We start from the raw sequence: 144,179 nt of genomic DNA, 5'->3' as shown, positions 1-144,179 counted from the left end.
GAATGTAATATGACTAACTGCCTCAAGATCCTATACCCATAACTTCTGCGCAGTGGTGGACTGTGGCCTAGACCTGTGAGCTAAAATAAAGCCTTTCTTTCTTGTGTAGCTTTCTGGCAGTGTGTTCTAACCACAGCAACATAAACAGAACTAGGACAATAGAGATAAAGATTCTCCAAAAAGGAGACCAGTGAAATCTCTGAATCAAGTAGAATATGTGAGCACTTGTGAGTGCTCATGAGCCCATGTGTTTGAATGGCCTTCTTTATGCAACCCATTCATTAGTTGGCAGCTGGTTAAGTGCGACCTCTGAGTGTGGGTTATGCACACTCCTCCAAACAACTCTTGTCTTCCTATGCCCTTCTCTTCTTCTCAGAGCACTTGTCTGTGACCTTCGCCTGCTTCAGATACATATTACGGAAAGAGCTGACTGGGAGCACTTGTGAATTTTTACATTCACCCAGGAAAATATACTCCGATGAATATTCATGTCTGGGCTTCTGAAAGACATACTCTTTGGGGCACCATGGAACAGCTTTCTTCTCTTATAACAGTTGATATGAGCCAAGGTCTCGTCTGAGCTTTCAGTGGAGTTTTCTATCTAATCTTTTATTTCCCCCTTAGAGCTGACACTTCTGACACTTCTGTCAAGATTGTCCCTACAGTGTCTTTGACAGGACTGAAAACCCTCAAGGGAGATGAGTGATGGAGTGTTTTTTCCTTTCCCTTTCATCTTACCTGCTGGTTTTCCTCAAAGCCACCAGAAAAATTCCAAGGTAGATGCTTCTATGAGGGTGGCAGGACAGCCCATGAATAAGTAATTAAGTTTAACTTTATTTCCCCAAACCCCTGAATCTAGAGAGTTAACGGAGCACCCCTGACAAATTTTATGCAATTCCAATTTCTTCAGGGCTGTCCCTAGGTCGCTGGGATCTGTGAACTCCTTGAAGGGCTGACAGACCCTCAGATGGTGCTTATGATACTGTTTCTCTGCCTCATGACTCCCATTCTGCTTACTCAGAATTCATTTTTATCTCATGGGATGGTCACAGTTGCCAAGGACCTGATCAGTTCAGTGAGACCCCTGATATGACAAATATGCTCAATTGCTGAAAGCCTTGGTCCCCAGCTGGGGGCACTATTGAGGCAATTCAATCATGAATGTCCTAACTCCATCAAAGGATTAAATTCACAGCTACATGGGATAGTAGGAGATTGGATGTTTACCCTTGAAGGACGCATCTTGTGCTGGTTCCTTCTATGAACTCTCTGCTTCCTGGCTGCCGGTGGGTAAGTAGGTTTCCCATAATGTGCCTTTCTGTGCCCATGTTTTGCCTCACCAAAGCCCAGAAACAATAGAGACAGCCAAGCACAGACCAAAGTCCCAGAAACAATGAGTCCAAATGCATCTTCCTTTCAGCAAATCAATTGTCTCAGGTCTATGGTCACAGCAATAAAAGCTGACTATCATGTACCAGGCTTGTTTCAAAGTTCACAGGGTACAAGACCCAAGAACTAGTAGAAAGAAAGGGGTTCCCATCTAGACTTAGAATGGTTTCATGGCGTGGAAGCAACTTCACTGCTGCTTTGAAGCTATGCCTTGATGTGACCAGTATTTCATTTAATTTTTTTTTTTTTCAGTTACAGTCATGAAATCATGTACCTCAAAGTCAGATGTAAATAAAAACTTTCACTCATAGATCTAAGTCTGGGTGTAACAACAAGGTGACTGAGGCTTCTTTAACATTTCTAGTGGCTATAATCCCAAAGCAAACTCCCTGTTTCTTAGGCTCTTACATCTTTCTGCCTCCTCCACTGTGATTTCTGAATCTCAGATGCAGAAGTTGTGTTGTAGATGTAATCAGTTGGGGCCGGGCACCATCAAGTCACTTGTTCTCTGCATTTTGATCCATTGTAGTTTTCTGCAATGCTCTCTGTCTGTGGCAAAGAGAAGATTCTTTGATGAGGAGTGACACCTATACTTATTGGTGGGTATAAGGATGCATATTTATGAGGCAGTTAAGAATTATGATAGCTTATTAAGCTGGTGGCTATGGATTCCCTCCATGGCCTGTGACTTTACTAGGCCCTAATAGTTGGAGAGGTTTCCATTATAGGTATCATTTCCCTCTTGTTGAATAGGCCTTAAGTCCGACTAGAGAGCTCGTGGTTACCACAAAGGTATGTGTGCCATTATTTCAACCTTAGGGATACTGTGTCATCTGATAAAGTTAGTCAGAGGTATCATGGCTGAATATTACTACTGGTTGCTGCCCTCCCTTCTGGTATCTTGAAAGCTATTCTACAGGAAGGAGACAGTCAGGCCAGCTCCAGCTTGCATCCTCGGGGTACCGTGTTTGAAGTTCATCATGTCTTCAGTGATAGGAACTTACCTTCAACCTCTGAAAGGCAACCAAGCATACCATCAATAGCCTATTATATCTTGTGAATATCCTAGACAACCCTGACCAACAACTCAAAGGAAGCTCTCATGCCGAGTGTTGGGATTTTTATTGGATATTTTATGTCTCTTGGGGGAAGAATGGTCAGCCCAGATGAGAAAATGTCATTTAAGCTATATATATTTATCAGCACTATATGTAATTTTAGCTAAATAAATAACATGATTTCTTATGACTTTTTCATTTTATTTTATCTACCTCTCTCTTTCTGTAGTCATCTCCTACCCCTCCTAAATAAAGCACCTTCATTTTCTCATCTCTTTCTTTAAATCATTTGCACCCTGTTATACCCAACTAATCCACATTATTACTCATATTTGATGATTTGGAGCTAGGAGTTAGGAGCCTCAGATGAGAGAGAAATTATGATTTGTTCTTTGGGTGTAGGGTTACCTCATTCAAAACCTTTTTTATATCCATTTACCTGAACATGTCCCTTCATTTTTATAGCTGGATAGTATTGCACAGTGTGTATGTGCCACATTTTCATGATCCTTTAGATGGTTGAAGGGCACTTGGGTTGTTTGGTGTTCTAGCTTTTGTGAGTGAAGTAGTAGTGAACCTTGAGAGCAAGTATCTGCGGAATAAGATGTTGAGACCTTTGGGCACACGCTGAGGAGTGGTATACCTGGTTCCTAGGGTAGAATCAATTTTAAGAATTCTCCCACATCCCCTGGATGGGGAGGCCTGGTGGCACTCAAAGGAAGGATAGCAGGATACCAAGAAGAGACTTGATACCCTATGAGCATATACAGGAGGAAGAGGTCCCCCTCATACATAGTCATAGGGAAAGGGAGTAAGGAGAAAATGGGAGGATACAAGGGATGGGATAAAAATTTAGATGTAATATGAATAAATTAATAAAATATATTTTAAGAAAAAGAATTCTCCGCACTGATTGTCAGAGTGACTGGATGAGTTTGCAATCCTGTCAACAGTGAACGGGGAGGGTTTTTTTCATCACTCCCATCATTTATGTTCTTTCCTTGGTTGATCTCTGCCATTCTGACTGGGCTGAAATGAAATTTCAAAGTTGTTTTGATTCACATTTCCCTAATTTCTAGAGATGATACATCTTTTTTTTGAGATATCTCTTAGCCATTTTAGTGGGCTATAACCCAATTATAAGTGCCCCATGTTTTTTGACAGACTCCTCCCTAAGAAGGTATAAAGTGATGCCGAGTGAGAAAGGCAGTTTAGCTATCAGACAACTTTAATATTATTCTTTGCTTTGGTAGACACTAAGACTTTATTCATTCTGTATTTTTGGTACTTTGGGTTACCACTAATTAAGAAGTTAAATACTGCAGGAAGTCTTGATTTTTTTTTTCTAATAAGAACGGCATGCCAGGATGGGTTCAAGCTAATGCTTAAGTACTTCCACTCGTGGTCGCTATTGACTGACAGCCTGGAGGCTGTGTGGTAGGCAGGCAGGACAGTGCATGCCTAGCCCCTAGCACAGCAGATTAGGGCCTTATAAATAATTGCTGAACGTCTGTCAAATGAATGAAGGGTGAATGAACAAACATGCAGGGCTCGCCACTAGGACTTTTTTCAGGTGTGAGTGTACACCAGCTCTTGGAGAGCCTGGGGAATTTTTTCTGACCTTACCTGATTGCTTGAGAAAGATTTTTCCCCGGAACACTAAGATGAAGCTGTCTGTTCAGATATGAACCAACAGCAATCTGGTTTGTCAAACATTGGATCCTGGTAGACTTGGGCTTTTCACATCTTTAAGCAACATGACATGCATATCAGAGTGTTGCTTAGCATCACCTGCTGGCAATCACTGCTACCCTAGGGTTAGCTGCATTGCAGACTAGATCCAATTTGATTTCTCTCATTTAATTGGCAGTTTTTATGGAGGGCTAGAGAGAAATCATTTCTAGGGAAAGAATCTGGCTAAGTCTAACATAGCCAAGGTCAAATGTGCAGTTGCCTTGTAGCACCAGGGCTTAGGGCTAGACTCTCATTTCCTTGTGGTAGCAGGCAAGGAGCAGCAATAAATGGACAGCTAGGATAATAGCATGGCTGGCTGCCCTTTACCCTGGGACAACCAGGAGAGTGACAGTCACTGCATTACTAAGGACAACAGACAGCCTGGGTTTGGATGCTGCCTCAGTCACCAGAATTAAATCTCCTACTGAAAGTTTTTATTTACATTTGGCTTTGAGGTACATGATTTCATGACTGTAATTGGAAAAAAAATTATTGTTTGGTTGGTTGGTTTTGGTGTTTTGATTTTAAGATGGGCCTCACGGTACTCAGGCTGACCTCAAACTCACTATATAGTTGACCTGGCCTTGATATCCTAATCCTCCTGCCTCAGACTCCCAAGTGCTGGGATTATAGATAACAACCACCAGGCCTTGCTTATTTTATTTTGTCTTTTATCATCTGCCATGGCATTTATTGTATCAGTCAGTGAACAATTGTCAGTCTCCTCCTTGTTAATTAAAATAAAATACCACTTAAAGTTCAGTGGCTCCATTATAGTAGCCACATTTCACTACTCATCACACCTGTGGAGGATGACTACCTCAGTGAAGCAGGGTTTGGGTTTAAAACATGCTTGTCTTCGTAGAAAAGTCTATGGATCAGCTCAGTACATCACTCTCATTGCTGAGTAACAGTGTCACTGTATGTTGCCAAAGGATGCCAGGATGAGTCTTACTTTCTGATGACTTTCTACCCTTCACGCCAGAGTCACTGTACTCCCTCCTTATCCTCAGCTATGCACGGCCAAGTCTTTCTATACTGGATATAAGACAAGAAAGATGAGAGGGGATGAGGTGTCAGTTTACATTGGTCCAGAGGATGCTCAGTGCCTCTGTTCCGCGCCCTCATGAGCTTCCCTCCTCCTGCTGGATACCTCTGCTCTAGCTTCAGTGAGGCCCATCCACTTGCACTGTTGGCACCAGTTAATGGGGTGACCCTCTTTCCTGCCTCTCAATAATTTCCAAGAAGGCCACATCTGTAACTCGCAACCTTCACCAAAGTACAACTGTTGCTTTAAAGCTTTTGTGTTTATTGTTGACAGATGAAAAGCTTCCTGTCTTGCCCTTCTTTGTCTCTGCTTTCATTTTATCATAGAAGAGAGGCAGGGCTGGAGCCTTCTTCCCGAAAGGCAATAAAACTTTCAGTCCTATAAGATGAGCTGCCCCTCCCTCACCTTTCACTATCCCCGACTCTAATGTTCAGACTCTGCGACAACAGAATGTCTCTTGAAGGACATCCAACATACCTTCCCAAGGAATTGTCATGTCTTTCTGGAAAAACAATCAGCTTTGATCCTTTAGAGTGTTTTTGTTTGTTATGCAGTTTAACTTCTTTTTAAGTAGAAAGCAAAGGATCAGAATGTAGAGTAAGCATTCTGTATCCCACCCCTACTATCCCTCCCAAAAAAGTGGAAAAAGAAACCAGAATACATTTGATCTAATAAGAATGTGAAGGGCAAATTGTAGACAATTAGAGCTACTTCTAAAAGAAAGAAAAAAGAAGAAATACGTATGAAGAGGGGATTGTTCAGGTGAGTGCAAAGAAACTAAGAGAAGCTGTGAGAAAAAGACCAGACTAGGCTCACACGTAGGGTTTATCAGACACTGAATGTCAACCCTTAACACAAAAGAAAATTAAATGTCATAAAAGACCAAAAATGAATTAAAGGTCTTCCACAACACAATTAACAATGACATAGCTGTAATTAGCAACAATCTTGTACAATAAAAGATCTTCCAGAGGAATCTCCATCCCAGATCTCAAGCTGTACTATAGAGCAACAGTAATAAAAACAACATAGTCCTGGCATAGAAATAGGCTGGTTGACCAATGGAATCAAATTGAAAACCCAGAAATAAACCCACACGCCTATGGACACTTGATTTTTGAAAAAGAAGCCAAAGCCATACAAAGGGGGGGGGGCAGGGAGATAGCTTCTTCAACAAATGGTGCTGGTCTAACTGGATGTCTACATGTAGAAAAACGCAAATAGGGAGGGAGGGTGGGAACAGGAAGATAAGAGTGAGGGGATTACTATTGAGATGCAATGTAAATAAATTATAACAAAAAATGTATTTAAAAAAAGAAATCTTAGTATGTGAGTTTCTCTTCCTTTGCACTTTTAGGGGTAGCTGAACTCCTGGCAGCACAGTCTAACGTGAAGGGGACAGGAAAAGTTACTGAGCCAACAGAGAGAACAAGGATGGATGATTCGAGCTTCCAAACAGACCCTGGATCCTGGAGGCCGCAACTTCCAGCCTCTCCCAGGTACAGATGACAAAAGCCATCAAGTACACGATTTTGGTGAACCCACCCCTTGGTGTATAGGAGCCAAAAAGAATCTAACTTCATGAGGTTTCTAGCAGAGAAGTCCACATGGGGGTCATTCTACACTGGGCATACTTCTGCCTGCCACAGCAAAGTGTCTCTGCCTCCTCCTCCCTAACCATGAATTGCCATGGTGCAAGCCAGTTCCCCCCTACCCTGGAATCCTGCTCTGATCTCGGGTGATTTGCATTGTGGGAGGAGTCACTAGGCTGCCAGACAAGGTTTTGACCTTAACACCCTTGGAGCCAGTAGCCTGGGGGGTACTCTAATTGCTTGACAACCTTAATAGCACCTCCTCCCAGAAGGTTCTCTGAGGACACTGACAAAGCATCCTTGATGCTGAGATTTGACTGTATTCCTAAACTGAGAGTATTGTCCTCCCCTGGACCTGTCCTCTTTTGGCCATCTGATCACTAAGACTCTTCTAGCAAGCTTCCAAATGTTAGGTGGGAGACACAAGATGGATTATATGAGTATTGGGAAGTTTTGGAGACCACCACAAAGAACTCACAGTTTGTCCTCGACTAGGAATGAAGAGCCTTGAGCAGAAGAACGGCACGATTTCAGAATCTTTGAGAAATGCAGCTTTGGCCATGATGTGAAAAATGGTTTTCTGACTGGCAAGTGAAGATGCCAGTTAGCAGGTCAGGAGGCCTCCTAGTACAGGAGCCCACCCCTAGGACCCACAAAGTGAAAATTAGGTGAAGGTTAGTGATATAAACTGAGAGGGGTACCATCACTGTTGGACAGAACGAAAGGATTGCAGATACATTTTGACATCAGAGTTGGCAAACATTTGCAGATATATAAATAGCCATGGATATTCTTGCCTATTTCAGGAACATGACAATTTAAAGCACAATGCACAAGGAGGATTTGAGTACATCCTAAGTAGGAACTACTTAATAAGAACTAGTTAATAACTATGTAACTCCTCATATAGATGTTGAATATTTTTAAGTAATATTCAGTTATCTAGAGTAATTTAAATGAAGTTAGGTTTAAGAATACTTTATTGTTGGGACATAGTCATTTTTTAAGCACTGTTCTGCTGAGTCATTAGTTCAAATACTGAGAGATAATATACTACCTCAATGCTGTGACTTTTGTCGGGGGGGACAGGACCTAGGCTTATTTCAGTCAATGAAAAACTAAAATCGGAAGCAAATTCAATTGCTTAAAGGGAACACTGTAAAGTAACGATTCTCGATATTATATGTCTCCTATGATTCCTTTGAAGCCATAGAGAATTGCTTCATTACTTGTGTCACTGTTCCCAGAGACAAAACAAACATGAACAGAAAAAAAAAAAAAATCTTCAAAATGCACCAAGCTTATAACGTCTCAAACAAACCATGAATTTCCAGGAAATATTCCTGTCAAATGAAGCTATTAGCTGTATATCACCTCTTTTGCAAACTGGCCTTCTATTTCTTTGTATTTGAAAGAGATCAGCTACGGAACCGAGAGAAGGATTAGATCGCTTGTGGTTTCTCTCACGAGGCAGAGACCGTTCTTTTCTTCTGTGTCTACAGAATGACCTTCTCCGGCTTCAAGGGAGGCCTCTCCTTCTTGAAGATCTGTGCTGAGGTGGAAGAGCCCTCTGACGGTAGTCATGTCGAGGGCGACAAGTGTGAGGCAGGCCATGATTCCGACTTCTCACGGTCCAACAGTTCCACTCTCACATGTCAGCCACAAAGTGTTCTTCCATCTCGCTGAGCAACAACATCGGCGGCCTCCCGGATTCTCCGGATTCAAGGAAAGCAGAGCCGGGGTGCTTCAGGCAACTCACCCGCTTTGGAAGGGTCCATCGTAATAGCCAAAAACCCATTCTAATTCAATCTAGGTCCCATCGTTTCCAAGATCACCTACTAAAACTTTACAGTCCAATAGATGGGGATCACGATGTATTTCGAAATCCCGGATTCAAGAAGACAAAACTCAAATGCAAGCGCTCAGACAGGCCCACCCACTTCCTTAAATGCTCTCTCTTCTCCCAGTATCCAGGAAATAGCTATGAATTTTTAAAATTAGAATAAAAACCAACTCAACCAACAATTTTTTTGCCAATGAGAAATAGATTTGTTTATTCTGCAGCATAAAATTCCATGTGTCAGGATTTGATGAACTCTTAAAATGTGCTTTTTTTTTTTCTTCCTATTGGTTGTAGAAGTATTTTCCCTACAAAACATTGTCAAGATGCTTTAAAAGGTAGTTGCTTGGTGAGAGTGTGGTGGATGAGGCCAAACTTCAGCTTGCTCCACCTTGGCTTTTTTTTTTTTTTTTTTTAAGCTGCCTACTGTCTTTGCAATCGATTTTTTTTTTCTTGCTTTTAAATTGACTAATTTTAGTATCTGGCAATTCCATACACGTAAATAATGTATTCTGAGTTCTCTCTCCCTCATACCCTCTCTCATCTCCCTCCCTTCACTGTCAAGCCCCACCCCTAGTCCTAACAGTCTCTTTCCCAGGTTTATGGCTTAGGCATTATGTTTGTAACACATTTCGATTAACCAGGGTGACTGTGTGACCACTGGGTTGGGAGTATCGCTGGAGCGTGGCGGAGGCATCAAAGGGTACACAGCTCAAGGCAATGATATCCCTGCTCCCTGGATCTATTAATAGCAAAGAGTTCAGCACCATTAGCAGGATTTGAACATAGACGTAACTACATCTTAAAATGTTTTGACAGACTTCTAAAGTTGGGTCTGAAGATACCTTGAGTGCCTCTTATGAATATGTTTTACTTAGTTAGCTAGTTAGTCCATGTGCTGTCCGTGTGAACAAATGAACATTTGTGTGCGCATGCTTGTGAAGCCAGAGAGCAACTCCAAGTGCTACCCACATCCTTTTAAGGCAGAGTCTCTTCCTGGCCTGGAAGAAACCAATAAGGTTGGACTAGATGGACACATGTCTAACAAAGTCGGCTGCCTGTCTTTGCCTCTCTGGATATATTTTTTAAAGTTGTTCCAATTATTTCTCTTAAGATTTTTCCACTCCCTTCCAGTGAAAAATGATGTTTGGTGGATAAGACAAATATCCCAACTATGTTTTGCTTATTGAGAGTATTTTTCAGTGCCATAGCCCTCATACACCAGCATACGTGGCATCCATTAATGCCCTCATTTGAATGCACTGAGCACCGTGGATAAGGCACAGCCATGGTAGAGACGGTCTTCCAATCTAACAACACAATCCCCCCACCCTTCGTGCACAGAACAATTATTCTTACTGCCTATGAGCAACTTCTGCCCTAAATTATCTCCCGATCCCTCTGAGACCCCACATTTTATTTTAAGCCATAAGCTCACCCCATAGGCTTTACTATGTGTTATACAAATTTATGAACGTTAAAAGATGAGTCAGGGAAGTCCGCTGGTTGCAAACTTCACAGCATACCAGCAAATAGATGTACTACATATGTTCTCTAAAGACGGCCCTGTAAGGTCTGGGTGTACCGCCTGGTGACCCAGAGCCTTAGAATTCAATCAAGTTCCCCCAGATACACCATCAAGGGCATCAACAGATGCATCATCAGCCCTGGAAAATGAAGTTAACCACTTGGAAACACCAAGTGAGATTCCCAGCAAAAGCGGTAAAGTGGAGAAATTGTGCAGTTGCAGTGTGCATGGTGTTTTCTTAACCCTCGTAGCAAGGGTTCTGGATCCATCTAGACAGTGATTCTGTTCATAGATCTTCTTTAGCAGGAAGCTACCATGTCCTCAGTGCTCTAACAGTCTGTTCTCCTGCCGCTTTGTACCACAGATTTTGAAGAGATGTACAAGAACTCCAAGAAAGCCAGCATTCTCCTCACAATAGAATGGAACAGTGATTCTCAGATTTCTAGACTGAGGCAGTGGGAACACCCGTGACATAAGCAGAAAAGTTCTCGCTAGACTATAGATTTCAGTCTGTGAAATTTTTCTCTGAACATCAGCTGATGGTTTTTTGTTTTGTTTTGTTTTGTTTTGTTTGGAATTTTACTGAAGTGATGGTGATAATTTTTCTAGAGTTAAGGATTACCAAATATCTTGAGCCCAGATAAAGCACACACAATGGCAGGTGCCTTTCTATACCTCAGAGATCATCAGGAGCTAAGCACATGTGAGCTTTTCCTCTTTTACTGTAGTTGCTTCAAGACAAATCAAAAGTGCCACGTTGCCTGAATTCCAAAAGTAAGACTTAAAAGTTTCCAAAGTAACTCCAAATGTGGGCTGGAAGCAGTGCTCTCATACGAAAAAGCACTATAGCGACCAGGTTTGCTCCTTCAAAGGGTCCTTCAAGTCAGACAAGGCTTTTGCTAGAATCACTCAGTGGATCAAAACAATCTAAAGGAGAAGCTCCTATGTGATGGCCTCCTTGGTCAAATCTACACTAAGCATCATGTCCATGGTCTACCGAATACAAAGCCCCTTAGCCCTGTCTACTTGGCACAATAGAGTTCTGATATTTTTGAGACGTGTATCTTATGTTGGTTTTTTCACATTCCTCCTGCAATTGTTCTTTGGAGACAGTGATAGCCCCGGGGTGCCTTTTTGCATTCTTTATTTACTGGGGTTTCACGTGACAATGACTTGAAATTCACCGGAAATATGTTCCGTACAGAATGGGCAGGGATGGGGTACAGGACTATGGAGTCCTGAGGAGAGAACGTGGTTGCTCATTTGTAAAAAAAAAAAGGGTAAATAGTGACTGCATAGTGGTACCCGCCCTCATTAACTGCATAACACTGATACTTTTCCTCTGTGCCTTAGTTGACTCATCTTCAAAATGGGTATAGCCACACCTCCAGAGCCCACCTCACCACATTGATGAGTTAATGAAACACAATAATTTTTGTTGCAAATCTAAGCTTCAATTTATATAAATACATGACTGTTCCATTTCAAATTTGAATGTTGTAGAGGTCTGTAGGGAGACCTCGGTGGGCAAGAATAATTTCTGTGAAAGTATGAGGACCTGACTTTGAATGTCCAGCACCCACATTAAAAGCCATGCAGGTCTTTGTAACCCCAGTACTGGGAAGAGGGAGACAGAAGGATCACTGGGGCTTGCTGGCTGCCAGCCTAGCTCGAGGTTCAGTGACAGACTCTGACTTACAAGAATAAAGTAGAGGGTAATAGAACACCATATCACCATATAGCCACTGAGCATGCACACAAGCAGACACACACACACACACACACACACACACACACACACACACATAAGGAAAGGTGAAACACTCTTGCATGATTCTGAAAATAAAACACATTTATTATCTTTCAGAGTCAGGAAAATAAAAGTACATTTCCAAGAAGGTGTGTTTGGTAACAGAGCCAACAACAGCAGCGCTTGCTAGCTGCTGACTTTGACTTAACTCAGGTGCCATCACACTGAGTTGTCACAGGAACATTATGAAGGAGCCACATTGGCCTTGCTTGCTGACCCACTGCATAGCTGAGTTAGCATTCAAACCTAGTCTCTTCTAATTATAAACACTATGACCTGGTATCATTCCTCCCCCCAAAGCAGCTAGTTCTTCAACTAGCACCTCTGCCCTTGCCATCTTGCTGCCATTCAGTGCCTACTTCCAGGTTGGGATTTAACATTTGTTCTCCAATGGTCTCCTCTGCTGCACTATGTTCTTTGAACCCTGCATGGCTCATCAGGAGTCTTGCCTTTGGCGCATTCCTTCCAGTAACATTCTCCTTCATAGCCGTGACTGTCCATTCTTGCATTGATTCAGTGACCATGTTTTACACACGTGTTCTTGCTTGTCTCTCCTATGAAGGCATACATCATGGAATCTCTCTCTGTGTCTCTCTACCTCTGTCTCTCTCTGTCTGTCTGTCTCTGTCTCTCTATCTCTGTCTCTCTCTCTCCCTCTCTCCCCCCCCCCTCTGTGTCTATCCATCTGTCTGTCTGTCTATCTCTCTCTCTCCCTCCCTTTCTCTGCTTAAGACAACCTTAACAAGAATTTTGCTTGCCCCATTCCAGTGTAGGCTGGCTTTCCTGCTTTGGATACTCTCTCCATATGACAGCCCCACGTATCCCACATGTCTCAATGTGAATGTCCCACACAGACCATGTGTTCTTTCTTAGTTAGCAGTAAGAAGCCCTTCCTCCAGGAGCATGCTCAGATTTTTAGGATAGACAAATAGTTCATTGTATTGGGCTAAGGGAAACATGGGACCTCAGAGGCACAATGCAGTGGGAGCTACAGGAGTCTGTAGGGCCTCAGGAAGATGGTGTGTCATTTCTCTACAGGCTGGCTAACTTTAGGATTGTCTAATGATAAAAATGTACTGATGAAATCACCAAGTATGCCCATTCTTTAGGCAGGTAGCCCACTCCACTGCAAGCAGATGCTTCCATCCTTCCGGTCTACTGATAGAAACAATGCAGTCGGAGTGGAATTATTTGCTCAAGGCAACTAAGGAAGTAAAAGAAATGAGATTCAAGCCCAGGAGGACCAGTTTCAAGAGACCATACTAGTATACTATCTTTCCTCTGGGTTAAGTTGGTCTCTGGGGAGAGTCAGGACGAGGGAGGAGATTGGTTTGGGGAGAAGACCAGGTTAGCATGAAGGTCACAAGAACAATCCACGCAGGATCAGGCTCTAGCAGTTCTAGGTGAGTCTGGCTGCTCGGTGAGAATATGTAGCTATTTCCCTACTAGTTAGCAGGGTAGCAACCATGCACTGCCCTGTGGGGGTGCAGGGGTGCCACAGCGGAGAGGCCCTTGCTATTTGATTATCATAAAAACTATGATTTATTTACCACAGAGATCAAATAGAGCTCTGTCCCCAAGTAGCATCCCAGTGGGATCTGGGTCTTGGGAAACCTTCTCTTCCTAAAGAACAGGACAGAGTAGCCCATCCTTTAGCTTTCAAATGTTTCCCTGTACTGTTCAATCCCTAAAATGATCCCACTGAGTACCGTAAGCCTCCCATCTCAGGGTCAAGAGAATCTTAAGATCTTAAGATGTGAGTCCCTCAGGCTTAAAACTAGCTCAGGTGTTGGCTCTGTTTACATGGCTAGCAGAAGAGGAAGTATCTGAGACACCCCAGAGCCTAGGATCGGAATGGAGATCCTGGCCTGTTGCTTGCAAGTTCTGTGACAAGAGCCTGATTCCTCAGCACTTGAGTCATTACAGCTCTCATGGATAAAGTGGCAGAATAGGGCTTACGCATGAAGCCACCCGGGGTTTAGACACAAGCAAGAGGCTGGCTTATACAGTACTTTTTGTGTTTTAGCTTAAGAAAGGAAAACAAATATCTAACCTGGTTTGTGTCTCAGATAATCTGTGTGATTTGGAAACTAATAAATCTACTCAACTTTCACTGAAGGAGGAAAACAACCAAATGCCTAAAACTAAGCAATTACACTTCAAATTTCTTTCTTTCTTTCTTTCTTTTTTTTTTTTTTTTTTTTTCCCTCCAAACCCCAAAGGCTGGGTAGCAGACTAGACCATTCGTTTTTAACAGAATGTTACATATCCGCTAGAAAAGCATTAAGTAAATCTGGGAAGGCCAAGCACAAAGCAAAAGCATGAGCCATCTTTGTTGTTGCCATGACAACAAGGCATGTTACCTGGACAAAGATTTTTAGTAACCTCTTAGAAGAATAACTAGAGATCTTTCCATCTGTTTCTGTAGTAAAGACACTTGTCTTCAGACTGTCCCAAAGTGTACATAAGCAATGCCTGAGAGGAGCAAGGGTGGCCTACAGGGTACAGACATCTTGACCAGGAGCTTTGAAGGAAGGGCAAATATCAGAGGAAAATACACAGTCTCACTGCCCAGACGACTTTACAGCTACATCTACAGGACCCAAAGGTCACCGATTCAAAAGCCTCCTCATGCATGAAGACCCCGAGTTGCTACAGATTCAGCTTATAAGAGACAAATCTTAAACTAACAACACTTCCATTTTTATTAATGGTCACGAGACTGAACACCTGGCTTGAAAATGCAACAGGAAGATATCCCTCAAAGTCACTTTCCTAAATAAAGGCACTAAGACCTTAGGATTCAGAAAATGCATCCTCGGCTGCATCTCTGGGGTGCTGCACTGGGGGGGGGGTATGGGAAGTCCTTCTTCCAGTCTATACTTTATAGTTCCCATAGTAATCTTGCATACCTCTCACTTTTCTGTTAATTGATATTATCTTTAAAGCAACAAACCGAGGCTATTTGTAATAATATTCCCGCTAATTGAGTACTTTTCACACATGAGACCATTAGAGCAGTTGGCCATGAAAGCGATCACTGAGTTCTCCTTCCCTGTAAAAAGGTCTCCCTCCTCCGGCTCTATAATGTCTTTTGGCCTGAGAATAAGCACTGGAGGATGGAGGGGCGGGGGAGGGAGGGAGGAAGGAGAGAGAAAGAGAGAGAGAGAGAGAGAGAGAGAGAGAGAGAGAGAGAGAGAGAGAGAGAGAGAGGCGAAATCTATTTTCCAGATCAAAGCAATCCGTCCTCCATTGCCATGGCTGCAGACGTCTTCTTCTGTTTTTCTTTTTATTGGCCAGACAAGATGTTTCTCAGCTCCTTGCTTCCTTACCCCCCCGCCCCCCGCCCCTTGAATTTGTTTTCTCATTGGGAAAAGTGGTCATTAAAGTATTAGTTTAGGTTGGTTGGCTCTTCAGCAATAGGAGAGCCTCTGAGGTTTTATTATGTTTGACACGGTCTCAGCAACTGTGGCTGGGTTGCTACACAATGTGGAACTCATACCTTAAGGCGATGGGCCTCTTCCTAGGGACCTACACTGCCTGGGGGGTAGATAGATGACTTGACACCTAGCCTATTGGGAATCTCCTGGGTCCTTTCAAGGCATGGGGGCTGGCTTTGTGCTTGGATACTGCGTGGACCTCATCTCCCTGCCCTGGCCACAGAGCCAGCCCCCTCCCATGGGCTTAAATCCCTCCCAAGTGGCTAAGGCTGCCCAGAATTCTCTATCATTTCTTTCAAACCAGTGGCGCATTCAGTGGGAAGAGAGGGAAAGGAAAGGGGACTCTTTGATGTTTCCGAGGGCCAGAAATCGCAGGGCCACTTGGCAGCAGGTAGAGGGTGTGACAGCTGGTGGAGGGGGGGGCGGGTGCAGGGGTTGGCAGCTGGGATGTGACTGTTCCACCACAGCTGGGAAATGTTCTGCCCTTCTGAATGAAAAAGTTTGTCCCTATAGTAAGTCCAGTGGGGAGTATAATAAGAAAAGGGAAGAAAGACCAGAGGGCTGGGACAAAGAACTCAAAATACACCAAACATCTTACCACAAGATTTCACTGTTTTTAAAGTCCACTTGACTCCTTATGTCTAATCCAATGAGAATATATGAATTCCAATACCCAGAAGAGGTTGCAAGTGGTGGATACCTACACATGCATGCAGACGTTAAGTCCCTCTCTTTACCCATCCATTAAAATACAGTTAGCAACAGGCTTGCTTTAAAGATGCATAATACCAGGGAGATGCTGTTTGTTCCATATGCACTCTGTGTTGGGCACTGTGCTTCACATTCAGAGCACTATCTTACTTCAGGCTTACAGCCACCCTTTCCAAAAGGTGCTGTTTCAATGCCCTTCTTTCCTACACAGGGAAAATGCATCAAAATTTGGAATGAGGTTTTTTTTTTTTTTTTTTTTTTAAACTGAGACCAGTCAACTGGTATGTGCAGACAGAACTCAAGTGCAGTCAGCTCAATAGTGCCCCCCCCCCCACTAGCCAGTACTTGGGAATGAAATGAAATAACATATAAATGCATTGACTCTGGGAGCAGACATTCAGCAAGATGGCCAATCATTCATTTTTGCAGTGTTAACATTATTATGACACTCCTTCTGTTGCTCCAGCCAAATGAATCAGAGTGTGTGGCAGGGTCTCAACAGGGAAAAGACCTCATGACAGCAGACGCGCTAAATGCAGAGGATGGCCAGAGCTGAGTGCACAGCAAAAAATTAATATCGTTTATCTATATGCTCTACGAACATAACCACACTGAAAAAGATTTGCTGGAGGAAGCAGTGAAGGGAAAAGTTTGGAGGAGTTCATGGCTCAGAATGGCCTGCTCATTTCTAGAGGTGGCCTAATCTTGCCTAAACAAGAGGAAGGTCTGGGCGGAGATATGGATGGGTGTCTTATGGTTAGACAAAGAGACGGGGAAGGTATAGCTGACTGGGGCATCACACCTAACTTATATGAGCAGGGAGATGGCGTGGCAGTTAAATATGCTTGTAGAAGATTTGAATTTGATTCTCAGAACCCACATTAGTCTTCTATAATTCTAATTTCAGGGCATCTGACATCCTGGTCTAGACTTCTCAGGTATCTGCACTTATATGTGCAGACATATATGACTGAAAGAAATAAAAGTAAGTTGTTTAAATGTATTTCCTTGTGTATGTGTGTGGGGGAGGTGTTCACATGATTTTTTGGGTTTTTTTTTTTTTTGGTGCGTGTATGTGTGTGAGTGTTTGTGAGTGTGTGTGTGTGTGTGTGTGTGTGTGTGTGTGTGTGTGTGTGTGTGTGCCGTATGCATGCAGATCCAGCTTCTCTGTAGCTGGAGTTACAGTTTTAAGCCACCATGTAGCTGCTGGAAACTGATCCCAGGCCTTCTGCAAAGAACATTAAACACTCTTGGCCACATACACATAATCTTAAAATAAAATAGAATAAATCTTTAAAAGAGAACTAAGAACACCTCAGAAATTCATATCTCTTCATAATAGAAGAGTCATGCACAGGACACTAAATTTCTTTTTACCCAGAACCTCTTGTTATCTAGAGCTAACACCAACTGCAGATTCTCCAGGACCGCCCCCTCCAAATCATTCTAAATCCTCATTGTCTTTCTTACTGAGTGAATATTTACTGTGGACATTCTATGTGTCTGGTACTTGGAGGTACACAGACTATAAGAAGAGTTGACAAGCGTCCCTTCCTGAAGAAGGTGTGAGCAATCTGCCCCCCGAAGTCGGCTGTATGCCCTAATTTGGGGGAGTTTTATAGGGAGTCCTCTAGGAGGGATGGCCAGGCCATGAGAACCAAGTCCAACATTAACATGTAAAAAGAACAGGACAGTGGTTAACTCAAAGGTGTTTGTTTCTCTCTATTTGAAAACATGCTCATTTAAAAAAAAAAGGGGGGGGGGAGCCAGCAATAAAAAAATAAAATAAAATAAAATAAAAAGTAAAGATGCAAGAGAAACCTAAAGACTGTCCCCTTCAGTTTTGTTGTCAACTCGACACGCAGGAAGAATCATCTCTATCAAATTGTCCTGCAGTTATATCTTTGGGGCATATAATTTATTGCTAATTGATGAAGGAGGGCCCAGCACTCTGTGGGTGGCACTGTCCCTGACCAGGTGGGTTTGGGCTGTGTAACAAAGGGAACTGACCCTGACCCTGAGAGCAAGCCACTAAGTGGTAACCCTTCAAACCCTCTGCTTAAGTTCCTGCCCCTGGATTCTTGTTCGGGATCTTGCCCTGGCTTCCCTAGGTGATGGCCTATAACCTGTAAGCTGGAAGAAGCTAGAAGAAACTGGAAGAAGGATATTTTCTGAAAGTAAAGGGGAAGCGGAGAGAGGATTGGTGCTGCTACAGAGGAAACTGCCTGGGCAAAGGGGAGACTTTCTCAGACTGAAGAGGGAACGGAGCCTAGGGAGAACAAAGGTGTTCACATGCTGGGGGTTGCAGTAGCCTTCTCAGGCTCAAGCCTTCTCAGGCAGGAGGGCTCATCTATAGAGCATTTTAAGAAAAGAGAGGAGATGTCGCAAAAGAGCTGACACCACACACACATACACACACACATACACACACACACACACACACACACACACACACACACACACACACACACTGTCTTTTGCCTCTTTTGTCTGTCTGGAAGCCACTAACTAAGCTTCAAAACCAAACACTGCTCCTAAAGCTGTCTAAGACCCTAAGCAGAGTTGGGAGCCTACCACCCCACCCCACCCCCAGCCCCTGCATTTGCTCACATCTCTGCCACCTTGGTAAACATCTCATACTGGGACTCCCAAGTCCCTCTCCTGTACAGCATCATGTTCAGTAAGTGCATGCTGACTGAATAAATCACATTTTCCATAAGCCATACCTAAAGGAATTGCAACTTTGAACCAGAAAACTAAGAGAACAAACTTCCAGAACTGACGTGCTGAATGTCCATCTCAGATCAAAGCAGTCTGCTCTGGGGCAATTACCTTGACCTCTTTACAGCTAATAAACCAGGCTCTGAAAACCAGGAACCACAATTCACAGAGCCTTGCGCTTCATTAGGGAATGTCAGCAAAGGGCCTTTTAAGTGGCAAAGCAGATAATTATGGAAAATGTCTCTGACAAAGACAAGTCTCAGGGACAATGAAGGGCCTTCCTTCTAGATGTTAAACTATGTTTTACTCTAAGGCAAGCTGCTACAGAAAACCCAAGGACCTCTCAAAAAAAAAAAAAAAAAAAAAAAAAAAAAAAAAAAAAAAAAGCCTGTCCCCAATAGGTCAGGTCCCAAGATGATGTGTTCACCAAGTTCACAAAACATTGAGAAACAGTCAATAGTCACCGTAAGAAGTCAGAAGAGTCCTGCTATTCAGCACCTCCCCCCCTCAAGGTCGCCGTGCTCCCTCCTGAATGTTCAGCTTTTCTATTGTTTGAATTGCCTTGCCTACTGGTTTCCACCTTTCCAGATCATCAACAGAACGTTCAAATGTACTTGACCTTTAGAAAGACACTCGTGCTTTCGGGAAGTACATGATCATTTATCACTGCCATTTACCAAGTGTTGGCTTCATAAATAGATACCTGGGTAAGCTGGAAAGCAGCGGCTGGCCTGTTTGCACTGAAGTGATACTGTTTAGTCCAGATAAGACACAAAGACATTAAGACACTGAACAATAAGACAGTAAATATGTAGGAGTCAACAGACGTATGACTGATGCGTTTCCTTTTTACCTGCACAGCCTTGGAAACGCAAGTCATCTTCTGATCTGCATTGTTCAACTAACGTTTAATACTGGTACAGAGAAATTAAAAGAGACGATGATTCTAGAACATTTGCATTAAATTCCTGTCTCATTCCACCCCACCCCACCCCACCTCCACCCCACCCCACCCCACCTCCACCCCTCCCTCCCCCCCCTCTCTCTCACACACACACACACACACAGACACACACACACCACCACCACACCACACCACACTACACACACTTGTGCTTCTCAACTGGATTTGGTGAGGATAAACCCATTATTAGTTTCTCCCAATGTGCATACTCCAAGTTCAGCATACGTATGATAATAATGAGTAAAGTGTGCCTGGATTGTTTCAATTGTCATAGTTAATCAAGAGGTCATCACTGGAAAGCATAAGAGGAAGAAGTAAAATTAAAACAAATAAAAGAAAAAAGACAAAATTTAAAAGAAAAGAATCATTAAAAATAAGCACGTGCTTTATCCAGAATGTCAATCATTTCGATGCCAGTTAGCAGCACTCGTTCAATGTGGCAGTTCAAACTGTGGATGGGGGGGGGGGGGGTTTGCCCTACCTATAGAATATCAAAGAAGCTTACAGTCTCTGAAACTGCAGGCTGCTTTCTTATCGCCAGAGCCGCTCACAGCCTGTCATTACTCATCACCATTAAATGTGGAAAATTGGCTGCAGCTATAATTAAAACTCTGGTTAGTGTCCGCATTAGCTAGTGGATCTTCACATCAGCCACTCAAAGCTCTTTTGAAACTTATAATTACTTGAGACATAGATAAAATGGCAAGATTTTCCTTATTATTGCTACAGCTGAAGGGACCCCACAGAGCCCGAATATCATATAGAAAGGTCCTTCCGCTGCCGGGAAATGGGGCTCTCTGACTTTCTCAGATTAGTTATAACTGTAGATTATCATTCTATGATCCTTTGTGGGAAACAGAAAGATCATCCCAGAATATGGATTTCACCAGAAAGTCCCGTTCCTAGTGGTGAAGCTACAGGGCCATGGCATGCAAGGAGTTGCTAAAGCAATGGTGACTTTTCTTCTCACTATCCAGACATTTCTCATGCTGTCTAGGCTTGAGGACCTGACTCTGTTAGACACCTTCACCTCGGTTCACCATTCACAAACACCTGTTGCCAGTGGGATCTTCTCTTGTGTCCTTGCCAGGAAAATGAAATTTAAATTAAAAAAAAAAACACAAAGGGTTAGTAACTGTGGAACCTACATGCATAAGAAAGTTAGGTCATCTATTCTAATAAGCCATCAAGACAGAGAAAAATTAATGACTTGTTAAATAGACTTAGGTAGGTGAACTGGTTCAGCTGGGACAGGCACTTGCTGCCAAGCCTGAAGATCCAAGTTCAATCCCCAGAAACTGCATGGTGAAAGAAGACTCCCACAAGCCGTCTTCTGATTTCCGTATGAGCACTCACTGTAGCTCTAGTGCATGTGTGTGCATACACATGTGTGCATGAGCACTCATGCACACACACAAATATTTTAAAGCAAATAACAAAAAAAATCGATTTAACCAATAATTCATCACTGTAACAGACATAAATTGGAGGTTGGGAAAATATTTTCTATTTAGTGACTTGAAACTTCAAATCTGTCACCAATAGCTCAATTCACTTTTATCCCTTGAGGTAGAGTGAATCAAATCCACGTCCTTGCACACTCCAGGCAAGTGCCCGGCCATTTATCTGCATACTTTACCCAGTGGGTCAATTGAAAATTTCTGACATCAGATATAAAAAGCTAAAGCAAGGAAGATCAGGAGCTTTCATTGGCCTGGACCAAAGACAGCATGAGAAGGAGCATCACATGGGATATGGTGATGCACAGGTGAAATCTTGCTGCTTGAGAGACTGGGGCAGGAGGATGACTAAAAGTTCAAGGCCAGCCTAGATTAAATAGTAAGTTCCAGCCCAGGGAACCTGACTGTGAAAATAGAGACCAAAAAAAGAAAGAGAGAGGGATAGGGAGGGAAGGAGGGAGGGAGGGAGGAATTGAAGGAAGGAAGGAAGGAAGGAAGGAAGGAAGGAAGAAAATATTAACAAGAAGTAATAAGGACTCCCCAGCACATACATTAAGAGTTTAAGACTTATAAAAATATACAGGATGTCAGGTATTATTTCAACTATTGCCACATAAATCTATAGAAACTAAAGGTCTAGATATCAAATAAAGACTTATCAGAGTTATATGAAAGAAGAAAAGCCACAGCCAAAACCAAGAGCAAAGACCTGGAAACCACATCAAATTTGGAATTTTTTTTTTTTCTTAAAAAGCACTGACAGAGAAATCTATCAATTTTATTGTAAAAACATGTACATATATACAATAATGCATAGATAAAGGGGTAACTGCCTCAGTTTCTTCTGCCTGTTTACTCTGTTTTAGGGTCATGCTTTGGTGAGTTTCTTTTTTGTGAATCTGCCTTGCAAACTAAATCCCAAGTGTTTGAGGGTGGCATCTTCCTAGTGTCTGCCTTGCTCCCATGGCTCAGTAGCAGTCCATGGCCACTAAAAAGGATTACAGTCTTACTTCTGTTTCTCCTCAGAGTGGGTTAATTGAATGCTTTGTGTAAATATCCTTGGAGAAATCCTTCACTCATTCTCACGATGCTATCTATATAACTAGCAATAGCTGTTATCAATACATATATTGATGATCACCATAAGTGCAAATAACAATTTACTAAGTAATAAGCTAGTAATTGCTATAAATGTAGAGAGCAAAGCTACACTTTCTGATTTGTGTTGAAGCCCTTATAGCTTTGCTGAGCACTTTGATGGGTACCATTTCAATTTATTTATTTATTGGGTAAGCGCATTAATTATCATAAATCTCCCCATCGCCCTTCCCATCAATAAAAACTACATCCTAGGTCTTGGTGCCTTTTGGCAGGTTGGTAATTAGTCATGTCTAATGCAAGTGTAGAGCTCCCTACATGCTCTGTCAGGAATGCAGCAGCCCTCATCAGCACTGGGGAGGGGTAGTACTCAAGCTCTATTCACTCAGACCAAAGAAAGGCACAGAAGGCCAGAGCGCAGACCCTCTCAGTCCTTGTGGTGACGCACTGGTATCCCATGATCCCCTTGAGCAATGTGTCCACAGTGCTTAGAGCCACCTCTCTACCTGACATTTCCTCCTCCGTTAGCATTCCGGGTAAGGCTGAAATGACAGGTGAATTGTTCACCTGAGGTGGGTCACATTGAAAGTGACAGCAACTGTTGGGAGATTAAAATGAATTGATAATACAGTGCTGGGGGGGGGGGGTGAGGAGGATTTTTCATCAAGGTCACCAACTCTTGACGAGTGGAGAGTGAGAGGAAAATGTGGGCGTATTGCTCAGGAACCAGAACAGACACTCACATTATCTGATGATTCCTCTCTGGTCTGTCTCCTCTAGACACCTACCCCTATAAACATGTAAATCAGTTTGTTGCTTTAAAATGACTGTGCAGCCTGGCGCGGTGGTGCACACCTGTAATCCCAGCACTCCGGAGGCAGAGGCAGGCGGATCACTGTGAACTTGAGGACAGTCTACATAGCGAGTCCAGGACAGCCAAGGCTCCACAGAGGAACCCTGTCTCAAAAAACCAAAATAAAATAAAAATGACTGTGCAATAGTTCCCCACATTGAAATGTGCTATCTAATGGACCCTCAGCCCAGCCAAGCACAGACCATTGCTCCTCTTCATTCTTGGCTTAGCAGTGTACTACGGCTCACACACATTCAGATAGGTCTCACGCCCTCTCACAATGAATCCTTCACACGATGTGAGTGCCACATTTGTGTTTCTATGTCCTTGGCCAACAGATAGCACGTTTATAAGACCCCCTCCTCTACTACAGAGATATCCATTGGAAGCTGTTACCCAGCCAGAGACTACATTTTCAGATTCCCATTTACTCTAGACATGGCTACAAAATAGCATCAGTCAACAAGCTAGCAGGTTCCTGAGATCATCAACTGTTTAAAGAGAAAATTTATGTTTTTACCTCATGGTTTTAGAAGATCTACTGGGCCATAAATGTTAGGCAACAGAAAATGAGTCAAGGTGACATTTCACTCTGCAGCTTTTATAGTATGTCATATGCCCATGCATTTTTTAAAAAGATTTATTCATTTTATTTATTGCATATAAGTGCTTTATCTGCAGAAGAGGGTATCAGATTACATTATAGATGGTTGTGAGCCACCATGTGGTTGCTGGGAATTGAACTCAGGACCTCTGGAAGAGCAGGCAGTGCTCTTGACCACTGAGCTATCTCTCCAGCCCATGCCGATGCTTTGGAACTGCCTGATATAGTTTGGATCTTAAGAATCCTAGAAAAACCCATGTGTTAATGGTTTGGGTCCTCAGGGTGGGGTTATTGGGAGACAGTGGACCCTTTGAGAACTGAGGCTGGGTGGGGTATCATTAGGTCATGGCAGACAGGGCATTGAAAGGGATAGCCGTACCCCCAAACTCTTCCTTTCCCTCTTTTTGCTTCCTTTTCCATTTAGTTTTCATCGTTTCTGTCCTATGGCCCCACCAGAGGTCTAAAGCAATGAGTTTTCCCTGACCATAAGCCAAGACACTTAAAAAGGAGCATCTAAGTGACCTTCTTCCCTCTATCCGCTGCTAGTTGAAATCTAATGGACAGCACCTCATTGCCTGCTGTAGGTTATGTGGGTATCTAGTCTCCTGTTGTTGAGCCCTAGGATAAAAGGCACCAGGGTCTACCAAATCACCACACTGAGGAAAGCCACTCTACAGCTGAGCAATGTGTGGGACAGTCCTAAAAGAATATTACAAAAGATTATAGTTACTTCCATTTTAAAAATCTTTAGCTGCCCTGGGATCTTTTGGCACTGGAGTATATACTAATACATATACTTGACAAAGCAGCATAAATAGACATTTGAAGGATAATGAATCCACAAGCAGGATGTTTACCTACTTGCCTACAGAAGAGTTTGAATATCTTATACTTTCCCAGAAAGGATTACATATGGAAGGCAGCCTGTGAAATTATATGCAGCAATATTGATTATGACCACCTTCCCAGAATACTCTGCAAAGCACACTGGTGTGGGTACGGTGTTTGAATCTTATAGCTGTTCCCTTTAAATTCATGGACACACATTCGAGTTTTGATACTGTGAGAGAATATTGAGGTTGTCATAGAAACAAGTTAAAGAAACACAGTACATGTGATATGCTGGACTACTTAGCACTAGCAGTGCTGCCAATAAAGCAAAATGATGATACCATACAAGGAAAACTACTTGGGGTCATGATGTGATAGTCAACCATTCATCTTTCTCCTTGTGGGATCCATAATTTAATACGCTGGTTAATTAAGAATTTTTATAGTGTTGTCAGTACTGGAAGAAATGAGTTTCAGAGTTTAGATGAGATTATTGTAGAAAGTTGCTGCCCTAGCCATACTATTCTTGCTTCCATAGAAGAGAAATACACAGTCATATTGGGTCTACAGAATTAAGCTGGGGGCTGGAGAGATGGCTCTGTGTGTGTAGAGTTGAGTTCAGATTCTCAGCACCCATCTACAAATCTTGGCATGGTAGTGCATGCCTGTAGTTCCATCACCAGAGGGGCAGAGACAGGAAGGTTCCCTGGAACTCACTAGCCTGTCAGTCCATGTGCTGAATGTCACTAACATTGACCTTCAGCCCTATGTGTGTAATCACAGGAACACATCAAAAATTAAATAAAACGTGATGGAATGACAAGCAGAAGAGACAACATACTTTAAATGAGCAATCAAGCCCCTGCTGAGACATTTGAGAGCACCTTTCTCACCCACCTCTAGTCTGATACACAATGCAGACAACTTTACCGGGCCCTTCTCCCTGGGCCAGACACCTAATTATCTATAGCATAGCTGCTCCTCATGCAAGTCATCATGTTCTTTCATGCAACATTAGATATTCTAAGCAGGACTCTCCTCCCTTGGCCAGGGACATTTCTTTTTTCTTCTCTCTGAGTAGCCTTAGGGCTTTGGAGCGTCTGTGATCACCTGCTCTTGTCTGGAGACAACACAATGGCAGGTGGCTGGAGTGAACTGATGGCATCCACAATGAGGGATGGAGCCATCTGGAGGAGAAGGGTTTGGCCAGGAGAGCGGTTTGAGAAGACTAATTTTCAAAGCTGTTCTTCAAATTAGTAATATAAGGGGATAAAGAAAAGGCCTCCAAGCCAGGCAATGGTGGTACACACCTTTAATCCCAGCACTCGGGAGGCAAAGGCAGGTGGATCACTCAGTTTGAGGCCAGCCTGGTCTACAGAGTGGGTTCTAGGACAGCCAAGGCTGCACAGAAAATGCCCGATTCATAAAAAAAAAAAAAAAAAAGACAAGAAAGAAAGAAAAGGCCTTCAGATTCCTTGTCTTACATAAACCATATAAAGAAATCCTGAGAAAGCTTCAAGTCTAAAAAGAAATGAAAATTAAATCTTGAAAGCCTTCACATCCCTCACATTCCTTCCCTTAGCCTGGTGTCCTTTCTTCTCCTTCAATTCATTCCCTCCTTTCTGTTTATATGCACAAATTAAACAATTGCCTCCATAACTCCTCTTCCCTTCATTCAGAAACTGTATTGATCGACTTTCCAGGAAAGGAAGCTGTGAAAGTGTTTACATCACTGAGATAGTAGACCCCTTGAAAGACACAAAAGGATGGTCCTGGCTGACGCTGCTACTACATGGAGAAATATCTGCATGGGGTGGAGACTCGGGACCCCACCTGCCATGGTCTCCATCATTTCAAGGCAGAACAAAGAGGCATCTGCAGCCATCAAGAGATACTGAATCAGTCACAGTGCCAGACCGTCTCAGGCGGCCCCTTGACAGCTCCGGTGAAACCAGGTCAAAGGCATCTGCCTGGCTCAGTAGACAGAGGAAATCAATAATGCTAAAGAGCAGTGTCTGGGGCAGGAAACAGTCACAGCAAACAGACAAATGGCTCCGTGCTCAGGGCTCCTGATAGAAACGCTAACATCTGCCATCTTGACATTAACACCTTCATGTCTATCCACGAAGGGGGGGGGGGGGGAACGAGACAGAGGGGTAGGGACAGAAATGGCAGATGCCAGGGACAACCACATAGAAGAAATCCCAAACAGGTCAGTAGCCATCAGGCCAATCCAAGAAGAAAACACTGTTAAGCATGGGAGATGGCTCGGTGGATAAATTTCTTAATGTGTAAATGGAAGATCTGAGTTCAGATCCTCAGAACCCATGTAAAGCTGAGCACAGCACTCGTGTCTACCATCACGGTGCTTTTGTGGGGAATGAGAGGCAGAGACAGATTTGCCCAAAGCTCACAGGACAGTTATCCTGGTATACAAAGTGGCAAAGACAGCAAGAGATCCTGTCTGAAACAAGGAGAAAGGCAAAGATCTACACCAGCAGACCTCCACAAGTGTGCTGTGCCATGTAAAACACACTAATGTATACACAGCTCTCTCTCTCTCTCTCTCTCTCTCTCTCTCTCTCTCTCTCTCTCTCTCTCTCTCTCTCTCTCTCTCTCACACACACACACACACACACACACACACACACGGGGCGGGGGGGATAGCAATAAAAAGGAGAAGAAAATGATGAAGAAGATGTGGAAGAGAAAGAAGAATAAGGAAGAGGAGGGGAAGAAGCAGACACCGTGGGACTTCAAAACCACTGGAGATAAACTATAGGTAACCTCGAAGAAGATTTTTTAAAAGTAGCTAAATGAAATGCACAGTAGAAGAAGAAACAGAAAGCTAATGTAATTTAAAACATAGCTACTATACACTTATATGACACGATCCAGGTGTACTTTACGTAAAAGGAAACTGACACCCGGAAAAGTTAAGTCGCCTTCCCAATATCGTAAGAGTATAAATGATAATAGCAAAACTGAAGATCTGCCTCCATACAAAGCCAGAGAGTATTACTCCTCCAAGGCCCATTCCCATAATCCTCCAGATGGGCCTTGAGCTGTCTGGATCCATGGGAATAAAAGCAGAAATCTTCAAAGGCAATTGAGCTTTCTACAGATAGGGTGGAGCCATTCCAGATGAGAGGTAGGGAAACGCAAGTGGTAGAGACCTAAGCTTTGTCATACGATCTACCTTGCTTGGCTCTGCCCACTTAGAGAAAAGAGGGTCGTCAAATTAAAGCAATAAACCAGTGAATTGTAGCAGGAATCACTTTCCCTCTCTCCCTCTTCCTCACCCCCCTCTCTCTCTCTCTAGAAATGCAAACAACTGAGAACGCAAGAAGGCCTAGGGTTACTTGCCAATGCATAAGTTTGGGTGAGGATCCTGCTTGCAGGACTCTTCCGCCTCTCAAAAAGGTAAAGTGGCATGGGCCTGCACAATCCTCTTGACGCACTTCACAAATGTTTTCCCGGTAGTAACAACAGGGCCGTATTTATCTTGTTTTATTCATGTTCGAAACTCAGTGGTGCACCACGGGAGAGAAGCCGAGATGTACAGAGCAGGCACACACCTGAGTTGCTGCTTGCCTTCGTGTAGCTGGCAGAGCTGCAGTTAACGTAATCTGTTTTCCAAGAACTCCAGTCTGCTTGGGTATGGGTTCAAGGACATGCTTGCTCATGGGACTTTCAAACGCAACTGTCTCCTGCTGCACTCTGCTTTGTTTTCAATGGCATATGCCCTAACATCACCTCTGGGTTGACATGGGAAACTCCGGCAGCCACAGCTTAGCACAGTATAAGATCTCAAGATTAAACTGAAAGACTGCGCTGAAATAAAAGTACATTCTAGGAGTTAATGTTTTGTCCACATTTTTAAGCTGTTTGATTTGGCTCTCTCCTGTGCCTTTGGATTGCAATTAGAATAGGGAGATGCCTTTCTGACTGCATGAAAGCTTGGGCTGGTGAATCCAGAATTCTAGAGAAAGAGATATGATTGAAGATGTCCAGAATCAATGGAAGAATTTTATGCCAAAAGGTGATAGATTATTAGGAAGGGGTCTGAGGTGAGACATTACACATTGACTGATTCTTCCATCTTTGGGGAAAATAGGTAAAGAAGACAGAGAACAGACCTACAAGTCTTTCACGAAGAGATACAACCCTGAATCTGCCTATAGGGAAGGCTAAGGAAGTCATTTTACTGCACCAAATCCCGTTTCCTTTCTTTCCTTCCTCTCCCCCACCCACCCTTCCTTCCTACTTTCTTTCTCCCTAGCCCCCCTCTCTTCTTCTTCTTCTTCTTCTTCTTCTTCTTCTTCTTCTTCTTTTCTCTCTCTCTTTCTCTCTCTCTCTCTCTCTCTCTCTCTCTCTCTCTCTCTCTCTCTCATAATCCTAGGTTTCAAACTGAAGGCCTCATACACACTAGGCAAGTGCTCTACCACTGAGCCATAGCCTCGGCCCTTTGTGGCTTTTTAAAAAAGATGATGCTCCCAACGTCAAAATGCTATGAGGACCATGTTAGATGAGGTCACCATGCTCAGCATCACTCCTGGAACGTCTACATTCTCACTGAGACTTGCTTTCTTGCTCAGCCCCTCTCCATAGATGCTGTGCTTATGCTTGAATGGGATGGAGAAAATGTGCCCAGTGATGAGTAGCCGAGGGAAGAAAGAGTCTATCGAGGAAGGGAAGGAGCATCGATTTTTTAAAAATCCTTATGTTCTGCGCCTTTAATCATCTGAAATGGGTGATTTATAGCTTGGCTGTTTATAGCCTTGGATACTCTTGCCTCTGTGGCTGGGCGGTGACATTTCAAACAAAGAGTGCCCAAGAGCTGTAAGACTAGATGATGATTTCTTTATTACTGTGTAGTATGTTGTGTACCAGATCTGCATATTGTGCTCAGCAGAGCTTCTCACAACCGCTAAGGTCCCACAGATGCTCTCTGCTTTCATACTGTCCTACTTTCCCAGAATGCCTGCGTCTCCGGGGCCATTACAGCCTCCTGCTCTCCCACACTTATCCTATTACGCTATTATTTTGTACCCAGCACTGGCTGTTTATATTTTCTCCTTTATGCCACAATATTGCAGGCCCAGAGCTCAATCTCTTTGTTGGCTTCTGTCTGCTCACTGTTTGTGTAGTTTACTGGGGCAAGGGAGGCGTGGGGATCTATGTATGTACATAGTGTCAGAGGAGACACAGTGCAGAGCCTTTCAGTGAGGGCCAGCCTCCTCATGAGAAACTGCAGGCAGAGGAAGAGGCAAAGCAGTTCTGCTAAAACAGTAAAAACCCAGCCTTTCCCATCTCCTCAGAGCCTGAGGCAGATATAATCCAGACTGAGATGAGAAATCATGGGCAGAAATATTAATACTATGCTCGTTCACCCTAAAATATTAATTTAAAAAACCCTCACTTTGGAGGAGATGGCTTGGTTTGTAAAATACCTTCTATTCAAGTACAAGGACCCAAGTTCTGATCCCTATCACGCCCCCCCAACACACACGCATACACACATATATTTGTGATATGAAGTATTAAAAGCCAAAGCCTCTACTGGTGTCTGTTTGTACACAGATGGAAGTCAATGGTGAGAACACACATGCACACAAATGTCTGTGCACACGCGCGCACACACACACACACACACACACAGAGAGAGAGAGAGAGAGAGAGAGAGAGGGAGAGAGAGAGAGAGAGCATCTGTCTAGTATGAAGTATTATTAAAAGCCACAGCCTCTACGAAAGTGTCTGTTTGTACAGACTGAACAGGATGGAGTCAATGGTGGTTTAGATTTTGCTCCCAGCTTTCAGTGCGTTTTGATCTGCACACCCTAACTGAGTCTACAGCACAGTAGCTATTCCACCAGATCACTCAATGCCTTCAAGTTCCACTCCCTCGCCTGCAACAATGAACTAATCCTCCTGTTTTACACTGGTTTAGGGAAGAGAAACAACACACACACAAGCTTGTAACATCATAGCTGATCCATATCCAGGGCAACCAGTATTGCATGTCCCCGCTTCTTTCTTCAGGACCTAACTTGGCCATCGACCTATCAACCACACTGACTTATTTAATTACATGGTAAAGTCAGTGGCCTGTCTTTACAAGTAAACTGAAGCTTCCATGGGGGCTGGATTCATGCTGTCTTAGCTCAGGAACTTGAGCTCAGTAAATGTTAGTAGATTCAGGGGAAAGTGGAATTTGAAACCTACACCACACTTAGTGAGTTCAAAGTAGGATCACTGCTGTTTTAATTAAAAAGTCTAAGCTACACTCGTACCAATTACCATTAATAGCAGTCTGAGTCTGAGTACAATGGGGGTGGAGGCCTGAAGAGGAGGAGAAAGGACAACGAAAAAGAAGACAAACTCTGATATCCTATGCCAAACAGCAAGGTCCTACCACCTATCTTAGCTGAAATGCTCACAGAAAACAAATCATCCTAACTGCTAACTGCAAAGGTAATGAAGGGAAAAGATGTGCTTTGGGGAAAGACAGAAGGACCCATCCTATCTTCCTGCACAGCTAAGCTGAGATGATTCTGCATTCTCTGCCTGTTCAGATGACCAGTGTCACTCACTTGAGTGAGGAAACAGATGGAAGATCGGTGTGTGTCTCTTCTGGATTGGTGGGCTGGTCCCAATGAGTGTCTTTGTTTCCTGAGCACCTATTACCTGTGCAGAGCCTGGTAGCAGCCTAGAAACTAATTCAGATCAGCTTAGCCCCAGTGAGATCAAGTCTGAGCCACGCATGATAAAGTCTGAATCAGATGCCTATTTAGAAAGATGCAACAAGCAGGCTGCCTTAAAAGGAAGGAAAAGGGGCACTGGCCTCCATTCTGGGAGGGACAGTGTCTTGACCTCTCCTCAAAGGAAGTCTTATGTGCAGCCCCAGGTGCTGTTGGGGGGGGGGGCCTAGAGGGGCAAAGGGAGATAAAAGGCTTTCTGGAAACCCTCTGACCCCAGCCCTCCCACGGGAAATGAGCGAGGAGGCTGCTGGCTGGCAGACAAGCAGGTGTACCCTTCAGAAGCCATGGAGATTAGCTGGGGCTTATCCAAACCTCTGCAGGAGGCAAATCTCTCCTGGCTCCCCCTGGAGACTTGAGCACTCACTCTTCTGGCATCAAATAAGCCAGATGCAGAATGGACATCAACTTGGCCTTTTGTGAATCCAGAGAGCCCTGAGCAGGCGTCTGGACACCGTCACACTCACCAGGGCTCCAAGGAGAGTGAACATTTGGAGAGATGTCAAGGGAGAGGAAAAGAAGGAGAAAGAAAACACTGAAAGGCAGGGTCACAGACAGACGAAGCCTCATTCATGTGTGTTTGGATCTTGGTCTCAGAAGCAATTGTTTACTGACCAAAGCAGACCAAATACAGTGCTCTCAAAAAATATGGTTTTTACTGATAGTAAGTGCCACCTTCTCACCAGCAAGGATAAAACTCAGCCTTCACAGGATGAGGATGAGTGTGTGCATGGGGCGGGGTGGGGGGGGGGGGGGTGGGCGTGTCCTAAAAGAAGTAAGCCAATGAACAATTCCAACACTGGGAAGAGAGGAAAACAGGACCCTCATCCACAAAGAACATGCCAGCCTGACATAACGTTCAAGGCCACTGATTTGCAGGAAAGACTCAGCAGATAAACACTGGGTCTGCTGTGTAGGATATCAGCTGTGTGACCTTGCGTCATGCGACTTCTGAGAGTCAAGCATCCCATCCCAACAATGACTCTCCACAGCACTGTCTGGGCATTGGTAACTTATATAAGCATCCACAGCCATATACTTAGGAAGAAAGAAAAGGTTCCTCCCCATTTTTCCTTTTCCTAAGAAAGAGAGAAAAATACAGTGTGAAATATGGTCTACTTGTTACATAAAAATGTAAAACAATATATTAAATCCTGTTCTTTCCCTGATGACTTACTTGCTCATATGGTGATTGGTAACATAAAAAGTGGCCTAATTGTCACCTCAGAAGGCCCCTGTGATTGCCATGGTGGGAGGAATCCAGGACACAGATAGGAGAGCTATGTGGGAGGTTATACCTCCACTTGCCTTTCATATATGATTGAAACGCACCAAGGAAACACATGGGAAATGTAGGGTTTGAGCATGAGCTAGTACCTATGGTCTTAGCTAACATTGAAACTATGTTAGTCAAGTTTCCATCACTGTGACAAAAATACCTGACACAATCAACTTTTAAGAGTAAAGATATATTTTCGCTTGTGATTTCCAATCTGTCGGTTCTGGTTATTTAGCCTGTTGCTTCAAATTATATCATGGCAGAAGATGCACAGTCATATCATCCTGGCCAAAAGGCAAAGAAAAAGGGCACAAGCTCAATGTCCCCAATAATATAACTTCCTTTCACTAGGCCCTACCTCCTAAAGGCTCCACCTCTTCCCAGTAGGTCCACAGGCTGCCAGCCCAGCGGTCAGCACATGGGCCTTTGGAGGACACTCAAGACAGGAGTGAGTTCTCTTGTTTTCAGCTGTCTGTGCCACTCTCCTTCATGTCCATGCGTAAGACAATTGGCTCTGCAGTGGCTGCAAGTTCAATGTTCTCGATTTAATAGTAACAGCAAGTATAATAGTAAATAGTATTCTGTTTTCAGCCTCCACCAGCCTTTACAGGAAAAGCAAGACTCGGAGTGGAGAGTCATATATTTCTTTCCACATTGCTCTTCATCATTCCTGGGGTAAGAAGGCTTCTTTGAGAAGCCAAATCACGTTGAGTCTTAGTTTTGGTTCTTCCAAGGGGTGGTTGAATTTTGACTTTTCATACACATGACCTATCACCAGCACCTAAGTTTCTGTGATTATGGAACTAAAGGGAAGCACATACTAGAGAGAGATTCAAAGAAGCGAATAACTTCCCCAAGGCCAAGAGACTGATGTGGCCAACACCTCACTCAGTGCTTCCCTTCCCTAGTGGTCCAGGCAGGGCGTTAGGTACCTGTGCAGATGAACACAACAGTCTTCCTGCACAGGAATTGCATCACTATAGAACTGAGTGCACAGGCCCCATGTTGAAGGGACTCAGAGCCAGGTACAACAATAGCAGAGGGATCATCACACATGCCCAAACAGCCCATCAAAGCATCCCTGCAGGGAGTGAATAAATAACATACAAAATTTATCCTTTTAATTCACAGATTTCTTTGGGGGCCTGAAAGGTGGTTTAACTTCATGAAACTACTGTAATTATTATGGAGATGGGAAATTACCACTTGACTTATCCTCTATTCTTCTATAATTTGCTAAAGGCATGTCTCAGTGCCAGATTCGGGCTTGGGGCTAGGACTGCAATATTCATTTGCAGCCTCTAAGTTCAGGAAGTTCATTGCCTGGACCTGGGATGGGAGGTGAAAAGAGGGTGTCAGAGGATACATAGAAGACCTAAAACTATCAAACTTTTAGACAAGGGGAAATTTCTTGGCAATGCATTTGGAATGGTGTCTTATATATGAAACCCCAAAAGCACAGACAACCAAGGAAACACTAAATAAACTAGACTTCATGAAAACTAAAACTTCTCTCCATGTATCAGGCTAATAGTAACAAAACGGGAAAGACAATTTGCTGGATAGAGGAATATATTTTCAAATCATGTATCTTATAAAAGGCCTGAAATACAGAAGAGACTGACAAGTTCATCTACAACTAAGAAGCCAATTCCAAGATGGACATGGGACTTGACTAGACAATTCTCTAAAACAAACAAATAAACACAAAGATTGACATACCTGAAATGAAGTTTAGCACAATGGGACATTAATGAAATGCAGATTGTCCAGGTTTGATGCTAAAAACCTGCAGTCCCTGCTACTTAGAAAGACTGAGGCAGGAAGGTCACAAGTTTAAGGCATTAGTGGGTTATTTAGTGAGACTGTCTCAAAAGAAAAGGAAAAAAGAGGGCTGGGCCTAGATCTCAATAGGAGAGTGCTTGCTCAGCGGGTGTGAGGTCCTAATTTCAATCAATAGTACTGAAAGAAGGAAGGGAGGGAGGGAAGAAGAGAGGGAGGGAAGAAGGGAGGGAGGGAGGGAGAAAAGCAAGGAAAGAAAAGGGTAAAAAGAAGGAGATCAAATTCATAATATGATCCCACTCCATGCCATTAGGTTATATACATTTAAAATGAAATAAAACAGCAAATCAGAAGCGTTAATGAAACTATCAGTAGCAAAATTACAGTTATGACGTAGCATCACAAATAATTTTATGGTTGAGGCTCACTGTACTAAAGGGTCGCAGCATCAGGAAGTGTAAGAACCACTGGTCTGGAGCTTAAGAAACCAACAGTGTTAAATTCCCTCACTTAAAGAAGTCATTTTGATGTCCTTTCCTATAACATAGACACATTAGGACAGGCAAGCATGCTGTCCCTCATTGACTTTTGTTTCTGGTTGCTGAGAGGGTGCCCTTCCTGACTCCTATAACAGCCATGAGGAATAAAGTCAACTGAAGTTGTTTGGTTTTGAAAACAAATGTTACCTTGTTGACAAAACACTTACCAATCTCTTTGCACCTAAGAACTCCTGCGGGTCTCAGGTGTTCACTCCTGGGACAACGTAGTCTCGGAAAGACGAGGTCAGTCCAGTCCAGTGCAGGATTCTCTAAGAGTAAAGACAAGAAAGCTGTTACCTGGAGTAGGGGTACAATGACTTCACCAAGATCCCGACATTCATGTATGTCATATAGCATGTCAGTGCTCTTAACAAGCTGTTTCTTTGTTTTGTTTTGTCCCCAGTATTTAACAAACTCCCTTGCATATCTTCCTTACTCTGAGCACTGTGCTGGGTTTCAGGAAGCCAGACAACCCCTGCGCCCCTGAACTCTACATCCTGGAAGCTGAGAAACTATTAAAGAAATATTTTCAAGGTCACAACATAGGCTACATTTTGGGTTGGTGTGCTGGCACTAATTGTAGGACACATTTCTCCCTGTACACTGCTGTCAGATGAAACAGTGAAAAACCACAGAAATAAGACGCAAAGCAAGTACCCCGCCAGCGACCATATGCACTTCCCTGGCTCTTCTCAACCCATGTTTCCTGATGCTTGGGTCTCTGGACATGGGTGTAGCCCAAAGCTGAGGCTGAGAACACGCAGGCTCCCATTCCTGTTCGTGCCGTGAGCTTCCCAAAGGAGCATCCCCCATCCCCTGGCTTCAGAGGACACAATCCTTCCTTTGATCAGGAAGGCAAGCAGCCAGGCAGCGTAAACGGCAAAGGCGATTGACGCTAGCATCCGGCCTGCAAGGTTGGCTGTATTGTCTTCACGAATTAAAAATGACATACCGCCGTGATTACACGGCTCCCATAGACCTCATGGCCTGACATGCTGGTTCAGTCAAAATTGCAGACTGATTCAGACACCCAAACAAATTAACACATGTTTCCTGATGATACAAAATTGTGTCTGTGTGTATGTGTATGTTCAAACCACCATACAGCCACAGCTTCAATTAAATATTTATCAGCCTTCCACTGACCTATGAAAGACGCCATCCTCCATCCCTCAGAGAATCATGGCTGGCTGGTTTCAAAAGCGAGCTTGCAGCCTTGGTCAGTGGAACACATTAAACCTTCTCTGTGAATAGCTCTTCCTATCTTTTGAACTGGATCCATACCCTGGGCTGAATGGAGCTTTTAGAACCAGCGAGAACCAGATGGCCCTCCGAGATCATTTTTGAATGTTTGGATCTGAGTCATTTGTATGCAGAAGGCTTCACAAAATAGCAATCTGGGTGGCAGGCTCCAGGCTGGGTCCAGCTTTCCAGACAGCCCATCTTTGCCTACAATTGAGAAGACAATATTGTAAGGTTCCACAAAAATATTGCAGCATGTATCTATATGTGTAGCATCAAATACATAAAGTATCTGTGTCAGGCTGTCATTTCTATGGGAGTTCTCACAACTCCCCCTTCCCTCTCTCCTCCCCCTCCCCTCCCCGTTCCTTTTCCTCGGTCTCCATTCCACCTATAATTTTCCTTTTATCACAGGCGCGGAGCCAGCTTTGTGAACCAGCCAGCAGAGGGTACTACGTTACTGGTGCAATAATCCAAACCACAACAAATACTGAGCTGAGAAGATTTAGATTAATTAAAACGGGCTCCACTAGGATCGTGTTCTGGGAGTTTCTCTTTCGCAGAGGAAAGGCCATGGGGTGGAAGGAATGAAAAATGAGCAGGAGCACAAGGCCTGCTCATCCAAGAGGTCGGATAGCAGGAGGCCAAGGGGTGGAACAAACCAGGCTTCAAAAGTGGGAAGTGATCCAAAGTGAGGGGTAAACTTAAAAGCCTCTAGGCATTTACTATAGAGAGAAAAAAACCTTATAATCGCACAAATATAATAAGCACATGGATATTATCACAATCTTATTCACAGTCACTCCAAACGGGGAGCATTCAAAATGACCATAATCTGTGAATGGAGATCAGTACTATTGAGCTATAAAAGGGAATACATTCTAGGTGGATGTAGTGGCTCACGCCTGTGGTCCCAACACTCAAGACGCTGAGGAAGGGGATCAACATGAGTTCAAGGCCAGTGTGGATGATATAGTAAGGATCTATCTAAGCAATAATGAAAGCCGTTATTGACACATACAGCAACACGGATGAGTTTAAAGGACATTGTGTTGAGTGGAAGAAAACACACACACACACACACACACACACACACACACACACACACATCCAATGCTCCATTCTTAGGATTCCATTACTGTACTGTTCCCAGCAAATCTGAGGCTGTGAGAACAGGGCATGGCAGAGGTGTATGACTACAGAGTAACGGTATGGGAAAACATTTTGGACCGACAAGTGTGTTCTGCATCCTGTTCTGAGTAACAAATGTAAACATGAGTTAAAACCATAGAACCAGCCGGGCAGTGGTGGTGCACGCCTTTAATCCCAGTCCTCGGGAGGCAGAAGCAGGCAGATCTCTGTGAGTTCACAGTCAGCCTGATCTACAGAGTGAATTCCAGGACAGCTAGGACTAAAACAGAGAAACTCTGTCTTGAAAAGCAAACCAACCAAACAAACAATAACCAAACAAAAACCCCGTAGAACCCATATATCAAGAAATATAAATTTCATTATATGCTAATTTTAGAAGTAAAATTTTTAAAGAAAAAATGTGTGTTAAAAATGACTGCTATAAATACACACACATACATATCTTGTATATCAGATGTTTACACTATGATTCATAACTGTAGAAAATACAGCAATAAAGTAGCAATTAAATAATTCGATGGTTGAGGGGTCATCACAACATGAGGAACTGTACTAAATGGTCACAGCATTAGGAAGGTTGAGAGCAACTGTTATTATCTGTCCTAAGAAGACAGGACCACATTTCACATCTATAAAGAGTGACACAGGTGACTTCCCCTTCTTTTGGCACCCCATTGGCATCCACATTAAATTCACCACGTCCTTCAGCCTTATACTCATTGTTAGTATTAATCTTGTATGAATTGCTTATCAATTCCTGCATTGGCTTCCCCATCAGCCATCTCTCAGCCAATGACTAGAAGGTTCACTGGGGAAAAAAATAGGCCAGGAATTATTGTCTGTTAAATTTCCTCCAATTTCTTTTCATGGAAACGCAGCAGTGGTGGCACACTCCTTTAATCCCAGCACTGGGGAGGCAGAGGCAGGTGGATCTCTGTGAGTCTGAGGCCAGCCTGATCTGCAGAGAGAGTTCCAGGACAGCCAGGGCTGCACAGAGAACCCTTATCTTGAGAAACTAAAATATGGGGATGGGGGAAGAGAACTCTACCTTTAAGAATACATAATCTAACCAATCAAAATAAGATTCTGGGTAAAAGGTTTGTGTTAAATTCTAGCATAGCAACTGGAACCATTTGAGACTTTTATTTAAGCTCTTAGAGCCTACTTTTTCTATAGACTGGGGTGCTAATGACTCTGGGCTGGAAGTAAAGGATAAATGGCAAAGTTCTTGATTTTATTATTATTCAGTTACTTATATCACTATCCTGCCCTACTGACATGTTCACACCCTTTTGCCATTTATTCCCATCTTAATTCTCTTCCTGTTCTCAGTTGAACATGCTCCTAGTGCTGTAAGACGCAATTTTGTTTCCCCCTTTCCAGGAACACTTTTCTGTTCCCATGAGCACAGCTCTCCATGGCCTCTGGCTTTCTGTTGGCATTGATAAACACCTGTTTGCTGTTTTTATGGCTTCATAACTGACTGGAACATCAATGCTTTTCTGTGCTTCAAATGTCAACATGTTATATTATAGTCTACCTACCTTCCAGGGCCACAAACCCTACATGTGTCAAGTAGAGCCCAGGATTTTATGTGATTCTCTTCTTGGGTTCCTCTTGGTCACTTTAACTGGATACTTAGGTATCTGTCGTGGTTCCTCTCCACCACAGCATCCTCCAACCCGTCCTGCTCCTTTTGATTCCTGCCCATCTCTCAAACACATCTTTCCTTACCTCCACCATCGCACCCACCTTAAGCATCTCTGATGATGTTATTGGAGCATCAGACTTGAAATGATGTATTAACAAACTTTTCCCAAATATCCTTACCTACCTCCTCATTGCATCCTATGATATCAGAAACTTGGGTGGAAAAGATGGAAGCCAGAGGACAAAAACAGGTCTGGATGCTTTGTACACATGTCTCATATTGCTCTGATATGCTCCCCGCCCTCGATGAAAACCAGTTCTTAATCTTTCTCCTCCCCTGCTCTCCTGCCCAGGTCAATCTTCAAAGCCTCCATTTCCTTCCTTTTACCACCAGCTACAGCCAAACCAAAAGAGATTTCCATGCCTTAAAGACACCACGTGCTTTTACAAGCCCATGCTTTGGATCTTGTCAGTGTGTCTTTCAGAATTCCTTTCCATTTTCATCTCCCTCTCTCCTTGCCTAGGGAGAGACTACCTTCAATACTTCATCCAGTGCTACCTGGGTAATTTTTCATGTCTCTGTTATGGTCTATTGCCTATTCTATCCAGTATGTGGTATGTTTAAGGTCCTTCATGCCTTATAAAATAGACCACAATATCTTCAAATAGAGACACTGCCTGAGCATGAGCATAATGTTAGTGAATACTAGATTTAGATTAGATTGTCCCCTTCAGACACCCTTACTAGCCCTGTGAAGTGTCTACAGGCTGCTACTGTGACAACTGGACTGAATTCATTGTCATCTGTTTACAGATGACAGATGACAGATTTCTTGAGCACCTTTTATTATATAGTATATGTGATATAGTATATATTTTATACTTATATGCAATATATTACATATTTATATGTGTGTTTGGTGTTTAAATTAATAAATAATAGATACTATATATTATAGATAATATATTCTATGTACAAGATGTGTGTGTGTATATATATACATATATATATATATATAATCTTTTATTATTCAAACATTTTCAGCATTATCTCTTCTATCCCTGCACTGAGAACAAGCCTTCATCAAACAGGTACCAATGAGCAAAATTTTATTGGCTGTTCCTGAATAAGCCTATGCCTGCCTAGGAGAGGATTCCTTCTCTCAATGGCTATTTCCCTCTGCCATGAGCTGTCTGCTGTACATCCTGGAATTTCAGCAGGTGCAGTCAAGTCATGAGGAAAGGCGGACCAAACGCTGTTGCAGTTCTCAGGTCACGGCCCTGGATCAACATTTTTTAAGCAGTTACCCAGACACAGTCACCACGTTGACATGTGTCACAGCAACTTTGCCTAGTAATTTTTTTAAGTAGTAAGAGGATCTAGAATAAAACTTAGAAGAACTCCAAGTACTGCTTGCTCATGTGACAAGTATGCAGAGGGGTGCGTCGCTGTTCCCTGCACTCATAGATACAGTCCTCCAGAAAACATAGGATTGCTTCATCCACCGTGCAAACATTTACCTTTACCTGAGTTAGTCTCTTCTTCCCTTTCTAGCCTTCCCCTAACCATCCTCCACCTGCCAACCCACAAGCCTAGTTCCAGCCCAAGGCGGAGAGCACCCTTTAGCTTAAGTCTCCTCTCCTGGGTGAGCCACGTGTCTTTCCTCACACTAGCCTCAAGCCGCCACCACCTGCACTAGGAGAAGCCTAGTTCAATTTAGGAGATTTTTTTTTTTTTAATTTGGGGATTTATGCAAATAAACTCAATCTCACATGAATATTCAAAAAAAGTTATCCATATACTTTGTGGTGTTTTATTTTGAGCAATAATAATACTTGTGATGTTTTGAAAAGTACTCTCTTTATACAATGTTTGAATTAAACAACACAAGCTTCTGCACATAACTTTGTACATCATCCAGCCACCCTCGAATGCTGAGTACATTTAGCTGATATCACCTTGCAAACGTCAAGTTAACCACTGAGCAGCCAAGGAAGTAAGTTTTCTAGATGTTGGGAAGTTCACATCAGCTTGAGTAAGTTCAACAGTGGCACAGCCGTACGCTGGACGGAAAGGCAGAAAGGTCTGGATGCCATCGTGCATGACCATGGCAGGGACACGCGCAAACTTGGAAGCTTTTCCAAGACCCTCTAGTCTAAAAACACGTGGAGTCAGAAAATAAAGACGCTCTGCTTCTTATTTCAGGTAAAAGTCATGGGACATAATGGAATTGCACCTCACATTTGTGCTTTTATGTAACGATCCCAAGAATATTGTGTTACAATTCTGTACCCAGGCCATTTTTTGTCTCTGTTGGTTAGTGATTTGTGTAATTAGTTCCAGTATTTTAAGGCTCTTGAAAGAATGAAATTTAAAAATTAAGGCAATAGTCCATATTGGCTTTGCTGTTGTTGGGGGTTGGGTCATTTGTTTGATTTTACCATGACAAGGTTTTATTCTTAGCCCAGTCTGGCCTTACATTCATTTGCAGCACTCCTCCTGCCTCATTCTCCCAAGTCCTGATATTACAAGGGCAAGATGGCTTGTTCATAGCATTCTTTAAAAAGCTGATTCTAGGTGGAAAAAAGATTGATACAGTTTTGGGTGACCTTTGAAATAAAAAGCCACTGGTACAATAGTAGAAAAATGCAAAATTATTTGTCAGGCAAAGATAGGTTGGGCCTCAAGAGAGCAGTAGTGGGGAGAAAGCATTCAGAGACGTCTCACTGTTTCCTGTGTCACTTGTCCTGATGTCTCCCTGTTCCATTTTATCAGTTTCACATAAGAGAAAATGAAATCTTGAGAGCTATTTAGCATGTGTGAAGTCCACCAAGGTTGACTAGTAAGGCATATCAAATGATCTTTCAGATTTTAACTTGTGTATCTTACCTAATTGATGCCCAAAAATGTATATTTTCACAGGGTCTTATACGACATGTCAATATATAACATATTGTAAATGTATGAATAAGGGTATAAATATCTCCTTAAATATTTATCTTTGTTTCAGTGAAAGTTTTCCTTTTTTTTTTTTTTTTTTTTTTTTTTTTTTTTTTTTTTTTTTCCTTCTTCCTGTTTCTGCTTGTTTTGGGAACTTCAGCACATTCTGTTGTCTGTAGTTTTTCTGCTATGCAACAGAACACTAGGACATATTGCTCCTTTCCAACTTCATTTCTGTTGAATAGGAGTTTCTCAGGAGCAGTCTGGGTCTTTGATCATACTAACCAGCCTGCAGAAGCAACTGGACTTTGAGAAATAATGCATGCTGGCCAAGAAGCCTCCTAGCAGGCCTGAGCTTAGTCTCGATTCGTGACTCAGCACACTACACTCATTAATCCTGTGTACTCGTGTCATAGGAGTGTGTGTGCATGTGTCTCTCTGTGTGTGATGGCTTCAGAATGACATTGGGTATATTCCTCCCTGTCTCTGACGCAAGCATAGACACAGAGTAGCTGAGCAACATGGGACTCTACTTGGCTTGGTATATACAACATATCCGTCCCTTAACAGTGCATCTGACAATTGAAGACCCTCACCTATGTAACCTATGAGTACATACCCCATTTCTAACAACTTACTTCCTAGTCTAGAACCCCCACCTGCATTGACCTGCAGAGACACTCTCCTAAAACAATGGAATAAGTTTCTACTTCCCTTACCAACCAGCGAGTTTGGACAGTTTCTATTCAAACATTTCCAGTTATATCTCAGATTAGGAGACCCCATTTGTCACCTTATGCCTATGCATAATTGAGCATGCATATAATTAAAGTCAGAGGCATTGTGAGAAAGGACATAGACAATAAGCAAAACCTTACATAATCCAAGCCTGTCAATCAAATGAGATACGCACTCACACTATGCCCCTGATCAATAAACTCCCTTTGTCTTTTGAACAGCATTTGAGAAGAACCCCAGCAACAGAGGTTGTTGGTCACTCTTCCCTTCAGGGGGACTCAACAGAGTACTCTGGCTTATACTATCACGTTGCTATTGAATAAAGTTTCCTTGCTCCTTTTCAATCTCTGTGTACCTTTATTACAATTATTTGAATAAGAGACCAAGAACCTTGTACCACCAGTTCCATTGACCACTACTAATTAACTTTCCTTTTTTTTTTAAGGCACAGTCTCTCACTCAACACTCAGATTTGGCTAGATTAGCTGGTCAACAAGACCCCATGAGCTCTTGACTCTTATTCTCAGCACTTGGATTACATGTGCATGCCACCGTGTCCAGAATTTTACATAAGGTTCAGTCTCCCCAATCCTTTAACCACATGTGACTTAACCATGGGCAAGCCAAAACTCCACTGAACCCCCAGTTTCCATTTATGTATACCAGGGGGAAAGACTGCAAAGATGAATTAGATTATTATTGCCAAGCCACTTTACACAGTAATAATAGATTTCCTTCAATAGACATAATAGAATACATTTATCTATAATTTCTTAGTATATGTGTAAACAACCTGGCATCACTTTCCAGTGATGCTGGTGTTTCTGTTGGGTATCATTTCAGCCCTTTCTCATCAGAAGCTGAGGTAAGTGGTACAAGAGGACCCTGAGGCACAGAGGATGATAAAATTAACTGAAGTAGGAAGAGACGCTGCAAAGTTGCTAACATTGTGAAGGACTGTTCATTTGAGAATGTCTTTTATTACCCTCCTACAAACCTCCCTTTCAACCATTCTGGGGTGGCTAATTTTCATACCATTTCATTTATAAATCTGTGCCCAGAGAAGTGTCTAGGGGAAATATGTCCTCAAATTCTTCACTGTTTCTTTTACATACAAGTGCATACTAAGGCTGGTGAGATGGCTCAGTGGGTAAGAGCCCCCACCACTAAGTTTGGTCCCTGGGATCCATACAGTAGAGGGAGGAAACCAACTCCTGTAAGTTGCACTCTGACTTCCACATATGTGCATTCTTCACCTTCAAATAAACCAATAAAATATTCATTGTAAATATTTCATACTGCGTGAAGGCATATACATTAAGTATGTGCATGTGTTCCATGTATTATTGTACTTTTGTCTCTTGTCATATGCTAGAGAACCTTATAATCTACTTAATTAACGAGCCATCAAGATACTATAATTATCCTCAGGGAAATCCCAAATCTCTACTGGTTGCCCGTGCAGTGTGTATATAAGGATTCACTTGTACCACTAAACACCAGCCTAAAACAGTTGGGAGTGAAAACCAAACTTTTGCCAAAGCACCATCTTTAGACAATACCTTCATTTCTCATATTTGCTTATTGTCAAACTCAACTTCTTGAACACAGAACATCACCTCCAAGTGCTACCACTTTGCTGAGCTGACAAATCACTGGGGTTTTTCTATTTATGTCCCCACAAGTCACAGAGACAATGTGCTACCACAGTTGGTTAGCACTGAAAGCTAGCAATGCTTCCTGTAGCAAATGTCTTTACATCACAAATGAAAGTATGTGAACTTGGGTCTGCAGAGGCTCCAATCTTTGATGGTGAAGGGCATGCCCTCCATTCAAAGTGACAGGCCATCTATGTCTCCCCTACTGAAGGAAGAAAGAAGAAGTTTTACCAGTACTAATATGAAATGAGTCTAAAAGATGTCGCTTCAGAGTTGTACAATCTCAACGACAAATACATTGTTTTGAAAAAAGAAAATGTTTTCAATTGGTCATGGGACTGGAAATTAGTTTATTGGTCATGGCTGTGCTCTGTCATTTTAGAGAGTTCTTTCCATTGGTATGAGGTATTATGGGAAAGGAGGAATGAAGAGCCATATTCTATCTTCTGTGATCATGTGCTTGTGATCTATTGGTTGACCCTGGATAAGACACTGTCCCACAAGGTCAGAAAGCACTGTTTCATCCTTTCTTTTAAAAAGATGTCTGTGGGCTCCAGGCTCAGTGCCTCTTGCAGAGAACCCCGGTTTGGTTCCCAGAACCCACATCTGCTGCCTCACCACCATTTAAAACTCCAGTTCCAGAGGATATGACTCTGGCTTCTGTGGACACATGCTCTCATACGCAGACACAGACACATACGCTTACTTTAAAGCAACAATAAATAAACATTTAAAAAAAACATTTATAATTTTAAGTTCCAAGAGACAAATAAAAAAAAAAAAAAAAGCACAAACAATATTTTGACCAAATGGTGTTTCAATACATGCAGGTACAGGAATTAGAACAAACCTTCCTATTAAAAAAATTCCCCTGGGTTGGGGAGATAAGTCAAAGTACCTGAGTACTGAGTACTGAGTACTGAGTACTAAGCTGAGAATGTGTGTGGGCCAGAGTTTGGATTCCCCAGATCTGATTTTACCATGCCAGGCAGAAGTGGCAGAGACAGGGGAACCCCGTTATGAGAGCTGTCTAGTGACACTGGTCATGTCTGTTCACTCCAGATTTCACTGAGAGACCTATCTCCATGAAAGAGTTGAAAAATAACAAAGGATGACTCCTGACATTAACTTGTATGCACATGCATGTGCACTCACATATGACATGTTCCTATGCACATTTGAACACGCACACACATGTGCATAAAACATACAGGGAGAGACGGAAAAGAACTGTCCAACTGAGAGGCCTACATGCTTTAAAAAGTTTTGTGTCAACCAGACTTGGTAGCATTCTCTTATACTCCCAGTGCTTGAGAGGCTGAGGCAGGAGAATTGCTGTGGGTAAAAAAAGCAGCTTGGGCTACGGTGTGAGAGCTTATCTCAACAAATGAAACCCTGCACCACGGGAAACTCAACTGCTTGACAGTGAGCAGACAGAACCTTCCACAGCGTCATCCCTACAGACCCAGGGACAGGAGCCCTCCTCTTTGGCTCGTCCAGCATTTCTTAAGTAGAGAGACAACTCAACCTCACATTTCACCCATCTCAGATTTCACCAAGGTAGAGCTGACCAAAAGAATGGAACACATGCTATATTTCTCTCTGGCCAAAGTGCTTTGAAAGAGCTAAAAAGACTAATGTCTGACCTCCCCATTCCCAAAATTCATTTGCTAATTTTGACTTTTGAATCAGCACCAAACAACTGTTCAATAATTCAACAAAATATATAGGGTGCTAAGGATAACTGGGTGTTGTCCCCTAGCATGTTTAAGGCCTTGGGTTTAATCTCTAGAAATATTTTGTTTTAAAGGCAACTAAACATTTTTTTTTTAATGTCTGTAACTACTCTATCACAAATAAATTGTCCTTGCTCACAATCCCTGGCCTAAAGCTGCTGCAAGGATCACAGAGGCTGCAGACACACACTGGAAATTAAACAGTGGCCTATCAAGGTGGCCACAATTAAATTCAGCCCTGTGTTCACACTACAGCCTGCCCTGCGTTTCTTCAAGAAGTTTTGTTTTGTTTTGTTTTTGTTTATAGACATTTCAAACTGTCTCTTCACAAAAGACCTACAAGGTAGCTCAATCTGAGATCCTTCAATACCAGAGTGGAAAAGGGAAAAAGAAAGGATGTACATGCCATTCGCCACACCAGGTGATCACATCACATACACAAGGTCTCAGACTGGACACTTAGGTGATTTCCTAGGGAACCCAAAAGATGTTTCCAGACCCACATCAACAAACTGACTGTTATCATTACTTGGAAAAGAGAGAAACAAGTTTGTATTACCCAGCAGCCACCCACCCATAGCATGTGGTATTGATTGAGTGGCTTCTAGAAATCAAGCTTTCTCTGCATGTAGATTCAGCCACCTTTGGCTTAAAATACATTTTAGAACTGAAATGCTGGATATTTAGCAAATTTTGAAAATAGTAAAAAGTCTTAGACTCTAGCCAGAATGGGGCGGGGGAATAACCCAAAGGGGGGGGGGAGGAAGAATTTAGAATCCTTTTTTCTTTTTTTAAACTTAGATGAATGGAAGCTTGGAAGTAAATGACAGTCATCCACTTGGAGGCAGGTGATTTTTCTAAGTGGAAAACTTAAGTTTGTGAAACGCATGAAAGTGCTCGGTAGCTAAGTTATTTGCTTAGAGTTGGCATTTAGTCCATCCTATGGGTGAGTCAACGTGTATGGGATCACTGTGAGTTGATTTTATTTATTTGAAGAGAGTAAATACTTTATAAAGTCAAAGTGGCAGGTTGAGAATCACAACACTCTCATGCTCTGTAGCTCTGCCAAATACACATTTGAAGTAACTTCCTGGGAGTTTCACTTGGGGATAGGTGTGACTCTGTGACCTTTGAAAACTTTGGGAGATATCAGCAGTTGACCTGTTCGCAGGAGCTAACCTCTCACATATGAATGTCATCAAAACAGCAGCTAAGCTTAAGGAACAAAACAATGGATAGTCAGGACACACACCTACACAAACAATGCCAATTTTTTTTTTTTTTTTTTTTTTTGATGAAAATGTAGTTCATAAAAGTTACCACAGAAATTTCATGCAAAATTAGATCACCCAAAAAAAGACAACCACAGCTTCAGGCTGAATTGATTTCAGGGAACACACACAGCTCTGGCCTCCCCCTAAGAGTCCCATATAGGTTTGCACGGAACCAATAAATAAGTAAAAGGGAAGTTTGACAGATGAGACAGCCCTTTCCCACGAGTTCAAAGACGAAAAAGGAACAACACACAACAGGGATTGTGACAGAAGAAACTGCCTTGGGCAGTGAGGCTGAGGTGGGTCTCTACCACATCCCCCTCCATCTCCCACCAGAATTGCTCCAGTCTTTTCTCCATTTCCTAATTCTGTGGACTGCACTGCTGAGCTGTTTATTAAAGCAGTGTACAATGAAAACATTCCATTCCTCTATTCTATGAACCCCTGTAATTTTCTCCCTCCTCCTGGAAAGAGGCCACTAAGACAGGAAAGCCTCAGGAAAAAAAATTAAAAAATAAAAAGCAGAGCAGTGAAAGCAAAGAAAACAATAGACAACCCTGGCTTTGACAATGCCTTCCCTCAGTCCCCTCTCTAAGCCTGCTGTGACACTGGCATTCAAGAGGAAGGGTGGCTGCCATCTGATGCATGGACAATGAATTAAGAAATGCAAGGCAGGGAGAGGAAGGGAAACCGGATGAATTCTGAGCCTTAGCTCAGATGCAGGGCTCTCACCTTGTCCAGGTTATCGTTATTATTATTTTTTTTTCAAATAGTCTGGATGGAGGCATCCCGCAGAGAAGAAAAAAAGGGGTGTCTTGAATTGTTGGATGGTTCTGAAGCTTTCTGCATTTGCAGATGCATTTTAGAACTATTTACAGGGTTCTCTCTCTCTCTCCCTCTCTCTCTCTCTCTCTCTCTCCTATTTTATGCCCTACAACCGCCATCACATTCCTATTGGTATGAAGACCATCTGCCTGTGTAAATGAGCCTGTGTGTTCCTTAGTATTTGCATCAACACACACACACACACACACACACACACACACACACACACACACACACATCTGCATGCGTTTCTGACCTAAGGAGCCTATCACAGTGACTACAAATATCAATTAGTCAGCAAGAGCTGGGGCTTTCAACGGCTCCAAAGAAACAAAGGTGGAAAGCCAGGCATACATTCCAGCAGCTGGATCACACAACTCATAGCGCCGCTCTCTGTTTTCCCTCCTACTTACCCCTCAAATCTATGTCCTACTCTGGTTATTAACAGACCCAGACGAGTAATTAGCTGTGGCGCATCCACAAACACATGTGTTCCTTAGGCATCATTGGAAAGAAGATGTGTTAAACTGAACTAAAAGTGAATGCCTCTCAACAAAGGCGAGTTTACAGCGGCATATTTGAGCCTTACTCTATTTTAACCAGCTGCCACAGGGAGCTAGTAACTGTGTGGCTAACGTTCTTTGTCTCAGAGGCTTCTAGGAAAGGCACGAAGGAAATTTAGCAGAGAAGAAAAGCAAAAGAAAACATTCAGCTTCAGAAAAGCATCACGGGAGGCTCATTCTCCACAGAGAAAAGAGCTTTGAGATTTACAGTCAGCCTAGATTTCGGCTAACATTGTGTGTGTGTGTGTGTGTGTGTGTGTGTGTGTGTGTGTATGTGTGTAAGGGTGTGCCTGTTGGGCTGTTTAGTTGCTTGTGGAGAGTAACGGCTTCTGTTGGACATGCCTGTGTTCACTTGTGCTGGATGGATTCTGAGCTCACTCGCCATATGAAAGAAAATAAAGAATTTCTTTTATCTCATTTTACAGAAACCTCCACATAACCTTTGGGAAAACAATGCATTGCCTTCAGTGATTAAGGGCACAGATATACTGCTAACCTGAAAACACAGGAGAGAGAGGAGAGAGAGGAGAGGGAGAGAGAGAGAGAGAGAGAGAGAGAGAGAGAGAGAGAGAGAGAGAGAGAGAGAGAGAGAGAGAGAGAGAGAGAGAGAGAGAGAGAGAGAGACACTAGATAATCATCGCTCTCCCTCACTTTCAAATTTCCCAAAGATTGATGTGGTCTGGAGCTGTTTGTGTGTGTGCTTTGTGCTTCATTAATGCCTCTTGTCATCAATTAAAATCATTTCAAACCAGACACACAATATCTTGATGTCCTCCAACTATGTCCAGGCGACAGCAGTCTCACCTGGAGACATGTTTGCAGCCAGGCTGGAGCGGAAGGACAGGCAGCCACGCAGCATCCTCTGTGGTCCCCATGCTCTGATCTCTTTTCTTGATATTATCACTCTGAAGAGCCGTTCTGTTCTCTGCTTCTTGAGCACAATAGCTCAACAACAATTCCTCCCCCTTCTAACATGTGAGGTAGCTGCAGAAGCCAAGAAATTTGGAGCTGACATTCAAAGAGACATCCCCAAACAACAAATCATTAAAAAAAAACTGTTTACAGACACAGGGAATGAGAGTCTAACAAGCTTTCCTAGTGAAAGGAAGTGTTACAAATCCAGGAGAGAGACTCGGATCAGACAGATAAAGGGTAGAGAGGGGCTAAGGAACCCTCTCAAACCCTGAGCACTTTGGGGGAAAAAAATCTAACAAGGTTGAAGAGGAGAAAGGAAATGTGCAAAATAGCCAGCGAGGTGACCCACCGTCCTGCGTGCGCCTTGACTCTTGCCGAGGGGAGTAACAGCCACAGCAGTGACATCGGAGTTCTAGCGGGTCAGGTGCCACCTCTGCCCAGCGCTCTCGCCCTCCCCGGCAGGACAGAAAACCATGCCCAAGACAGAGAAGGAGCAAGCAGGCGCCACCGCTAAGTTACAGACCCCCATCAGCACCGGCTGGTCTCTGAAAGCCTTGGATCAAGGGTCCCATTCAAAGGCACCGAGGAAGCAGACAGTGGCAAATCAGACCCTGGCGGGCCTTCTGGAATAATTTAACTCCTCGCTCCAGCATTGAGATGGGGGATAGCGAGAAACACAGGCGAGAGCTCCTTCACACCGAGGCGCGAGCATATGCCTGCATCTCGGTGGATGTATTTTTAGACACGCTGTCATGGGCAAGGCAGTCTGCCGACAGCTTTTGCTTCCCAATGTGGGTGCCGCCTTCTCTGCAGCCTGAAAGCAGCTGAGAGAGCCCAGGGTAGCAACGCACATCTCTCAGCAAGCCAAAGGTCAGGCAGGAGGATCCCCCGCCTCCTCCCCAACCATAAGCCATTGTCCCTGTGCTCAGAAGGCGTTCAAAACATTTTCAAGATGTGGTCTAGGAGGAGGTCATGCTCTGTGGCCCTCTGCGCACTTCCTGATTTTGCAGGCTGAGAGTACTAGCAGGATTCAGACACACCTTGAGAAAGAAAATTCTAGCACACGCACGCCCGAAGGGTGAAAACATTGGGCTGGACATGTATTATTGATAACATGTACTAAACTTTTAAGTTCACCCAACCTGCTTTATTCTAGAGGAGCAGGGGAGGAATGATACTTTGTGGCAGGTTTAAATGTGCTGTGAAAATTTGGGAACATGGCCTGAAATATCTAAATAATAACCGCTCATCTCATTAAAATGCCTAAGCTACTACACAAACACAAACAATGCTTTGTGAACTAAAGAAACAAATTGGGGTGTATTCTTATCTGATCTGGAAATTTCCCTCATTGAAATATTTTAGAAGACCCTTTTAAATTTTTACATTAATATATTTATGAAATATGCATGTAGACATACCTGACATATACAAAATTCTCAAGTTAATTTGAATTTGTGGGTGAAATCTATGGAAGAATAGGTTAAGCAATCAAAGTAGCAAAATGACCAGAAACAAAATCTCTAAATATATGCCAGTCTCTCTCGAGTTTCATATATTCCTAGAAAGAGAGTGGAGATGAATAAGACCAACCTTACAACTTGCACTATTGCAAAAAAAATTGCTTATCTGGCCAAAATGTCTGCCTTCCACATTTGGGAGTGGGTTTGCTTCTTTTTTCTTCATTGTCATATGTAGGTAATCTATAAAAGAGTGTTGTCAAGGATAGGTTACCCCAACCCCACCGATCAGCACCGTGAGCTCTGATCTTTCTTTAAGGCGGTGTACGATTTCGCATTGTAAATCTCATGAGGCCTGAATAAAGCTCTCACAAGAATTGACAAAGAAAGAATAATTCACGTCAGACCAAAGGCTCCTTTCAAACAGATCTGGGCCCAAATGCATGTAGACTCCAGGGCTCAGCTCCCCATCACACTTTCCGAGTCTTTCAATTAATGACACTGCAATCAGATCGATAGAATGTAATAAGAAAAGAGCTTTGCATTTCTGCAGCTATTAATTCGCTGACTAACTCCAGCAGTAGAACGTGACTGGAAAGGAAAAGCACTTCGGAAGATGAATTCTCTTTGCACTCCAGGCAACGATTCCCGGCCCCAACATGAACCCCGCAGTTTTGCCCTTCCACAGGGAGATTGTCCTACAAACTGAGCCTATCCTTCCATCACAAGACACTGCAACACACTGACACCACGCATCTCATCAAATGCTTTTTTATTCCTGGATTTTGGTACAAATACCCCCATGTGCTGGTTGCATCATGGGTGGAGGGGGTGGATGGGGGGGGCGGCGGGAGCCATTGTTCTCTGCCTAAGAAGGCAGCCCTGAGCCACCAAATCCCTGATCTTGGTTTTCAGTGACAGTCTGCACAGAGGAAAGGCTAGAGCAAAGACAGACTAATGAGAGTGCTCCTCACTGAGCTCTGCCACAATCCAGATGATCACAAAGAGCGAGGGACATACCAGGGCAGCACTGGGCCTGCCTGATCCATATGGTCACCAGAGACCAGGATGAGAGTAAAGCAGATATTTTCAGCTTAGAACAGAAGGACTAGTCTAAGGTGTTCCCTGTCCTGGCATTCTGGACTGTGTGTGTGTGTGTGTGTGTGTGTGTGTGTGTGTGTGTGTGTGTGTGTGTGTGTGTTATGAAAAGCACAAGAATGAGCACCCTAAAGACAATCCAACACCAATGGTCAGCCTTAAAGACATACATACAAACAGCAACAAATGGACTCAGTAGGGCACTTGAATGTGTATATTTATTTCCATGCACACATCGTCATCACCATCATCATCATAACAAAGACAAAGAGGCTATGAATTTGAGAGGGACTGAGAGCAACATGGCAGGAGTTGGAGCGAGAAAAAGAAAGGAGTTATACTTTAATCTTTTTTTAAAAAATGAGATACCTTTTAAAAAGATAATAGAGTCTTACTTTAAGGATTAAATCAAATAACATGCATAGAAAATTCTATAAACTATTCAGACCTATAACTGAAAAGTCTTGTTATTTTTGACACAAAATGGCACACTTTTTAAAACTGAGCATGATATTCAGTGTAAGACATTTGTATAAAGAGTGGACGCTGTGACCCTCTCAGGTGGCGTACTTAGAAGCCGTGAGGCAACAGCAGTTAGGAGAAACAACAGCAGGAGGAAGCTGCTGAATCAGATTTATTTTCCAGCGGCCCCAGTCTTAGTACTGCTGACATGCTCTGAAGGTAGAAAATACCAAAAATTTTAGTCATCAAGATGAGATTGCAAAAAAAAGAAACGTAAGCCTGGCGTGATGGCACACTCCTGCAGTCCCAGCACTCGGGGAGGCAGAGACAGGCAGATCTCTGTGAGTTCAAGGCTAGCTTGGTCTACAAAGCCAGTCCAGAACAACCAAGGCTACCTATCTCAAAGAGAGAGTGGGGAGGGAGGGAGGGACGGAGGGAGGAAAGGAGGAAGAAAGGAGGAAAGAAAACAAAGTGTCACAAACTGTTATCTATGTTCCCAAGAGAAATGGACCTAATTATTCAATCAATATGTTTTTCATCTCTCTATAAATAGTTAACAAAGAACTGTATAGGTGGCTTAAATAGGGGAAATGCTTTCGCAGCCTAAAATCTTAGACTCTAAAAAAGACAAACTCTAAATCATAAGATGATTATAATGACAAACTATTAAATGGGGGAAATATGACTAGTTTTCTGACAATGTTTTGCAGTAACCTGGGTTAGACATCTTCAATATGAAAGTGTTCTTCTTTTTTTGCAAATGCATGTGTGTGGTGTGAATGTATGTGTGTATATGTGTGTGTGTGTGTGTGTTTACATGTGTGGATGCATATGTACATGTCAGTGCATATTCACATGTGTGAGGGTAGAGGAACAAGGTTGATATTGGGTATATCCCTAAATTGTTCTCCACCTCATATACAGAGACAGGGTCTCCCGCTGAACCTTGAGCTTGCTGATATAGCTGGGCAAGCTAGCCACCCGACCCAGGGAAACCTCTCCTCCATCTCCTGCATCCTGGGAATACAGACAGATCTCCAGGTCCATTCAGCTCTCACATGGGTGTTAGGCATCCAAATGCCAGTCACACTTACCTGGCCAGTACTCAGCCCACTGAGCCATCTCTGCAACCCTAGAAGTGGTTCTTACAACATTTTTTTTTTGTTACTTAGTCATGATAATCCTTAACTAATGAAATGAGACAATGGATAAGAGAGCTTGAAAGAATTGCTACTGAATGCCAAGCCCTATTAAGACATCCAGCTCAGGGGCTATAGATATGGCTCAGCAGTTAGGAGATGGTGCTGCTCTTCCAGGGGACCCCAGGTCACTTCCTAGGGCCCACATTAGGCACTTTGTGACTATGTATAACTCCAGCTCTAGTAGGATCAGAGAGGCCTCTTGTCTCAGCAGGCATCTGCACTCACATGTATATACCCACCTATATATACATAATTTAAAATAAAAATAAATCTTTTATTTAAAAAAAAAAACAAGTTAATGAAGTTGATATGGTAACAGACTTCTTAGAGATGTGTAGAAGCCACAAACAACCAACCTATTTCTGTAGGTATGGTAAACAGAAGAGGTACATCTGCTGTCTTTGGGGAACATAATGGGATAGTTGCAACTTCAAGAGCATTTGTTCTGTGCCAGATAATCTAGAGAGTGCGAAGAGTTTCATTTAAAAAAAAAAAACAAAACACATTTAATCCTCACAACATCCTCAAGCTTTAGGTGATAGATTACCGCCAGTGTTTGACAAAGAACTGAACCGCAGAAAGGTCAAGTGACTTGCTCTAGGACACAAAGCCAGTTGGTAGCAGAGCCAGCGTCATACCCAGACAAACTGATACCTGAGTCCATGCTCCTTTTAGATCCTTAGACCGTCATCAGCCTAAACTTCAGAACAAAATAGGACCAAATGCCTAACAAGCAGGTTGTGAGAGGAAAAAAGAGGACATCTGCCGAGCAAGTAAGTTACAGTTAGAAACAGACAGGACCGGTGAGACTTCACAGATATTCACAGAACAGCACAGCTCTGCCACAAAGACTTCACTCATTTACGGAGGAGCACAGCTCTGCCACAGAGACTTGAGTCCCCACCTCAGGAAATCTTGAAGGCCCAATCTCAACTCAGGAAGCAGAGGTTCTGCTGTGAAAAGTAGAGTTGAAATCAGAATTTCTTCTTCTTTTTTTTTTTTCATTAAAAATAGCATTTAAGAGCATAGGATGACGCTGCAAGAAACAGCTAGGTTGCCAGGAGAATGCACAAGAATATTGGTACAGAACCTGAGTAGCCAAGTAGAGTGGCTCACACTTGTAATTCTAACACCCCAAGGCAGTTGAGAGGATCATGTCATGACCAAGGCCAGCCTAAACCACATAGTAAGTTCCAGAATAGTCTAGACTATGTAACCAAACTTATCTCAATTAACAAAATGATAAAGCACCTAGAGATGCTCCCCTCCAGGACCCACCCTCCAGACCCTGGAGACATGTACAGTGCTTTTCAACACCAACAGTGTGCATTAGCCCAGATGTCACAAGAGTAAGGAAGGCACTGACTGCCCTTCTCTCTGCCCTGGTGTTTTAGTGAAACTAAAGAAGAAAATCCAGTAATGACTCAAGTAATGCAGATGCTCACACTTTAATAATGCCAATTACTCTTCTGGGTATAATAACATAGATTTGTTACAAAAAATTAGGGGAAAAGTTACAAAAGCCATGCAGATGACAATTCAAGTCATCTGTAATAGCTGCAGACAGCCAGGTGGGAGCTGATGAATACCCTCCTCATCTTCTGCATATACACAAGTTTATCTACATAGCCATGTACATTGCTACAATGTATGGATCACAACAGCTACAGTTTCTCTTCTTGGTGTCTCATCTGATATCTAAGCAAAGTTCAAACACCTGTCAAAGACTATCGGACATTCTATTTGATGAATATAACCTATTTGGCCATCCTACGGATTGCTTCTAAATTTTAGATTATGTATAAGATTACAAAAAGCTCTCTTTAGTAGAGATCACTGTGTAGCTATTGGATGGGGGCTCCATTTCTCTGAAGTGTCACTAGTCTTGAGATTTGTTTATTTCAATTTCTGCTACTTATTAGCAGTACTAGCAAGTCATGAGAGAGGACTGACTGCTACTTCAAGAGTCCATTGAGCATTTCTTCTGATTTCACAACTTATTCATGTCTTCTTTTCACCTTATATGTTACATCAGTATTGTTTTCCTTATTGGTAAATAAGACACACCCATGTGTGTTTATGTGTACTTTTATCTATATTCTCTACCAATCATCACAAAAACTTTTTAAAAATTGTGGGCATGTGTGTGTGTGTGTGTGTGTGTGGTTTCGTGTGGATGTGTGGAGGCCAGATGATAGTATTAGGTGTCTTTCTTGACTGTTCTCCACCTTATTTCTTGAGACAGTCTCTCAGTGCAGCCAGAGCTCATAAACTCATCTAGGCTAGCTAGCCAGTGAGCTGCAAAGATGTGTCTGAATCCATCCCACAGCCCTGGTGTTACAGATGTGACCATGACCCCCAACTTTCTATGAGGGTGCTAGGGTTCCTAGCTCTGGTCTTCTAGTGTCACAGGCACCTCACTAGCTAAGCCATTTCTGCAGACCCACAATGCATTTCCCCATCCAAATTAACTATTACAAATAGTGCCGTGTATATCTATCTCCCAACCTATATGAGTCCCACATATTTCAATCAGATTCGGTGTTTAAACTCTCTGTAGGAGGGGAAAAAAGGCTTGAAAATATTTTCTGTTTGCAACATTGCTAGGACTGAAAGATTCTGTGATCAGAGTTAGGGATAATCATTTCCTGTTTCTAAGATTTATAAAGTGGTTTTAAGGATTGCAGGTGTGATCAGACTGAGGAAAGAAACTTGCTGGGTCTGTACAGGATTGACCAGGCTGGCAGAGGGACTAACATTGAATTCAGAGAGATTGAGCTTAAGACCAAACAATATTTCTCAAGGGAAACCAGAAAAGCCCAAAATCATTGGAGCTAACCAAATAAGACCTAGTAGGAGAGTCAGGGCCCAGATAATGACAAGAGCACTTAGAAATTTGAGTTTGAAAAGATCGGGCTCCACCTGAGCTAATCTCTACAGAAGTAGATGGACAATAGGGGCCTGAAGCACACCACAAGGAGGGAGGCTGAAAGTACAGAGAGAGGGGACTGGAGCTCGGGGCCCATCTTCTGGCTGGCCTGTGGACAGTATGTGTCAATGGACTGGGTCAAGATCAAGGAACAGGAACACACTGCGGCATCTCATTTGTGAACGGAGCTTCAGTTTCCACTCCCTAGCATGTGGTGTTCTGGCTGTCCTGGAGAGAATTGTCTTGGAGAGTTGGAAATCCTCTTATTTTTCACTGGCATAAAAGTGGACTTTAGGCGGAAGCAGGTAGAGGAGGATGCCTGCCCCACTCACTTCAAACAGAAAGAATGAAAAGAGAAACCACCTATACACTGTAAGTGTACCATCAGAGGAAATAGAGCACAACAATGCCACCACACTACCCTGTCCCACTGCCCTGATGGGACACGTAGGGGATAGAGAGTGGCTGGAAACAATTGGAACATGCTGGTGGATGAGTCTAGCAATGCCTCTGTGCTCTTTGGTACATGTCCTCACCTCCCTAAGTCTTGACACCATCTGCTATAATGTGAGCATAGTAATTGTATTCACCTCATAGAATTGCTGCAGTACCTTAGATGTTTATGCAATACATAGGGAACCTGGGGTATTAGTAAAACAAAAAGAATCTACCTGCACTAGAAGGCAGAACAGAGAGCCTAAGCACAGCCTCAGACCCCACGGCTGCCATTTGTTTTTCCCACTACTTTACTCTCTATTAAATGTTGATACAGCGATGCTCATCACACAGAGCTGCTGTGAACAGCAAACTCAGGCACTAGGAGCAGGGCCTGTCTTTGTAGTGCCTGGTTGTGTATTGATCTCATTTTAATGCCCAAAATATGAACCTAAACTCTTTAGATTCAAAGTCAGGAAGAGAAGCTGAGAAGGTGACTTGGTCAGTAAAGTGTTCACTGCACAAGCAAGAAGACCTGGGTTTGGATCCCTAGCACCAACATAAAACATTTTTAAGGCACAGAAATGCATTTCTGCAATCCCAGGACTGGAAAGGTAGATACAGGCAGATCCCTGTATCCAGGGAACTGGAACCAGGCTATCTGGATCAACTTCCTCAAAAAGAATAGCTGGAGAATAATTGAAAAAAAGAGTCTGATAGTAACCATGAGCTTCCACATACATGGATACACATGTCCATATACCCGCATTCACACATGCATAGGCATATGCATGCACATGGGCATGCATGCACACACGCACACACACACACACACACACACACACACACACACACACACACACACACGAAGTCAGTTAGTTAGAAACTAAAAGCATGGAACATGAAGGAATTTCTTTCCTGGGATATGTATTGTAACTGAAGTTGACTTTCTGAACTGATCTCTTCTCCCTAATGAAAACCCACATGACAACAGCACAGGTTCCGATGGCGATGCTGGAGACATCCCCATGGAATCACAGACAGCGTCCTGACACGGTTCCAAGGTGCTCTGAGTTCACTCAAAGGGCACAGATGCCTTTCCTCAAGAAGGGGACAGCAGACATTCTCTTCCTCTCTCCCTCTCCTCCTCCTCTCCTGCTTCCCTCCTCTTCCTCCTCTTCCTCCTCTTCCTCCTCTTCCTCCTCTTCCTCCTCCTCCCCTTCCTCCTCCTCCTCTTCCTTCTTCTTCCCTTCCTCCTCCTTCTCCTCTTCCTCCTCCTCCTCTTCTTCTCTCCTTCTCTTCTTCTTTTATTACTATTTCTTTTACTTCCTCTGTCTCTGTCTCTCTGTCTCTCTGTCTCTCTGTCTCTCTGTCTTTGTCTCTAGTTGGCTGGGTGGTTTCAGAAATTTGATCTGTGAGGAAACCATACAGTGTCCTGATTCCCAGGACCATCATCTCTACCCACTCCTGCTTCTATTTTGAAATTCTTTCATCCATGCATTATCTTTTTTTTAATGTCTCGGTCTGAGCCCAACTCGATAGATCCTTGACTAACGACTAACACAGCTCACACTCAAGATGGAAAGGCAGGCAGTTATATGATCACACTGGTAAATAAATAGTCACAAGTTGGGATGTAAATATCACAATTAAAAAAAGAACAGGACTGGCTATGTGTGTCTGTCAGGGAAGACTTCCCTGAGGAAGGGAGTTTAAAGAGATAACGGAGACAATATTCAAGAAGAAACATCAGCTCTGATTATAAACTCTTCATGAACATGCTTGGAAAAAATTACTGAAACTCTCCACTAGAAGGTACTCTCTTTGAACAGCATGAGGGTCAACATAAGGACCCTGAGCACCAAAGCCCATCAGCTCATCACTATGGAGACAAGGGAGAGAGTAAACATGGATCTCAGCCTGCCCACCACAATGAAGGAAGGCAAAATGAGCAGTTGATATCCTTTTCCATGGGCTAACTCCTCCAATAGCACCCACTATGTGTCTCTTATAACGGATGCTGTCTAGAGGATTATAGAACAAAGCCTAATCAAGATGGCCATCTGAAAAAGTGTTAGATGGGAGGGGGAGGGGAAAGGATGGAACATATGGGTAAGGAGGTAGGGGGATATGGCTCCTGTATTTGAGAGAAAGAAATCTCTGAGGAAGTAAATGAATGAAACCTTAAATTCATACATTACCTACACACAGTGAAGATACCCATCCCATCCCACAAGGAAAAACAACCCTCTTCTTTCTACAAGTCTAAACCCAGCACATTCCTCAAGAGCCAACTCAAGCCTGGCCAGGTTCCATGACACATCCCTACATCCCACAGCCCGTCACCGCCCCTGCAGCATCACACTTCCACTGTACCAGGATGCATTGTTCTCCAGTCACTAGTGAATTATTTCCTTGCTCATTCAGTACGATGATAGACTTCTCAAAGACTAACTATGTTTCTTTACGTCCTTTGTATTCCCTGGTGCTTGGCTTACATTGTGCTCACTCAAGGCACTTAACATATCAATGCCTATGGGATAGATGAAGGGTTTAATTAATCTGTATATTGGTAGGGTTTCAGTTGGTCCAAAAGAGATGAAAAGGAAAGGAAGTGCTCTGTATATCACAAAATTGAAACATCCCTGGCTAAGGCATCCTTACTTTTGATCCTGTATATTAGTTCTTATTTAATCAGAGGGTTTGAGGTCCTACATCTGGAGTGTTTCGTGTGTTTAGGGTAGTTGAAGCACTGCAGGTAGTGCACTGCAGTGGTCCACAGGTACCTTTCAAAGAAGTCCTTTCTGTTTCTAGTTCTGACTCTCTAGATTCTGATTTGCCATCATCTCAACCCAGAGAGCTCATGGCAGAGACATTAGCTAGGCCTTAGGAACCCTTCCCAAACCACCTTCCTGGAAGAATTAGGCTCCACACACCAGACTCCTCACCTCTTTTAGAACCCTACTCACCCACCAGATCAAAGTTTATTCTTGGGGTTCCACAGATGCTGTGTTGCTATGCATGAGTGGGGAGGAGAGAGGACCGGTAAGTTCAAAAGTTTGTCGGCAAAAAGGAAAGGAGAGAGAGAGAGAGAAAAGAAGAAGAAGAAGAAGAAGAAGAAGAAGAAGAAGAAGAAGAAGAAGAAGAAGAAGAAGAAAAGAGAGGAGAGGAGAGGGAGAGAGAAAAGAGGGAGAGAAAAGAGAGGGGAGAGGAGAGAGGGAAGAGGGGAAAGGAGGAGAGAGGGGGGAAGGAAGGAAGATTGCATCCAGCACTCACTGCTGTATTACTTTCTTCTCTCTTAATGGAGGACAGAATAAAATGATCTTTTCAGAATATCTTGAAAGGATGAAGTTGTATAGCTTTATTATTATTCTCATTAAAAACCTTTGGTGTCTATTCCTAGCTAGGAATAAAGGGCACCTTTCTCTTATAAAATAAAATAAAACAAACATACAGAAACATAAAACTTGACTCTCTGGAGGCACCAATAGTCCATTAAATCTGATGCCATTGCCTCCGAAGGCACTGAAACAAAAGGCCAGACGCCCCCAAGCCCGTCGCCTTACCCGACCCAGCAGTGGCCCGGCCAATGCACAGGAAGGTCTGAGCCCCTGCACAGAAAGCATCCATCATTCTCTGCACTCGTCCTGGACACAAAAGGCTTGGTTTTCTCCACTTAGGCAGCACGGTATGGCCTCTTGCAGACCCTTGTCACACTCCATGACCTCCTCAGTTGGTGTGGTCTTTGTTTCCTTTGCTCATTTCAAAACTGACTCAGCTGGCACCCCACAGAAGCCCAGCCATGTTTCCATTGTCAAAGCAGCCCCTCCCTTGAAATTCTCCGCTGAGCTTTTAATAGGCAAGTGCCACACTGTAAAGTTATAAGAAAGTGTTGTTTTATGCAGATCATCTATATCATACTCCTGTAGCAAGAAAAAAAGCAATGATAACAACTGCATTTCCAAAAATAGATTCTGCTAGGAAGCCACTTTGGTTTCCTTGCTTTGGATTTGGGCTTCACTTTTTTTTTTTTCCCATGGACTTCAGTCATTTTAGCACTTTTTCTGTCTGCCCAGCCCCCTCAAATCTATAGTCCCAGTTGGAGCTTGGGGAAATCAATTCACAACTGAAGGAAAAAGGTATCTGGAGACCCAGGTTTCCTCAGGGCAGCAGCAACTGGCAGCATAAATCACAGGAAGCCGTGGGAAGGGGCAGAAAGCTGCAGTGAGCATCTCAGTGGGTTTTGCATTCAGCTAGGAATGAGGACCCCTGGTTAATTTTAGCTTCATTACTCATTGGTAGAAATGCTTTCAAATTTACTGGGAGCGTTTCAGAATATTTTTGTTGTTTTCTGTTGTTTTAAACCAGGGAAACTGGCTCGTTCTCTGTATATTGATCCATTAACTTCCTCAAGCATTTTCCCCAGCATAACCATCTGGTCTACCTTCAGTTTTCTACATCTTCACACCAACTCTTGTTTTACCTTGTTCTGTGGCCTTTTGAGTGATCTTGAATTTCTTTGCTTTGGTATTTATGTTTCTTGTTTCAGAGACAGACAATAGATGTGATATAGGCCATTACTTATGAGTAGCTGCAAGGGTAAATGTGAGAAATGGCCCAACTCCTGACCCCTCTTAGCATAAGAATTGATTATAAAATTCTGAACCAAAAGAAAGTTCTTCTGAAAAACAGACTACTCTGGAGAGCCTTTCTGGGGAGAAAAAAAAATCTGAGGCAGGGCTCCTAATAAAATAAATAAAGTAAAATAAAATAAAAATATTTCACACCAAGAAGTACACTGACTATAATTAAGATAACCAATTCACTACCATCATTGCTGCCTCTGGAAATGATAAAACAAACCCAAAATAACCATAACTCATCAAATTTTTGAATTGACAAACCAGAGGTCTTTCAGCATATATCCCAGTGGATCCTTTTGCATTTCCCTGACTTTATTTGATTCAGTTGCAGGTGAGTGGTGTTGTGGCAGAGGTAGGAAGAAAGAAGGAGCCCAGTAACTATCAAATCACTCTCTAATTACTCCAAAGTTGCCTGTAAGAGAAGTGTGTTGGCCAGTGAGGTACCTAGAACAATGAGTCTCAGTGTTTTGTTTTGTTTTGTTTTGTTTTTGTCAATTACCATTCAGACGTAAGTCCACTGGATTCTGAAAACACAGGTAGAAACCAAATGGCTTCCTGTGCCCATTCTCCTGGGACGCTACCACTGTTTCAAAAGCCCAAGTTCACCTCTTGTATACCCCACTAATATTTCTCTTTTGTGTTCATTTTTGTCATCCCACATCTGTCTCTGAAACTCCTGGAAAAAAATACTTCCAAAGACTGCTTGGACTCTTCCTCGTGTCCCCCAAGAAACCAAAACACAACGTGGCTGAGAAAGAGAATTTAACACTGATGTTGATCTTACCCTTACAATGTCCAGCCCTATTGACTATCCTCAGAGTTGGAAAACAAGAAACCAGAGCATCACCCTAGTTCCTCCAACTAAGTTGCTCTCCATTCCCAATAACAAGTCTCTCAAATGTGCCTCACCAGCCCACCGTGCTTTTCCTATGCCTGCACTGCAGTCTCAACATACAGCCTTTGTTACTGTTGTCTAGACGGTAGTGACATGTAAGTCCCCACTCAATGTTTCAGTAATTTAATATTCCAATACACTCTTCAGTACTTTTCCACATGAACAAGATTACTCTCTTAAAAAGAAAGAAACATGTCACTTTTGCTGTTTAAAATCATATAGTACTGCTTTGTCACTTTCAGACTAAATGTCCATCTCTTTAGAAAAGCATACAGAACCCTTCAATCTACTGCCCAATTCTTGGGCTCAACTGCTGCCAAAGGCTTACATTGTCTCTGCGTTCCACCTGTATAGATACGTTTGCATTTCCTGAGCATGCCAGCTTCTTTTACCATTCCTTCCTTTCTGTGCACTGCTTCTTCCACTTCCAGTGACCTTCATTCCTCTGACCTTGTTATTGTGTTTTGTTTTGAGGCATGGTTTCACTATGTAACCCAGGCTAGCCTTAAACTTCTGTCTCCTGAATGCTGGGATTACAGGTGTGAGCCACCAGTCCTCTGATGCTTTGTCAAGGCAACAGCAATTCTTCAAACAAAGTAGTCCAAGTGCAACTTTCCCAAACTCCCCTAGCACTTAGGTTTCTTTTTTCCTCTATGCACACCGAAACATCCACACTTGTTTTTATTGTTCAGTTGGTTTTCATTATTCAGTTGAAAAATTGTCAGGTGCCTGGCATATTGTTTATTTCTCTTACACCTCTGACTTACCCCTTACCTATAAACAGGCTTGAGACAAACATATACCACTTATAACACTGCATGCCTACCACAATGTGCAGCTCAGAGTAGATGCCTACACTGGCAGGCAGAGAGAGTGCACTGGGCACATATAGACACAGAATTAAAGCTAATGGTTCACTATTTCCCCCACAAGAACCTTTCCTTTTGGTCCCCCCGCCCCCAAAATGGCCTTGAAACACACATAATGCACTATATAAGCATTTCCCTTCAAGACAGAACTTTCTAAACAGGAATGGGTGGTAACTGGAACAAGACACCCCAACAGCCTACATCAGTTCAGCTTGATTATATGGCAAACTCCCCATTATGCATGCAATACACATAGTCTGCTAATATCACGTACATTTCATAGATAAAGATTTGAACTCAGACCCAGTTGAGCTGCTGTCTCCTTTCCTCTGGGTTATGAAGAGATAAAATATGATATGGTTTGTAACATATCTTTGAAAACACAGAGACCTACACCTTAGTCCCCACAAGTATAGAAAGAATGAAAATTACTAGTTTCATTGATGCTCTGTGATTGAGCGAAAATTGGAAAATACAAAATTTTGCAAGATGACAGTCTGTCTCACACACCTGAATTAAAAAGACTCAACTGAGCACCCCTTATCTATAATGAGAGGCCTAGATGCTCAGAGTTCTCACCCCCTCTTCATCTTACAATGAGGGAAAGACAATGCCCAGAAAGCTACATAAGTAATCTGTAGAACAAACAAGCCTCTTGAGTCAGTATTACTGGTTGCTCCATCTTGTAGAAAGGGAGGATGAAATTCAGAGCCTGAGGGGCTGATAAATCTGAGCATTCAATTCAAAGAACACTTGAACATTTCATTTCAAAGCTGATTTTATGGCTTGTGGTGGGGCAGACTGACAGAATACGCAGAACATGTAGTGGCGGAAGAATCATAAGTTCAAAACTGACCTGATACTCTAAACAAGCTCCTAATGGGCTAAGGACAAAGCTAAGTGGCAGAACACTCATCTAACACATTCAAAATGTGGAATTCAATCCTCAGCACCACTGGAGAGCAGGGGTGGATGCTCTTGATATCCCTCCTTACAAATTTTTCAAATCATTACATCTGTCTTTATTAAATAAAGCAAAATCAAAAACATTTTTATTAGGAAATTTAGCTTCATAAGATTCAAGAGAAGGGATGTAAAAGCCAAAGGGTAGGAAGGAGTGCTGTCTTTGGACATAGCACAGACACTGTATCCATAAACTCACACCACTGTGGTTGCTATCACAAGGTCTGTAGAAGATCAAGCCACTCAAAATTCCAGCTTATATACGGGCAAAGCTCACAGGGACCCACCCCAAACTGAGGAACAATTGGCAGTTGGAAGCTACAGAGGGAGAGAGAATAATTCTTCTTTGAGAAAGTGATTGTGGATGTAGAAAGTTGCCCATGCGCCAGTGGGTAGCCCATACCCATGCACACATGGGAAGCACCGCTTTGACTCAGTGGGAAGCAGAGGAGTAAGAGAGGCAGGGAAGAGAGGGAGGGAAGGAAGAAGAGGAGTTAGAAGAAGAAAAGCCAGGAGGCCGAATGTATTGAGGGAGATTCAGAGGACTCTGGAGAAGTTAAATACTCATTGCATCGCCTATGAAATTCCCCAAAATTATCTTTTTTGGGTTTTTTGTTTTTCAAGACAGAGTTTCTCTGTATAGCCTTGGCTGTCCTAGACTTGCTTTGTAGACCAGGCTGGCCTCAAGTTCACAGAGATCCTCCTACCTTTGCCTCCCAAAGTGCTAGATTACAAGCGTGCACCACCATGCCTGGCTACCAAAAAATGCTTTTCAAAACAATAGTAAATGTTATAATAGAAAAAGAAAAAAACATAATATTAATAAAAGTTTTTGAAGTAAACAGACATGAGTAAAAACCCTGACTTTCTTACCTACCAATGTTTTAGTAACTGAGAAAGTTAATTTTTTGAGTTTGGATTTTTTTCTACTTTAAAACAAAAACCATTTTATTTAAAATAAAATGAACAAAATGACACCTCATTACCGAGAAATAAAATATTTGTTCCTGTGTCAAATAAGCATTGGATACACTGCTATTCATTCATTAAGAACTGTTGACTACTGACTTTGGCCACTTTGCCAAACTGCATATGATTTTTGCTTCTGTTTTTTACAGGGTGATAATAGTTGTCTGATGCAGTAAAACGTAGATACACTAAGACATAAACTATGTCTCTCTCTTTGTATTAGGTGTCAGTTCTGCCTTTGGGCAGTTTGGGGGTGCCAAAAATATCCTGGTAGGTTAGGTGTGTCTTCAGTGAGGCTAAGTTCTCCTGTGGTTTTTCTTTTTTATTTTTTTTTCCCCTTTTCTTTTTTTAAGTGTAAGAACATGACCAAATGTGGAGGAGAAAAATTAGTATCATTTAAAGCCACTTTTGATGCCAGCTGTGACTGATGAGTAAGAGTCTGGGCTCTAAATGAATGGAACGGGAGAGACTCTTTGCCACAGGAGAACAGAGAGCTCACAAGGCTGTGGAGAAAGAGGAGCCCTGACCTGCTGCAACTGCTGCTGCTGGGAGCAGGAACTAGTGTGATCACTACAGAAGTCAGTGCTGGGGTCCCTCTACCATCTGGCTCAGCTATATCACTCTTAGGCATACACCCAAAGAACTCCGCACCCTACCAGAGATGCCTGCACATTTGTGTTCATTTCTGCATTAACCACAAAAGCAAGAGAAGGGAACCTGCCTCATTGTCGATCAATAGAAGAACGGCTAGTGGGAACATGCTGTACATACACAATGGGATTTTACCCAGCTGTTTAAAAAAAAAAAAAAAAAAAGGAAAATTTTAAGTATAGGAAAGTGGATGGAACGGAAAACTATTGTGCGAACCGAGTGACCCAGTCGCAGGAAGACAAAAGTCACATGTTCTCTCCTACATAAAGATCCTAACTTTCAATGTTTGTGTATAAGTAAATAGGGGGTTATGAGAATGGGCTAGACTATGAAACTAGGTGGGAAACAGGGGTGGGAGGAAAGGAAAGGTACAGGGGAAGGGGAAGGGGAGAATCCAAAGGGTAACATGACAATGAAAGTGGCAAAGAAACTTCTGGGAGCAGGAGGGAATGAGGAAGGGATGGGGGGGATGGAGAAGAAGGTGTGTGGTGAGAATTTTGTCATATTGGTTTTTTTTTAAAAACACAGAAACATTACAGGAATGTTTTAATCCCAGGTGTGGGCATATGGGGCTGCTTCACAGCGTGTGACTATGACTTGTCTCGTCCTTTAGCAGAGGCATGATTGTGCCAGCTGCAGATCATTTCTGTGACTATTGGGAATTCTGGGAGTTTTTCTGAGGGTATATAAATGCTAGAGCCCTCGGATAGGTGGGTGGTTAGATGCTGTTGGCTGTGGCTTGTCAAGTAGGTGTGTGCGAAGAAATGAGAAGAAGAAATTAGATATCCTGAAGGCAAAGGTCAAACTTGCCCAGGAAGTCTGAGCAACAGGAAGGAGTCTAATGATAATGACACCCTTTACCTCCCCCCATCCTTTTTTTCTATCCTATCTAGTGTGAGGGGGTTGAAAGGGAAGAAGCAAAGGGGTGGAGAAGAGTGGAGGAAAATAGAATCCACAAAATAGCAGAGATTACAGAGATGGTAGAAAGAAAGAAAGAAAGAAAGAAAGAAAGAAAGAAAGAAAGAAAGAAAGAAAGTAAGTCAGTCTGGGAAATGCCATTATGAAACAAACCTCTGCATAAGCTAATGATTTTTTTTAATTAAATAAAAAGCACCTAGGCTCTGAAATCAGGACAGTATGGCATCAAATTTCACTCCAGCATAAACAAGCTGTCAGGACTAGGCAAGTCACTTCTCTTCAGATGTGTAATCTTCAAATCTGTAGAAAGGACAAACTCATAGGAATCATTTTGAAGCCGTGTGGTGCAAATTAAATAAAATAAATTAATACTGGCTTACAAAGCCAGTAGCACAGACCTGACACTTAGTGTTTCATAAACGCAGCCTGTTGCCACCACATTTTTTTTAAAGCCACTGTTAAATGGGAAACAAAACCTCACAGTGGGGGAAGCATAAATTTAACTATAGGAGGAGTCCTGGTTTTGTGACTTTGTCCTGTTGATTTCTAGGCTGCATGGGTCTGTGTGAGGCTTTGGGTGAGAAGCATCCCAACGAGTTCCTTTGTTCATACTTTGTGTGGACTATCATGGTAGAGGAAGGGTGTGGCAGAGGTACACAGAGGACCAGGAAATAGAATGTGGGTAGACGCCAGGGATCAGGATATAATCTTCATATGCATGCCTTTAATGATTCATGAACTTCCTCTGCACAGGCCTCACCTCCTAAAGGTTCCAACACCTCCCAAGACAAAGCCATCAGCTGGGGAACAAACAAACGTAAGGGATGTTTTTAATTAAGCCATATTAGCAACCCCTGCATAGAATGTTCCTTACTGCTTCCTCTCTGTAAAGCTTTAGCCACCCCTCTGTTTTCAGTCATAGTCAAGATTTACACACATGCACATTCTGCCACCGTTACGAAAACCCAACTCTGTGTCCAGTTATGCAGATTGGTGGAGGGGAGGGGCAATCGCTTAGTGGTTAAGAACTCAGACAGGGCTTTATTGCCTGAGTTACAATACCAGACTTACCTTTCACTTGGTCAACTATACACAATTTCCATGACTCAGTTTCTTCCTTTGGATAGCAGGGATTACGAGAGTAGGACATCCATTTCCTTGGTTTGTAAAAATTGAATGGGATAATACATGCAAAATGCTTGGAGTACTGCCAGGCACAGGACCAGCTACAAATATTACTTTGTAATATTACTGTCAGAGCACAGTGGTTAAGAGCAGGGTGTTGGACATTTCCAAATCTCTGAAATCCCTTACCAACCCGTTTCTTTGTCTATAAAATGAGTAGAGAACACCTCTTTTTAAGGCTGCATGAGGGAGAAGTGAAATGTGCAAACACTTTAGCACACAGTAACCAGTAAGTTGATTAGCTATTGCAATTATTATAATTCAATACTCTCTTCACTAAACAAGTTAGTATTTATTTAATAAAACTGCTATGGCCTGTCAGGGACTCTTTGTTATCTCCTTCATTCGGCTACAAAGAAGAATGGTGGGGCTTGGTGAGTCAGGCTGAAAACTCCGTCAGACTTCTTCTCACGGTGCCTCATGCTGTTCGCCCCTTTCCCGCCTAGGACCATGAACTCTTCACACCCTCGGATCCTTCTCTGTGCCCCTGGGCACGACAAGCCTTTGGGAGTCCTCACCCCACAGCCCTGGTTCCACTCTCCCCCAGGCGCACTTTTGCACGCTCCAGCCCTGTGATTGAGTACTTACTCTCCCGGCGCCCCTTTCATAGTCTTGCTGTTGCATCTCTGTGTGAATACTCATGGTGGCTAATTTGTATCTGAGCTTCAAACTACATAGGGCTTAGCCTTAAGTGCAGAATTTGGTAGTCCCACGCTGCTGGCCAGCAAGGTCCTATCAAGAACATTCCATTCCATAGCTAAAACGATAAAGAAAACAGGGCTGGCTATCTGAAAGCAAGAGGAGTCTGGGTTTTTGTGACTGATAGGGCCAAAAGGCTTGCCCCAACTGCTGAGCAGAACCATTAAAGGTCAGGACTCATTAGGCCAGCTTAGTCCAGCGAAGCCCAACAGGTTGAGGCCTTTGAGCAAGTGCTTCCATCCATCTGATCCCTATGTCTCTCGGTGCCGCATGCACACCTATCCCTGGCACTGGGTCGGCAGCCTGAGTACAGGCATCACACTCTCTACTTGTTTCTATTTCCCCCACCCCTGCCCTTCATTTTCTTTCCTACTCTCATTCTCTTTATTCTAACATTTGCCTCTTTTCCCCTTTTCCCTCTCCCATCTCCCCTGTTGTCTTGTCTCATGCTTTTCCTGAACAAGACTCCCATTAAGACAACTTCCTTACAAGACTAAAGTATTATCAAGTGCATTGTATGTTTAAACTAGCTCCTTTTTATTTTGTATTTTCTTATTTGAGCGTCATACCATGAAGTAAAACCAAGCAGACATTTTTACCACTGTTGAAAAGGAACATGAAGGACCATGATGCCTTAGAAAAAAAATAAATAAATAGGAGACCCATTCCCAGAAGAGCTCAGGCCACTTATTTAGCTATCTAGTATCTGCGCATGCACTCATGCATTTACTCCCGCCTAGTTCTGTGCTGCACAGGTCGCTGCACATTGTGATGGGCCATGAGATAAGCTCATGATGAGGTCCTCTGTTCTATCCCCTGTGTGGCAGATGTTCCTACGTCACCAACACTGGGAAGCTGGCTCGATAAACTCTCATAATAAATCTTACAGCACTAAGGAGAGTCTGAAGGGGTATGGCATGTGCATCAGTCCCCTAATCCCCAGGCAAGATCAACCGTGGGAAATGAGAAGTGCTCTCAAGTGTCCCTCTTCAATCCAGAAACAGTTTCCTTCTCCCCCTTTTTCCTTACGTATATCTTACTTCACTGTGTGCTCCTTCAGACACTTCTTTGTATGCATCTCTACCCCGAACAGCGTCCCTACTAGGTCCTAAGAACCTTAGGCTTAGCACTCAGCACGTTAGAGATAATTGGAAGTTTGTTTACATGAACAAAATCTCTATTTACTATACAACATTTTTCCTGGGACCCACCATGAACAAGCAAGATGAGAATTTAGTGCAGTGACAGAGTACCCTCAACCATCAGCCTCAGTAACTGCAGAGTGGGGCTGGATGATTGTCTCTTACTGATGTGGACACAGGTACGCCCTGACTGTCTCTGGGTGCTTCGGGTGCCTTGAGTGACCACTTCCGGTCATGGTTCTGGAAGTATATGCATGTTTAAATGATTTCTTAGCAAAGCAAACTGGTTTTCTCTAAAAGAACAACTTAGCAGAGAGGATGTTTAAAATGTGCTCCTAAAGGGTCCCCAGATAGGACACCATTGAGAGGAGACTGGATGATGAGGACAAAAAATTCCATCAGTAGATGAACTCATTAGTGAACTTATATTGAATGGACCATTTGGAGATGGGAGCTGAATGAAGGCATGGGCTGGTAGAGGCATGCTTTTGTAGGACATATATTGTCCTGTTCCCTTCCCGTCTGTCTTTGCTTGAGGATCACCATGAAAAGAACAGCTTCCTCCTCCTCCTTCTCTTCCTGCTCCTGCTCCTGTTCCTCCTCCTCTTCCTGCTCCTCTTCCTCCTGCTCCTCCTCCTCCTCCTGCTCCCCCTCCTCCTGCTCCCCCTCCTCCTCCTGCTCCTCCGCATATCCACCATAGCTGTCGTGTTCTGAATCCCTTCAGGTTCAAAGCCATGGAACCCATGGACTCAGGTTTGAGATCTCTGTAACCACAAGCAAAATTATATACTCCCTGTCTCAAATCAGCTTCTTATGTATTTTTTCCAGAGATAAAAGCAATTGACAGAGAGGGACCCATTCCCACACTAAGACAAATGTACATGAAAACCTAAAGGACTCAGAGACACTCCCAGAGCAGAGAACAGAGAGGCTGGTGCTTAATGCAGTCACCTTTTACTTGCATTTTGCTTTTGTACTGTCTGCTGCCCAAGGCCAGCCAGAAAAGATACTAATATTCATGTGTTAGCACAGTACAATTATTCCATCTTATTGTTAGCTATTGATGCTTATCTGTTACATACATGCTTTATAAACTCAAACTTATCATAAATATGCATTTCTCTGCAGGAAAACACAATTCAGCTTTGGTACTATTAATGGCTTCAGGCATCACAAAGGAATGTTGGAAAGGCTCCCCTGTTGGTAGGAGGACTTCTGTACCAAGGCTTTGTCATTGAATCCTTCATCCTTCTGTCATGTCTTACATCTCTCACTTCAAGGGTATGCATGAAAATGCTGTGGAGGCACAGAAGATGCCTCCCTTTAGAAGCCATGCAGTTTCATTACACAATCAAGAGTCCTACAAGAGTCTGCAGAGCTGGCAAGAGGGGTTTTATGGTTTCCCTAGGACAGCCAGGCAGCACTGTCCCTAGGAAAGCCAGGCAGCCCTGAAACAGTGAGCAGATGATACTGGAGAATACAAATAACATGGCCAAGGTGGGATGTAAATTATGACATTGTTTGACTTGACACATAAATCTCTCCTGATGAGGCAGCCATGAGACACTTTCACAAGCTAAGGAAAGGAAGGTAGGAAGGAGCAACTTTTGCCAGCTCACGGAAGTACTGGATCTTGCTTAAAGGGTGGTGGTGGCAGTGGTGATGGTGGTGATGGTGATGGTGTGTGTGTGTGTGTGTGTGTGTGTGTGTGTGTGTGTGTGTGTGTGTGTTAAGATAAGTGTGTACAGCCCAGGCTGGTCTGAATTCAGAATGATTCCCTTGCTTCAGCCTCCTGAGTGCTGCTGACCTGCACAATCTGCTTAGAAATTTTTTCTCCATAAGTTTTCACTGGCAGGGGTCCTCATCAAGCCAAGGCTCCAGAGTAACAGTGTTCAGCCTCTTATTGTGGAACTCTGTCCTTAGGGTAGGTCCATCGTGCCATCAGAAGAGCCGTCACTGCCTACAATAAATCTTCACAGGGTATTGAGTCTATCCACATTCCCTTGCCTGAGATTTCAGCTACCCTCTGTCTTCCCCAGCCTCATGAGGACTCAAGACATGTTGGAGGTGGAAGGCTCACTGGAAGAGGGGACCCCATCAAGGCAGCTTTCAGGAGGACCATTACTGCCCACACATAGGCATGATTTTTAAGTGATTCGGTGGTTCTGGGGTCAACTCATTGGCTCATCACATTGGCCTTGGGTAGAACTGCTGCTTTGGCCTATGGTTACTGTATCGATCTGTTATGGCTAAAGACTCCCAAAGGGAAGGCACATAACACCATTAAAAGTATAAATACCCTCTGCTGCTTAGAACACTAAAATCCTTAGACCCAAGGAGAGCAAGAGCACAGAGCATAATTCCAGAGCTGAAAAAGTCTTTAAGAAATGGCCGAAGTCAGGACACAGCATTTTGCAAGAACAGTGTTCAAGAAATTGGTATTAGTCTAAGTGCAGCTAAGGACATAAATCAGCAGTACATCCTGTATTGAGCACGTGTGAGAGCCCCAGATTCAACCCTCAGCACCATAAAGAAAAAAAACTTGAACCTTGGTCTAAGGGCAACAGACCCAGCCCACTACAAGCTCTGAGCTTGGCCTACATGTGTGCCTTTCTTTACATAAACATAGCTTCTGAGAGCACACATAGGTTGCCCAACTCTATTTAATGGACTTTACCACAAAGTAAGACCTAAGTCAACTAAGCAATCTTTTCTTGATCTCATTCAGAAGAGTGAACAGTTACCAAACAGGGGATCTTTGAGACAGAAAAGATGTTTGCTACAGGTCAGCCTTCAACTCAGCAAAGGGTTTTGTTAACCCACCCCGAGTTAAACTCATGATCCTCCTGCCTCCACATCCCGGTGCTGTGATTCCAAGCTTAAGCCACCGCACTCGGCTTAAGTGACCACTCTTAAGAGAGGCATGGGTTGTGATAGTGGTGAAGGAGCCAAAGAGAATTACATAAGGCGTGTGGAAAACTCACTTGCCAACACATGAGGTGACCGGTCTCCTGGATTTAAGATAATATAAAACAGAGTGTCTTCATGGTGATATTAAATTCTTCAAAGTGAAACCTCACTCGCTTGAGTCACACTAATTCAGAATCTAAGATAATCCAAACCAGACGGTGTAGCTTACATTTGTACTGCCAGGAAAGCGGGAAATGGTTTTTAGCACTTCAGGAGTGGTGGCTTCCATACAAATAAATGTCATGTTATACTCTTTTTTTTTTTTTTTTTTTTTTTTTTTGAACATTCACAAAGAAATTGCATGACATTTCTAAAAGGCTATTTATTCATTAACTGGGCATGCAGCACTGAAGAGAGCAGAGAGCTGGACAGAGTGGGTTCTGGCATTGCTTGGAGCCTTTACCAGCTGTAAGAGCTCAGGGAACCTACTTATCCCCCCAGAGCCACCATGTTTTCCCTATCCAAAGGACACTTTACTCCTGTGATATCAAAGGACCGGTACCCTTTTTGAGACTCTCTGCTTTGGGAGCCTCATGAAAGTCTTGCATAACTAAAATAGGTACTAAGGGCAATAGTTTCAGTGGTAACATGTATACTATGCAAGCGGGCCCCCTGGAATCCATATGAACGCTGGGCACAGAGCTTTGTGTCTGTAGCTCAAGTGCTGAGGAGGTGGAGGCAGTCTGGTCCTTGGTGCTCACTGGCCGGCTAGTCTCACAAAAATGATGAGTTCCAGGCTCAGTGAGAGACCCTGTCCCAGAAGATACAGTGAGAATAATTGAGATGCCTAGCATCAGTGTGCACATGCATATGCCCATGCATGTATGTGCACACTTTCCCCACCCAGCAAGTAAATCTTTAAAAAAAAAAAAAAAAAAAAAAAAAACAAATAAACAAACAAAGACTTTTCTGTGCCATACATAACTCTTCTAGGATGTAATCTGAAAAATATTGACCAAGGAACGTTGACTTTCAACATTGCTCTGAGTATAGTCAGACTAGCAAGCCACGACATGTTTGAGGACAGTGAGGAGCCTCTTTCCTGTTCCTCTCTGTCTATCCTGGCAGACATATCAGGTCCCAACTTGTCTGGTTCCTACTTGTCTGTTTCTTCAAACAATGACGTAACCAGGTCACCGTTTGTAGCAAAAATGATTGTTAGTACACGTAAGCTTCTGTCTGAATAATTCAAGTTGAAAACCTCTTTTAACCATAGTATGTGCTAACATTTTTTTCATTAGTTACTTTTGTTGTTGCTATGGCCAAAAGATCTGATGAGAAGCAATTTGAAGAGGAAAGGGTTTGTTGTAGCTTGTAATTCAAGGGGCAGTCTGTCCTGGGGGAAGGTGGGGAGGAGCACAAGGCAGCTGCTCATACCTTGTCAGGAAACAGAGATGTATTCGGATGCCCTGGTGCCCTTCTCCTCCTCCCACTCAGTCAGATTCAGCCTGAGGGACAATGCAGTGAACATTTAGGATTATTCTCCCCTCTCCAGTGAACCTGCCGTGCTCACAGACACAGAGAGGTCCCCACAGTGACTCCAAACCCAATCAAATTGATGCTGGAAATGAGCTGGCAAAGAACTATAGCACACGTCAGGTGCACATACATTTCTGCGCGTGTTCTCACTCAGGGGTGGTTGTTGTGACATCATTACTGTCTCTCTGAGAGGTTAGGCTCTGTGTCTAATGAAGGGGAAAGGGCGAAGAGGGAACTGTGAGAGTTACATCACAAACATGCTTCCGGGGTCCTGGCTGTTATTTCCTTTAATTTTGTTCGTTTGTTTGTTTGTTTCATTTTTGTTAAATGAAGAGTTTCAGGCAAAGCCTGATGTCTAAGTGTGCTTCACTTCCTCTAGCTATGAAAGCGCAGGTCTATCTCTGATGCACAGTGAAAATGGCAGGACTTAAAACAGCAGGCAAGCCGTGCCTGGCTCAGAAAGGCTATTTGCAAATTATATTCAGATATTAGGTTTGATGCAGAAACCAAGAATCACAAAAACTATAAAAACATTTACAGTTAAAAGTTTTCTATTAGAGAAGATGACATTTTCTGAAAGTTTTTATGTGCATAAAAATATCCAGGGGCCAACGAAACAGCTTGGCTGGTGAAGGTGCTTGCTGCCGAGCTGGATGACCCGATTCTGATCCCTCAGGACCCACATACGGGGAGAAAAGAACTAGCTCCCCAACACTGTTGTCTGACCTCCACATGTATGACATGGTACACACGTCTGTCCAATGCATGTGTGTATAAACACATATGTAACTAAATATAATTTAAGTATATAAGGTATTAGTAATAGGAAACTCAGTTTCATATTTTCTTCTTTACTTTTACTTATTTATTTATTTTTGACACAAGGTCTTACAATATACCTCTGGCTGTCCAGGAACCCACTATGTAGACTAGGATAGCCACAAATTCACATAGATCTGCCTGCCTCTGCCTCTAGAGTGCTGGGATTAAAGGTGTGTGCCATCACACCTGACTTAAAACCTTTTTCTTTATTTTTCCTTTCTGGTGTTGTTTTTTTCCTCTCCCTGTGTGATGGTCCCTAAATGGCAGGTACATGGTTTTGTCCTAATGTCCCCCTCCTATGCCTTACAGAACCTTTACATGTATTATGGACAATATGAACATAGGTTAAGCTCCATTTATCTGACAATTCTTCCACCTAGCAAGACTTAGCTTGATTGAAGCTAATAGTATTCACCCAAAAATGGTCCATTCTCATAACTCAATCTCATCACCAGAGCAGAGACCTGGGAGTTCTATCTCAGATAGTCATGCCTCTTACTTCTATCAAACATCCTGTATCTTAACAGCAAAAGATTCAGTATTCTGAGTGCACGGAGAGGTTTCCCGTCTGGCCTTACCCTGGCTTTCAGTGGGCACTCATGCTGGTGACAAAGCGACCAGAACTAATTTATTAGAGAAATATGAGAAAACAACCACTCTAAAGAGTCATGCAACCCTCCTCTTCCCTTGGCCTTTCAAGCACCCACTTCCACAGAAGAGCTTCTGCCCTTAGCCAAACAAGTACCTGTTCTTTTTCAAGTATCATTAAAGCTCATATTAATGAAATTTTGATGATATTTAAAGACTGTTCACTGATTCACCATAGATTCATCTGACAACTGCATGCCCAGCAATGTTCTGGGTGCCAAGTATTAGCGTAGCATAAACACCGTAGCTCCTGTACATGTCTGTCTTCTTACACCTTGCGTTGTAGAACAGGAGGAGGGAAACAGTAAACAAGGGAATTAAGCATGTGAAAATTGATAGAAGTATGTTTACAAAGATAGAGTGACAAGGAACCAAGAAGAGAAGGAAGGAGTAAGATTTTACAAATGACAAAGTAGAAAAAAAAAAATGGCAATAACAGCAGCCCTCCTCATATATGTGGGGAAGAATAAGCCTTGTCACAGGTGGGAGCAGTCTTGGCGGGCTTTACCCTTGGGGCACCCCATGAATACCTTGTGACAGACTGAGTGGAGCCATCCTGGGTCTGGAATTCAGGAAGCGGACCTGGAAACCCCACCTGGACTATTGTCTTTCTAATGGACCCTCACCGGGAGAAGGAGCCGGTCCTTCCCAAGTGACTCAGGCAGTTGGGGAAGAGAGAATAACAAAGTCGGCTGCAGAGAGAGCCTGCGGGGGGCAGCGGACCAGCTGGACCAGCACGCAGGCCAGAGAGACACCTAAGGACCTGTCCCGTGGAACGGCTACCAGAAGGTTCACTCTTTTGTCCCTTTAACCTTTTTCCTTCTTGTATAAGCTAGTTGGGTTGTATAATAAAGCTTAATTGCTAAGAAACAGAGTCAACACATATATGACCACCCCATGTGGGTGTAATAGCCATCACTTCTGTTAGTGATCTTTCCAGAAGATACAACAACCGAACTAACACACACAGACTAAGAAGAAGGGCACTCGTGGTAATAACTAACACACATTGGACACCAGGCATCCTATGCAGCAACCCCAAGTGCACTTTGGAACCCTTTCAAACCCCAGAGGAGCTAATGTTCATTTTCGCACCAATAGGAATAAAGAGACAATCCAGTAAAGTCACTGATCTGAAATCACAAAGTTAGTGGCAGCCTAATGGGACTCTGGCTCCTAGCTCCTGATACTAAGCAACTCTTTGCCATAAGCTAGGTGCAGCTGACAGAATCAGCAAACATCTCCAAGAGCTGTGAGGAGTTTATGATTTTCCACAAGAGAGTCAGCCAGGGTGGAGGCACATGCCTATAATCCTAGTACTAGGGAATAGAAGCATGAGGTGAGGAGCTCAGCTACACAGGGACTTCAAGGCCAGCTTGAGATGCCTTGAGAGACCTTCTCTGCAAACAACCAAACACATAAAAAGCAAGGTGGGGCTTTGATGGCAGTTCTGAAATCCTAGCACTTGAGAGGTGGAGACAGAAAATGTACTTAGCTAAATACATTGCTCAAGACCAGCCTGGCCTACATAAGACCCTGTCGCAAAAATTGAAAAAGGAGGGAAGGAAGGAAGAAAGGAAAGAGAGGGGAAGAAGAAAAAGAAGAAGGGGGAGGAAAGAGAGGAGAAGGGAGGGGAGGGGAGGGGAAGGGAGGGGAGGGGAGGAGAGGAGGGGGAGGGGAGGGGATGAAAGAGAGACAAGATAGTGCCCATTTTTGATGTCTCACTTGTGGAGACCCTAGAAAACTCAACATCACCACTTCACTGCACATTACAGTGAACTCCACACTCTGGGGAAGCAAGCTATCTGTGCATTTCATAGACGTCCTGAGTGTTTTCTGTAATGTCTGTGCTTAAGCTAAAAAGAAACAATTGTAATCCCAAAGGTGAAGCAAGACAAACCTGAAGAATGAAGTCTGACTCGCCAGGGAAGAAACATGCACTGATTAGACCAAGGATACCGGAAGAGATTTTAGAACACTGCAAAGCAAGTCTGTCCTTTGCCCCATGAATGTCTTATGGCCACAAGTGTAAGCTCAGCAACAAGAGCCAGGGTCCTAGGGGGAGACATCAATAGAACAAAGGCTGACATGGCAACTCACCTCTTAGCTGCAGAGAACATCAAAGCTAAGCCCTCCAATTCCATCCTGTGCCCAGGCAATTTAATTACATTTTAATTATTTATATCACTTCATCCCAGGAAATTATGGATAACACTATAAAATAAGGACAGGAATGGAGTGAATACAGAAATAATACATACTTTAAAGAACTCTGTGCACATGAGAGAGCATGAAATGGCATGCAATTTCAGCCTGGGACTGGCTGAACACCTCATCAGGTGACACTGTGTGCAGCACCCAGAAGATTGACTATGTCTGTAGTCTTTGCTTAAAAGGAACTCTAATTAAATGTTGCTCCCCATTCCCCACAATCTTGTCCATCTGTGACTGAGGCAAAAGAGGGTTGAGCCCTGCTCTGTAGGAGACAAGGAGTGGGCAGAATGCAGGCCACTATCTATACTGGCTGCTCCAATGACACCATGGTTGAACAGTGTATGGAGGAAGCTGACAGGCAGCAGGATCTTCAGAAGCAATGGCTGTTCTTATAAAAATGGGGATGGAGAAGACGATGGAGAAGAAGTGAAAAAGGAAGGAAGCTTCTCCATGACAACACTAACAGTCACTCATGATGTCATCATGGGATGTCATCCTGTTTCCAAGCCATGTCTCAAAAATTGAGGAAATATTATTTCACAGGTTTCACATGAAGACAGGTTGTGATAAGAGGTGACAAAATGTTTTGTAAACGGGAAGCCCTTTATTAAAAAAAAAAAAAAAAAAAGGCATCATGGCTGGGCATTGCTCTGACAGCATGCAAGGCTATGCACAGCTCTGCTTTATGGGGATTATCTGGGCACGTACTGCTGAGCCAACAACTCCTGACCTTCCCACAGTGCTCTAGAAACATTTGCTCTATGCTCAGTGTCAGCTCTTTCCACTCTTCACCTGAGAGCACCCAACCCCTCTGTGGTCCAGCCCCCCGCCCTTCTCTTCGCACATCTCCCCTTGCCCCGCTCTGACCCACTAGGCTCCACCTACAGATGGTTCCTTACTTACCACTGTGTGACTTGTGAATTTTTTTTTAACTTCATGATGCTACACAGCATAAATACACTCATGAGAAACCATATGTAGAGCTTTGACCCTTCTTTTCATCCAGGCTAGGAATTAGAAGTACGATAGTTCTTTCCTGATCTTAGGCAGAGAAAACAAATAGCAATTCCCAGTGGACCCTCCTGTAGGTGGGCAGCTGGCTCTGCAGCGCTTCATGTCACTGACCTCTACTGTGTTCAGTCACTAGGTATACCGAATGCATTTTTCGACTGACGATATTTTCAGCCTACAACAGACTTGTCAGGTTGTAACTCCGCTGTAAATTGAGAAACATTGGTTTTCCAAAACAGTAATGATACTGTCAGTTAACATTTCAGTTTTCCTGTCTAGGCCATGTCACTTGGCTGTAAACTCCTCAGAAGTGAGGACTATGGCTATGACATGCAGCTTACTTCCGGCCATTTATAAGACACTCAGGAAATTCTCAATGGCATCACAAAGAATCAAAAGTGGATACAAGAGATAAAAGATGATATGCATGGATCTTTTCCTGAGGGTGCCTTGGTACTTAACTGGTTGCCATTATCTCTCAAACTGAGCATGTGACACCCATGGAGTTAATATGTGCTAGAAATTTTCCTGAAAGCTATGCTATTTCAAGTCTCAAAGACAAATCCTATAAATCTTAGCAACATTTTTTTTTAATGTGCTTGGGTCTGAATGTTTTTCATCTAAGAACATTGATGAGGGTTCAATAAATCAGTTCAACAAACACTTATCTTGAACCAAGTCCTTTTCTCTAAGCTTTTTACAACTTTGCATAGTCTCAAAGAAATGAAATCCTTCTATTACTCCTTCATTTGTTCATAAATCATTAATATGTTGGTTTAAATGAGCCTCTCAAGATGAAAAACCCCTCTCATTGAAGTTGTTAAAAGCAGATCTTCCTCTCAAACATGGAGGCCACTCTTTTTTCAGAAAAGAAACCTAAGCACACAAAGATAGTGTTGCCTCCTAATCTATCCTGTTTGATGTCTTTGATTAAATACAATTCCCTATAACATAGCCGTGTTTTCTGAGTGTCCCTGAGATTGCAGTGGGGCGTTCCAAGTCACTGAGCAAGTGAGATATCAAAACCTTCAGACATTTGCCTGCCCAAATAGTGATTGGGCAATCAGTATTTTAGTCACCTCCAAAAGAACAGAAAAATGAAATAGCTCACTCTGTCCAGCTCAGCTAACACCCAACAAACTGCCTTTCTCCAGAGCTTTAGAAACATCTTTTGCATTGCAAGTGACGGCAGCATTGAGTAGAGAGTCTTTAAAACAGGCTTGTTTAGAGACAAGAGCTATCATCTTATAGGATTCAGTCAACTGGATGTCAACCAACCTTATATTTGGGTATTCCCATAAAGATAAAACATGACAATTGGCTTATGTCAGAAGGGTAAAGTATCTTAAACAAAATATAGTCCATGCCAGTCAAATGCTACAAGCAGAATGTTTTCTCAGGAAATCATGTCAGTAATACCTGGGGGAGGAACATAGAATGTCTAAAATAACAGTTAGTGATTGTTTCCTCTGAGAATTCTGTCTTCCTTTACCCGTGATCTATGTGAAATTCCTCTGGAATGCTCTGTCTTCAGACATTTCAAAACCACTGCAGATGATAAACTGATTGAACATAGTTCTACACTAATTTCCTGTGTAGAACTTAGCCTGAGTAAAGGATTTGTCTCACCTAGTAATAATTTGTACAGAATCATAATGGTTAGATGCTTCAAGTCTGCAGTTGTGCAGTTGTTGGAAGTGACACTTGTCCCGTGTCAACTAACAATGGTTATAACCAAGGCAGGTCTGGAGTTCAACTCAACTTACTCTTGTCTAAGCTCTACCCACAAGCCCAGACTGAATCTCTTCTGGATGTTCTCCATGTACTAGGGCTTCAGAAGCTATAGCACCATTCTGAAGTTGTATTGGAACACACACACACACACAACACACACTCATTCACGTGGGAATGCTCACATGCATACCTCTAAAAAGTAACCATATTTTGCTTTATAAAGGAGAAATTTGACATACTTCTGTATTTATCCAAAGAAAATGTAATGAAGTATCGCCTTATTGATCTGTGGCATGGAAGAAGTTTCTAGAAGAAAAGAGACTGTATATGAAAGTTTGATGATCAAATTAAAAGGAAAGAAGGAAGTGAGAAAGGAAAAGCCAGATCACAGGAAGAGAATGGTGTATTTTCTGAGAAAAGCAAAACCACACATCACAGGTGCTGACAGCAGAATCTATAGACAGTAGCTGGGGGGTATCGAGCAGCTGAGGCTCCTACCATAGAACGTTATGGGTGGAGGCAGAACACTCCCTAGAAGGAAGGCTCTGGTATCTCACTGGTATTAGCAGAGGAAGGATTCCCTGCAGGAAGCAGCCTGGTTAGAACTTGCATATTGGCCCCTGACATAGATTGACCTCCACTTGTGGTCACGTCTTATCACTGCGATTCTGGGATGAGTTGTGTGAATGACAAGACCTAATTAGGAGAGGTCCTGTTTCCACCTGAAGCTTCAGCCTCCCCACTGTCCTCATTGAGCCTTGCGCCCTTGTTTTCCTCCTTCTCTGAACAGGTCACTATCTAAACATCGTGGACCAACACCAACTCCAAGAAGCACAGAATAGAGTGTAAGGCTGCCAAGCCAAGCATTCAGAGATGAGCTGAGAGCCCAAGAGGAAAGCAAAGCCGTGAGGATATGCTTGACATGCGACTCATGGCTGGGCTCAGAGGATAGGAGCAAGGGAGAGATGCAGGGGATGAAGAGATGCGATGGGCCTCGTAAGGGTATGTGACAGGCCTGGTAAGGGTGAAGCAAGGATAGATGCAGGGGATGGAGAGACGTGATAGAAGCAAGGATAGATGCAAGGGATGGAGAGACGTGATAGAAGCAAGGATAGATGCAGGGGATGGAGAGATGCAATGGGCTTGGTAAGGGTGTGTGATGGGCTTGGTAAGGGTGTGTGATGATGGGCTTGGTAAGGGTGTTAGAGACGCGATGGGCCTGGTAAGGGTGTTAGAGAAGCAAAAGGGGGAACTTTTATTTATACTCATTCTGCTCTACATTTTCAAAGCACATTTGAAACCAAACCATTTTGGATAGACATCTATTTTCCAAATTCACCTAACAGTCTTATGAATTCAGAGGAACAAGGCCATATGTTTAGTTTTCTAGATCTCCAATGGTCTCAGTTATTTTCAGGAAGAATTCCAAGTCAATTTGGGAAGATGTTCTAGGCCTTCTTTCTCTTCCTTTTCAGTGACATGTGTGGCCCTGATAAGTCAGCAACTGTGTACCAAGTTACTTTATTCTTCAAATTACTTCTTGCATCATCTGCAAATTGAAAGCATCTGAGCCAGTGGTCTCCCAGTTCACTCCCAGTCTACTTGAACAAACTGTCAGTCTATAAATCTCATGTAGGTATCTCATCTACTTAGTAACCCCTGCATACCCCAAATGGGAAAACTCTGTAGAGAAAATACAAAACTCTCTCAGCACAATGTGTAGATGTGGTTTAAAAAAAAAACAGCAACTGTCTGTGTACAAGTCAAAGACCATGGAGCATGGTTGGGAAAGGATCAGGTGATCAATGCACACATGCATATCTGATCCACGTGGATCAGGAAAAGTAATGGAATTAAAAGGAGAACAATGCTCAGGTTCACTATGCGGTAAAATCCTGAGTTATTCCACTTCAGCTTGTATTTTTACCAAAGTAGATTTGAATTTAATCCCACAAACACATGTTCAAATCATGTCACCATTCACCCCAAAAGGAAAATTGACATCACTCTGGAGTGTATGGTTATATTTGAGGAAAGTCTGTAGCATCAACTAGATTAGGTGTGAAGAAAGCAAAAAGGAGAGAAAATTATTTCTCCCAAACTTCCCACAATGCATTTGTTCATGCCTTCTGTCAGCTCCTTTCACTGCAAGTCTCTACCATCCATCCATCCATCCATCCATCCATTCATCCATCCATCCTGCAGGATCCAACCCTTCTCTTTTCACATCTTCCCTGTGCCTTCCTGACCCTCTAGTCTCCATCTCCTTGCTTATGATTTTTGACCTCTTAATGCTTTGGTTCTTCTGACCTTCTTGAGCACACACACACACACACACACACACACACACACACACACACACACACACACACACACGTACATGCAAACAATACACACAGATACAAACACATAAATGAAACTAAATATTCTTTTAGAAAGATCGTTGTAAGGGACAATGAAATTTTTTATTATCTCTACCATACCTTAAAAATGTTCTCTTAACATGTATGCGAATTTGGAAATTATGAGAAACAATTTCTCACACCCATTCAGGACTGAAGAATCATGGAGCCACACAAGGTGAGTGCCAAGAGCACTGCCACACAGCAAGAACAGACTTACCATTCGGGCTGTAGACTTCTCTGCATCTACGTTGCCTGGCTTGCCTCTTGTTTGGATCAAAGCACAAAGCAACAAAGCTGCCTCAGGCAGCCCTTTGGCAGAGATCTACTTCTGTTGGGGGTGAATGTGTTGAGCCCCAGTTGCTAAGAATAACACCAAGCACCTTGGAAGGAGGATTGGTTTCTAAAGAAATCCCCATGTAGGGCATGTGCCTCCTTCTTACTGGCCCATCTGTCACTGTGAATCTCCAGTAAGGCATCAGAGATGGTTCACTACATAGAGACATACTGAAAGTATTATATATGCCAGAGACATCTCATCTTATATTTCCACTAAAAACTCTCAGCCATGCCAACAGAAAACTTTCGTTCCTACATGGGATGCATTTCAGCAAGTGAGTGATGGATTGAACTGAAAGAGCCCTCTAAGGAAGAAGAGTTGCAAAAGAGACTGAGAACATGCCAGAAAAAGAAGAAGAAGAAGAAGAAGAAGAAGAAGAAGAAGAAGAAGAAGAAGAAGAGAAGAAGAAGAAGAAGAAGAAGAAGAAGAAGAAGAAAAGAAATTTAGGTAATCCCGGAAGATGGGACTGAGTTCTTGGATTCTCCACTGACTTGTAAGGCCTAAACCTTGCAGACTTCAGCTTTCAATCATGTTACTTTTCCAAACTTTGTTTTCTAAACTAGACAACAAAGAGAAGAGGGCCTCGACAGAGACAGAAATCAATCTATATGGGCAGGAAGCATGGCTGTTTCTGTGAGCATCTGTGGGAAGGAAGGACTCTGGATCTTAAGTTCTCTTTTCCATGACCTTTGCAGACTTCACTGGGCTTGGGGCTTAATGACATACGTGTTGTCAGCATTAAAGGGATTGTGTATTTCAAGGATAACCTTTCTCAGGTTTTATCTATAAACTTAAGAAAGTCATAAAATAGCATCTTAGAAGCAATTTGCTGCGTGTCTGTAGTGAGAAGGACCACATCCTAGAAAAAGAGGAAATGGAGCCGCTACCCACTCACAGCAGTAATTCTCTAGAAAAGTGTGATTAGCTTGAAACCCAGAGTGTATCTTTGACAACCACACAGCCAGAAAAGAGACACCCTGAAAACTATTGTGGCAACTCCTCCTCTTCCCATTTCTCTGAAACAGTTGTGCCTTTGTTGCCTTCAGTCACTGTAAGTTCCAGATTACTTGTCAGCCTCTACGTAGCTGGTCTAACATTAATGTTGGCTCATGATGGTCATCCCTTCACAAACATGGCCCTCCAGCAGATAAGGGCTCAGTAAATATGATACAGGATAGACAATAGTCACAGCATGGTTTTTTGCTTTGCTTTGCTTTGCTTTGCTTTGTTTTTTAAGGCAACATGGTCACAATAGTTGATACTAAAAGTAAGGTGGTAAATGTTATGGTGGAGATATGTAGGTATATTGCATTCAATATTTTAAGTTGGCCTTTTTTTGATAGTATAATTGCTGATAAATCCATTGACTGTTATATTGATTTTATATAGTAATTTTACCCCATGAATTTCATCACTCCGCACATTTGATGCCTCTTCTCCCTCCATTTTATCCTCACCCATGCCTGACTATCTAATAGCCATCCGGGAATGGCCAGAACATAGCAGAGAGCCACTTTTGTATCTTCACCCTCCATCTTTATCCTCATCCATGCCTGGCCACTGCTGGCCTTCTAGGAATGGCCAAAACATAGCAGGGAGTGGCCTTGTAACAACTGGGCTTTGTCATACACTGAGCACACTATGTTCTTTCCCCAGCTCAGGTCTGGTCTTGGTTGGTTGGTTGGTTTTCATCTTTTGAGGCCAGGTCTCATTCTGTAGCTCTGCCCGGCCTGGAACCTACTGTGGTGCCCTATCTGGCATCAATCCTTTGGCCTCAGCCTCCCAAGTACTGTGCTTACAGATATGAGCCACCATGGCCACCTTGGTCTTAAGGTTCTATAGAGTGTCTACAGACTGCATGCACTTCTCAAGCCTTCCTGTGCTTTCTGTCAAAGTTTCGTAACCACCAGTTGAGTGAATGCCAAGGAGCTTAATGTCTGCATCCCCACTACCTGTCTCTCAGCAGCCTTGAGATATTATTTTTGTGCAGATAACCAATACCTCTTATGGCCACACCTTCACTGCCCTCTCAGTATAAGGGCTCCCCCTCTATCAAGTGTATGTGTATATTGAATAAGCCAGTTTTTCATTATTATGGCCTTATTTTCTAAGGAAACAAGGGTTCTTCTCATTAATGCTGCCACTGAATTTAACTTAAATAAATGTCTGTAAGGTTATTGTATCCTTCTGTCTTAGGGTTTCTATTGCTGTGAAAGGACACCATGATAATGGCAACTCTTATAAAGGAAAACATTTAACTGAGGCTGGATTACAGTTCAGAGGTTTGGTCTGTTATCATGACAGGAGCATGGTGGTGTCCAGGCAGCCATGGTGCTGAAGAGGTAGCCGAGAGTTCTACATCTGGATCAACAAGCAGCAGAAGGAGAGTGCGAGCCACACCAGGTGTAGATTAAACATATACGACTGTAAAGCCCTCCCCGGTGGTGACACACCTCTTCTAACAAGGCCACACCTCCTAATGGTGCCACTCCCTCCCTGTGGGCTAAGCATTCAAACACATTAGTCTATGGGGCCCATTCCTGTTCAAACATTATACCTTCCTACCCTAATAATGGATATTGTGACAAGATTATATCATTTATAAAATTCTTCAGTTTCCATCATTCTTCATTTTGAAAATAAGTAAATGGTCTTGAGCCACTGATTATTCTGGATTTTAGGGACCTTGGCAGATTATTCTCCAGTCTACATAGCCCTCTTCCATTTGTTCTTTCAAAGGATTCAGACAGGATTCCTTTTCTTTGTGGCCTGCAAAACCCACCAGTGTCTCAAACCAGTAGCTACAATGCCATCTGCATTACAAACTATATGAAAATACATTCCCATACCTATTATACTGATTAAAAAAGAAACTGCCCTTAAGCAGGTAGTGAGTTATTAGCCTAAGCTAGTAAGTTTAGAAGGAAGAATCCAACCCTGGTCTTTCCATGCTTTGGTTCAGAGATCTCCACTGCAAACTCACTCTCCACTTCCTCTGTGAGTGTCTGACTCCAGCACACACATGTTCCTAAGTGCATGGCTGCCTCTTTCCTTCCTAGTAAGTCCATTATCTTCAGAATTCCTTCCAAATTAGGTGGATAAAGATGTCTAAAGTGATGGCTTAAAGGAGAAATGGTTGGAGAGAGAACTTGTTGGAGAAAGAATGTGTGTGTGTGTGTGTGTGTGTGTGTGTGTGTGTGTGTGTGTGTGTGTTTCTCAGAATCTTACTTCTTGGGAGGTATTATCCATTTTTCAAGCACTCTCCAGGCTTGGTATATCTCGGCTGGCCCAACACAATTTCTACTCATCAAAACATGGAACACCAACTGTATGTCACTAAGGGAGAAGATGCTAGAAAACAACGGCAGGACCTACTGTTTATAATCACTGGGCACTGTTCCTGATGCTCTCAAAAGTTTACAGCACCCCCCACCATCTGATCACCAACCTCACCACCTCCACCAAAATGCCTTGCATGCGTTGTATTCTGAACAGCTCTGCAAAGGCTTGATCTCATGGTCTCTCGCTGTGCTCACACAGCAGAAACTCAGCAGATTCCATGACACTTGGGACTCAGATTTCCTCTAACTAGTTCAGGGAAACGCCAATCATTTCATCTCTACCTGAACCTGTCTACCATCTACCCAGCACGCTCCAGAAGCATCTCAAGACTCTTTGCTCATCTATCTTACAAAGTGCTTCCAAAAGAATGGGAAGGTCAGAGACACACATTCCAGCCCCATCTTCTTCCCCTTTGTGGGGCACAAGTGTCTCCCCGAGCTCTCAGGGCACCTTTTAGACACCGTGGTTAGCACGAAAGGTTACATTCACCTCTGCCTGTCCCCTGAGTCCTGGGCCCATGCTTCATTCCTCATGCTTTTGGTTCTTCCTTGGGTACCCTAGCTAAGGACGGTGGCATTCCCCATTCCTGGGGCTTGATGGAGCATACTGCCTAGACACCCTTGTTGACCATGGCCTTACCCAGGGTGCACTGAATAACCACCTAACTCCTGCCTTCATCAGAGTTTCACCAGGTATCCAGGCTTGAGCCCATAACACAGTAAAACCTTCTCAGATTGCACTAGGACACTGGCCATCCTAGAGTGAAAGAAAACTCAGAGCCCCAATAACCAAATATACTATATGGATTATTTATTCTTGATCTGAAGACACTCGCTGGAAAGGCTACCTGGGAGCCACTGGGATATTTGACTATCAATCAGACAGACCAGATAAAATGGCAATTGATACAGTAATACCTGATAGTAGAAGAAAATGTTCTAAAGTTTTAATCAAATATTTAGGGGTCAAGATTATATGATTTCAGGCACTCACCTTAAGAATGCTTCAATAAAAAACAAATTAACATGACAAAATATTGCTAATAATAAAGCCTAAGTGGTAGATACATGAGAAGTCGGCTTGCCCTTATTTTTATTCATGCTTGAAGATGATTTTCACGGAAATGGGAACCCATCTTTGTAACATGACAGCATTCAGACCTCCTTACACAGTGATGTCTTATAGATGAGCCAATATCTCTGTATACTGTTCTTTTTACACGCCCTTTCTAGAAAAGACTTGCTTCTCTGGATATTTCTTTTGCAACTAGAGAGTCTAGCTGTTTAGAAAACTGAAGGCATCTTTAATGACTATCAAAGTAAAGGTCTCATTCAATCCCATTGCACGAGCACTTTCTGTGTTGGAAAGTTCAAATGACTGACTTTGGTCATTAGGAAAATTCCAAAGGAAGATAAGGGAAAAAGAGGGTGGGGAGAAGTTGGGAGAGGAGAGAGGAGGACAAAACTCATGTTGACTACACTGAAAGAATTTTGTGGACTCTCTTCATCTGATCTGTGAAACACTTTTGGATATGTACCACAAACCAAGCACTATTCTATGCCCCACTACTGCTTTGTCTCCATTTGCAGGATGGACACAGAGTTAGAAACAGGATAGAACCCATGGAGGCTGGAGTGGCAGAGCTGGGGTTTAGGGTTAGGTGGCCTTGCTCTCCACATGTGAACACTTCACCATAGCATGTTCTCTAGTCCAGTAACTAATCAAAATAGTCACTGGAGTGGCAGCTTTTAAATAAGCATGAGACATCAGCTGGGCGTGGTGGCACATGTCTTTAATCCCAGTGCTATGGAGCCAGAGACAGATGGATTTCTGTGAGTTCAAGGCCAGTCTTGTCTACAGAGTAATTTAAGACATCCAGGGCTATGTAGAGAGATTCTATCTCAAAAAACAAAAAACAAAAAACAAAAAAACAAACAAAACAAAACAAAACAAAAAAAAAAAACAAAGCAAAAGAGTAAAACATCAAATATCCATTCTTCATAATTTAGGCTTTTGAAGCTGCACAGACTTATGAAGGGAATGGCACAGACGGCCCATCTCAATCAGGAATGGATAATTCTGGAAGAACGCCTCTTCCTCCGGTATGCTTCTCATCCATGGGCATAGCCCTCCCTCACCAGCCCCCTGAATGCCTGGGGTTACATGTGTTCATCACCATGCTCAATGTTCAGCTTGCTCACATTGAAAATTTCCCAAGAGCAGTGAGATGGGATTCTACTGACAATGGACTTCAAACCAAGAAGTTTCTAGACAAATTTCCAAAGAAGAGCAGGAGAAGCTAAGAGTGTTGAATACAAAGTTTCCGGGAGCGAGGAAAGGTAATCCGGAGCAAAGATCCTGCATAGCTTGGTCTGTAGTGATGATGTCCCTAGCCATTATCCCAACAAATCCCACCGTTACCGACCTAATTGCCACATACATATTCTGAGGCTGCAGTGACTGGGCATACATTCTAAGAATTAAACTAGGTGTTTAATCACACACCTAGTTCCTGAGGGTCTCCATCAACCCTTGGCATTAACACAGGCTTGCAGCCTGTAGTGGCAAATGCTACGTTGGTGACGACAATTAAATGCCGTGAGGCCAGAGCAGATGCCTCCTGAGTTCACAGCTCAAATTCAGGTTTTCTTAGCTCTGAATGTCTTCAGTACAAAGCCACGCCAACCTGACGATGTGAGTGGCCTCTAGAAAGTGTCCCTCAGATATCCCAAGTCATTGTGAAAATGAAAGAATAGAAGGGAAATCAAAATTGCTGCGATCAGGAGAAACAGCAAAATGTAGAGTTGATGTGGAACTGGGAAGAAAAAAGAAACTTTCTCTGAGCCTTCATTGTTTTGTAGCCAGGCTCATTTCTCCCAAAATCACAAGTCCAGAGACAAAAGTAACCTCAGAGAGGGTGGGAACAGGGCTTGTTCTGTGTAATGCAAACAGTACATTTCCTTTTAAAGTTGGTACCATCCCAACCCCAAATAACTTTATCATAGGGATATGCACGGTTCTGTTTTATTCCTACATGCTGTAAAGTTAGCTTCGTCTGACCAGCTACTCCTCTTTTTTTCACCACACATCATTAGGAACAAGTCCTTTTTCTTGCTTTCTGTTGCTGTAATAAACCATGACCAAAAGAACCTTGGCAGGAAAAGGAGTTATGTGGCTCACAGCCCATCATGAAGGAAAATCAGAGCAGGAATTCAAGGCAGGAAACAGAAAACAAAGTCGAAGCCAGAGAGAAACGTTTCCTACTGGCTTGGTCAGTCTGCTTTCTTATACAACCCAGGACCACCTGTCCAGTAGTGGCATTGCCCATAGTGGGCGGGGCCCTTCCATACCAAAAAAAAAAAAAAAAAAAGAAAAGAAGAAAAAGAAAAATGTGTCCCACAAACTTGCCTACAAGTACCATTTAATGGAAGCATTTTCTTAGTTGAGATTCCCTCTTTCCAGATGACTACAATAGCCAAGGTAGGGAAACAGCCTAGATGCCCACCATAAAATGAATAGAAAAAGCACATGTGGCTCAATCAGCCAATGTTCAGAGGCTAAGAACTAGTGGAGTGCTCAGCACTTTGTGGGACAGCTGTATCACACTCTGCTGGGGGTTGGTCTGGTGCACTGTGTATTCGATGCTGATTCTGCAGGCTGAGACTGCAGGTTGTAGTCCAGACATGGTCATTGTCATGATCATGGATCAATGTTGTGTAAGCATTGCTCCCCGATTACCTCTGATTGGTTAATAAAGAAACTGGACAGCCAATGGCTGGGCAGAGAGGACTGGCAGGCTGGACTTCTGATCCAGTGAGGGGTCTCTGATAGAGACTATGATGGAGAGGAGAAGAAGGAAGAAGAGAGAGGGGAAGGATGTAGCCACGAAAAGCTGGCCAGGAGGACTGACCTGATGGAGCAGAAGCAGCCCAGGCGGGATCAATATGGCAAGTAGATGTCTGTAATAAAGTAGGGTCTTCTGGACATGAGAGGGCTTTGGCAAACATGAACTCACAGCAGCTCTGACTACATGCATAAGACCTCCGCCAGGGCTGGGCTCAGTGGTGCATGCCTGGAATCCCAGTACTCAGGTGGGCAGAAGCCAGCAGGTCTACAAAGCAAGTCCAGGACAGCCAAGGATACAAAGAGAAATCCTGTCTTGAAAAACCAAAAAAAAAAGAAAGAAAGAAAAAGAAAAAGAAAAAGAAACCTTCACAAGATTAAACCACACAGAATCCCAGAACGGAGGATGGGGGCGGGGCGGATGACATGAAGTCCTGCTCCTTGATGAGAAGCTATTAGCATATGATTGCTACTGGCAGAGAGAGATTGAGAGGGGGTAGGGAGGGAGGGAGGGAGGGATGGGCAGAGAGACAGAGACAGAGAGACAGAGAAAGAGAGGGGGGAGAGAGAGAGAGAGAGAGAGAGAGAGAGAGAGAGAGAGAGAGAGAGAGAGATTTTTCTTTAATGATGTGACACCTCCTAGGCACACTCCAGGGCACCCACCACACCCAGAAATGGTGGGTGGGTAGGGATGTTAGGGGTGGGAATCCAGAAGAAGCCAGAAAAGTTTTGAATACGATCAAAATATACTGTATGAAATTCTCAAGAAAGGAAAACATTAGCCTAGCAAAGACGGAACCTGTGTGTTCCACTCTGCTCTGATTCATTCCTTGTGTGTCTTTAACTTGAATAGGCAAATTGGGACTACCATGATTGACTCTCCAGCTCTCTGCTGTAAAGTGACAGGTGGCCCTGGTAAAATATTTCCTCTGTCTCAGGGACCTAGAACTGCAGCGGGCACCTGGAATCCAAAGCCCCAGAGGTGAATCTCCTACTTGTCATGTCTTAATCCTGGGACTTTAGCAGGCAGCAAGCTGGCTAGCAAGCCAGCATTTCCAAGATTATAGATTGCAAAAAGCAACACCTCTCTCATAGCATTGCTGAGAAAATGAGATAAAGTGTAGATCTTCTAAAGGTTTAAAATGCCATTCAAAGGAGATGCATCTCCCCAGGCAGGAAATGCAATCACTACCTCGGCAAGAATAGCCACCCACATCCTTCCTTGTGTTCTCTTGTCAGATTTTTAAGGCCTTTTCACGGGAAAAATGGAGTGGACATTCCATTAATTATCTAGTGAAATCAGATCATGAAAAGGCTCAGCGGCGTGTCCTAGGCCTAGAAGATCGGAGAGTTTGTGTCAATGTGCCTCAATCTAATATCTCACTTGTCACTCATGGTAAATGCAGTTTCAGGGACTGACACTCTGATGCTCTGTGGTTGAAAAATTCTCATAATGAAGATGAGAATGTGCCTTCACTAGTCACCTCCTTGCCCCTAGAAGTTTCCATCATTTCATTTTTAAAAAAATGAAAAACCTACCACATGCTGCTCGACAGGGTGACTGGCTCCTGAACAGTCAAAATGCTATTTTCAAACACATTCTTTCCCCGCTTTTCTGTTCCCCATGGGGCCCTGCTCTAATCCTGGCCTTCTGCAACCCCGGGCTGTGGCTTCAATCTTACAGAGCAGATTTTCAAACAGAGTCTTCTTGCTGAGCTCTGCTCTCCAGTGCTGAAGGCCCCTGCCTGTCGGGGGAGGGGAGCGTGGGGCGGGGAGCTCCAATGCTGAATTTACTTCTCATATCCTGGACACCTCACTCTGTCCCCACCCCACCCCCATCCCTCCAGGGCCCTCCCACTCCTCCCCACTCCCCTACTTCATTCCAGAGTCCTGAAGCAATGACAGAAATAAATTAGCTAGAGGTGCAGGTCACACCTTGGAGAGCAGTAGGCATTCTGTGGGAAATCAATAGAGAAGATGGGATTCTCCAACTGCTGGAGCAGAAGGCACCAGGCGTTGAGGGCTGCATGCAAACCAAACAAAGGAGCCTGTGAAATGTCTTCCTGGGCGGGGAGCGCAGACACCCATTAATTCCAGCATCTGCACACTGGATAGCCATCCTCACACCTGGCCTTGTCCTCCCCCTCCCCCTCCCCACCCCAGGAAGCTGACATGATGTCACATGAACACTGGTGGAAATGAGCACTTTAATTCAGGTTGTGAGAGCTGCTGCTGGGAAGCTCAGGAAACCAACCTGGAGAGCCTGCATACAGGGGACATAGATTTGTCCCAGGAAAACTCTTCCCCTGTTGCTGCTGCTGCTGCTGCTAATAGTGAGAGCCAGGGAAATATTACCCAGAGGGTTTAGGAAAGTGGAATTTCAAAAGCCACTGAGGGTGGTACGCTGAAATGCACGAGCCCTCCACCAAGAAGCAAAAAAAGAAAAAGACACCTGTATAAAAATTCCATGAAGGCCCGCAAAACGGTAGAAGAAAAGAATTGATCCCCCCAAATCCTCATCTCACCTCCACACCAACGTACACACAGGTACACACACCACGTGCCAACATTCATCATCATCAAGATTTTAAAAATAAGTAAAACAGCCATGTAAAAGCTACTCGAGAGTCAATCGTACAGATGAGATAAACAGACATGAGTGGACACCACAAACAGAGAGTTCAGTGGGCGCTCGTGGCCTCCCTTCTCCCCTCTAGATGACTAGACTGGTTCCCAAGTGTCTACTTAGTTCCACCACTTTTCCCAGCAGAGATCTTTCACAAAAGTCAACCCTGATGAAAACTGACCAGACAACCAAAGGCAGTGTCTCAAAGCAAGGTCACAGCAGGGCGACTGATACCCCACAACTTTTGACAGCTGCCAGAGACACTAAGTTTAAATCTTGTCCCAAGATTGTTGTATAATCACAAGGCTGAAATGAAACTACACCTCTAAGCTCCTCATATATGGAAATTCTGAAATTATCTTTGCTGTGTATCAAGAGCTGGCTCTCCACGAACTTCCAAAGCCTGCACTCATTGACTGGTTTTAAATAGACTTACCTTTTGAGTTTGGTTTTTAGGTTTATTTCATCCATGTGCATCAGTGTTTTGGCTGCATGTACGTCTGAACACCCCGTGTATGTCAGGTTCCTAAGGAAGCCAGAAGATGGCATCAAATGCCCTGGAACTGGAGTTGTGGATGGTTATGTGTAGCCAATGTTTTCTACTTTATGGGTTCTTCTTTTCTTTCACCCTTCTTCACCTCTTTCTCCACCCCTTCAACTCCCTAACACTAGATAAGAGAGAAGAAAGGATAGAGAGGAAAAGAAAGAGACCCCTGAATATAATCAGGAGTTGGAAAGGGGGCAACATTACCATTAGACTATTTCTTGCTGAGAAGGTACATTGAGTTCCTTGGGGCAAGTTTGATCTTTGACATCAGGATACCTAATTTCTTCTTGTTTCTTCTTTGCTCGTGACTATTTAGCAAACCGAGGCCAACGATGACCTACAACAACCAACAGCCCACACCACCTTTCAGGGCCTTAGCATTTATATACCCTTTGAAAAGTTCCCAGAATTCTAAACATCACACAATTGTAGCAACTGTCTTCAGCTGGCAAAACCACACCTCTGCTAAAGCACAAGGCAAACCAAAGTCAGCTGCTGCGAAGCAGCCCATATCCTCACGCCTGAGACTAAAAGGAAAACATTTTCCCATAATACTTCTGTAGTTTTATTTGGTTGGTTGATTGCTTTTGGTTTTTTAAGACCGAGGTCTGAGTTCCTGTGTGTAACAGAGCCTTGGCTATACTGGACTTGCTTTGTAGACCAGGCTGGCCTCGAATTCACAGAGATCTGCCTGCCTCTGCCTCCCAAGTGCTGGGAGTAAAGGTGTGTGCCACCATGCCCAGCTATTTCTGTAGTTTTTAAAGAAACCAAAATTCAAAAAGTTCTGTCTACAGTTGTGGTGTTGGGACTCAAACCCCAGACCTCCGTAAGAATAGCAAGCGCTCTTAACTACGGAGCATCTCTCCAATGCCTCATTGGCTGACTTTACGCTCCTCGATTTGAGTGTGACCCCCACACATTTACAGTGGGAAGCCCTTGAACATTTAAAACAGTCTTTCTTTTGAGACAGAGTTTCACTATGTAGATTAAGCTGGCCTCAGATTCACCTGCTTTATCTCCTGAGTGCCGGGACACAAAGTGTGTGCCACTTTGCTAGGCAGTAGTTGGTTTTTTTTTTTTTTTAAATAATTTTTAAAATTATATTTTAATTTTTCGATTAAAATATAATTGCATCATTCCTCTTTGCTTTTCTTTTATCCACCCCACCCAGGTCTGTGCCACCTTTATACCTCTCAAATCCATGGCCTTTCTTTACTTAATATAATTGTATATTTTTTTATGATCTCAATTTTTAAAGTTTTTCACTGTGGCTAATAATGCATAACATACTAACCTGCCTGATTTAATTGCCTTTAAGTGCACTGTTAGAAGTATTAAGGAAATCCATACTGTCAGATTGCTATCTGCCACCAACATCCTCCTCCAGAATGTGTTCATATTCCCCAAACAAACATCTATGTAGTAATCATATCTCTCAGATACCCTTGGCCCTGGAACCAGCATTTTACTTTCCCTTTCTGTGAATCTGGTTTCTCTCCGTACTTCATATGAGTGGAATAGTGAGCATCCGTCCTTTTATGATGGTGACTTTACTTTCCATAATAACCTCAATACTGATCTATATTGTAGTATATCTCAGGATGTCCTTCATTTTTAAGACTGACTAGGATTCTAATGCATGGGTAGGCCACATTTTCCTTATCCATTCATTCACTGGTGGGTCCTTGGGTTACTTCTATTTTCCAGCAATTGTAATAATGCTGCTTGGAACACAGACACAAAAGTATCTTCTTAAGACCCTGATTTCCATTCTTTAGAAATACACCCAGAAGGAAAATTGCGGGATCACGTGGCTAATTCTTCCCTCTAGTTTCTTGAGGATCTGCCACATTGTTTCCGGAGTGGCTTTCTCACACCAGGCATCCTGGGCGGCTCTGTGGGGAAAGCACTTGCTGTGAAGCAAGAGGACTTGCATTTGGATCCCAGCTCCAACTCAAAAAGCTATGCATGTCACTGCTTTTCTGTACTCCCAGCACTGGAGGATGGAGGCGGAGACAGGAGGATCGCAGAGACCCACTAACCATCCATCCCAGCCATTTGATGAACTCCAAGTTCAGGGAGAGATGCTGCCTCAAAAAGTAAGACGGCAATTGATTGAAGGAAGCATCTAGTGTCAACCTCTAGCCTCCAACTGCACATGAACAGGTGTGTGGACACACACACACACACACATACACACACACACACACACACACACACACACACACACGTTTTAAAAGCCAGTATGCCCTATGCTATGTCAGTGACCTCATGGTCCCTCTGTGCTTCTGTGCCTATACATACACTCCTCTTAGGACTGAGCTCCTCCCCTGAAACCTCCTGTCTTAGTTACGATTGCTATCACTGTGATGAAATGCCATGATCAAAAGTAAACTGGGGATGAAAGAGTTATTTTGCTTATGCTTCTCCATCACTTTTCATCATCAAAGGCAATCAGGGCAGGAACTCAAACAGGGCAGGAGCACAAAGGCTTCCCCCTTCCCACAATGATAATTAAGTAATATGTTATGACTTCCTGTCCGTATGATAATTAGGCACTGTGTTATGACCAATCAATCTTTCCCACCACTAGCCACAAGAACCCTTATATATCCCACCTCTAAAACAATAAGATGAGCTGCCTCTCTGAAGCTGACTCCCAGAAGTCCTGACTTTGTATTCACAGGTGTGTGAACCCCATTAACTGATTCTGTCCACTTTGTCTCATGGGCCAGTGGCCAATGAAACCCAGTGGAAGGAAGGACCACACTCCTCCAATAATCACTAATTAAGAAAATTCTCTGGTGGCATTCAAAGAAAGAATGGTCAGACTACCAAGACGAGCCTTGTTAGCCTGCGGCTGGCCATAAAGTGGGGGAGAAGATCCTCCTTGAACATGGACCTAAGGGAGGGTAATAGGATGGGAGTGGGAGGGTAAGAGCAATGGGAGGACATCAGTGATGGGAGAACAATTGAGTTGTAATCTGAATAAATTAATTTTAAAAGGGTTAAAAAAAAAAAAAAGGAAAATTCTCTACAGGCTTTCCTGTCTACAAGTCACTCAAATGGACATATTTTCTCAGTTGGGTTTTCCTCATCTATTGGACTATAGCTGTGTCAGGTTGACATAAAATTAGCTAGCACACTTCCCATGGACAGTTTAAGTTTTAAGGGTCTTAGTAAACTTCTCAAAAACCCACCCCATCCCCTCCTTCCCACTCCATCATCTGTATGAAGGCTGTAGAAAGCCTCTGAAAAAAGGACTCCCCATTACAAGGTAATGAAGCCAAGTATTGGAAGTAGACATCTGGAATTTTCATCTCCAGCTGTGGTCAAGGACGTCTATTAAGACCTGTCATGTCTACATGCATGTAGCTACTGAAAGTGCTTCTGTGTCCCATTGGTTCATCGGGAGGGTGTTAGATCTGAGCAGAGTTGCTCTTTCCTGACATTGGGCATCCTTAAAGTTCTCAGTACAGAAAATATACTCCCTTAGGAACAACTGATTTGCTTTGAAGTGGACCCTTAACCTTTCCTTCTTCTAAGATCTCTCTATTGCAATGCAAAACTCACTAGATCCCAGGAGCTCTGGAGTGCAGGTGTGTTGTTGACCTCAAGAGCCCAGTCAACACTGGCCAAGAAACATGGTTTTGACACTGCTGCACACTGCTTGTTTTTCAGTCCCCATCAGATCTATGAACCTGTCCTAAGTGTGGACCAACCATCTTTATCTTCACAGCCAAGAGGCCCTCTCAATAGCATCTGCATTGTAGCAAAGACAACTACATTCAACTCACCAGTTATCTCAAACGCATCTGCCCATGTAACCTCTCCCACATCCCTTCCCTGGAGTGAGCAATGGGCTGAGGCTTGCTCTAGCCAGCTCATTTTATCATTCAGCACAGTTGGCATTGCCCATCAATTTTCCTCAAGTGCTAGCCATCCACTGGTGGTGACCTACCACAGCCAGCCTAGGGTGGACCATGCGAATAACTGATACTTACTTTTTTAAGCAAAAAGTAACAGTGCAAACCACCCAAGACTTTAGGGTTTGTTCCAAGTTACACATTCATCACAACGCCCTTTGAATTCCCTCATTTACATCTGAGGACAGACTGATACCAAGAACCCCAGCAATGCCCAGGAGCTTGGACAGAGCACCAAGCACCCATACGCTTTGGACTTCAGTGGAGAGAAGTTACATCCAGCTCCCCAACCTCCCAGTAGAATCATGAGTGAAGTACATGCTGTTTCTTCAGTCCTGGTTTTCTCCTTTGCAAAGGAATTGACATGCCCCAAACATTCTGGCTCTGCTGTGCTTCTGACACTTGGGGGCATGGAACTTCTCCATGACCGTCAGCCTAAGTTCCTGTGCAATCTCTGTCTGATCTGAGGCAGAAAGTCATTTGCTACTGCATCCTTTGTCTGATGTCAACACTGGCCCAACCTAGTGTGGTTTTTATTGTTTTCAAACCATTACTGGATACCTATCTATATCAATGCATGATGTTGAGGAAAAGGAAAAGGGAGAAGAGCTACCTGTAAAGGCCTGAAGTATTTCTCAGGTTTAAGGTACTGTGACACCAGGAGGATCAGTCTAAGAAAGTGTTGCATGAAATGGGGAAACTGAATCCACAGTGCGGAGGCAGATATGTTGATGCCAAGCACATGGGACTTAGACCTAAAGGATCTAAACTTACATTAGCTTAGACACTGTTTGGTGCAAAACACCTATTTCCTATAAAATACACCACACCTGCTTTCCCATGAGTCCAGTGGGTGGAGATGTGGGTTGAATTCACAATCAATACTCACAATGCTGCCAACAAGGAAAACCAGGAAGTCAATGATACACAGTTGTTTTTTTTTTAATGTCATGTCAGGTTCAGACTCCTGTTCCCCATTTCCTCTTGTCACAATCTAAATTTTACCCAGATATGAGTACCAGGAGGTCCATCTCTCCTCCATTGCACAGCCTTTGGTTACCTTTGTAAGGGGGACTTCAGGGGGTTAGGTGCTATTCTTTAACACGTCGGTTATGAAGGGGGAAGGCAGCTGAAGCAAGTGTCATAAAGTAATGGGAAAAGAGTCAGAAGAAAGTTCCAAAACGAGGAGCACCTCTCAGCACACTAAGAAAGGTCCCTGACCCGAAACCAATGCCCTCAGCCTGGCAAAGCTTTCCTAGAAGCAAGGTCTCCGAATCCAGGCTGAGGGGGAACACACAGATGCAGCACACACTCACATATACTCTTTCACACTTACACATACACTCATAAAATCACACCCATGTACACATACGGTCAGACACATATGCACACTTTCACATACAAACACACACATGGTCACATTGATGCATGCACACACATTCATGCACACGAACACACACATGTCCACACACGCACACACACACACTCTCACACTCACCTTCAAGAAGACCTGTGCTTTCTCACAGCAGAAAGAATCTGTGCCTTCAGTTAAGCCACTCAAGAATGGTGCTGCATGTTAGAGAAAAAAGACAAAACAAAGGAGCCTGAATTACCTAAGCTGTCTCCTTAGTCTGGCCTGTATCAAATAAAGCCCATCCATACATGAAGAGGGATCTTGACCTATAGAAACAGAAAGGCAGGTGCAGCAAACAGCTCCAGGACTAAAGTCCAAGACCCTGAAGCACAGGACTTGGAACAAGCCAGGGTGGATCTGGCCTCTCCTTCCCCTCAGGTCCTTTGACTCACTGCGTCTGCTGCCCCTTCAGAGCAGATAGGGCAGCTCACAAGCCCAGTGTTCTTTCACACTATGTCCCACTTTTCTCAGTCCTTCACCGGTGTCGAGGGGACTGAGGAGTTAATGCTGATGCGTTTGACCCTTCATTTGCATGCCCTGAATAGTTGGAAGGTCTGATTTACATATTGATAGCCTGTGATGCTCTGTATGCCAGCAGATATTTAATCCCTGACAGATCAATAATACTCGCCTGGCCCTTTTGTTTTGAAAAGAAAAAAATAATCCCCTTTGCTCTTAAGATTTGTGCATAATATAACAAAACCGCCCAGGATGCAGCCTCCCTATGGGTTTGTACTTTCCTAAGCCCCACCCTCAGATGTTTTTAAAGGGACTGTCTTTGCACACTTGCTCGGTCTGCCGAGTGTGACATCATCATCCCGTGATGTTTCAGAACAAGGTTTTAAAGTTGGATCTACTTTCTCCAAAAAGAAAAAAATTAAAGTTACAAACCTCAGTAAAGCAGTGAGTCCACAACACATAATATTCTTTCTTGTCTGGCTTCTAGTCATCGTGATGGCCTTGATGTAAATTGTTTGTTACACACTTGTCTCTGCCTTCTACTTGGTGTCTCCCTCCAAAACTACACTTTATCCCTGCACAGATTCTTAAAAGGATACTGTCCTTTCTTAGAAGTAGAGACTTGAATATTTTGGGGGAAAAACCACATTACACATTAAACGTGAAAGCAGTCTCTCTCTCTCTCTGTCTCACACACACACACACATACACATACACACACACACATACACACACACACATACACACACACACACACACACACACACACACACATAAGGCAGCCTCAAAACCTACCAAAAGTTCCAGAAACAATGACAAAAATAAATTCAATCCCTTTTGTCTTTGGCAGCACAAAGGCAGTAACTTCACCAAACCCACACCAAGAATTAATACCACACAGACATGACATCCACATTTGACTATTAAGGCTATATCAGTTCACCACAGTGTTTGTTTGAAAAACATATAATTTGAGTAGAAAAGAGAAAAAAAGAAGAAAGAAAGAAAGAAAGGAAGGAAGGAAGAAAGAAACTCCTGTACAAAAAGAGGTTCTTTCAAATGCAAATTGACCCAAAGACATATCTTTCCCTATGTTTGGAAAATCACTCTAACATAAGAAAACCATAGTTCCTATGTAAAAAAAAAAAAAAAAAAAAAAAAAATATTGGTGTATGTACACCCACCAGTTGAAGAGGCAATTAAACTGCTGTCAGTTCCCTGAACCACTGAGAAAAGGTGACTTCTGACTCTGGAAGCCTTAGAAGGACTTGATTAGCTTCTACTGACCTAAGAAGTCTTCTGTTCCCAGGTAGCCAACATTCTTTTCCTCTCCACTGAGATGCTGGTGTGGACATCAGAGGGCACTTGTATTACTGAACTGATCAGAAAACAACATTGTGACTGATCTTCTGATGGAGAAAGAGAGAGAGAGAGAGGGAGAGAGAGAGAGACACAAAGAGAGAGACAGAGAGAGAGACAGAGAGAGAGACAGAGAGAGAGAGAGAGAGAGAGAGAGAGAGAGAGAGAGAGAGAGCCAGGCAAGCACAGTGCAATGGAGCACTCTGTCTGGTGGGGAAAAAGTAAAGGCAGCCCTGCTGGACCAAGTTCAAACATTGCTGACAGACTCTGGGAGAATTTACACTGAGCATGCTTGCCTGCGCAGCTTGCATGAGACACTCTTAATGAATATTACTTCCTTCCCACTGGCTAGCCCTGGAAGTCCACTCCCACCCTTCTTTCAGAAGTCAGGAATTTAGCGTCAGCCAAAGCCCAGAAAGCAGGCTTCCAGGGAGACAAGGCCTCCCTGATCCATAAACCTTCAGGTTATGACCTGTGGGTCAGCCTGACAAATAGAAACACGGGGTGAGTTTTCTCTGCCCTTGATTATGTTCCCGGCTTTGTGCCTGCCCGCCTGAAATGGCAGTTACCCCAGAGAGAGGAAAAACAGACGGCTTTTTCTCTAAAGAAAATGCCGTCCCAAAAGCCAGCTTTGAGACCCAGGTCAAAATGAAGTTTTTTCTTGTGACTTAAAATTCACTATAGTTATTTTTAACTTCTGGCTAAAATGAACTAAAATCCCTACCACTTTGTTAGTTTACCTGGCAACTCTCTCTGAAGCTCATAGTACATCGTTGTGTTTTCTTCTTCTTGTTGTTGTTGCTGCTGCTGCTGTTGTTTTCCATACAGTTCTTTCCTTTTCTCCAAGACTGAAATTCTAAAAAGTTAAAAACAAGCTACTTTTATGACAGTCTAGGAAGACAGGATTCTTACTCTGGGAGAAGGGAAGAGGAGAAGTAGGACAGGCAGCATCGGACAGCGTGCACCCCATAAAAATGCAAGGATAGTTTCTATTTTAAGGAATAATACTGAAATCTATTTTATTTTCCACCTGATGTTTTCAGGTTCCCATTTAGAAGACGAAGTGTCACATGATAAAGTTAAGTATCATTAAATACATATTTAAATTCAAAAAACAATGACATCAGAGTTTCAGAGGCAAAAAGAAACTAAGCTTTACAGAGAAACTTGCCGGCCTCTGATACAAAGCTTGCCTGGCTAGCACCGATTCGTGATTGGCAAAAGGTGTCTCTCTAAACCTAATGAGAAAACCAGCTTCTCCAAGTGCCTGTAGCACGTGATACAGCCATGCTGTGCTTCTGGAACGTTCCTGTTGTCTAAGTCTCTTGTCACATAAATATCTCCTTGCCTGATATCGAACAAATTTAGTCTCTCACACACGCTTGTCGCTTCTCTTCCTGTAATTCTGAGTGTTTGGGAATGTTCAGGCATGGGGCTTGTTTTGTTCGTCTTCATCCTTTCATTAAAAGAAGAGTGAAGCTGAGCGCCCCACCGCCACCCCACTGCGGGGTGTTTATACGTACTATGAGCAGAGTAAATGAAGTTCTCCACTCTTAGATAAAGCCTAAGAGAGATGGAGTTTGGGATGGCTCGATCATCCTCATGGCAAGACGTCTTAGAAATAAGAGAGGCCCAGAAGCACAGCGCGGAGGGCGGGGGCCCTTAGCCAATGGTGGTGCCCTAGCCTGCAGTGTCTTTACCCTCCTCCACCAGGGTCCATGTGTGTCTGTCTTCATCTACAAGTATAACGCTGACCTCTGGATCAAGGGTGCTGTTCTCAGCAGTCTGCCGACCTGCGTGAGGCTGGCCATGCTTCCTTCAGTCAAAAGCAGCAGAGGCAAGTTGGGAAATAAGTCAGGAGGGAAATTTGTGGCGTGGCTGGACCACGAAAGCCCCTGTAGTTTAAATCAGTAAATAATGGGAGGTCGTGGGTGGCCGCTGGAAAGAATCAGTGCACCTGGAGCTCTCCTTTGCCAAGATGAGTTGCTTCCCTTGTCTGTCGAAGGCAGCTCTCAGGAATCCCAGAAATCACAGGTAACACCAAACCGTATGCCTATTGCATTGCCTCCTTTACACATATCTATCATAAAGTATCATTTGCACAGTAAGCACAGTAAGAGGTTGACATTAACCACTGAAAGAGGAAAGCAATCGCTAACAGCCTAACTGCTAGGTCGGGCGTGGTGGCATAGACCTTTAACCCCAGCTCCTTAGAGCCTAAAAAGGATCACAAGTTCAAGAAGAACAACTCCAAGAGTGAGTTCAAGGCTAGCCTGTACAAGTTAGGGGTCTCTGGAAAAGCTATAATAAAAGAGGTCTGGAAATATAGTTCGTTGATGGATCAGAAACCTGGGATACGTATGCCCTATGCTTAATCCTTAGTCCAGAAAGGGGGCTGGGGCATGATGTTAAGTAAAATAAAATTATCTGAACATTCACACTGAAAGATCTGGTAATCTGGATTTCTGTTGAGTATCTACCGACAGGGTAAGTGCATACAAAAATGGGTAAGCTAAAAAAGGGAGATTCATAGTCCAGGAGAACAGAGTGGGGTCGAATGCGGTTTCATGACACTACTTGAAATAACACGCAATTACAAATCTGTAAATTATCTACACTTGGAATGTTTATTTAATAGTTTCAGACGCCAGTTAACTGCTTTCTGAAATCAAAGAAAACCACCGGGCAGTGTAGCGATTTGTAGGCTACATTGGACATGAGCGACAAGAGCACGGGGGGGGGGGGGGGGGGGGGGTTTGTAGCAGCTGAGATGGGAAGGGAGGCAGGGGGAGGGGCCACAGGAAGGTGCCTGACCTTGAGATGGTGTGGCTGGGATAGGGAGAAGCTAGCCTGAGGCTTTGACAACTAACTGGATATGCAAAGGAGCAGGAATCCAAATGAGCAGGGAACCCCAAGATGTCTTAAGCTTTGAGAATGGTGATACCTTGAGCAGAAACTGCAAAGTCCATTGAAGAAAACTGTCTCTGCTAAAGGCTAGCCTCGGGTATTTATGCCACGTGTAATCTCAAACATCTCACCTGTGAATCCTCCATGGAACGTGGTATGTGTTCTGCCCGCTCAGGCTCTCCTTCTTGCTACCCTTTAAATCCACAGGACTGACAAGTTCTTGGTCTTACTGCCTTTTCCTTATCGTCACCCCTTTATCCCTATGCAACTTAAAGGCATGGCGACCCATCAGGACTGTTCGCACTCACAGCTCCTCTGGGCCTCTCACTGCACGGGACTTGCCTCCCCAGGGATAGGAAATATCCCACAGCATTCTTACAGAGGCTCCTTCAGGACTGTGCCAGCCCCTTCCACCACCCCCCCCTTCCACCCCTGTTCCTCTCCCATCAGTCCCTAGGAGCCACCTCAGCTAGGATCCCTGGAGACATTCCACAGCCAGCATCCAGTGACTATCCCTGGAAGGATTCACCTTGCCTTCTTCCCCTGAGGCTATCCTTAAGGTTTCTGCCAAGTGGGCTGCAGCAGCCACCTAGCTCCACCACAACTCTACTTGCACCCTCGCCCACTTTCACTCCTTTTCAAGCATTTCCTCCAAAACCGTCCCTCCTAAACTTCCTGCATGTTTATCTCTACCAGAGTCCATTTACAGGGAAGTTTACCCCAAACAGTTCATGTTTCTGACCCTTGGAAAAGCAATGTCTGATGAGAGTTTTAGGGACAGGCCCGCCCCAAACACAGCCAGTGGGGAATCAGGATCTCCTTGGCCACTGTGAGTGGTAGGAAGCTCTAGGCACATACCGTGTCTTGATAGTATTTTCATCATCATGTCATCTGGTAGTGAATCAGGCAGGATCCTGAGAGAATAGAATGTGCCGGAATGAAGCTTGAACTAGATGTCTCATAGGAGACAGGTGGGGACCATCAGTATATTGAGAGATGGAGAGAGAGAGAGAGAGAGAGATGGAGAGAGAGAGAGAGAGAGAGAGAGAGAGAGAGAGAGAGAGAGAGAGCACATACCTGTAATCCCAGTACAGGGCAGGGGCAGGCAAATCACTGTGAGTTCAAGGCCACCCTGGTCTACAAATACAGTCCAGAACAGCCAAGGCTACACAAAGAAACCCTGTCTTGAAAAACAAAGGAAAAAATAAGAAAGAAAATAAAAGATGATAAAATATTAATCACCAGCTGAAGGCCAAATTAAAAAAAAAAAAAAAGCGGTAGACCTCTTCATCTACTTTGGAAGGGATTGGTTCTCCTGCCACTGAAGAATCTCAAAGTTGAACTTTAAGCCAACATTGAATTACAGGAGCATCAGAACTGTAGGGCGTGAAGACCTTCCGAACATTGCTATGCTGATGTCAGGACCCCACTTGAGAAAGGATGAAACGCCAAATACTAACATGGGAACAGCTGAGTTGATTCACTTGAATATTAGAATTCCCAGCTTTTCTTAGATACTCTGGGCCTGCAGGGATGGCCTACTTATTCTGAGCTGGGAGTCTTATTGAAATTGTAAAGCAAATTTATTCATAATAGCCAGAACCTGGAAACAGCCTAAATGTCCTTCAGTTGAAGAATGGATAAAGAAACTGTGGTACATTCACACTATGGAATACTACGCAGCTATTAAAAACAAGGAAATCCCAAAATTTGTGGACAAATGGATGGGACTAGAAATGATCATAATGAGTGAGTTAACCCAGAAGCAGAAAGACCTACATGGTATATACTCACTTATAATTGGCCACTAGCCCAAAAGGCATGTCCCATGAAAGTCTTCACTTACCAGGAGATTGGGATAGATGTGAGGACATACTACTGGGACTCTAGGTAAGAGGAATATAGGAAAATGGGAAAAATAGAAGGATCCAGATGGTCCTAGAAACCTACAAAAAGAACATTGTGACAGGTGGACAGGGGTCCAGGGGCATCTGCTCAAATTATTGCACTAACCAAGGACAATACAAGTAATAAACATCGAATCCCTACTCTAATCTAGCCAATGTACAGGACATTTTCCATAGTTATGTGGAGAGCAGAGACTGACTCTGACATGAACTCTGGTGCCCCATATTTAACCACCTCCCCTTGGTGGGGAGGCCTGGTGGCACTCAAAGAAAGAATTAGAGGTTACCAAAACTTGATACCCTATGACCACATAGTGGGGGAGGAGATCCCCCTTGGTCACAGGCCTAGGGGAGGGGAATAGAGTAAAAGTGTGAAGGAGGGAGGAACAGGAGGATACAAATGATGGGATAACAATTGAGATGTAATCTGAATAAATTAATTTTTAAAAAAAGAAATTTTAAGGCAATTGAGAAGGCCTGGACTATGCAAGAAATTATCTTGGACCTCCTGCATGACACCAGGAGATTATGGAATTGTTTAAAGCACATATTTTTTATTACTCTTAGAGAAAATATGATGGGAAGGCAGCAAAGGAGCTTAATGCATTGACTGAAAGGGATTGAGAGTGACTAATCAGAGGTCGGAAGACTGCAGCCCCAACAGAAGGTGAAAAATCAGTTGACTAGTCTCTGGAATGATCCAGAACCCATCAAGTAAAGGAGAATATGTGCTCCCAAGAGCACAATTTATGGAATGGAGCAAATATTTATGAAAATAGTAGATCTAATCTTTCCAGAAAGGGAAAAATGGCAACATAAGGTCACTAGACATAACATTTAAAGGCTTGATAGACACACCAAAGTTAAAGCTTCAAGAGGCTCACTTGAAAGAGAAGGCATTTAGGACCAGGTAATTCATGAAGACTTATCCCAGGTCCAAATGACAGTAACTTCATTTGCCTACCAACACATTCACTGACTGTTTCTTATCCTCACACGTACAGTGGAAACTGATTATCATTGGGAGTTAACAACATCCGCACACATTTGTTCCTAAGGCTGTGAAATAAGAGCAACCTAGAGAGAGATCTAGAAGAATTCTTTAAATCATACCCTCTGGCCAAGGTAGTAAATCAAAACAATACTTTATCCCTGGGGGTTGAAGATATGACAGAGATATCTCACTCTCAAGACCAAAGGAGTGCAGGAGTGATGGACTGACTCTATCGTATCTCATTTAAGTCACCCTTCTGGCTGCTACAAAACCCAGATGGACTGTGATAGATGGCAGTGGCATACAGAGAGTGTAACCGGTCTCCAGTGCGGTGCCTCTGCTGAATTTCATGTCTCTCCTAGGAACACCTCCTTATGCACATTGTACACAGATAGCCAGTGATCTGGAAAGTGTGTCCCTCTCTATCTTTGTGGGAAAACTGGGCCAGAAGCAGTTTCTCTCCATATGGAGATGAGCGAAAGTACACAAGTACACATTTGGCACAAGACTCTTCCCCTTGTTTGATAATATTATCTAAAGGAAACCAAAGGTTTCATTCCACAGAACGTTGCATTATTTCACTATATCCATCAGGCCTCATGTGCCTGCCTTGATGAGCCGGTGGCAGACACACTGAGCTGTAGGGTAGTTTTTCAGAAGTATGGCTGAGGTACCAGTTTGGAGAGGCTCCCTTGAAAGCCTAGGGTACCGTCCAGGAGAGAGCACGAAGTTTTATTCAATAGATATTTTATGCTTGCCATACCCAGGTTAAGTGGGGCACTGGGGCCCATGTGGTTCTTACCTATGTACACAGAGACTTACATGAGGATTTGTACCTCTTGCCTTTAAAACTGCCCCACATGCTTAGGCAGCCTCAGTCTCAGAGTGGACGGCACCAGGCCCCACTAAGCTTAATATGATCGCTGCTACCTGGTGACTAGGCTCATGTCCCAAATACTAACAGTCAAGTATTGGAGCTCGGCAGCATTTTCATGGGTCCCCAAGCAGTTGGGGCTGTCTCAGGAAGGCATCCCACTTAGAAAGGATTTCATCTTTTTAGAGGCACTTTGGGACAGGAAAATGTTGAGGGCTGGGACGGTTACTGCCCAAATGAGCAGGCTCACATACCCCAAAATGTTTGTAATCTTGCCTAATAACTTTATTTCTGTTTGACCAATAAAAAGCTATCCCACCTGGGCAAGGCTAATGGGATAGGCATGGCTAAGGTTACTGGGCTTTCGGAGACAAAGAGAATCTTGGGAAAGGGAAGAAAGTGGTCTGTGCCATGGGTTAGGTGGAGGAGAAGCACATGACCAGTATGGATTGAAGACTCAGCCCAGATGAAGAACATTAGCAAGTATTTGGGATTATGGATGGGAGATAGCTCAGTAGAAATTATTAGAGGTAGATGGCATGAGATTGGGGCAGGGTATGGGAAACCCAATATGGGAGGTAGTTTAGGGGATTAATGTCTGCCCTGCCTCAGGCTATTTTAAGATATAACAGGTTTCTGTGTTTCATTGATTGCTAGTGGGTTAGAAAATACCTCCATAATAATAATTATAGGGCTAGAGGAGCGGTGCTTGAGGCCTGGGATCCCTCTGTGGCCTCTCGGGTCTGCACCATGAGCTCCATTGGCACTGGGTATGACCTGTCAGCCTCTACGTTCTCTCCTGATGGAAGAGTTTTTCAAGTTGAATATGCCATGAAGGCTGTGGAAAACAGTAGTACAGCTATTGGGATCAGATGTAAAGATGGAGTTGTGTTTGGGGTAGAAAAGCTTGTCCTTTCTAAGCTTTATGAAGAAGGCTCCAATAAACGGCTTTTTAATGTTGACCGGCATGTTGGAATGGCAGTTGCAGGTTTGTTGGCAGATGCTCGTTTATTAGCAGACATAGCAAGAGAAGAAGCCTCCAACTTCAGGTCCAACTTTGGCTATAACATTCCTCTAAAACATCTTGCAGACAGAGTGGCCATGTGTGTACATGCTTATACACTCTACAGTGCTGTTAGACCTTTTGGCTGCAGTTTCATGTTAGGGTCTTACAGTGCTAATGACGGTGCACAGCTCTATATGATCGACCCATCAGGTGTATCATATGGTTATTGGGGCTGTGCCATTGGCAAAGCCAGGCAAGCTGCAAAGACAGAAATAGAGAAGCTTCAGATGAAAGAAATGACTTGCCGTGACGTAGTAAAAGAAGTTGCAAAAATAATTTACATAGTACACGATGAAGTTAAGGATAAAGCATTTGAACTAGAACTCAGCTGGGCTCGTGAATAACTAAAGGAAGACAGGAAATTGTTCCAAAAGACATAAGAGAAGAAGCAGAGAAATATGCCAAGGAATCTTTGAAGGAAGAAGATGAATCAGATGATGACAACATGTAACATGTTTTTCACCATGCACTGTTCTGTATTTGTGACAGTTCTATATGACTAGCACCAGTATATAAACCTACTGACCAGTTTTCATTAAACTTTGTCTTATAAAAAAATAATAATAATTATAGGGCTAAGAATAAACATTATTAGGCCCTACATGTAAATTAACTACAACAGGAAAAGTGGGCACCATTCTGTCAGGCCTTATGGCAATTGGGGTAACTGTATGCCAATCAGGACAGAGGCTGCTGGGGGCAGGGTGGGCTTCCCCTTCCCTGATGTATGTATTTTACCTGTGCACCATTTTGTGTATTTCAGGATAGAGACACCCCTGTATCATAGTGGAGGTTGGAGGTGGCAAGTATGGAGGAGGTTTAGTAATCATTGGGAGCTGGGAAACTTATTTATTGGTACCATAGGGCAAAGGACAGGAGGCAGAGATGGTGTTGGGGCACCCTGCTGATGCAACTCCTTTTTATTTTGCTTTTTACTTGGGGAATAAATGGATTTAGCCATTTGGGGAAAAGAAAAGGTCTGATAATGGCAGAAGAGTTTTGTCATGGGCTTGGGGACAAGGGAAGCTAGCTCTTCCAAGAGGAGGAAGAGAAGTCTGTCTGACCACCAGGTGACCTGTCACTGATACTTCCCAAGGAGTCAATGCTTGAGAATGGCATGGTGGCCATGGGTCCCATTTCTTAAAAATCGATGAAAATAGAGGGTCATACCAGAGAACCTTCTAGACTTGGAGAGAAGAATACAAGGCAGGGAGTATATTTGGGGTGATGAGCCCCAATTAACTAGGCCAGTTATGTACAAATTTGTCTAGAGAAAAAAGTAATAAGAATCCTGGAGGAGGTATCCTTTTGTTTATTTATTTTAAATTTCACGTGTGTGAAAGTGGATGTGTGAAAGTCTGTGCATAATTGTGTATGTGCATGAGTGTGAGTGTATATGAGTATGTATATGTTTATGTGTGTATTTGTGTATGATCATGTGTGTGTGCATGTGTGTGTGTGTGCATGTGTGTGCGTGTGTGCGTGTGTGTGTGTGAGTGAGTGTGTAAGTGTATGAGTATGTATATGTTTATGTGTGTATTTGTGTATGATCATGTGTGTGTGTGTGCGTGTGCGTGTGTGCGTGTGTGTGCGTGTGCACGTGTGCGTGTGTGTGTGTGTTAGTGAGTGTGTAAGTGTATGAGTATGTATATGTTTATGTGTGTATTTGTGTATGATCATGTGTGTGTGCATGTGTGTGTGTGTGCATGTGTGTGTGTGTGCGTGTGTGTGTGTACGAGTGTGTATAGGCTAGAGAGCTGGTTCAGTGGAATACTTGAACTCTTACAGAGGATCAAGATTTGATTCTCAGATCACACACTGCTGCCCAAGACTATCTGTCACTTCAGTCCTGGGGGACTTAATGCCCTCCTCTGACCACCACAAGCAGCACACAGCCATGTGGCACACATACATACATTCTGGCCAGACATTCATTCATACACTATAACAATATAAATAAATCAAAACAATAAAAAGTAAAAAACACATGAGTATGTGTGTAGAGGCCAGAGGTCAACAGAGGGCATCATGCCTTGGGAGCTGTCTACTTTGCTTGTTAAGATCAGGTCTCTGCCCGGAACAGGGGCTTCACTGATTGGGCTAAATTGGCTACTTACTGAGCCCCAAGAACCACACCGCTCAGCACTGGGATTACAAGCATCTGTCTACCACCATGCCTGGCTTTTTATGAGAACTAGGGATCAAACTCAGGTCTTCATGCTTGTGGGGTGAGCACTTTACTGACGGACTCATCTCCCAAGCTCAATGGAAGAGGTTTCCTGAAAGATATAAACAACGCCTCCTATGAACAGTGTGGAGGACAGGCTGTAGTCAGCCCCATGATGTGCCCCTGTAATGGTCACTATGGTCAACTTGACAAGATCTCCTCCCTCCCAGCATGCCTGGTTGGGGGGCGGCCGGGTGGGTCAGTGAGCAAGAGTGACGTCACACAAGCATGAGGACCTGAATTTAGATGCCCAGAACCTACTTCCTGTTGGGTGTGGCCTCCTTTACCTGTAACCTAGCGCTGAAGGGGAAAGACGCACCTGACAAAATGTATGACTTAAGGCATGGTAGTCACAGAACAGTGCAACCATGAGCATGACCTGCTCGCAACAATCCTAAAGAAAGGCCCTACAAGTCAGCAGTAATTCCCCGTTCATCTGCATCCTCTATCCCCGAGGCCCACTTGCCATCTCTGTAAATTTGTCTGTCCTCAGCTTTTCAATGTAAATGAAACCATCTAGTGTGTAGCCTTTCCTTCTACTCAGCATGTAGTTTTAAAGGATAGCTAAGCTGTAACAAGAACCGGCGTTTTGTGTTCCTGGGTGCATAATATGTCATAGTAAAAGACACTGTATTTTATCCATCAGTTTGTCGATTGATTGGCATTTAGGTTGTTTCCATTTTTGACTGTTATTTGCAATGTTTGTAATCTTGTTATAAATATTCCTGTACAAGTTTTTATGTAGGTGTATGTTTTTATTTCTCTTGAAAAATGTATGAAGGATAGATTATTTTGTCAGGGGTTAACTCTCAATTTTTCTTTCTTATCCTTTAAGAATGTTATACAGTATATTTTATCATATTCTTGCCCGTCTCCTAATTCTTCCCAGTTCCTCCTCCCACTCCCTATCTATCTACCCTCGTGTCCTTCCTCTCTCTCTCTCTCTCTCTTCAAAAAAAACAAAAACAAAAAATAATAAATAGAGGCAGGCAAATCTCTGAGTTTGAGGCTAGCCTGGCCTACACAGAGCTGCACAGAGAAACCCTGTCTAAAAACAAAACAAACAAATAAAAACAAATAACTTTAAAAACCAAAGGAAAAAACACTAAAGCCATGGAGTCTGTTTTGTACTGACCAATTCCTTCTGAGGGCGGGACCTGGCTCAGGGTGTGGCTGATATACCCAGTGTCATGTCATTGGAGAAAACTGATTTTCCACCTCCTAGCAGGTGTCAATTGCAGATAACTTCTTGACTAGGGATGAGAGTCTGTGGCTGCTTCCCCTTCTCCACACTGAGATTTTGTCTGCTTTAAACCTCGGCAGATCTTGTGTGTGACATCACAGCCTTGCTGGGTCCTGACGACACCGTTTCTTTGGAGTCATCCATCGCCTCTGTCCTTCGGCCTCCTTTCCACATCGCTCCCCAAGTTTTCAGGAGAGGGGTGTGACAGAGATTGCCTTCAGGACTGCGTACTTCTAAAGTCTCTCACTCTCTGCACATTGTCTGCTTGTGGGTCACTGTGTTGATGACCCTCTACTGCAGGAGGGAGCTCTGCTGAGGACTGAGCAATGCTCTCATCCACAGGTAGCTTTTTGAGGAACTATTTGTAAGCTGCTGCCCCCCTTTCTGTCCGACTAACAGTGCATAAGGACTCCAGTGTGTCCTCATCCTTCCCTGTTGATGTCATCTGCTGCATTTGTTACAGCCATGCTGAGTTGGGGGGGAGGGGCGGTGTCAAGTAAATCGCTTGCTGTGGTTTTGACATTTTCCTGATATTAATCAAATGTCTTTTTATGTTCTCTCTCTCTCTCTCTCTCTCTCTCTCTCTCTCTCTCTCTCTCTCTCTCTCTCCCCTCTCCCTCTCTTCTTCTCTCTCCATACCTCCCTCCCTTCTCCTCTTTTCTTTCTCTCCTCTTCCACCCTCTTTCTCTTTCCTTGGACAGGGTCTCAAGTAACTCGGTATAGCCTCAAATTCTTTATCCATCCAGGGAAAACCTTGAACTTCTGATCCTCCCACCATACTTGCCAAGTGCTAGGAATACAGGCATGTTCCACCACACCTGTGCTGAGGACTAAACCCAGGACTTTGTGCATGGAAGGTAGGCACCCCATCAACTGATGGGTATTTCAGACCTCCAAACATTTTTTTCCTTAAGCATACTCCCATGCAGTTGTCCTCCTCACTGCCCTGAAATGGCTCTCCATCAGCCTGTTGGTGACCACATCACTACAAGCAATGCAAGACTAACTTTTTCACTCTCTTCTGTGTCTGTCATATCTGTGGGCATCGGTGAAAATTCTTGGTGGAACCTCTCACATTCTTCTTGGCTTTTAGGATGCTATATCATCTTCCTTTTTTCTCTTTCATTTCTAGCTATCCCCACTTATTTCCTTCTCCTAGTTTGTCCCCAGTGATCAGTTTTATAACCTGTCCTGCTGTCTACACATGTTCCTATTTTATGTTATCCTGCCACGGATTTATGTCATTCTTCTCGTATCCTGACGTCGAATGCCATGGATACGGTGATGATGGCTTTCAATATTATAACTTCAGCCTGTATCTCTCTCTGTCTAGCCAAAAGGGACATCTTAACATTTCCCCTTAGATATTTAAGAAGCAGGATGAAATAGCTCTCAAACAAACTCCCTACTGCTTTTCACCAGACCAGCCAGCCCCCTTCCTTTCTCAATTCATGGCCACTCACTCAAACTGAAACCTTCGGAGCAACTCTTGACCCCTCCCTTCTCTGAGTAGAGCATGAGAGCCTTGGCTGTGGCCTCTGCCTCTCCGGCCATCTATGCACACCACACAACCAGAAGTACACTGTGCACAATAGACACCTAGTAAGTCTTTGTTATGCAAATCCCATCGATGTCCTCCCAAGATGTTGTTTTTTTTTTTCCTTCTGTTCTCCAGCTGCAGTACGTTTACGTACACAGGTAACTCCTACCCTCCCCCTGCTGCCTCCCTGTTTTTGCAGACTTCCCACCCTGTCAGAGCCCTTTGTTCCCCCCCTCTGTGCTCCAGGAGCATATTATATTTAACCTCTGCCATTGTGCTTAAAATATTGCTTTGTGACTTTCAGTATCCAATTTTCCCACAAGATAATGAGTTCCTGCAATGCACAGTCATCACCTTATTATTTCTTTAATAATCCCATGTGCCTCGCTCATAGTAAAATTAATAAAAGTGTTGAATGAATCACTAAACATACTCTGTCTTCTCTCAGCTCCCTGCCTCCCCTTTCCACTACCCCAAAACATTAGCTAACCCCTCTGCTCTAAATTACTAAGGGCACAGACTCTTTTCATGTCCCTGCTGCTGCGGGTTCTCCTCCTCTATTCAACATCTTTAGTTAGAGAACTATTCCCCAAGTCATTTTCTGAGTAAGGTGCTATAACAACCTAATTAGCCCCAAGAAAAAGTTAATGAATTACCTACTGAGTGTTAGATCTCAATGCTATTATTGCCTTTTCAACTCAAACAAGAAAACAATATCCTTCGGTTGGGCGGAACATGGAGACAGGTGACCAACTCAGCCTTGATGGTACTATTTGGTGGTTGCCTGATTGCTATGGCTTGGAATGTTAGGCCTTAGGCAAATTAGAATCAAGGAGAATATAGGTACACTGGATGCCTGAAAAACGGAGAGATAGCTCCATCATGGTGATGAAATGAAGGACCATGTTACATTATGTCATCACCAACAGCCTTTGGGTCTCTCCCAGTTCAGCCAACTTGGTCCTGAGAAAAGATTCTCCCACACCACACAAATCATTTGAAAGTGCTTTGGAGACCAGTAGATGAGTTCGTTCAACACAACATCCAGCTCAGAGACTCCAAACACAAGCTGCAGATGAAATGCTAGTGCTGTGCAAGGAAGAGCCACAGGGTTGCCCAGACAATCAAAAGGAACTCTTGATCTGAAATGAACTTGAAAGGTAACGTGAGAGCAACTGTTGTTAATGAGAGAGTTAACACCCAAACAGAAGGCCGAATGTGAAACATCTGCTTAAGTGGCTATGGGTCCAGGAGAAGTTGGCCTGGTAGTATTAGAGGTGAGTCTAGAAAGATAAGAAGTGTTCTAAGAAAATGAGGGAAAGTATAGAAAGAAAAGCACATACAGGGCAGGGAGTCATGGACCAGCTTGGCTTAGCAGAGACTGTCAGGGATACAATAAGACTGGACCACAGTGCTAGAGAAGATGATGTGTGGTAGAGATGACCTTCTTAGATGATGAACCAGGTTATGAACTATAGTGACTGCCATGATAAAACTTGAGTGTCATCTTTTTAGATGATGATAAATAGCTTAAGATATTTTTAAGTAAGGAGTTGGTCTGTTCAGAATTTTGGTTTTTGTGGGACTCCTTATATTTTCATTATGCACAACCATTGTACGGGATGCTATGCTTTACAGGGACATCTTTATTCTAAAAGATAATTTTGGCTGCAGGATAGAGAAAGAATGAACTCAACCAATCTGTTGGCAACAGCACTGTCTAATGCAGAGAGTAAGAGTTTGTATTCCTATAACGTTACCAAAAATGTTCTCACGAAGGCCACAATAACCTCTGCACTGATACGTAGAATATATACTTCCAGGCTCTCAGGGTCTCCCAATATGTTAGACATTTCCTTATTGGGTAAATATAGATAAGAAGGCATAAATACTAGTTATATGTGGGAGATAATCAAAATTCTTCATGACCAATTGGCTAAGATGAGGGGGAATCAGAAAGGCCATGACCAATTATTTTGACTGATTGAGTACATTTGTTCACATGAGTAGCACAGAATGCCAAGAAAGCTTTTAGAGAACTACTCTAAGTTTGTGCCAGGCAATATTGAGTTTGGTATTCCTGTGAGACAACAAGGTAAAACGTTAGAAGGAAAATGAATATGGACACCAAGCAGGAGAAAGCTATTTCGAAGCTGCAAACCTCAACAACAACCAACACGTAGTGTTATGTAAAACCCAGGTGTATCTTTGGAGTATGTTTGGAGATCAGTGACATGTACCAAATGCAAAGACTGGTTGAAAAGAGGACTCCATGAGATTAAGAGTATTAGCGTAGGAGAGAAAGATGGAGAACCCATCCAAGAACTGGAAGAGAGTTTTAAGGGAAGAGTGTTCAACAGAGAGACAAAGAAGGAGACTTTGGACACCTGAAAAACCACAGGTCACTGTGGTATCGGTGAGAACATATTGGGTAAAATGATGGTACAAGATAAGGCAAATAGAAACCCCAGAAATTAAATAGAAGGAGGATCCCATTCTCAATTTTATAAAAAAGTATATTGGCATCTAAGAGTCAATATAGTATTAACTTTTATACCTTCCCTGTCTTTGCTGAGTTATTAATGAAGAGATAGAGCACCTCACACACACACACGTATTTGTTTATTTATTTATATGCATGGCTTCTCGCTTTTTACTTCCTTCTCCTATAAAGCACACAGAAAGAGGAAGCCTAAGCTTCTCAGTGTGTTGGATCATCAGAGGGCCTCTCCTGAGACTTCCAGCAAGGAAAACACAGAAGGATGTGCCAGCTTCCAGTAGAAGAAAGAGTGAAGGAGCCTTAGCTTTTAGTATCTGGAATAGCCAGAAAGGACCACAATGCAGAACAAGGTCATGAGTAGACTGACTTTGAAATAAGTTGAAAATCCTAGGGCAGAAAGACAGTGGAAGTCAACTGAGAAAAGAGAAGCCCTTAAGAGCTCAGAGCATCTAGTCTCAGTCCTGCCACAACCCCCAAGGAGCTTTTTGTTTCCTCTGAAAACACTTTTACATTAAGCCTTTTATTTCCTCGAGTTCATTTGAGCCAAGTGTTTCTCTTCCTTGCAACCAGAAGAGGCCAACTATAAACATTAACGATAAAAATGCTGGTCTGGACAACAAAGCAAAAATGGATCAATTAAATTGCTTCCCTGTAAAAGGCACAAACACAGTGAAAGACAAAGACAACAGATAGAAAGACAACCCATGGGACAGAGGGAAGCATCGGAAGTGATTATGTCTGATAAGAGATTGGCATCCAAATTATATAAACAATTCAAGCTCTGCAGAACGAAAACAAACAGCCTCATTTCTTAAAATAAGCAAATATACAAATGGACCAAGTATACAAAAATGAAATAAATACTCAATACCACTAATATCCAGAGAAACACAAGCTAAACACAAGATATCACATCATGTCTGCCATCATCTCTCATGTCAAGACCAATATGACAAAAGGCTGTTGGTGCTGATGAAAATGTGGGGGAAAGGGAATGTTGACTCACTGGGGTAGAATGCAAATTGGTGCAGCCGTTATGGAAAGCAATATGGCAGATCCTCCAAATATGAAAACAGTACTACTATACAATTCAACAATCTCACTACTGAGTCTGTATCTAGAGGGAATGGAAAACAGTATGTTAGAGAGAGGCATGCACCCTTAAGTTTATTTAAGCACTATCCACAAAATCCAAGGGAGGGAATCAGCTTGAGTGTCCATCACTCATAATGTGACATATAGACACACTAAAATAACTACAAGAACTCCAAATCCTACCATTTGCAACATGGCTGCCCTTGGAAGCCATTATACTATATAATAATAAGTCAGTCACAGAAAGACAAACACTGAGGCTGGAGAGATGGCCAGTGGGTAAAGGACCTATGGTACAAGCATAAGGACCTGAGTTCAGATCCCCAGAACCTGCATGGCAGCACACATCTGTAACCCCAACACTGGGGAACCAGAGGCAGGTGTGTCCTGAGGGCTTGCTGGGCATTCAGTCTAGCTGAACCATCCAATTCTGGGATCATCGAGAAACCCTATCTAAAAAACTAAGGTCAGAAGCTATTGAGAAAGACATCTGACATCCACCTCTAGGCTACATACGTGCTCACATGAAGATGTACATATTATATACACACATTTATACAACATACACACAAAAGGCAAGTGCTTTGTGGTCAGTTACATATGGAATCAAATCACGAAGAATACAACGGTGACTGCCAGGGTGAGGAGGATGAATGGGGAGGATGAATAGGGAGATTGATCACATGACATGAAGTTTCAGTTTCATGGAAGGAGTAGGCTCAGGGTAACGATCCCATGACATGGCAACTACAGATTACGTATTAGGGACTTGAGAATTCTAAAAACATAGATTTTACATGTCAGCTCAAGAATGATCAGTTCTCCATGTGATAAAGGTTTGATTTAATTTAACCCTTCCACAAAATGTGCATTTATCAAGGCACCAGCTGTCACACCATACACATAATTTGTATCTAAACTTAAAATACTCATATGCTTTTAATTTAAAATAATAAATAAATGCATTTGTAAATTCTCAGGCAATAACAAGCAAAGAGTCACTTGACACAACAGTCATTTGAGCTACACATAATGGAATTGGGGGGGTGCTAATGAGCTACTTTGACAGACTTAACCAGCTTGTTTGCCTTCTTGATTTGGTCCTAAAGAGACCTGGACTAGGAAACATGGGTCTAATGCTTACCCAACTCATTCAATTATTCAATAAGTCACTTAACCTGGGTCTTGGTTTCCTTACCTAAACAATAGGGATGGAAACATTTGTCTCCTTACCTCATATGATATCAGATCTTATGTTGAGAGATACCATGATAACAAACAAGTGAAAATGTGAAGTTAATAACTATGAATCATATTAATCCTGGCAGATGTTGCATGCCTCTTCTTTTCATTGAAAGAAGCCTAGACGTGGTGATTTGAATAGGTATGGTCCCCATAGACTCATGTGTTTGAATGTTTGGCCCACAGGGAGTGACACTATTAGGAGGTATAGCCTTGTTGGAGGAAGTGTGTCACTGTCAGGGTGGACTTTGAGGTCGGCTATGCTCAAGCTATGCCAATGTGAAGCACTGTCTCTTCTTGCTCTCTGAGGATCAAGATGCAGAACTCTTAGCTCCGTCTCCAGCACCATGTCTGCCTGCACGCCACCATGCTTCCCACCATGACAATAACGGACTAAACCTCTGAAACACTAGCCCCGATTAAACGTTGTCCTTTATAGGAAATGTCATGGTCATGATGTCTCTTCACAGCAACAGAGCCCTAACTAAGACACTAGGACTTACTGAACAGAGCCACACCTACCCTGCCCCTCCCCCTTGTTTCTCTATCATACGTACAACGTTGGAAGCTCTGCATTTGTTTGTTTGTTTGTTTGTTTGTTTGTTTGTTTACTGTCTTTTTAATTCTGGCTGAGGACAACAAAAGTCCAAAAACGGAATGACTTAGTTTGCTCTCTATTTCTGTGAGAAACTCTATGACCAAAAGCAACATCATAGAGAAAAGGATTTATTTGTCTTACATGCCCTGATCAAAGGAGATCATTGAGGAAAGTCAGGGCAGGAACACAAGGCAGGAGCACGGGTCATAGAGGACTACTGCTCACTGGATTTCCCTCACGGCTTGCTCAGTTCGATTTCTTATACAACCCAGGGCCACCTGCCCAGGCACTGCTCCCAGTGGGCTGGGCCCTCCCACATCAGCCATTAATCAAAAAAATGCCTCCCGTAGACTTGCCTACTGGCTGATTTTATAGAGGTACTTTCTCAATTAAGGTTATCTCCTCCTATGACCCTACTTTGTGTCAAGTCGATAATAAAACTAGCCAGTATACTAGATAACCAACAGATATACCTGAAAATGCACCACCATGTTTGCTCACATACAAAAATATAAAATAAAATTCCACTATAGTAGACAAGAAATCACATAGAAATGGTAAGTGCTGGCAATGGCACCACCATAGGCTAGCAGCAAGTGCTGCTGCTCTAATAGACATTATATCTACACTGTATATGGTCAGAGCCTTAGTAGTCTAAAAAGTATCCTCAGACCAGCCTACACTACACAATGGGACCCTTTCCCAAAAAAGTACACGTCCAATAGAGCCCTGCCTGGACCCATTTTAAAGACATTTTTAAAGGCATCATGCCAAGCTTCAGTATTACTTGAAAGCATCACAAATCTAATTCCCAATAATAAGAATCAATCAGTGGGGACTACATGAAACTATAAAGCTTCTGCACAGCAAAGGAAACCATTAATAAAGAGAAGGCCTACAGATGGGAGAAAATCCTTGCCAACTATACTTCTGGCAGGGGACTGCTACCCAGAATATATAAAGAACTCACAAAATGAAGCAACAGAAGAACAAGCAATCCAACCAATAAACCAAGCCACCGCACAGCACAGACACTTCAAGTGAAGAAATACCAATGGACGATGGTTCCAGTTCCCTTCTCTGTTTCAGTTGAACACTACAAGCAACTCAGGGAGGAACGGATGTCTTTGATCTTACTGCTTGTAGTCCATCAACCAGGGAAGTCAGGGCAGGAGCTTAAGGCGGAAACATGCAGGAATGTTGCTGGCTTGCTTCTTCAGACTTACTCAGCTGCTTTTCTTCTATACTCCAGGCCCACCTGCCTAGGGATGGCTCCACCCACAGTGGCCTAGGCCCCTCCCATATCAATTAGCCATTAAGAAAGTACCTACAGGCCAATCTGATGGAGGCATCTTCTCAATTTTCTTCCCAAATGACCCTAGTTTGTGTCAAGTTGTGCAAAACTAACTGCCACAACAATAAATGCATAAAATTGTTGAATACCTGGTCAGGGAAACAAAATTAAAATTATGCTGAATATTCATCTTACCCCAATCAGAAAACAAAATGGGCCAGTAAGATGGCTGAGCAGGTAAAAGCACTTGCTACCTAGCCTGATAACTTGAGTTCAGTCACTGAGGCCCACATGGTGGAAGGAGGGAATCAACTGTTCATGCGCCATCCTCAGACCTCCACATGTGGCAGCACGGCATACCCACACACAAGTAGACAAACAGTAAAAATTGAAACACAAGAAACAAATGCTGGCAAGGATGCAGGACAAGCAGGAACTCCTGCACAGTGTTTTCCACTGTGGAAATTGGCAGGGAGGATCCTCCAACAACTAAAACAAGAGCTAGCACATGAACCACCTGCGCTACCCTTGGAGGATAATCAAAGAAATCACATCAGCCAATAGCAGAGATCCCTGCAGGCCCATGTTTGTTCCAGCAATATTCATTACAGCCTAGCTGCCCATCAACAAGCAAATGCATTTTTAAAATGTCATACATATACACAGCCATTAAAGACCAAAATTATATCATTTGCAGGGAAATGGATGGAATTGGAACCTGTTGTATTAAGCAAAATAAGCCAGAGTCAGAGGCACCTCTTACATATTTTGTCTCAAATGTAGACTAGAAAAAAAAATGAGAAGGGGGATTAGTAGCGAAGGAATGGAACAGGGAGAAGGGAAGGGGATAACAGTGGATATTTAGGGAACATAAATACTATAAAAGTACTATTAAAAGTATACACGGATGTTATAATAAAATCTTATAATTCATACAACTAATGATTCCATAGAAAACTAATTCATTAATAAACAAATGGGATTAACTTTCTTCTAATGAAGTTTTATGGCAGCCAAGGAAGACCCAGGGCTGATTCTAGAGTGGGCTGAGGAGCTTGCAGAACCTTCAAAGTGAGAGCATTGTGGGAGTTTCGTCAGCATGCAGGGAATTGCACTGTGCCACTTGATTTGAGAAGGCATCATCTTATTCTAAGGTCAAAAGCAGTTTCTGAATCTGCCCTTCGGTCAACACTGGGAAAAAAATTGGTAGCTCAGAAGAGAGCTCACTTGATGACACAATGTGTGAATCTGGTCCTACAGAAACCAGGGAGAGAACCACATGTAACATCAGAATGTCCAGAGAGGGTCAGCCTGCTTTGGACCTGAGTGCCTTTGGTGTGAGGGAGACCCACGCACTGCTAGGCCTTCAGACTATGGCAGAAGGGCAGCACTGTGCGGAGCATCTCATGAGCCGTGCCAGGCATATGCCTCAGCAGCAGCCAATATGCCTTCCTTTGCACCAGCACTAAAGAAACATTAACCCCTGACTGGGCTTGAGATGGAGAAAACAAGGTCTGAAGGATCCTTTCTGCTCTGTGCTGAATGAACGCAAGGCAAATGACTATGGAAAATACTGCTATTCCAGTGGGTAGTTGAGAGGTAGAAAGAGGGACTCCCCAGAGGAAACCAGTGAGGAGCCAAATGAGCAAGCTCTGCTTCAAATGAGAGACCCTGCCTCAAAATATAAGGTAGACAGCAGTTAAGGAAGCAGCAGTTAAGGAAGACACTAACTTCCACATGCATGCATACACATGTGTACCCACACACTTATGAACACACATGCACACAAAACAATACATCTGGGATGATGAGTTATACGGGGCTTGTTCTTTTTTTCCTTACTATGTGAATCGCATCTCCTACAGTAAGACACTAAGAGAGACAAAAAGGCAGCTTTGCTGCTCCGCTCAGCTTCTGGGAATGGAGAACTTTTTCCCTTAAATATTTCTACCACTTCCTGGTCAGTAGCTGTTGTTCAGTTGGAAACACAAGTGTGGATAGAAACGCAGTGACTAAAATCCACAGTAGTCTACTAGAGGCAGAATTTTCCCAGGAGGGACCAGAAGGATGTCAGGCACCTGAAAGGGAACAGTGACACCCTCAGAAGGGGACATGGGAGAGGAGGGCAGGAACCTCAGAAGCTATTGTACCGACTTTGTGGCTTGGCCATGTCTGCCTCACAGGTGTGCGCGAGGGTAGCTCTGGGTTGCTGAGTCTCTCCCCTTCTCCCAGGAGCTCCCACTGCTGCCCCATGCCTGATGCAATTACCATGGGCTTCAGAGACAAAGTCTCTCACTGGCTTTTGACCCCCACCCTCTTAATAATATTAGACCATAAAGTTGCTTAGCACAGGAGGCGTTGCCATGACGACGACATCCATATCTGTACGAGTGCCAGAGCTGAAACCTGGGGGCTTGGGCACATGGCAAAAGGACAGCTTGTGAGGAACAATGGGGGGAGAGACTACAGATTCTTTTCATGCCTAATTACCCATGAGCACATGGCACAATGGCTTATTTAACTCCGCCTTGGCTCAGAACAGAGGCAGGTTCCCGTTCCAGTTGGAAAGAATTCCAGCCCTGGCCATGGCGGGGCGGGTGGAAAAAGAACCAGGAGTTACACGATTGCAGAGACCTCTTCCTAATTATTTTGCATTTGGCCATCTTCCCTCAGAAGCCAATTATTCCAAGTCAGGAGGATCGCTCTACCTCAAATATAGCTGCGGGCTGAACCTTGGTCACTGGTATTAGGAACCATTGTTTCCCCGTGCATAGCTGGGCAACAGAACACAGCTCTGGGTCCATGTTCAGAACTGACTCGGCCAGTCAGAGGGTTGGATAGCTTGTGAACTCCTTAGGGAGTAGAGAGTGACTTTCCTGACTTCCTACTCACTCCTCAGGAATAGAATTTAGGCTCTCCCCCGCCCTCCAGTGTTTTGCAGACTCTCGAGGGGAGCCCGGGCAGAAGAAACAGAATGTCAATAGAGGCAAAGAGAGGACTTTTGTCACATCAGGGGGCTGGGCCACCTCTTCTGCACAGAGAACTCAAAAAAACAAAAAGAAAAAAAAAAAAAGCCAAGGTGCTTTGTGCTCATCAGAGAATCAGAGATGGCAGTAGAGAAAACAAGACTACATCCTTAGAGGAACCAGAAGTGTGTATGATTTTCACGGACTTATGCCTTAGGCTCTTTGCTGTGTCCTCTATCAGCAAAGCCAAACAAATAGGCACAAAATGCAAGGGCAACGTCCTGTGCTCTTATTGATTACTAAGGCAGCACCCAAGTCAACCCAGATAACCTTGCTTTAACCAAATGATTGGATCTCTGCTCTAGTCTGACCTGTACCACTTTCCTCTCCAGGTGATTTACTGGTCATCCTCTGAGCCAAATAACCTTGGGCAAAAAAGGTCAAAGGCTTTCCATCTCTTTTTCCTGGCTCAGCAAAATCCAGCGTGTCTCACTGTCCTCTATAAATATTTCTTCCTTATCATTGAGTGCACTGGATATAAGATGTCAGAGTCCATCTTTCCAAGGTGTCCAGAGCATACTCTGCGATTAAGGAAAGAAGAATGTATTTGTTAAGGAGTCAATGCCATCTTGGAGAAGCTCTATAGGTCTGTCCACCATGGGAAGTGCAGCCATGAAGTTGAAGTGTGTATACATATACATATACATATACATATACATATACATATACATATACATGTTGTGTGTATGTATAGTATATGCATACGTATATGACGTTATATGTGCGTGTGTATATGCAAGAGCATGCACATATACTTTTTTGAGTGACTTCCAGGTAAATCAGCCTTGGCTGTAAGGCAGGACTTTTGCAGATTTCATCCCCATGAAGCCATAGAACACAGGAAGTCCAAAAGGAAGCAGCTCCCCAAAAGAAGATGGCAGGCACCCTGGAGACCCAGTTCATTTGCCCCTTCTGTAGCACGAGAAGTCTCGTGATGTGAAAATAGACCATGTTCCAAACATCAGAGCATTCTCCTGTACCAAGTGCCTAGAGAATTTCAGATGCCCATCACATATCTCTCACAGCCACTGGGTGTGTGTAGTGATTGGGTAGATGCCTATGAGGCAACGGACAAGTAGCAATGTCAAGGGCATGCTCCCTCAGCAGCCTCCACCTGGGTACCAATCCAGATATTCCATAGCTCCAGTGTAGGTCCAAGGCTGTGACAGCCTTCCTGTGTATGGAGTGTATGAAAAAGAGTAGGCAAGGGTGTGGCTACAGACGTGACTGTAGGGGTGGCCCTGACTGCTTGTAGGTAGGATGGAGGGGGTTTCTGGGTCTCACCATGAAGCCCTGGGTGGCCTCTAACCTCAGAATCATGTGCCTCAAATGTCTCTGAAGGCCTTTGAGTTGCTCTCTTCTTCAGCTTCCACCCCTGCACCCAAGCTTTAGGTTTCTGGCTCATCTGGTGACAGTTTTCTGACATCTCAGGCAAGGAATAGCTGTGGGAACTCTAGTTTCCTCAGCCACCTCACTAGCACCTTGCTCCTAGGGAACTGGACTTTCCATCCTCCTTTGCAGCCTCCTTGTGTGTGTGGCCTTGGAGTCAAGGCTACTGACTCTCCAGGGCACTTGGATGAGCTTTGCTATAGAGCCATGTTTTCTCTTCATTTGCTTTTTTAGAGAAGATAGGGCTAGTTTTGGGATAGCCGTCATTCATGAGCCTGTCAATAAAGCAGCCAGTGTGGAAAAGTTGTGTTTGTGTGTGTGTGTGTGTGTGTTTGTGTGTGTGTGTGTGTGTGTGTGTAAATGTGCATACGAACATCTTAATGCTCTCTGGAGTCACAAACATGTCCAGAGTGAATTGACATGATGCTGAAAGTCCAGGCTCCAGTTCTCACTGTTTGGCCCCTTCGGCCTGGTTCAGTGGTATTGGTGATGGATGGAAATGTGGTAGAGTTGCCCCCATTTGAAACTCACCAGGAGACCTAGCACAGCCTTTGGTTATGGGGAAAAAACATGCCATATACAGCACAAAACGATTCTCCATTCTACCAAAGCTTGTGGGCTAATGGATGAGGATGGAGTGTTGAGTGACTACGTAAGCAGGGATATGCATCAGGAAATGGGGATGCTGTAGCCCATTGCTCCATTGCTTCACAAGATTGGATGGTCAGCAGAGCAGTTTCTATGTAATACCAAACATACATCAGCCTGGGGACCTCCAAGTAACTGAGAGTGGTGAGTGAACACATTCCTTTACCGTTTTTCTCTTCATTCACACCTAGGAAACATTTTTAAAAAAAATAGTAGAAGCCTCTTTTGAAAAACTTGTAATATATAACACTTGCTCTAAGAAAAAAACAACAGGTGACATGTTACAGACTCACTCAGAAGTTGAACTAGAGAACACTGGGAATGGAAAATTCTCCCAGAGATCGTAACTTTAAGCAATGCACCGGGCTCTTGGGTTCATCTAGAGAAGTTTGACACACATTGATATAATAGATGATAGGGCAATGATAGATGATAGATAGATAGATAGATAGATAGATAGATAGATAGAGATAATAAAGTCAAAATGAGAGATAACTAATAAGACAGATAAGTGGTTTACAATAGGTATATACATAGATACACAAAGACAAACAGACAGATACATGGGCACACAGCATATCCCTCCTAATAAGTGGCAAATTGCCTACCCAAAAGGAACAACACTGGAATATTTACATATACTAGCTTTCCATAGCTGCCTTAAGAAAAAAGAAACTTTTATGTTAAAGGAACATACATGTCTTTCCTCGTGGCTCTGGAGATCAGGAGTTTAACATTAGAACCACTGGGTTGAAGGCAAAGAATAGAGAATTGGCCTCTCTAGCCTCTACTGCTCACATTCATTGGCCCCAAGGACCATCTTCCAATGGTCATCTCCTTAGGAGATGTTGAGCCTCCATTGCTTATTTGTCATTTTTATTGTCATCTTTATTTTTGGGGAAAATCATACTTGGGTACTGTATTTATATAATTTCCAACCACATTCCCCCCCCCAACCCTTCCTGTGCCCCCCACTTGTTCTTAAATTCATTACTTCCTTTTCTTTACAATTGTTACAATAATGCCTCTATATACTTTATATACTTATAAATATAACCTGTTGAGCCCATTTAGTGTTGCTTGTACATATATGTGTTTAGGGATGACCAGTTAGAACTGGAACACCAATCAGGAGGCTCATCCTTAGAAGACTAAGCTAGAGGACAAGGACATCTTCTGTAAGATGATGTCTTGCAGACTTGACATGGAATCTTGTACCAGTGAAATCTCAACAATACAGTCACAGAAATAAGACTAGCACAATGACCTCACCAGCTGACAGGCCAGTGTGAATGGGAGAGATCGCATGAAGCCCACCATCACCTCTCTTTTAATGGTACCTGTGATTTTATTTAGAGCCTACCAGGTGATCCAGTGTGCTCTTCCTTGAAAAGAACCTTAGCACATTCATAAAACCACTTTCCCCAAATGAGATAGCATTTGTAGGATCCAGACACTACAATTTGATATCTTCCAGACCACCATAATTTTGGATGGGAGGATGTTAGGATGGGCTTTGTGAATGGACATAAGCAAATACACACTTGAGTGCACATACATACACACACCCACCATATATATGTTGTGTGTATATCTACATATACATAGTGTATGTGCATATATATACACACACATCTGTGGTATGTGTATGCGTGTGTGTGTGTATATTCACAACTCGTGTCACAGCGCAACAAAAGTATTTCATCCTCAGAAAAGATGCCAGATCTCCTGATCTTCAGGAGACATCACAGCCTGCTGCAGAAGTCAGCAGTCTCTCTTCTTAGTTTAGTACCAGCACAGTCCCCAGGAGCTGAGAGGCTTTGGTAGTAAAGATAGAGGACTTTGTGGTCACAACAATATGGAGCCCTCTCACCAAGGCCTAGGATAAAGCCTGGGCTGCAATCATCACAGGTGAGTTCTAATCAATCAACTGAGGACCTTCTGTTCCTCTGGGAAAACACTTCTCATCTATCATAGATGAATTAAGGTTTTGTTCTGTTTTTAATGTCCAAGTGTTATGGGAAATAATTTATATAATAAATGAAATCAAGTACTAAAAAAACATCATCATGTATGTGACATTACAGAAATATTAGCTTCCTAAATGGGGTTTCTAAACATGGCTTCTCTGCTTTCCAGAAAAGCAGTGCACAGACCAGCATGTGTGGACCACATCAGAACAGCAACACTCCAGAAAACTACCCAATGTTGGTAGCATAACCCATCAGAATCCTTCCAACCTGCAAGAGGCAGCGACTCTTCCTAGCCAAGGTTTTATCCATTTATAAAATGAGTTTCCTCTCCTGCTCCTACCCATGTGGTAATGACTACACCACTGTCCTAAAGCTCAAGCTATTGACATGGGTTGACACTCCAGGACGAGGGATGTGATTTGCAGTTAATCTAAGGTACACCCATGCACATGAGTCCATGAAGTCCTCTGGTATTACCATGTATTCTATCTACCATGAGTGTGCAGAAAACAAGAAGACGTCATGGCCAACATCACCTAAAGCAGAGCTGTGTGAATCCTAGAAGCAAGGAGAACAATGAGACAGAACTCTCTGGATCATTCCCCATGACCTATGTGATCCCAGGGATCTCCTTTCAGACTGTGGGCTGGCCCTCCCTACAGATCCTGGTGCAGTGCATTGAATCCCAGCAGAACTGTTTCTCCAGGATCCAGGACTTTCACCTAGCAGTACTTCGGGCCAAACCGAGATGGAGGCAAAAATCATAAGAGCTGCCTCCACATTGTCATGGACACCCTCAGAGAAGCAGCAGCAAAGGAAGAGATGGATGCAGCCTGGCCGGAGAAGCAGGTACACAAGCTTCAGATCTTCACCTCTCTCCCTTCTTCTCCAAACTCAATCCTCCAGTCTCATCCCCAGCTCTATAGCAGACCACCTTCTCTGGCCTTCCCTCCTCTCTGTCTCCATCTCTGGTGGATCAGGCAGATCTTCTCCTCTAACCTTCCTCCCCACTCATCCGCTTATCCCAGCCCCCAACTCCAGCTGGCACTGTCTGGGAACCCACCAGCCAGGTCTGCCAGAGAAGCGAGTAGGCCACTGACACAGGTAGGTGAGCATCAGATCTTCCCTCTGCCTTCTATCCTCCAAATCGAACCCTCCAGTCTCATCCTCAGCTCTATAGTAGACTGCCTACTGGGGCCTCTCCCCACTCTCTTTGCCTCCATTCTTAGGGGACTAAGCACATGACAGAACATGCTGCTCCCCCCCCCACCCCCATCCTGTGGTCCCCTTAACTTTCTAGCTCTCAATACCTAAAAACACATTTTTCCCTGAACCCCCAGTGGCCATACCCTGAAGAATTCCCCCACCAGGCAGCCCACAGCCACCACACCCTTTTAAGAACCAGAAAAGGCAATGTAAACCAAGGAACAAAGCACTCACCCAACAAAAGCAAGACCTGATATCAGCACCTAGAATTACGATCATCCCAGATGTAGATGCCCAAACATTAGTGTAAAGACACAACCAATAACAACCAGGACAAAATGTCTTCACTACAGCCTAGCAACCCTAACACAGGAAGCCCTGAGAATTAAAACATAGCTGAAACACAAGAAAGGGGTTGTAAAGTACCCCTTATGAATATGATAGAGGTTCCTAAGGAGAAAACCAAAAATCTCTTAAAGAAATGTATGAAAACACAAACAGTGAAAAGAAATAAGTAAAACAGTTCAAGACCTGAAAGTAGAAATAGAAGCAATAAAGAAAACCCAAATTGAGAGAAATCTGGAAAAAAAAAAAAAAAAAAAAAAAACTTATAAACTTGAATGGAAACCTCAGAGGTTCTCAACAAAATACAAGAGACAGGACAGAAATGCTAAGGCATTGAAGACACAATAGAAGAAGTGGATAATTTGGTCAAAGAAAATGTTAAACCTAAAATTAACTAATCAATGTTAAAGACCAGGAAATCTCGAGCATTATGAAGACCAACTCCTAGCATAAATGTCATCAGGCTTCACAAAGCAACTGATGGAAACTGAAGGGAGACCCACAGCCAAACATTAAGTGGAACTAGGGGAATCTCATGGAAGAGTGGCAGAGAGGAAGGATTGAATGAGCCAGAGGAGTCGAGGACACCACAAGAAAACCTACAGAGTAACCTGGGCACATAGATGGTCATAAAGACTGGATTGCCAAGCAGAAAGCATGAATGGGACGGATATATGTAACAGTTGTACATCTGGCTCTTCATGTGGGATGCCTAAAGCAGGTGCAGAGGCTGGCTCTGACTACATTGCCTGCCTTTGGATCCATTTCTTCTAACAAGGCTGACATATCTAGCCTCAACAGAATCCAACGCACCTAATCTTGTTGCAACTTGATATGCCAAGGCTGGTGGATATCCATTGGAGGCCTCCCCTTTTCTGAGGAGGTGTGGATGGGGGAGGCAAGGTGAGAGGGAGAGACTGGAAGAAGAGTAAGGAGGCGAAGCTGCAATGGGGATGTAAAATAAATAAATAACTTAATCAATAGATGATGATGATGATGATAGAGAGAAAAGCCAGGTTAAAGTCATAGAAAATATTTTCAACAAAATCATAGAAGAAATTTTCCTTGAAATAAAGAAATGCCTAAGGTACAAGAAGCAAACAGAACACCAAACAGACTAAATCTAAAAAGAAATCTCCTTTAGCACGTAACAATAAAAATAATAAACATAAAGAAGAAAGAATGTTAAAAGCTTCAAGAGAGGGAAAAGAATAACATAGTAAGGCGGACCTATTAGAATAACACTTGGCCTCTCAATGGAGACTCTAAAAGCCAGATGTTTCTGGACAGGTGTTCTACAGACTCTAAGAAACCACAAATGCCAGCCCAGACTATGTATAGCAAAACATTCAATCACAATAGATGGAGAAATGGTAAAAACCAAATGTAAGCAATACTTGTCTACAAATCTAGCTATACAGAAGGCACTAGAAGAGAAAGTTCAACCTAAATAGAATAACCACACGCAGTAAAACACAAGAAATAGTCCCAACCAGCACATCTAAAAGGGAAACACACACACACACACACACACACACACACACACACACACACACACACACATCACCACCACCACCACCACCACAACAGCAACAACAGTAAGAACAACAAAATAACAGCAATCAACAAACATTGCTCATTGATATCTCTCAGTATTGGTGCTTTCAATTCCTCCAATAAAAAGACACAGACCAACAGAACAAATGAGAAAACTGGATCCATCCTTCTGCTGCATCCAAGAAACACACCTTAACGTCAAAGATAGACATCACCTCAGGGTGAAAGGATGGAAAAATATATTGTAAGCATATGAACCTAAGAAGCAAGCTACTGTAGTAATTCTCATATCTGACAAAATAGAATTCAAACCAAAACTAATCATAAAAGATAGGGAAAGATACTATATAGTAATTAAAGGGAAAATCCACTAAAAGGATATTGTGATTCTTAACATCTATGCAGCATACACAAGGGCACCCAAGTTCACAAGAGAAACATTACTACAGCTTAAATCACATATTTCCCTCATACACTGATAGTGGGAGACTTCAATACCCTACTCTTGCCGGTAGACAGGTCATTGGATAGAAACTAAACAGAGAAATTCTGGAGCTAACTGACATTATAAACCAAATGAACCTAACAGATGTTTACAGAACATTTCACCCAAACACAAAAAATATACCTTCTTTTCTGCACCTCATATAACTTTTGAAACATTGACCACAAACTCAGACACAAACCTAATCTCAATAGACAGAAGAAAATGAAATAACACTTGGTAGCCCATCTGCCCACCATGGATGAAAGCTGGATATCAGCAACAACAGAAACATGAGAAAGCTTACAAATACATGGGAAGTGAAAAACTCAGAGCTGAATGAAAAGTAGATCAAGAAAGAAATTAAAGATTTTCTAAAATTGAATGAAAATGAATAAAGAGCATACCCAAACTTATGGGACATAATGAAAGTGGTGCTAAGAGAAAAGTTCATACCACTAAGTGACTACATTAAAAAAAATAAATTGAAGAGGTCTCATATAAGCATTTAACAGCAAACCTAAAAACTGCAGATTAAAAAGATGAAATCACACCCAAAAGGAATAAATGACAAGAAATAAATAAACTCAGGGCTGAAATTAATAAATCAGAAACAAAAAAAAAATCCACAATGAACCAATGAAACAAAGAGTTGGTTCTTTGAGAACAATCAACAGAATTGATAAGCCAAACTAAGTAAAAGGTAGAAAGAGACGATCCAAATTAACAAAATTAGAGATTAAAAGGGGGATATAACAACATATGCTGAGAAAATTCAGAGAATCGTAAGGACATACTTTAAAAACCTGTGATCTACCAAACTGGGGAAAAAAGGGAAAGAAATGGATAATTTTCTCAATATGTTACACTTGCCAAAGTTAAATCAAGATCAGATTAGCAATTTAAACAGACCTACAACCCCTAGTGAAATTGAAGCAGTCATTAAGTCTCCCAACCAAAAACAAAAACAAAAAAAATCAAAATCCAAGGCCAGTCGGTTTTAGCGCAAAACTCTACTAAACTTTGAAAGAAGAGTTAATGCCAATTCCACTCTAATTATTCCACAGAACATAAGCAAAAGGAACACCACACAATCCATTTATCAAGGTCACAGTTACTGTGCTACTCAAATACATAAAGACCCAACAAAGAAAAAGAATTACAAACCAATTTCCCTCATGAAGACTGATGCAAAAATATTCAAAAAAAAAAAATGTGCAAACTAAATCCAAGAACACATCAAAATGTCACTACCATTATCAAGTAGGCTGCATCACAGAGATACAGGGATGGTTCAGTATATAAAAATCAATAAATATAATCCACCATATAAAGAAACTGAAAGGAAAAAAACATGATCATCTCACTTAGATGCAACAAAGGCCTATGACAAATCCTAGGGGAAGAAGTTTTGGAGAGATTACGATGCAAGGGGCATACCTCAACATAATAAAGGCAGTTTACACCAAATCCATATCCAACATCAATCTAAATAGGGAAAAACTCAAAGCAATTCCACTAAAATCAGGAATAAGACAAGGCTGTCTACTCTTTCCACACATATTCAGTACATTATTTGAAGCCTTAGCTAGAGCAATAAGACAATGGAAGAAGATCAAGGTGATTAAAAATTGGCAAGAAAGAAGTCAACATGTCTTTATTTGCAGAAGATATCATAGTCTACATAAGTGACCCTAAAAATTCCACCAGGGAACTCCTACAGCAGATAAACAATTTCAGCAAAGTAACTGGAAAACAAAATAACTCACAAAAATCAGTAGGCCTCCTATGTGTAAATATCAAACAGACTGAGAAAGAAGTCATGGAGACAATAACTTTCATAATAACCTCAAATAATGTAAAATATCTTGAGGTAACCAAACAAGTGGAAGATCTGTTTGATAAAACTTTAAGACATTGAGAGAGAAATGAAAGAAGACAGCAGAAGATGGAAAGATGTCCCATGCTCATGGATCAGTAGGGTTAACATAGTAAAACTGGCCATCTTACCAAAAGCAATCTACAGATTCAATGAAATCCCCATCAAAATTCCAACACAACTCTTTACAGATCATGAAAGAACAATTGCCAGTTTCATATGGAAACACGAACACAACAACAACAGGAAAACTAAAACAATTATGAATAATAAAAGAGCTGCTGGAGCTATCACCATCTCTCATCTCAAACTGTACTATGGAACTATAGTAATAAAAATGTTATGGTATTGGCACAAAAACAAACACCAATTAATGGAACTAATTAAAAATGTAGACATAAATCTAAATCTATGTGGTTGTGGACACATGATATTTTATAAAGAAGCCAGAAATACGCACTGGAAAAAAGACCATTTTCAACAAAAGGTGCTTGTCAAACTAGATGGCTGCATGTAGACAAATTCAAATAGATCCGTAGTTATCACCCTATTTAGAACTCAATTACAAATGGATCAAAGGCCTCAACATAAAACCAGATACACTGAACCTGAAAGAAGAGAAAGGTGGGGAATTGCCTTGAACTTACTGGCACAGGAAGACTTTCTGAATAGACACCATTAGCACAGGCTCTAAGATCAACAGTTAATAAATGGGACCTCAAGAAACTGAAAAGCTTCTGTAAGGCAAAGAACACCACCAATAGGACAAAACAGCAACCTACAAAATGGGAAAAGAAAACCAACTTCACATAAGATAGAGAGAAAATATCCAAAATATATAAAGAAAATATATAAACACTGGAATATCAAGAAAAGAGTTCATTTCTAAAATGGGATATTTATCTAAACAGAGAATTCTCAATAGAGAAAATTCAAATGCCTGAGAAGCCCTTAAAGAAATGTCCAACACCCTTAGTCATCAGGGAAATACAAATGAAAACTACTCACCTGTCAGAATGTCCAAGATCAATACAAATAAATGACAGCTCATGCTGATGGGGATGTGGGGCAAGAGAACACTCATCGGTTGCTGGTGGAGTGCAAACTTGTATAGCCACTATGGAAATCAGTGTGGCAGTTCCTCAGAAAGATGGAAATTAATAAACCTCAAGGTCCTGCTAAACCACTCTTGCATACATACTGAACACTTAATTCCTACTACAGAAACATTTGTTCAAACATGTTCATTACTACTCTGTTCATAATACCCAGAAACTGGAAACAACCTAGATGTCCCTCAACAGACAAATGAATTTTAAAAAGTGATACATTTATAACATGGAATATTACTCAGCCATTAAAAATAATGAAATCATGAAAGTCACAGGTAAATGGATGGAACTAGAAAAAAAAATCATCCTGAATGAGGTAACCCAGACTCAGAAAGACAGATATGTTACGTATTCACTTATCTGTAGATATTACCTCTTAAGTCAGTGATAACCAACCTACAATTTACAGATCCACAAAGGTTAGATAGGGGAAAGATAGACCTCCCTAGGAAAGAGAAATATAATAGATAGTTATGAGTAGATATGGGGTGCTGGGATGGGATGATCAAGTTGGGAAGGGGAAGGAAGAAGAGGATAGGGAGGAAATATGGGAAAAGACAGCTAAAACTAAGGCCATTTGATGGGTAGTATGGAAACCTAATACCACAGAAACTTCATAAAATATATACATATATGAAAGGCATCTTAGATGAAACCACCAAATAATGGGAGAGACAAAGCCCCAATAGGACATCTTTTGTCACCCAATGAAGCTTCTACTACCAGAAATAGGTTACATCTAATTGAGTTGTTGGTCAAAGGGATCCTAAGGGAAGCACCAAACAACCCAGACTTTTTCCAAGACTATAGTTTGCTCTCCACAAACTGACACCCAAGCTTCATTGCTGAAGACAACATCTATACAACTCACTGAACATGGGTAGGTTGAGCTAGTGCCCACATAGAGCTTTTAGCCCTATGTGCTGGAGTCTTTGGTACAGGAAAATACTCTGCATGCTACCAGAGGAGAAATGTAGACACTCAACTCAGCCCTAAACTCTTTTATTATAATGGTGTCCTACCTGCAAGATATGCTCGTATGATGGTGGCACAAAGTTTGTGGGAGAAACCAACTAATATCTGATTTGACATAAGGCCTATTCCACAAGATAGAACCCGTACCTGACACGGCTTGGGTGACCAAGACCCAGGGACCTAAGGTAAAACCAAATACTACTGTTCTGCCAAAGGAGCATAGATAGCGTGGAGTTCTGCTATAATTCGTAGATCAGTATCTTGCTCAGCCATCATCAGAGAAACTTCCTCCTGCAGTAGATGGGAAAAACACGGAGACCACAGCCAGGCATTATGAAGAGAATGAGAGACTTTGGAACACTCAGCCCTAAATGGTATGGATGTCTCCATCAATTCCCTCCCTGCAGGGCTTAGGGCATTCTGCAGAAAAGAGAGGTAGAAAAAATATAAGAGGCAGCAGGAATAGAAGACACCAAGAAAACAAGGCCTTCCAAATCAACATGAGTCAAGCCCATATGAACTCACAGAGCCTAATGGCAGCATTCACAGGGCCTGCAACTCATGGGGTGCTAGAGCTGAAAGATGAAAGGGGCACATGCCTCCTCCATAACCCAGAAGCTATCTTCGATTGATAACAACTGAAAATTTAGTTTTCTCCAAGGGAGTCTCACTGGGCAAACAAACTATACTTAAGGGCAGATTGCATGCCCAGCAGGAGATGATCAACAGAATATGAACTCAAAGGCTCCTTGTCTCATATTATCATAGCAGAGCTTTTTATTCATATATATATATATTTTTATTCATATATATATATATATATATATATATATATATATATATATATATATATATATATATATATTATATGATGGTTTCCAGTTAAGTGTTTTATGGGAGTCCTGGGTATTTTAAAAACAAATGGGTCTCTGTGTCTGTTTGTTGTGCCTTCTCTTGGGTTCCTTTCCTTCTCTTTGTTTTGTCCTATTCAGATGTTAGTTTTTGTTGTATCTTATTATATTTGATTTTATTATTATCGCTTAGAAGCTGGTTTGTTTTCTAGTGAGAGACAGAAATTACAGTAATCAGTATATATTTTGCAACCCCCAAAAAAATCTATTTTAAATAAATGGAGAAAAAGAGTCAGCAGAACTTTTGGTTGCCTCTTGGTGGGGCTGTCAGGGTCAGTTTAAAGCCGCTGTGTTTCTAAACCTAAGAGTGGGCAAAGTTATCACACATTCTGACACACTTGCCCATTCTTCATAAATGTATTCAAACTTAATTGCTTGTAGTGGCACTATAAAGATGATGTTATGTTGTATGAATGAATTAAACTAGGAAATCTAGAAACCAGAGTCTGAGATTTAGTTAACACCTCATTACACTGTAAATAATGTTATCCTCCTTTAAGGACTATAGCAAATAACATGTTTGCAATATATTTTTATTTAAATTGAAAGAAAGAGAAACAGAAAGAAACAGAGATGGGCAAAGGAAGGGAGAGAGAGGGGGAGAGAAAGGATATGGCAGACAAGGGAGTGTGCTAATGCCCAAATGGACTAGAGGTCCTGACTCCTGGGAAGGGTTTTTTTAATTAATTTATTTGTTTACTTTACATCCCGATCTGAACTTCCCCTCCCTCTCTCCTCTCCTTCCCCTCTTTATGGGATGACCTCCCGTAAATAGCAACCTGTCTTTGGCATATCAAGTTGTAGTAGGAATGGATACATCTTCTATTGAGGCTAGGCAAGGCCATCCAGTTAGGGGAAAGGTACCTAGAGGTAGACAACAGAGTCAAAGACAGCTTCCTACTCCTGCTCTTAGAGGTCCCACGTAAGGACCAAGCTGTACATCTGTTACATATGTCTAGGGAGCCTAGCTCTGTCCCACGGATGCTCTCTGGTTGGTGGTTCAGTCTCTGTTAACTCCTATGGGCTCAGGTTAGTTAATTCTGTAGGGTTTTGTTTTGTTTTTGTGGTGTCCTTTACCCCTCTGGCTCCTACAATTCTTCCTCCACCTCTTGCCTAAGATTTTGCAAGCTCCACCTAATGTTTGGCTGTGGGTTTCTGCATCTGTTTTCATCAGCTATTGTGTAGAGCCACTCAGATGACAGTTATGCTAGCCTACTATCTGCAAGTATAGCAGAATATTATTAATAGTGCCAGGAGCGGGCTCTTTCATGGCATGGGGCTCAAGGTAGGCCAGTCATTGGTTGGCCATTTCCTCACTTTCTGCTCCTTCTTTATCCTTTATCCTTTACGCAGGATATCCTTTATCCTGCATCCTTATAAGCAAGAGAAGTTGTGGGTCAAAGGTTTTGTAGCTGGGGTAGCTGGGATGGGATCCCCATCCCTCCATAGAAGTTTTGCCTGGCTACAGGAGGTGACTGTTTCATGTTTGGTATTTCCTGTTGCTAGGAGTCTTAGCTAGGGACACCCTCATAGATTCCTGGGAGTGTCCATTGTCCTAGATCTCTAGCTTGTCTCAGAGATAAGCTCCCCACTGATTCCAGTTCTCTCTACTGATACATTTGAAAACAAGTGTGTCCCTGGAAAGATCTAGAAATCACCTTACAGGAACATTCACAGTGTGTTCAATAGAATATCAGTTCTGTAAATGTGAACTAAATGCTTTTGCAAATAAAACATTCCATGATCAAATAAGCTTGGAAAGTTTTAGATTATACCTGTGTCCCTTAGGATTCTTTTCTGGGCTTTGTCATTTATATTATTTGACAATGGAAGCATGAGAGAGAGAGAGAGAGAGAGAGAGAGAGAGAGAGAGAGAGAGAGAGGAGAGAGGGGCGGGAGAGAGAGAGGAGGAGAGAGAGAGAGAGAGAGAGAGAGAGAGAGAGAGAGAGAGAGAGAGAGAGAGACAGACACACAGACACACAGACACAGACAGACAGAAACAAAGACACACAGAGAGATCATATGTAAGTACTCTCCCCATAAATTTAGCTTAAGAAATGATGCTTCACAAAATATAATCCTATGTAGAAAGTGAAGGATTTAAGAACATAAGCAGAGGGTGGAGACCTAGCTCAGGAGTTAGAACTAGTACTGCTCTTCCAGAAGTCTGGAGTTTGGATCCCAGCACTCAGGCTGGGCACCTCACAACCTCCTGTAACTCCAGCTCCAAGAACCTATCACCTTCTTCTGGCCTCCAAGGGTGCCCGTATGCACACGTGCATAAACACACATGAATGCAATAAAAAATTAGGAACATGAATAATGTTTCTTATTTAGTGTTTAAACTATAAGAGAAAAGTTATGCAATTATTCCTTTTTATAGATAATGAAAGAAATATAAATTGTCCATCTACATTAATCTTTAATTAGCTTTGAATTTTATCTTGCAGACCAGTAGTGTCCAAAGTACAAAATATAGATTCAGATCACTCAAAGCAATTCCCTAGAAACACTGAGAAAAAAAAAACATTAGAAAGTCTCTTCATACATTTTTATATTATTGGGATTTTATTCCAACTTTGTTTTCTCACAAGTATCTACAGTATATTGGAGATGTGTAATTTTCTTTTAGATTTTACAGGGACACACAGAGTAGAGTTTGCCTTGTGTCTCAAAAGAGGATTTAACCTTAGGCTTTTGAATTATATTAAACTTTTGAGACCTTGAGGAGTCTTGCGTGTGAACTAAGAAATACAGTACGAAATGGAAATAAGCATTTGGGACAGGGCAAGTATGAACTACAGTTTAAGGAGATGTGATTGGGTAATGGTTATTACTGCTGCCCAGATGATGGTTCTTCTGTCACCCAGAAGGGGCTGAAGAGATAGTTCAGCAGTTAAGAGCATGTGCTGCTGTGGCAGAAGACCAAGTCAGATGGGTCACAACCACCTGTCACTCCATCAATAGGATTGACCACTCCATGGCATTGCCCTCATCTTTACTTACTCATACACAGACATACATACACAGAATTTAAAATAAATATTTCTTAAAGAAAGAAAGCTCCTAGGAGATTAGCAAAAGGCAAAGGGAGGGAGAAAAACAGTGAGGGGAGAAGAAAACCAAAGACAGGCAAACAGGAAGTAGAGAATAACGACAAAGACAGAACTTGGCAGCAGTGAACTTCTAACTCCAGTTCTTGGCTTCCAGGCAGCTTCCTGCCCTGAGATCTCTTCCTTCTATTCCAGAATTTTGACACTGTTTTCCCAACAGATCCTTTATTTTTAGTCTTTCTTCTGCTTTTTTTCCTGTGTTGGATTAAGCTGAGTTCTTTCAATGGCAAGCGTCCTCAGAGAGAGTGGGTAGCAGGATTAGATGCTACAAGTAGCAGAGCCTACAACATAGAATTCTCTAAATCAGAATCGAGTTGTGGGTGTTTTCTTCATATAACACGACTAACCCAGGTGGGGTGGTGCCTGCATGTAATGCCTGCACTCAGAGAGCTTAAGGCCAGCCAGGACAGCATGGTAAGACTCTGCTCCCCAAACAAATAAACAACAGAAGTTGTGTCTTAGCTTTTATTATCTCTCCTCTCAACTTCACTTCCAAAGAGCAGAAAAATCAAGTTGAAAATTCTTACTGTAACTAATTAGACATTCCATTTATGGTTTTACATGCCTGCCTTTAGGTTGTATGTTTGTCTATGGTATGTTCCTGGAGGTGTATGCTTGTGGAAGCAAGCCAGCAGCCGATGTTAGGTAAGGTGTCCTCCTTTATAGCTCTCCGCCTTACTTTTTGAGACAGAGCCTCTGTCTTAGTTATGGCTTTACTGCTGTGAAGAGACACTATGAGCAAGGCAACTCTTATGATGGAAAACATTTAATTTGGGGGCTGGCTTACAGTTTCAGAGGCTTAGTCCATTGTCATCATGGCGGGAAGCATGACAGTGTGCAGACAGGCAGACATGGTGCTGAAGGCTCTGAGAGTTCTACATCTGGATCCCCAGGCAGCAGCAGGAGACTGTGTGCCACACTGGGTGGAGCTTGAGCATAGAAAAACCTCAAAGCCTGCCCCACAGTGACACACTTCCTCCAACAAGACCACACCTACCCCAACAAGGCCACACCTCCTAATAGTGACACACCCTATAAGCCAAGCATTCAAACACATGAGTCCATGGGGGCCATTCCTATCCAAACCACCACAGTCTCCCACTGCAATTGGAACTCATCAATTAGCTAGACTAGCTGGCCAGTGAGCTCCTGTCTCCCCTGCCCAGCACTGACCTTACAGATGCATGCCACACACTGGATTTGTGGGGGGTGGGGGGGTTCTGGATATCTAAACTTACCTCATGCTTGAGCAGTGAGCACTTTACTGACTGAGCCTCAGTCTTTAGCTTAACAGCAGTCCTCTGTGTATCCATACTGTTGAGTCCCTGAACCCCAGTTGCTTCCTGATGGTTAAAGCAGGTGCAACAGAAAAGGAATGGACAGAGGCTGGGCTTTCTGGAGAGCTTTTTCCTCTTGCCTGTAGCCACTGATCTAATATCATTGCAGAAGGATCATCTCCCTGAAGACCTGTGGAGGACTCCTACTTCATACCTGTGGGCTGGTGCAGAGAGAGGCGGGGGGCCTCCTGAGGTGCCTAAGAAAAAGGCTGGGGCCAGAGAAATGGAAGTAACTTCTTAATTCCAGTGTCCTTCAAAGCTCCTGCTGAGGTTCTATAAAGCAGGTAACCACTTTTCCCCATTTTCTTCTGTAGCACAACCCACTAGGGAGCATGTAGGAGCAGGCACCATATCTTTTCTGTCCACCACTGATTTATTAGTTCATGGAGTGGGAAGGAGAGGCCAGCAGGAGACATGTAACAATGGACACAAGCCTTAGATCAGGAGCTCATCCCCAGAAACCCAAGGGCTCAGTAAAAACTTTAAGGCATTAACCAGAAGAGTATATTTGTAGTATCTGTAACTAATACCAAAGTTTAAAAAAAAAAATAAAGAAGAAAAAATCAATTTCACCTTATGTATACTGACATAACTCAAGTCTGGCAGTGATAAATTCTGTTTGTTTCTTAGAGGATCACAAAAAATAATCAATATCTGCATTTCTCGGTTCTGTTATCCTATCATCATCAACCATTTCTATTTAGTGTACAGATGTATATATGCATGTGCATGCATGTTGTATGTATGTGTGTGCATATGCTTGTGTATGTGAGAGAGAATGTATGTGCACATACATGTTTGGGTCCCAAGAAGGCCAAAATAGGGCATCAGATCCCTTGGAGTTGGAGTTGCAGGTGTCTGTGAACCATCAGATAAAGGACGGTGGGATCCGAACTCTGGTCCTCATGAACGAGCAACACATGCTCTTAATGGCTAAGTCTTCATCTCTCCATCTGTTCATCCACCATTTATTAGCAAGCAGTGTTTGAGTATTTTCTGTGTCCAAGGCCTCACTCTCACACACTTGGGAGCTGTAAAGAACAAGGCAAAGGCTCGTGCCTCCAGAAGTCTAAAATACAGACATGATGCTTTAGAAGGTGGCACAGAGCAAAGAAATGGGGCTGAAAATAGAGCTCCATGTACAGCTGATTGGAGTCAGCAAATGGACATCAACTCCTCCTCAGTCCTGTGAGGAGAGATGAGGAACAAAGGCAGATGGCCATCCACACATAACTGGAACTGAAACGCTAGTGTGATGCTAGGAACTCCGAACAAATCAGAATCCCAGGGGATCCCATGCTTTGCTGTTTCCTTCATTTGCCTTGAAAAAGACACAGTAGAATCTACAATGTCTAGAATTTAATCTGTCACAGCATCCTGTGCTAGAACAAAACAGAAATGCTTTTACGTCATCTGCCAATCCTATGGGAACCACTCAACTCACAGAAACATCTTTGGCTGGAACACAGAGAAAATGAAGGAGTAACCCAAAAACAAATCTAAATTCCAAGTTGCATTCCCTAAAACATTTACACAAACCTTCCCTGTGACGTTGGTATGCTGAAGTCTGCATAACTAGAGAGTGCCAACATTATAAGTAACTCAAATCTGACAACTGTGTCTCAGGGGAGAGTGACAGAAAAGAGGCGCTTAGTAGAATTTATCAATTGCTACTTTGGAAAGGTAAGCTCGGCCAGTCTGCCTCATCCTGGCACTAGACAGATGTTGTCTCACAGCTGTGAATGGCCTCCAAGAGTCAGGTCCAGTGCAAATGAGAAGTCACTAGAGCTGTCAGGGAGCTGCAAGCAATTACTGGTTAAATCTTGTCTCAGTCCTACACCTACTCATCAGAATAAACAGTACCACTTCCAACAACGCTCAGATAACAACCGGCAATATTGCTTGACCCCCAGCAGACTTTCCACACTCCAGGCTTATCTGTTCTCTTACAGGAGGCGATCCCCATTTGTTCTGTTCTCTGTACAAGGCAAATACCTGCTCAGTATCTTCTTTAACAGAAGCTATAGTAGCTTAAAAAGAAAATGAATCTCTGAAGGCTAGATCCTGCAACAAAGTGTTTACAGTTTCTCAAAACTCTAGCAAGTCTCCAGGTTATACCACACTTTTGTCATTCAGTTCTCTCACATGTTTCACATCTGCTGCAGCCTGTTTGTTTTCCTCCTCCTCCTCCTCCCTCTCCTCCGGCTTCCTCAGTTTTCTTCTGCTTTATCTCTTTATCATATATTTGTAGCCTACATTGAATTTCACCCTGATATTTATCTGGAAGCTTCATCTTCTTGGCCACTCTCTCTGTCTCCTCAAATCCATCCCAGATGATACATCTTAATTTTATTAAAACCCTCAATATGCATTTCCCCCTCAATATACTTTTAAAAGACAAGGTAAGCAAAAGAGGTCATGGGATGTTTATGACAATGGAATAGGCAAAAATATAATACAAAAATCATAAAGGACAACATGATAAATTAAATTAAACTTTTCTATTTGTCAAGAGAACATTAAGGGAGTGAAATAAGTAGGTAGGCAGTGTATATATAACAGAGGAATATATTTTTAAAAGCCTCCTAACCATGAAGAAATAATTTGGCTCTCCTATCAACAAAAATAGACCAAAAAGAAAAGAAACAAAATAGAAGTTTAAATTTAAATGAAGGACGTTTGAGGGCTGGAGAGATGACTCGGTGGTTAAGAGCACTGGCTGCTCTTCCAGAAGACCCTTCCATTCCTAGCACCCACATGGTGATGCACTGTCATCTGTAACTTCCTTCCCAGGAGACCCAATGCTTCTCTGGCCTCTTCAGCACCAGGCATGCACACGGAACACAGATGTTCATTCAGCAAAACACCCACACATGTAAAACAAAAATTAAATAAGTTTAAATGAAGGAACATTGCCAGTAAATGGACAAAAGCATGTACAACTCTCTTCACCACCAACAAAGCCAACATGAAATGTGAAGTGTGCTTTTCACACAGCATATCTGCGCACTAGACGTCATACCTCGTCTATAAATCTGCACTGTGCCCGTGCATCAGTTAGAAACAAGAAAAGGCACAATGAATCCTGGCTGTGCACCCCACCAGAAAGGCCAAGTTAAACACACAGACCATACGGTAGTACTGGAGTAGCTAGACCACTGGACCCTGCTGATGGGATGAGCTGTCACTCCACCATCAGAGATCACTGATCTCTATATCCAGAAATGTGGTATCCCCTAAACAGAAATGTTCACATATTTAAAAAAAAAACACACAAAACAAGAAAAGCCAGTTGGTCATCTCTGTTTGTTACAACAAGAGTGCACCCCCTAAATGCATATTAAAGGC

At 42.9% G+C, this 144,179-nt stretch overlaps 1 protein-coding gene across 1 annotated transcript; it reads left to right on the top strand.

Annotated features, from left to right (window-relative positions):
* The first annotated feature begins 108,771 nt into the window (after positions 1-108,771).
* LOC127198338 (proteasome subunit alpha type-3-like) lies at positions 108,772-109,690 on the top strand. The gene is given in 2 exon segments (XM_051156239.1): positions 108,772-109,476; positions 109,479-109,690. Coding segments are annotated over 2 exon segments (765 nt in total). The 5' UTR covers positions 108,772-108,821; the 3' UTR covers positions 109,589-109,690.
* Positions 109,691-144,179: the final 34,489 nt, after the last annotated feature.

The sequence above is a fragment of the Acomys russatus genome, chromosome 14 (assembly GCF_903995435.1).
Source record: "Acomys russatus chromosome 14, mAcoRus1.1, whole genome shotgun sequence".
In the NCBI taxonomy this organism is placed as follows: Eukaryota; Metazoa; Chordata; class Mammalia; order Rodentia; family Muridae; genus Acomys; species Acomys russatus.
Note: the sequence above shows the minus strand (reverse complement) of the source record. Positions and strands in the feature narration are given on the sequence as shown.